General features: G+C 40.7%; 3 protein-coding genes across 8 annotated transcripts; 2 read left to right on the top strand and 1 right to left on the bottom strand.

Annotated features, from left to right (window-relative positions):
• Positions 1-45,347: 45,347 nt before the first annotated feature.
• Positions 45,348-46,670, top strand: GJA8 (gap junction protein alpha 8). The gene has a single exon (XM_065927065.1). The coding sequence runs from the start codon at positions 45,348-45,350 to the stop codon at positions 46,668-46,670; it is 1,323 nt and encodes a 440-aa protein (XP_065783137.1).
• Positions 46,671-58,018: 11,348 nt separating this feature from the next.
• GPR89A (G protein-coupled receptor 89A) lies at positions 58,019-106,256 on the top strand. Of its 5 annotated transcripts, XM_065905522.1 has the most exons (15): positions 58,088-58,204; positions 62,156-62,301; positions 67,046-67,105; positions 68,502-68,605; positions 76,069-76,175; positions 76,720-76,821; positions 83,889-84,009; positions 84,646-84,726; positions 89,435-89,544; positions 91,460-91,548; positions 92,728-92,820; positions 100,589-100,684; positions 102,238-102,327; positions 104,744-104,809; positions 104,941-106,256. In XM_065905522.1, the coding sequence occupies exons 3-15, from the start codon at positions 67,079-67,081 to the stop codon at positions 105,145-105,147; spliced, it is 1,293 nt and encodes a 430-aa protein (XP_065761594.1). In that variant the 5' UTR covers positions 58,088-58,204; positions 62,156-62,301; positions 67,046-67,078; the 3' UTR covers positions 105,148-106,256. The 5 variants fall into 5 exon arrangements, with proteins under 5 accessions (XP_065761609.1, XP_065761589.1, XP_065761594.1 ...); XM_065905537.1 differs by lacking the exon at positions 62,156-62,301 and having other exon boundaries at positions 58,019-58,204; positions 104,914-105,051; XM_065905517.1 differs by lacking the exon at positions 62,156-62,301 and having other exon boundaries at positions 58,020-58,204.
• A 349-nt stretch (positions 106,257-106,605) lies between these two features.
• Positions 106,606-143,950, bottom strand: PDZK1 (PDZ domain containing 1). 2 transcript variants are annotated; one of them, XM_065905508.1, is made up of 10 exons: positions 143,718-143,950; positions 126,778-126,846; positions 121,847-122,058; positions 120,861-121,107; positions 118,784-118,920; positions 117,743-117,938; positions 115,587-115,783; positions 109,235-109,456; positions 108,242-108,538; positions 106,606-106,805 (listed from the first exon to the last, which is right to left on the bottom strand). In XM_065905508.1, exons 3-10 carry the CDS (start codon positions 122,054-122,056, stop codon positions 106,752-106,754), a joined length of 1,560 nt encoding a protein of 519 aa, XP_065761580.1. In that variant the 5' UTR covers positions 122,057-122,058; positions 126,778-126,846; positions 143,718-143,950; the 3' UTR covers positions 106,606-106,751. The 2 variants fall into 2 exon arrangements, with proteins under 2 accessions (XP_065761580.1, XP_065761573.1); XM_065905501.1 differs by lacking the exon at positions 143,718-143,950 and adding an exon at positions 143,114-143,215.
• Positions 143,951-144,179: the final 229 nt, after the last annotated feature.

Raw genomic sequence — 144,179 nt, 5'->3', positions numbered from 1 at the left:
AACTGCTGCCCTGAAAACTGGAGAAACCACTAGACACATACTTAACTGGGAGCAGAAGTCCGCAGATGGAGCCAACACTTAAATTACCACAATAAACTGCTGGAAGTGTAGTGAGAAATAGTGCAAGAGTTGAAAACTGAAGGAAGGGCAGTCTTAGGGGGTCCCTAAACTTTCCTGAGTTTTACTAGACTCTTACTGGGACAATTAGAGAATAATCTCATGCTTCCAGCAAGGGAGGAGAGGGTGGAGAAATTAACCATTTTCCAATATGCCCAGAGCTCTCTGTTCTCCTTAATAAAGCCTTCCCTCAAGGAAAACTATTTTGCCAGAGCCTACCTAACCTTGGGGAAAGAAAACACTCAACTCCTGCCCCCTAGAAACTTTCATGACTGTTTTTAAGAAAGACTTTCTAAGGAAACCCTGGATAAGGAAATGGCTACCCATTCCAGTATTCTTGCCTAGAAAACCCCATTGACAGAGGAGCCTGGCAGGCTACAGTCCAGGGTCACAAAAAGTTGGACACAACTGAGCATGCACACAAATGCTAAAGAAACCAAAAGACAAGGAGGGAGACAAAAGCAAGGGCACTAGAGAACATTTTATTCTCTGACAGGAAGCTACAATAAACAGTCAGCACAGTCTAACTCTTGCCAGATAAACATAAAGTCTCACACCAAAGACCAATCTATCTTGGTTCCTTTTCCCAGATTTATCATGCTCAATTTCAGCAACAAAAAAAAATTACAAGGCATACTTAAAGGTAGAAACACATTGTCTGAAGAGACAAAATTTTTTAAAAAGTATCAAAACCAGACTCAATATGGCAGAGATTTTGGAAGAGACCTCTGAAGGGTCCTGATGGACTCCATATCTTTAGGAGAAGGCACTCCTGACTGTGATCCTAGATAAACTTCTCTAAAGCTGGTCCTGCAAATTGTTCTACCACAAGGGCTGTCACATCCACACTTTCCTTTTTATTCTGTTGTTCCCTGAATCCAGGCTCCCACACCCCTTGGATTATTGTGTCATCTCCTAACTGTTCCCCCTGCCTCCCCTTCTAGGCACCCTACATACTGCTCCAGGTTCATTATTCCAAACACCGCTTAGCGTATGCCAGCTCCACCTTAAATACTCCTCCGGTCTGGAGCCAAGTCCTGGAGGAACCCTCCCTGCTAGTCCACCCCTTCCTCTGTCGTGTCCTGGAGGGTAGCACTTCGCTGCTGCTTACACCCTCTGCCCTGCCTCGGCCCCCTCTCCACTTATCCACATGTGGGTGACCTTCCAGGCACAGCTCAGGGGCACCCCATCTCCATGTGAGCCTCAGCCCTCTGTAACCACACCCTTCTCCATAGGTCTGTAAGTTTTTTTATCTCTACTGTTCATTTCACCTTAATTACTCATTGTTGATGACACCAAAGAATTGTGTCATATATATGACATATATAATAATATGTCATATTTATGACATATAATAAAACTATTGACATACGACATATGTCATATGACATGTCATATGACATATAAAAAAACAAATAATAAAGCTATTTATTAATCACTATGTGCTGGATACTTTCTGTCCTTACATACTTTACATACTCATTGATCCTTACCAAAGTCCCATAGTAATGGTATTATTACTATGGTATTAATATGGTATTATTAATACCATTAATAATGGTATTAATATGGTATTATTACTATGCAATAGTATATTATATTAGCAATAGTATTATCCTCATTTTTCACAAGAGGAAATTAAGACCCAGAGAGGTTATGTAACATATTAAAGGTCTCAGCAGTGGTAGAGCTGAACATCAAATTCAGGTCTGTGAAACTCAGAGCCTATGTTCTTTTTATGCTGTGTGACTTTTCAAAAAACTATGATTGTTTGTTGAATTAGTAAAGACAAAGTGATTCACATTCAGCAAACAATCATAGTGTGCCTACTATGTGCCATGCACGTATGTAGTGTAAGAGAGCTAAAGATCAGTTAGACAGAAACCCAGACTTCAAAAGCTTTGAGATATACTCCTATATGATACCTCTTTTTCTGTATTTTCTGTCTTTCCACGTCTACGATAACTACCTTCATACAGTAGAAACTCTGTAAACGCACTGTAAACGCACAGTTTACTGAACTATAAATGCATGAGGTCAAGGATGGGGGTCTCAAGCAATGCTTTATTCTCAATGTTTATCTCAGTATCTCGTGCATAATAGTTATTCAAGAAATATTTGTTGAACAAGTGAATAAAAGAGTGGATGAAAGAATATTTAAAACGGATGGAAGGCGGGTGGAATGAATTGGGAGATTGGGATTGACATATATATACCACTGATACTATGTATAAAATAGGTGGGCTTCCCAGGTGGTGCTAGTGGTAAAGAATCTGCCTCCAATGCAGGAGACCTGGGCTCTATCCCTGGATCGGGAAGATCCCTTGGAGAAGGGCATGGCAACCCACTTCAGTATTCTTGCTTGAAAAATCCCGTGGACAGTGGGGCCTGGTGGGCTACAGTCCTTAGGGTCACAAAGAGTTGGACATGACTGAAGTAACTTAGCACGCATGCACATATAAAATAGGTAACTAGCAAGAACCTGCTGTATAGCAGAGGGAATTCTACTCAATGCTCTATGGTGACCTAAATGGGAAAGAAATCCAAAAGAGAGGGGATATATGTAAACAAATAGCTGATTCACTTTGCTATACAGCAGAGACTAACACAACATTATAAAACAACCATACTCCAATAAAAATTAATTTTAAAAAGTCAAAAATAAAAGATTTTTTTTAGGACTTCCCTTGTGACTCAGTGGTGAGGAATCCACCTGCCAATGCAGGAGACACAAGTTCGATCCCTGATCTGGGAAGATCCCATATGCCATGGAGCAAGTGAGCCTTTCTGCCACGACTATTGAGCCTGTGCTCTAGAGCCCTGGAGCCACAACTACAGAAGCCCGCACCCCCCTAGAGCCAGTGTTCTGCAACCAGAGAAAACACTGCAATAGAAGTCTGCACGTCACAACTAGAGAGTAGCCCCCACTCACCACAACTAGAGAAAAGCCTGTGCAGCAACAATGTCCTAGCACAGCCAAAACTAAATAAAATTATTTTTAAAATTCCTTTAAATAAAGCTAAAAAAAATTAATATTTACAGGGGATAAAGATGTGGAAAGTGAGGAGGGGGGAGGGCTCAGAGGATGAAGTCCTCCATTTCCATGCCCCAAGATCCCCAAGGGGAAAAGCATAAATATAGCAGCTTGAGAGCAAGAAGGAATTTAATACTATTGTCACTGCTTAGCTGATGGATGGGAGTCAAATCGTTCCCATGTTGGATATCTGGCCCACAGAGCTGATTGATAGACTCGGTACAATGTTCCTGCTCCCACACCAGGAAGAGAGGACTCCAGGTCCAGGGTTCCCAAGTTCAATAGCCTTTTCTTTTTTGCCTTAAAAAAAAAATTGCTGAAGCATGAGATACTTCCGTTCTCCACTGGCATCTTTTCACTATGCCCAGAGAAACAATCATATCGCATTCAGGAAGGCAAGGGCTTGCAAAGGCAGGGAAACAGGAACTGTCCCCACGGATGTCCTCCCCAGGGGGGTGGCAGCCAGGGGCTGGGAACAAACGCTGTGTGAAAGGAAAGCTGGACTACATAAGAGGCTCCAGGTTGAGGGGCTGGCTCGTCCCAGCAGCCGGCAGGACCCTCAGCCACAAAGTCCAGGAACAGCATGTTATTCTTAAAAACACACTTTTCCTTCCCTACCCCCAGCCTCACATATTAAATCTCATGTGAAAGCTGAACAAGGAGCTTGTACTTCTGGTACATTCCAATTCCTTAAACCCAATGCTAGACTCTCACCAGAAAAGCATCCATCTAGCTCATTCAAACACATCTCTGTTAACCCAGCTCTAACCTGGCATCTCTGCTCACTGTCCCCAAGGATGTGTCAAACACAGTCTTACTCCAATCCAACCTTCTCTTCGCCTTCTACCTTCTACCCTCCTCTCCCCTTCCTCTCTGATTAGTAAGCTTTTCCCCATGGGTCCTTGACCCAGAGCATCTCAGTCAGAGTTACTTTTAAATCCCAGCTGCTAAGTCGCTTCAGTCGTGTCCGATTCTGTGCGACCCCAGAGATGGCAGCCCACCAGGTTCCCCCATCCCTGGGATTCTCCAGGCAAGAACACCGGAGTGGGTTGCCATTTCCTTCTCCAATGCATGAAAGTGAAAAGTGAAAGTGAAGTCTCTCAGTCGTGTCCGACTCTTAGCAACCCCATGGACTGTAGCCTACCAGGCTCCTCCATCCATGGGATTTTCCAGGCAAGAGTACTGGAGTGGGGTGCCATTGCCTTCTCCAAAAACCCCAGCAGCACTTCCTAAGTCAGTGCTTCTTAATCTTTTTCATGGAATAAAAGAAAAAAATATTTCCAATGCACCCAGGGTTAAATACATGAAGTTGATCTCAGCCAGGGCAACTAGCCCAGGAACTCCAGATGCCCATAGGGAAAGGAGAGCAGTTCCTCAGACACACCTGGAATCCATTCAAAGTCACTGCACACAGGAGTGATGGGTAGGCTCAGGTCTACAGACAGCCTGACTTTGCTACAGAGCAGTCTGCACACTAGACCCAGAAAAGAGGAATATAGGAAATCCCCTGCCTTTGAAGAGCTTGCATGCTAGTTGAAGAAGCAGAAGATGCCTGCATGTATAAACACAAACATACACACAAAAAGTCATTTTTAAGTTCTTTATGGACATAAAGATCTTGACCTTGGCATAAGAGACATATAGAAGCTTAAACTCTGGCTTTACTACTTATCTGCTGTATGAACTTAAGCAAGTTAATACCTCTCTGATCTTACTTTTCCCATCTGTAAAATAGGGATAACATTCTTATCCTCACAAGAATGAGTTTTTAAATCATCTCTAAGTGAGATATAATTTACACACAATAAATTTCACTCACTAAAGAATATAATTCTCTAAGTTTCAAAAAGGGTATACTGTCATATATTCACTACTACAATCAAAATATGAAACATTTTCATCACCTCAAAGAGTTCCTACAGCCTCTTCACAGTCAATCCCCTCCTCCTACCATATACTCAGACCCCTGGCAATTATGAATCTGATTTCCATCACTATAATTTGGCCTGTCTATTAATAATTTTCATATAAGCAGAATCATACAATCATAGTCCTTTGCGCCTGGCTTCTTTGACTTAGGATAATGCTTTTGCAATTCAATTATATTGCATATATCTAGTTTTTATTGTGTGTGTGCTCAGTCACTCAGTTGTGTCCAGCTCTGCAACCCTATGGATGATCCCACCAGGCTCCTCTGTCCAAGGGATTTCCCAGCCAAGTATACTGGAGTGGGTTGCCATTTCCTTTTTCAGGGGATCTTCCAAACCCAGGGATCAAATTGGTGTCTCCTGCATTAGCAGGAAGATAGTTTATCACTGAGCCACATGGGAAGTATTAATAGAATTCCATTGTATCGGAATACAACCATTTATTTAGTCATTCTCCTGTTGATGGACACTTGGGTTATTAATGGGTTTGCGCTTTTATGAATAAAGCTACTATGAGCAATCTTGCAAAAGTCTTTTTGCCAACATGATTTTTATTTTTCTTCGGTTAATACCTAAGCATTAGATTGCTGGCTTATGGAGTATGTTTAAGTTCTTAAAAAACTTCCAAACACTAATTCAAAGTGGTTGTACCATCTGACACTCCCACCACCAGTGTATGTGAGTTCCAGTTGCTCCACATTCTTGTCAACATTTGGTGTTGTCAGTCTTTATCATTTTAGCCATTCTGGTCAGTATGTAGTGACATTTCATTGCAGTTTTAACTTGCCTTTTACTAATGACTAATGATATTTAGCACATTTTCATGTGTATGTTAGCCATTTATACCTTTTTTTCTGAAGTGTCTTTTCCCCACTCTATTTGTTAGGTTGTCTTTTTATGATTGATTTTTAAGAGTTCTTTATATATATTGGAAAGAAATTCTTTGTCAGATATGTTTTTCAAATATTTTTCCCTCAATTGCTTACCTTTTCATTTCAATGGTGTCTTTTGATAAGTAGTTTTGAATTCTGATAAATCTGATTTATCAACAGTTTGTTTCTATTTGGTTAGTGCTTTTTGTAACCTCTCTAAGAAATATTGAGAGTCCCTTGGACTGAAAGGAGGTCCAACCAGTCCATCCTAAAGGAGACCAGTCCTGGGTGTTCATTGGAAAGACTGATGCTGAAGCTGAAACTCCAATACTTTGGCCACCTCATGCAAAGAGTTGACTCATTGGAAAAGACCCTGATGCTGGGAGGGATTGGGGGCAGGAGGAGAAGGGGCTGACAGAGGATGTGATGGCTGGATGGCGTCACAGACTCAGTGGACATGAGTTTGAGTAAACTCCGGGAGTTGGTGATGGACAGGGAGGCCTGGCGTGCTGCAATTCATGGCATCGCAAAGAGTTGGACACGACTGAGCAACTGAACTGAACTGAACTAAAAAATACTCTCCACTTCAAGGTCACAAAAAATATCCTCTCAGGTTTTCTTCTAGAATTTTTGCAGTTTTAAATTTCATGTTGAGGTCTATGATACATTTCAGATTAATTTTGTATGTAATATGAGATAAGAGTAAATTTCTTTTTCATATGTTTATCCAGTTGTTCCAGCACTATGTTGGAAAAGGTTTTTCTTTCCTCTACTGAACTGATTTGTCAAAAATCAATTGAACATATATGTATGGATCTCTTTCAGAACTCTATATTCTGTTCCATTGATCTATTTTTCTATGTTTATATCAATTCACTGTGTTAAATACTATAATTGTAAAATATTTATTTAATCAGATAATGGGAATTCACCAAATTTGTTCTTTTTTTTAGATTATCTTGATTGTTCTAGTCTTCTGTATTTCTATATAAGTTTTAGAATTAACATACCAATTTGCATTTTTTAAAAACCCACTGGAATTTTGATTAGGATTACAGTAAGTCTATAGATGAATTTGCAAAGAATGAGCACCTTAGCAATACTGATTCTTTGAATCCATGAACATTACAATTAGTTCTATTTTTAGATCTTCATTAATTTCTTTCAATGATGTTTTGTACTTCTCAGTGTAGATATTTTGCACTTACATTAAATTTATTCTTAAGTATTTGATGTTTTTAACACTATTATAATAATACTTTTACGTTTTATTGTCCAAATTTTTGGTGCTAGTATAGGCACATATAACTGATCTATTGCATATTGATTTTTAAGTGCACTTATTAGTTCCAATAGAGTTTTTTCTTTGTTTGCTTAGATTCCACAGAATACATAGTAATAATGCCATTGGATAATAAAGGTAGCTTTACTTCTTTTACAAAGTTTATTTCTATTGTCTGGGGCCTTTAATACATTACTGAATAGAATTAGAGAGAGCATTTTCCTGATCTAAAGAGAAAAGCACTCAATGTTTTACTATTAAATATGATATTAGTTGTAGAATTTTTCATTGATGTCTATTATCAGATTGAAGAGGTTATGTTCCTCTCTGGTGAGCATTTTAATCAGGAATCGGTGTTGGATTTTTTCCAATTTTTTTCCCCCTGTATTTATGGAGTTGATCATATGGCTTTTCTTCTTTATTCTCTAAATGTGGTGAATTACACTGATTGATTTTCAAACATTAAACTATCCTTGTATTATTTGTGATAAACTCCACTTGGTCTTAATAAATTATCCTTAATAAAAATTTTTAAATTATTTCTTTCATGCATTGTTAGATTAAGTATGACAGTAATTTATTGAGAAGTTTTTTTATATCTATATCTATGTTCTTGAAAGAAATAGTCTTCAGTTTTTTCATAAAGTCCTTTTTTCTGGTTTTGGAATCAGTATAATGCTGATTTCATAAAATTATTTGGGAAGCTCTCTCTCCTCCTCTGTTTTCAGAAAGAATTTATGTAGGGAATAGTATTTTTTCTGTTTAGATAATTAACAAAATTCACCATAAAAACATATGGATGGGCTGTTTTCTTCATGAAAAGGCTTAAATATTAGAACTTTTTTCTTTTTTTTTCAATTTTTGTTTTTCCTGAGTCAATTTTCTTATGTTTTTAATGGATTTGTCTATTTTAATCTCAATTATCATATCTATTGGCATAAAATTATTTATAAAAATTTTCTTATTGTCCTTTTAATATCTATAGCATCTGTACTTATATTCTTTCTTTCATTCTTGATTTTGGAGTTTTCTTCATTGATGAGCCTTACTAGGAATTTATGGATTTTATTAATCTTTTCCAAGAACCAACTTTTAGCTTTATTAATTTTCCATTGTTTGTCTTTACTTCTATTTAATTAACTTTAGTTCTTCATTATTTCCTGCCTTCTATTTCCTTTGTATTTAATTTACTCTTTTTCTAGCTTCTTTAGGTGAATGTGGAAATCACTGATTTTAAACATTTCTTCTTTTCTTAAAAAAAAAATTTAAAGCTTTAAATTTTCCTTCAAGCCTTTCTTTAGATGTATACCAACATTTTGTTTCATTCAGTGAAAACTGCTTTCTGATATCTCTTGTGACTTCTTTGAGACACAGGTTATTTATAAATGCATTGTTTAATTTTCAAATATTTGAGAATTTTTCTTGATACCTTTTTGTTATTGGTTTTTAATTTAATTTTATTATAGTCAGAGAATATATTCTGTGAGATAGTAATCTTTTGAAAGTACTGAGAGTTATTTTATGGTTCAGCTTATGGTCCAACTTGGTGAATATTCCCTGGGCTCTTGAAAAGAATGTTTATTCTGCTAACATAGGGTGAAGTGTTCTATAAATGTCACTAAGTCAAGTTATTGACTGTGTTGTTCTAAGCTTTTTATCCTTACTGATTTTTAAAATTTACTTGTCCTATAAATTACTTAGAGAATGTTATTAAAATCTCCCATTATGGAGATTTCCCTGGTGGCCTAGTCATTAAGACTCCGCACTTCAACTGCAGAGGGTACAGGTTGGATCCTTGGTCAGGGAACTAAGATCCCATATGACATGTGGTGTAGCCTAAAACAAAAAATCTCCCACTATAATTGGATATTTGTCTGTCCTTTTAGTTCTGTCACATTTTCCTTCTGTTATTAGATGTATATTTAGAGATGCTATGTTTTCCTGATGAACTGACCCTTTTATCATTATGAAACAGCCGTCTTTTTTTTTTTTAAACAGCCCTCTTAATCTCTGAAAATACTCCTTGACTTAAGTCTGCTAATATTAATATAACCATATCAAATTGCTTGTACTACTGTTTAATTGTATATCTTTTTCCCCATCCTTTGACTGTAAACCCCTATGTGTGTTTTTTGTATTTATACTGTGTCTCCTCTAGATATCATATATACTTGAGTCTTGATATTTTTTTACTCATCTGAAAAATCTATCTTTTAAATAAAGTATTTAGTCCATATTCATTTAATGTAACTACTAAGATCATTGGGTTTAAGCCTATCATCTTGCTGTTTCTTTTCTATTTGTCTCATCTAGATTTTTTTCCCCTGTATTTCTCCTTTCCAGCCTTTTAGTTTTGTTTTGTTTTTTTTATTAATGGAACATCTTCAGTATTCCCATTTGTTTCCTCTACTGGCTTTTAAATTATACCTCTTTGAGTTTTTCTCTTAGCAGTTGCTCTAGATATAACCACAACCCACATACTGCAATGAAGATGGAAGATTCCATGTGTCACAACTAAGACCCAGTACAGTCAAATAAACAAAGTAATTAAAATAAAATAAATATTAAAAATAAAACAGTCCTCTGATTTAAATATATATTTATTTCGTCATTCATTTCAGTTGATCTGAGTTTTCATCTGGTATCATTTTCCTTTAGCCTAATAAGTATATTTTTTATATTTCTTATATATTTCTTATATATACATTTCTTATAATACATTTCTTATAATACAGATCTGCTGGCAACAAATTCTCTCAGCTTTTCTTTATCTAAAAGTGCTTTATCCCACCTAAGATTTGAGGGATATTATCACAAAATATTGAACTCTGTGTTGACAGGGATGGTTTTTTTCTCCACATGTCATTCCGTTTTCTTCTAGCCTCCTTTGTTTGTTATGAGAGGTCAGCTCTAGTTTGTTTCTTTGTTCTCCTAAATCTAATTTTCCCCCTCCCCACTTCTGGCTGCTTTAAGATTTTCTATTTATTTTGGATTTTCAAAAAATTAACTGTAATTTCCTGAACAGCAATTGAATTGATGAACACTGAAACTGGACCAGCATATTCAGACTGCAGATTAAATCTCTGGAAACATTTCTTAGTATACTTTAGTCTACTTCACAGTTTCCCAGCTAAGAAGGCATTAAAGACCTTGAAGAGGATAGAGATTAGATGCCCAGAACAAGGAGGTAGAAAAATAAAGCCATGAGAAAAGGTTAACTAGAAGATAAGAAGTCTGGAGGGACTCATGAAGAGAAAATGCACAGATACCTAATAATAACTACATAAATGTTGAGCTCTTCCTAAGTAAAAATTCATTTTAATATCAGAGTTGTTTAATAATGAAATAGGCTGTCTCAAAGAAGTGAGTTAATGGTCACTGAAGTATTCAAATAGGAGCAGTAAGAGTCCTTTTCTAGAAGCTGGAGAAGATTGTTCTGTCTTGGGCTGGGAATGAGCCAGTCAACATCTATGTTTTCACCAAATTGTAGTATTCTATAATTCAATTTCAGAATTTTGGGGTACTCTTTCATTCATTCATTTAACAAATACCAAATGCCTATGATGTGCTGAGTGCTGGGAATATCATAGTGAGCAAAATAACAGTTTCTGTCCTTAAGGAATTTACCCATCAGCAAAGGGACAAGAAGAAATAATTCTGGGCTCTAGCACTAAGGATGTAGATAAGCTCTAAGAAAGTTTGCTTAGTTGTTAAACACAGCAGTTTTGTAATTTGTATCCCGCTCCTGTAAATCTTGTAATATAGGATAGATTCTCATCTACCTGGGACATTTTAAAATGTAATCAGGGAATGCTTCTTTACAGAGGAATGAACCATCTAGTCACTTGAAATCTTTTTTATTCTTGTGAACCAATTGTCATCTGAACACATTTGGGACTATGTCAACTTAGAATATTTCATTCAAAATCTTCATGCTACTTCCTAATCTCAAGTAAGCAAAGTTTACAAGAAGGACAAATCTCTTTATCCTTCTTTTTAAAAGGGAAACTAAGCGAGATCAAATGATCTCCCAGGACCAAAAGCCAACTTAGAAAATTATCCTTTATTACCATTGATATTTACTGAATATCTACTATGTGTTATGCACCTACCAGCCTAGTTATCTTAAGTACATTATATTATTCATTCCTTCCAACAATCTTAAGGCTATGTATTGTCATTAGCACTTTAAAATGAGAAAACTGAAGCCCAGAAAGTAAATATAATTTGCTAGTAAGGAACAAGATCAGGATTCAAGCCCAGGTCTGATTCTAAGACCTCTGCTCTTGCCCTCTGTACTGGAGTACGATCATATGCAAAGTGTATATAGTAATCGAGTTTGTAATTCTCTAGGCTCTGCGGGCCAGGAGACATCCATGGCATGCCCTCTCACTCAGGGAAGACACATCTTGCCCCAGAACGTGGAGGGTCCTAGCTACACAGCTTAGAGAACAGCAGGACCCTGAGCCTTCAGGGCCAAGCAACATATCTCCTAATGGCTGGGCGACAATGCTCCTGATGAGGAGATGGATCTACTGCTAATTAAAGTCTTCATTTGAGCTGGGTCCAGCCTCCTTCCAGGGTCAGCGGCAGTACAGATTAAGCCTCTAATCCAGGTGACACTGACTTGCTTTCTGATGCCAGAATCACCCTCTGATATACCGGGGAAAATTTTTTTCCATTTGCTAATTGGATACCAAAGTGTTATCCTTCTTACCAATTCTGTAGGAAACCACTGACATGATTACATTTATCATACTCTTCAAAACATCCTGGAAGATATTTTATAAGAGAAGGCATAGGTAATCCCTCAGAAGTCAAATACCAAAGCACTGCTATATCCCTCAAGAAGCCTTTTCAAACCCAGGTTGCGTGCTCCATTATTACACTTAATTATATGCCAGTTCATAGCACCGTTATTAGTGTATGTTTCCCATCCACTTTACTACATACAAGTCCTGGTGAAACAACTTTTGGAAACAGATAGATCTGGATTCAAATTCAGTCTCTATCACATACTACTTCTATTTGGAGTTAGGCAAATTGTTGAATTGCTGAATTTCTCTGACTCTCTGTTTCCACGTATTAAATTTGGGTTGACAATATTCCCCATTAGAGAATAATTCTTAGAATTAAAATAGACAATGTGTATAAAAACACCTAGCTAGTTAACTAATAGACATTTGGCCCAGGGTTCTTCCCACCTGGAGAGCAGAGGCCACACCTTTGTCATCATTGCATCCCTCCAAGTACTTAACTTAGATATCTAGCTTGAACTTTCAAAATGTTCAGTCTCTGTTTGCTGAATGAGGAAAGCACTCTGAACTTGCAACCAAAGGGTCATACTTACTGCCTGTGTAGCTGTGAACCATATGCTTCCCTTTGATGAAACTCAACTTTCTTACTGGTAACATAGAGTTGATACCATTTATCTCATCTGGTTGTTGTAAGGATGCAGTAAGCATCACTATGCCAAGCTCAGTGCTTCTAAACTATACATCAGAATTAGAATGCGGGAGCTTTTGAAAAATACTAATCCCTTACCCCACCTAGGGCTTCCCTGGTGGCTCAGAGGTTAAAGCGTCTGCCTCCAATACGGGAGACCCGGGTTCGATCCCTGGGTTCGATCCCTTGGTTCAATCCCTGGGTCCAGAAGATCCCCTGGAGAAGGAAATGGCAACCCACTCCAGTATTCTTGCCTGGAGAATCCCATGGACAGAGGAGCCTGGTAGGCTAGAGTCCATGGGGTTGCAAAGAGTCGGACACGACTGAGCGACTTCACTTCACTAACCCCACCTAAGTCATGAAAAAGAAGTCTCTAGGGATGGGGTCTTGGCAATGTATAAATTTCTACAGGAGCTTCTAGTGGAGAATGAAGGCTGAAAATCACTAGCACGTGTCTGATGAACAGCAAGCACCCAGTTAAGTGTTCTTCCTTCCAGGTAGAAGTAGTAGAAGTGGTGACGACGGGAGCAACTTCCTAGGGGAAAGACTCACTATTTCAGAATCATTCCACACATATCTTGTCACTTAGAAATTTATATTTAAAAGTTACCTTAAAGATTGACATACTGCTAGGTTGGTTATATTTATAAATATTTATAATTTAAGCTGGTGGAACACTTTGAAAGCATCTGGTCCACACCCCTCATTTTGTGCATAAGGAAACTGAGTCCCAGAGAGAGGAAATGGTTTTTCCCATGTCTCATAGTGACAAGAACACAAGTCTGCAAACCACTAGACCGTTTTTGTACTGGATAATGAGATTTTGCTCAAACGACCAACTAACTGAAAGCAATGGAAGGGCAAGACCTTGAACAGGTGCACAAACCTTGTGCACGATACTATACGTGCTGCAGCTACAAAAATAATTCAAGCAGGGATTCTACCCTGATAGAGAGATTAGAGATTTTCTGAGAAAAAGGTAGAGAAAGGAAGGTGGATTTATCTTTCCTTGCCGTATTGCCTTGGACCAGCGGTAGGGGGATCACTGTATCAGTGCATCATGAAAAATCATCCTCATGCTACCCTGGGCACCTAATCTAAACTCAGTTGTTACTGTTGTTGTTGTTTATTCTTAATATAATATGAGTATTATAAGTCAAGTTTAACTAATACAGACTGACCACATCAAAGGTTTCTGGAAAATACATATTTAAAATTTACATAATTGAGATTTCCTGCTGTGACTGGAATCTGTACAGATTAATTCTTCCAGTTAGAAAATCTGGATAAAATATTTGAAGTAAAGGCATCAATTTGAAGGTTCAGAGGGCTATCAAGACGTCAAACACTTGAGGACAAAGACTTTGACAATAAAGAGATGAGCACAACTTTCAACTTTACTATCTTAGACACATTTGTTGATTTAAAAGTGGGGACTATGAGGCTGGGAGACTGAGCAGAGCCACTGGCAGCCTGAAACACTGGGAGAACAAAAACTGGAGTCCTCCACCAAGGAGGAGGAACTCTGATAACATCCTAGGCTTTCACTTAGGACCTCTAAAGGTCACATTTTAGGAGTGAATGTCAACCTGAAATAGACAAAAAAGGATAAATCTCAGTTCTCAATGAATTCAGTCATCATTGGATTGTGATAATTTCCCTCTAGACTTCCACGAGAAGCAAATGTATTTATTCTCTGAAGCAAAGGAGTGTCAGTAAGAGCTTCTGACAGTTTATACACAATGCCCAAGGTTCAAACAAAAGTTACGGAAGCAACAGGAGACAAGACTGAATGTGTGAAAAACAAGAGGGGGAAGAAAACAGAAAATGAGAGACCCAGAGAGACCAGACCCAGATCCATGAGAGATTCAGATCCTTACATTATCAAATTAAAATAATTGTGAATAATATACTCAAAAATAGATGAGATGGAAAAGTTTCCTCAGAGAACTGGAAAATAGTTTTTAAAGAATCAAATGGAAATTATAAAACTGAAAGAAATATAATAACTTAAATTCAGAATTCAACAGATAGATTTGACAGCACATTAGACAGTTGAAAAGTAGATTCGCAAACCAGAAAAAAAAAAAATCAATAGAAAATATCCAGACACAGAGAAAGAGAGAGAGAAGTACAGAAAAGAGCATGAGACATATGGACACGGTGAAAGGTCCAACAGACACAATATTTATCTTTAAGGAAGTGAGAGAGTGAATGGGGAAGAAGCAATATTTGAAGAGATATCAGCTGAGAATTTTCCACAACTCATTAAAGGCATCAAGCCCCACACTGAGAATCTCCATGAATCCAAGCAACAAAATACAAAAACCAAACAAACAAACAACCCCACAACTAGGCACATTATCGCAAAACTGTTGAAAATCAAGACCAAGGAAAAACTAAAAGAATAAGAGGCAGGGGGCAAGGGAAGGGGAAAATGGAATTGCATTATCTACAAAGCAGCAAAATAAAATTGACAGATGACTTCCCAATAGAAACTATGGAAACCAGAAGGCAATGACATATTTTAAAGCACTGAAGAAAATAACTGCAGTCTAGAATTTGATAACCCATCAGAAAAAATTATCATTGGTGAAGTTTAAGTTCACCCATTTTCAAACAAACAAAAGAGAGATTTCATCAAAAGTAGGCTAGCACTGAGAGGAAAAATAAGCATAGTTTTTTAGGGAGAAATAAAATTATCCCAGATAGTATATTGGAGATGCAAAAAGGAAAAGAGGAAATAGAAATGATAAATATGTGGATGATTCTAAAGGAATATTGTGTAAATTGATAGTATCATGTAATGAAACCCCAGTTCCCAAAGCTGCTCTCCTGATGCACGTAGTCGCTCAGGTGATAATTAGAAATCCTTCCACATTTATCAACCATCACATTTTTTTCTCACTTTTCTTCTTAAGCCACAGACAATTTATCTGCTAATCATTAACACTAAGTTTCATTATCATTTGTTAGATTAGTTCGTCTTTGGCCAGGATGAGTTGATCTGTTATGATAATGCTGTTCCAGTACATCTGAACATGTCTTCTTCAATACACTATGTACAAATGCCTGTACAGTCTTTGCCAAGATAATCTGATGAATTCATGGCCCCAGGATCTAATAATATATATTTAAAAAGTAAAGGTCTACTTTCTCCTTCATTGCCATTTATTTTCTGCTTCTGCCACCAACAATGTTGGAAGCTTTAGTACACTTTGCTCTGTTCCAGCACCAATTATTCAATTCAGAGTCACAACCACAGCCATCTTCAGTTTCACCCAAATGCAGACCTCTCTTTGAGCTAGAATTAAGCAGTTTTGAGTATGGAATTTAGGCTAATCAGGTATATATGCAGTGCAGCTCTTTCAGGTTTTTTAATTTAGACTTGCTAGTATGTCATTGTACATTATTGACTAGTTTGTATTCTATAGATACTCAAGATGTAATGGGTCCAAATGTTGATTCCTTCTACTGGTTGTTATTTAGTCAATAAGTCATGCCCACCTCTTTTGTGACTCACGGGCTGTAACCCACCAGGCTCCTCTGTCCACCAGATTCTCTAGGCAAGAGTACTAGAGAGGGTTGCCATTTCCTTCCCCAGGGGATCTCCACAATCCAGGGATCGAACCCATGTCTCCTACATTAGGGGCAGATTCTTTACCACTGAATCACCAGGGAAGCCCTTCTATGGGTTACTTACACCTTTTTTTTTTTTTTTAATCTAAGTTTCAAAGAAGTTCAAGTTACTGCTGGTGATGTTAAGTGAGACAAACTATATTCATTCATTCAACAAACAATTTTTGAGCACTCAATACAAGATTCCCGCAATGACATAAACTGGAGTTAACACAATTGAACGTGGCTCCTATCCTCCATCCAGCTCCCATTCTCACATGTGGTAGTCTGTTTGTTTTAGTTGCTAAGTTGTGTCCGACTCTTTGCAACCCGATGGACTATAGCCTGCCAGATTCCTATGTCCATGGGGTTCTCCAAGCAAGAATACTGGAGTGGGCTGCCATTTCCTTATCCAGTATATATAGTGTATTTATACATATGCCTTTGGAAGCAGAGAAGGGAGGGTGAATCTCAACCTCCCCAGTATCTTCTGGATGTATTTTCTTGAATTAGGACAATAAATAGGTACTACTCACCCCAAGATTGCTAGAATTACTGATTCTGCCCTAGAAATTACAACAATAGATCACAGAAGCATCCCCAGCAATATTTAAGATAGAAAAGATAACTGACACCAGGGGTTGCCAAAACTCAGTCAGGTGTTGATAAATTTGGATGGGAACTCTCTGCTGGCTAGTTGAACTGGTTAGCCCCAATTATTTCATTAACCTTATTAATTTGACCCCTTATCTTTTGTTAGTGAATTTTTGGACACCACTTAATCAAAGATTAGTGAAATTTTATTGATATGAATTTTAATTAGTACACCCTCAAGGAACTTGCATTTTATTGGAGAGGCTAGCTAAACTAATCAATAGTTATAATCCAATTTAATAAATTCCATAATAGAGATATGGATAGGATGGGATTATCCCAACCAACCAAACAAGGGGATAATTGACTGTTTTTTTTTTCCTTTTATTTATTTATTTTTTTTTCCAGTGGGTTTTGTCATACATTGATATGAATCAGCCATAGAGTTACACGTATTCCCCATCCCGATCCCCCCTCCCATCTCCCGACTGTTTTTATTTTATCAAGTTTTTCAAGAGACCAGGATGATTATCTTCATTGTAAACACGTTTAGACTTTGAATAGATTGTTAAGAATGATGGATTTTAGATCTTTGTCAGACCAACAGCTAATTGTACTAAACTAAATACTACAAATGTATCACCACTATCCCTTATTGCAATTTTCTTTCATTGATTATATTCAATGTTATCACCACTGTGGTTATTTCAGTGGTTCTTAAAGTTAGAGCCACATTAAGTCCACTCTTAGACTAAGCTAATTAACTCCTAAGCAGGTATAATCATGAACTCTATTTGACTATGCTAGTGGAAAAAAAGGCCAGTTTAAAGAGGTTATAAAAATTATTAAACTTAAAACTAACATGAGGGAGAAAAAAGATCCCTTTGGGGCAAAAGCTTTTTATTTCTAAGAATAGAAGAAATGGCAACAGGCAAAATCATACGGTTGGAAGTTTAACATTTTATAAGGCATCTGGAGAGAAGTCAGAAGAGAAGGCAGTCCAAGGTTCATTTCTTATGGACAGTACAAAATGAAGGAAGACTGGAGACCAGAAATCCCCAGACACTATAATCTTCTCAAGGTTCTTACCTTGCTCTCCCTGCACAGTTCTTCTACAGCCTCTTCTTCCAATCTACTTTAGCAGTCAGCCAAATAGCAGCCGACTGGTCTGGTTACAAAGGAATTCCCCACCCCCAGGAATGGCTACAATAGGGTTTCAAAAATGCAATTTATAAGCAAAAATTTACAGCAGGAAACATGAAAGGAATCGGGTTATGCATAAACCATGAGACATATCTGCCAGGGCTCTCTTCCTTAAAAGGTTGGATCTAATTATACAGGGAGCCATAAAGGAGATGGAGTTAGCGAGAATGACCCCCAGAGTTTCACATTCCCAAGACTAAGGGACAAGGGGAAGGGGAGGACTTTGGTGTCTCTCTAAACAGAAATAACTCCAGCTTGGCGATGAGCTATGTGTCCCTTCTTTCTGTGATCCTCTGGGCCTTGGTCCCTTTTATGCTCTTGTATATTTGCCCAGTTATGTGTCTCGGTTTCTTTTATCCGAGCCCTCTCCTGACTGATTATATTTTATCTCTAACTTTAATGGGCATGTGAGAGTACAGGATCTTCCACCCTCATGTCAGAGCAGACATCTTATTTCCTAGTCTTTCATTCCAGGGCCCACCCAATAAAACATGCTGAGCTTAAAATGATGTAGGATCTGCTTCCACGAATGCCCAGTTTAAAGCTCAGTTGTAGACTCTTCCTTCCCCTCCCCTGCTTGTCTCTTTAGCAAGGGAAAGCAAATAATGTTACCAGAGTCTTGAACTCCAGCTCTTATCTCTATCTCTGCAGTCTCCAAAGTACCACGTGATGGAAAAAAAAACAAGCTTTAAAGTTCAAGGGGACTTGGGTATAAATCCTGATTCTGCCACCTCTTAGCATTGTGACCTTGGACAAGTGAATCAATATATTTAACCTTCATTCCCCCCATCTGTACAATGGGAATAAAAGAACTACTTTGCAGGGCTTACATGATTAAATGAAATGATAAATATAAAGGTACAAGCCATATAATGTATATTTAGTAATTGCTAACTGTTAGAAAAAAAAGACTCTTCAATTTTAGGTATATACTTCTTTCATCCTCACAATAACATTGAGGTTCACATCCACAGATGTCTAACTCTTAGCATGTTATGGCAAATGAGACCTACATTGTGTCAGTTCCTGATGGCATGAGTGATGGACAGTAGCAGACCTTCTTACTTATAACTTTGGTCAAGAAGTTATCGTCCCTTCTTTTTGTGTGTCAGATTTCCAACCAAACCAGGTGATGAATTCGCAGAGCTGAACCCATATCTCTGCTCCAGTAATGGACAGAATCATTTCTCAACCTAATCCCACCCAGTCCTGGGGTCTTTCTTATTCACAATGTAGAGTTTGGAGAAGAAAGTTGGTGTCCTTCAAGAGAGAAAGTTCCAGCAGAAACAGTGGCCCAGAATTTAACCAGGAACAACCTGGTGACCTTTCAGAGACTTATCATGAGTCCAAACAAAGACAGCCAGGAACTGCTTTATCTTTCAGTTAACACTTCACAGTTTTCGAAGGGCTTTCATGTTTCTAACCTTCTGGGAAGGCCAATTCTTAATTATTTGCATATTCAACTCTCCCCATGTCTCCTCCATTGAGAAAATACTAATTAGTCCATTACTTATACATATTATTTGGTCCATGTCAATCTCCAAGAGGACTGACACCATGTGTAACTGATGTAACATTGTATTTCCAGCCTCTAGCTCAGTGCCTGGTGCAAAGTGGGTACTCAATAAATATTTGGTGAATGAAAAGAAGTTACAACACCCATATGCCCGTCAATCTCTAATAAAATATTTTTTATCAGGCTAACAAGTTTAGTTGGAAAATTAATCTATGGCCAAGGCAAATATCATGACATTTCCCAAAGCTAAAAGTAAGTATCTTTTTGGATAATCCTGGCTACTGCTCCACAGATCATCAGAAAAGGACTGTAGACACCCCTAACTCTCTCTGCTAATGAATCGTCATCTCATTTAAGAAGCCAGCTGAGTATTTTCTTCCCAATTCCATTTCATCAGTTTTACTTTAACAGCTGTCAACCCTAATAGGTTGTTTCTCCAGATTAATTCTGCTCACTTTAAAATTTTTTTTTATTTTATATTGGAAGTATAGCAGATTAACATTGCTGTGATGGTTTCAGGTAGACAGCAAAGGGATTCAGCCACACACATACATGTATCCATTCTTCCCCAGACCCCCTCTCATCCAGGTTGCCACAAAACATTGAGCAGGGCTCCCTGCGCTGTACAGTAAGTCCTCATCGGTTATCCATTTTAAATATTCTGCTCATTTTTTTAGAATGACTGATGACACTTCACCCCCCTTCTGATCTTTCTATTCTTCAAGATCTTCTTTCTAGAAGACAGCAATATAATTTAGAGACTGTCTTATCAAAGTGGTCCAGGACTTAGGAAGCATCCTAAAATCCATTATACATACTTTGTTTAATTTTAAGAAATTCTTAAATTTCTCTAGAGTGGTCTTTTCTGATTTCCACCCATAGCTTTTTCTTTCTTTCTTTTTTTTTTTTTTAACATTTTCCTTTTAGAGACTCTCAAAATAAGTAAGTATTGAGGGAGGTGTGATAGAAGCCCTGAGATGTGCTTCACTTCTGGCCTTGCCCCAGATGCACTGCAGTTGTGCCCGAGGCTGCCAACACGGCTGAATGACATGTCATACACACTGTCCATGGCCGGTCCTGTCAGCCAATGCCGAAAGCTGCTTTGATTAATTTTATTTTTAAATGCAATTGCTGTGTGGGTGGAGCATAGATCCTGCCTCTGCAAGTTTGGAGCAGGGCACATAATCTGTCTCTTTCACCTCTTTGTCCACTTGCAAAACCGGTACGGCAATAAGATTTGTCTTTCCACATTGATATATGGTAAGACATAAACTGTCCAGGACCACTGATAGTTTGACCATGAAAAAGTGCCAGCCGAACAGCTCAAAATGATGTTTTCTTAACTCTCTGTGTCACACCTTGTATCTTTAACAAGGTTCCCTCTGCTGTGTACTGAGTCCCCAACCCCAGCCTTTAGTAATTGTATAAGCAACAAACACAGATTCATCTTAGTGCAAATGAAGCCAAAGGAATTCCCCTAAAACATACATCATGGCATTCAAAAGAGTTTGGATGGTCTAACCCACAGCTCCACAGGCAATGAAGGCTGGCCTCCTTTGGGTACTTACTCTGTGCCAGGAACTGTGTTCAGTACTTTACCTGCATTAGCTATTCAGTCCTAACAATTACCATATTACATAGGTGCTATTATTAAACTTAATTTTATAGATCAGGAAACTGAGGCACAGAGAGATTAAATGGTTTTCTTGATATCACACATCTAGTATGTGGCAGAGTCCAGATTTGAGCCAGCTGGCTTAGCTGTCACACTCTACTGCATTTCCAGATAATGAGAGTAGCCATTCATGTGCCAGCCATCGGGCCAAGTACTCTACAGAGATTACTTTATTAAATCCCCATAACAGTCATCCCATCTACAGATGATAACACTGAGACTTCAAAGAATTAATCTGCCAAATATCACAAAGCTAGAGAGTGGGAGGCTCAGAGACAGGCTGTCTGATTATAGTGTCTGAGAGCAAAGGAAATACTAGATCATGTTGAGAAAGTCAGTGATGAACTCTAACTACAAGTTCTTCCATGCAAGACACCCTCATCCTTCAAAAGGTCATGCAAATGTGCTTGCTGGATCTGGTGAGGAGGGAGATTCTTCTGGAGTCTGCACTCTAAGGGATGTGCAGACAAACCAAGGGGAGAATGAACTTCCACATAGGCTCCTGGAGTCTACTGAGGCAGGCTTTCACCTGTGATCAGCCAGCAGGCTTTTGGAGGGCCAGGCTAAGGGTGGGTAGCTCACAGCCGAGGAAGCCCCCTCCCAACCACCTTCCACATGGCCCCAGCAGCTCCACCCACCCTGCCCCAGCAACAGAGGCTTCATGCAGCATTCAGGTGGATGGGTTAGATTCACACAACCTCAGCCTTAACTCTTAAAATGGACACTCTGCTGTTCTAAGCAGGATGGCCCCAGAATGTTTCTGTCTCCTGTGAATCTAACCTCTGAGATCAGTCTTCCATTTGCTGAAGTTTATCCTTTGCCATCACATGAAGCAACATTCTATTCAATCCACATTTGCCTTTTAAAAAAATTTTTTTAACTTTTTATTTTGTATTAGAGTATAGCCAATTACTTCATGGCATCACGTCGTGCATGCATGCTCAGTCGCTTCAGTCATGTCTGACTCTCTGCGACGCTATAGATTTTCACCTGCCAGGCTTTTCTGTCCATGGGATTCTCCAAGGCGAAAATACGGGAGTGGGTTGCCATGCCCTCCTCCAGGGGATCTTCCCAACCCAGGGATCGAACCCATGGCGTCTCCTGCATCTTCTGCATCACAGGTGAATTCTTTACCACTGAGCCACCCAGCAAGCCCTGGCATCACCACGTCATGGCAAATAGAAGGGTGAAAAGTGGAAGCAGTGACAGATTTTATTTTCTTGGGATCCAAAATCATGGACAGTGACTGCAGCCATGAAATTAAAAGATGCTTGCTCCTTGGAAGGAAGGCTATGACAAACCTAAACAGCGTATTGAAAAGCAGAGACATCACTTTGCCCACAAAGGTCCGAATAGTCAAAACTATGGTTTTTTCCAGTAGTCATGTATGGATATAAGAGTTGGACCATAAAGAAGGCTGAGCACCAAAGAACTGATGCTTTCAAATTGTGGTTTTTTTTAGAAGATCCTTGAGAATTCCTTGGATAGCAAGGACATCAAACCAGTCAATCCTAAAGGAAATCAACCCTGAATATTCATTGGAAGGATTGATACTGAAGTTTAATCTCCAGAACTTTGGCTACCTGATGCAAAGAGCCGATTCATTGGAAGAGACCTGATATTGGGAAACACTGAAGGCAGGAGGAGAAGAGGGAGACAGAGGAAGAGATGGTTGGATAGCATCACTGACTCAATGGACATGAGTTTAAGCTAACTCCAGGAGATAGTGAAGGAGAGGGAAGCGTGGCGCCCTGCAGTCCATGGGGTCACAAAGAGTCAGACATTACTTAGCAACTGAAACAACATAGCCAATTAACAATGTTATGATAGTTTCACATGAATAGAGAAGGGACTCAGCCACACATAATACATGTATCTATTCTCCCTTAAACTCCCCTCCCATCCAGGCTGCTACATAACATTGAGTAGAGTTCTCTGTGCTCTACAGTAGGTCCTTGTTGGCTATCCATCTTAAATATAGCAGTGTATACGGGCAACCACAAGTTTGTTGTCTAAGTCTGTGAGTCTCTTTCTGTTTTGTAAGTTCGTTTTTAGATTCCAAATATAAGGGATGTCATACGATGTTTCTCCTGCTCTAACTTCACTCATTACGACAATCTCTAGGCCCATCCATGTTGTGCATACATTTGCCTTTTTATGATCAAATATTGCTCCCAGTGTAACAAGGAATAGAGCAGAATTGTGCAGGACCAATGGAAGCAAAGACAGGCCTGGGAGAGGGAAGAGAGAGATGTAGAAAAGAAACTCTTAGGTTTGGTGGTTTGGAATTTGGGGACTGCGGGAGATGCAGGGAAAAATATTTCAGTGATGAAAGGGGCTGGTGAGCAGGAAGGGGAAAAGGGGGGCAAATGGTGGATATCCTCTGCAATTTCCAGCTCCACCAGGGAGGGCACCAGAAGGTGGCCCAGAAGATGTGGTCACACAGTAAACAGTTCCCCAAATGTGGCCAGCCCAGGTCTTTCTCCTTTGCATTTCCTATCATCTCAGCCCTTCCCACTGAGACCAAGTCCATCTATTCTGGAGTGATTAAAGAGCTCACTTGACTCCCTCTTCCCTCTGAAGTTGTCCTAAAAACCATGCCTGGAGCAAAAGAGAGACAGCATCGCCCTCTAGTGAGTCAAGGCCAACCCCTGTGGTGCTCTGGAAGCTTTCCTGGACAGCTAGGCAGAAGCACCTCGCCAGAATGGAAATACCTCCCTTAGAACCTCTGACTGATAAATGGCTTCAACAGTCCTTTTGCCCAAGTGGTGAGATCTCCACATATCACCCTGCTCCCCCTATCCTGCCAGCCAGTTTCCCATACAGACAAATGAGGACTGTCTGCAGTGTCTAGCTCTTTTTTCTTTTAACTATATTTCAAGTTGATTTACAATGTTGTATTAGTTTCCGTTGTATAGGCTTTCTAGGTGACTAGTGGTAAAGAACCCGCCTGCCAATGCAAGAGATGTAAGAGATGCGGGTTCAACCCCTGGGTCAGGAAGATCCCCTGGAGAAGGGCATGGCAACCCACTCCAGTATTCGTGCCTGGAGAATCCCATGGACAGAGGAGCCTGGCAGGCTTTGGTCCATAGGGTCGAAAAGAGTTGGATACAATTGAAACAACTTAGCACATAAATATATGCTGTTTTTAATATTCTCTTCCATTATAGATTATTACAAGATATTCAGTCTATTTCCTAGTCTATACTGTAGGTCCTTATAGGTTATCTGTTTTATATATAGTCGTAGCTGTTGTTGTTTAGTCACTAAGTTGTGGCGACACTTTGTGACCAACTCTTTGTGATCCCATGGACTATAGCCTGCCAGGCTTCTCTGTCCATGGGATTTCCCAGGCAAGAATACTGGAGTGGGTTGCCATTTCCACCTCTAGGAGATCTTCCCGACCCAGGGATTGAAAACATTTCTCCTGCATTGGCAGGCGGATTCTTTACCACTGAACCACTAGAGAAGCCCATATATAGTAGTATGTATATTTTAATCCCAGACTCCTAATTTATCCCCTCCTCTTCCCCTTTTGTCTTCTATGTCTGAGTCTATTTCTGTTTAGTATATAAATTCATTTGATTCATTTTTTTATGTACATTGCTTCCGTAAGAAAGCTTGTGGGTTGGTAAGTCAGCCGATCAGGACTGGAAAGAAAAAAGGAATTCTGGTGTCTTTGTTTCCATTTCAGTCCATTTAGCCAGGATGAAGCAGACTCCCTTTCATTTGTCTTAAGTCCAAATAAATAAATAAAACTCTCAAATCAAACACCATCACATATTACTCCTAAAGAATAATGAATTACCTTTTTAGGCAAGGGAAAGAAAGACCCAGAGTATCCCAGCCAAGCCTGGGGTGAGTGGAAGGAGGCAGGGAATAAATTGTGTTGACTAGGGAAAAGTCTGGGTCTTGAGCTCAGAAGCCAGTCTAGGGGCATCGAGCTCTGGGCGTCCAGGTCTGTGCTGTCCCCGCTGCAGACAGACGCTCTTCCTGCTGCAGGTCTCTCTGAGACCATCGGAGGCTTTGCCACCATACTGAGGTCACCGTCCTCCCAGGACCTTCTCTGCCTCTGATAGGAGGAGGTAAGTGGAGGGTGGACACCAGAGGACAGTTGGGGCGCGACTGGAGCTGCCCCTCCATCAGAGCGCAGAGCTCCATCAGAGCGCAGTCTAGACCCATCCTGGCCAACGCAGAAGCAGGGAGTGAGAGAGGCAAAGGAGCCAGCCCGTTTCCATAGATACGGATTGCAGTTGCATTTTATGACAGCCGTGCCCGGGCTGCGTGGAGAGGCATCGCGTTTGGATGCCTGGGGACCCGCTCAGAAGGAAAAATGAAGAAACAGTTCAACAAAAAATAAATTCCAAGTGGCTTCCCTCCCAGATTCAGGCCAAGAGCCCCCTATGCCCTCCAGGGAGGTTCCTATTTGAAATTAAGAGGGGAAGTCATTTGCCTCCCTGGAGCCCTGGGTTATGTGAGCAAAGCTGGTCATGAACTGCACTTACCCACTAGCGGAATTTCTCCTTTTGGAGGATTTAGAACTCCATCTCTGCCTTCTCAACACTCTTCTCTATCCTTTGCCAGCTCTCACAAATAAGGTAAAATAGGACCTGTTACCAGAATGTTCCCCTAGACGGTGTAACAAAGATGCCTCAGTGTGTCCCAGGGGCATATGTGAGGCCCTCTGACCATGGGAATGCCGGGGTTGGGGCGGTTACAGGTCCCTCCTCTGGGGCTCCCACAAACCTCCTTGTTATGTGCCCAGAGTCCCTTCATGCCTGTGAGACTATAACCTGGCTCTGACCTATGTTGATGGACAGCCTGGGGAGAAAAGGCCGGGTGCCTGCACACACTGGCCTCAGCAAGTCATGTAAGAAGCGCAAAAGTTAAGGGAAACCCCAACTTCCTCAGAAGCCACAGAATATCTGAGGAAGTATAGAGACTCAAGTAGCCAGTGTTTTGGAAATGGGTAGCCTCTTTCCCGGGACAGTACTCTTTCCCCACTCCAGTACTCTTGCCTGGAAAATCCCATGAACAGAGGAGCCTGGTAGGCTGCAGTCCGTGGGGTCTCTAAGAATAGGACACAACTGAGGGACTTCACTTTCACTTTGCACTTTCACTCATTGGAGAAGGAAATAGTAACCCACTCCAGTGTTCTTGCCTGGACAATCCCAGGGACAGGGGAGCCTGGTGGGCTGCCGTCTCTGGGGTCACACAGAGTTGGACACGACTGAAGCGACTTAGCAGCAACAGCAGCAGCAGCAGCAGCCTCCTTCCCAACATTACCTGGGAGAGTGGGGTAGGGTATTAATTGGCCAAAGACCTTTGAACTAAATTTTCTCAGGTCTTTATAACTTCACAAAGTGAGAAAGTAAAGATTCCAGGTTCCAGATGACAGGACAGTGCGGTGCCATCCTCATGGGAGAGGCTCAGGACAAGGCAATGGGAAGGCGCCTAATACCTCAAAAGGTTGACCTGGAGTCATTCAGCAGAGTGAGTCTGCTGTTTAGAGAGTACCAAGGCAGTGTGTACGTGCATGCTAAGTCACTTCAGTCATGTCTGACTCTTTGCGACCCCATGGACTGCAGTCCACCAGGCTCCTCTGTCCATGGGATTTCCCAGGCATGAATACTGGAGGGGGTTGCCATGCCCTCCTCCAGGGAATCTTCCCAATTCAGGGATCAAACTCATATCTTTTATGTCTCCTGCATTGGCAGTGGGTTCTTTACCACTAGTATCACCTAGGAAGCCCCAGTGAGCACAGTAATTCCATTGCTGTTTTCAGAGGGAACACAAGTCTCCCAACATTCTGAAAGCTTCATGCCCTGTAGGGCCAGAGAAGGTGATAGCTTTGTGGTCAGCTCTCTTTGTCCCCACACACAGTGCTAGCTCAGGACTGAGTCCCACATCTGAAACCTACATCAGCCCATCATAGGAAGGTCACTTTCATTAACCCCAAGGGATCCTGTTCTATCCTTCTCAGGTACCCTCAGTGGACATTCTCAGGTATCTTCTTCTCCCAGAAGAGGAAGGAAAAAGAGGATTCTGGCAAGGGGTCATCCCTGGCAGGATCCTTGCCTTTAAGTACAGCCTCTATCACTCCACACCCTCCATCCCAGAGTGAAAGTAAAGTCGCTCAGTTGTGTCTGACTCTTTGGGACCCCATGGACTATATAATCCATGGAATTCTCCAGACCAGAATACTGGAGTGGGTAGCCCTTCCCTTCTCCAGGGGATCTTCCCAATCCAGGGATCAAACTCAGGTCTCCCGAATTGCAGGTGGATTCTTTACCAGCTGAGCCACTAGGGAAGCCTAAGAATAATGGAGTGGGTAGCCTATCCCTCCTCCAGGGGATCTTCCTGACCCAGGAATTGAACCAGGGTCTCCTGCATTGCCGGCAGATTCTTTACCAACTGAGCTATCAGTGAAGCCCAGGTCATAGTCAAAATGATTCTTAGTGAGCAGACCACAGCTGAGGCTTCTCTTACAGCTGCCACGGGTCTGAAGGAGTTAACAGTCCCCCAAACTCTAGTGACCCATCATGAAGGCTACTCTGGGAGCTGTGAGAGGAGAGGTTTCACCCTGGCCTCCTGTGGGTGACTCAGCCTGAAGCCTGAGAAACTCATCTTACTCCCAGATACAAAGCCTCCACTCCCTGAAGCACTCCTTCCCTTTCCCACTTCTACGTCTTCATCTCCTATCACCTCATCTACCGGGATGACTCTCCCTCTGCTTTACACTTATTCATATATCTGTTTACCAAAAAACCACACTGAGTTCTTTCATTTGCCTGGCATTCCTAAATTAGACACAAGGAAGACACAGTTCCTGCCACTCAGAAACCTCATAGACTAGTGGGGGAGACAGAAACATAAATGAATTATTGAAAAAGAAAGTAGATAAGGTCAGAGACGAATTCCTGGAGAAGGTAAAGCCCAAACTGAGCCTTAATAGATGAGTCAGAGTTGGGGGAGGGAGGATGAAGTAGAAGGGACTGCATGGGCAAAGGAATGTAGGCAAGAATCAGAGTGACCTGTACAGGGAAGATGTAGATCATAGACGCTGAAAGTCAAGTGCAAAGCTATGAGCTGCGAAAAAGATGGGCTGGAGTAACAGGCAGGCTTCAGACAGCAGAGGGCCCTGTACACCTTGTTAAAGGGCACAAGCTTCATCCTGCAGTGGTTCTTTTCTTTTTGTTTCAACGATTCCAGGTTTCAGTTTATTTTATTTGATTATTGGAGTGTAATTGCTTTACATTGTTGTGTTAGTTTCTGCTAACACACTGAATCAGCTGTATGTATACCTGTTCTCCCTCCCCCTTGAATCTCCCCCCACCACCCTCCCCCCCACCCCCAGTCATCGCAGAGCACCAGTTGAGCTCACCATGATATTCCCACTGGCTGTCTGTTTCACAGGTGGTAGCGTAGAAATGTCAGCGCCACTGTCCCAGTTTGTCCCACCCTTCCCTTCGCACCCCCACACTGTGTCCATATGTCTGTTCTCTACCTCTGCATCTCTGTTCCTGGCTTGCAAATAGGCTCATCTGTAGCATTTTTCAAATTCCATATATATGTGTTCATATATGATATTTGTTTTTCCTCTTTCTGACTTACTTCACTCTGTATGACAGACTCTATCTCCATCTACATCACTACAAATGACCCAACTTTTTTTTTCTTTTTATGGCTGAGAAATATTCCAGTGTATATATGTACCACATCTTCTTTAACCACTCATCTGTTGATGGACACTTAGGTTACTCCCATGTCTTGGCTGTTTCAAATAGCCAGGCAGCAGAGGGCCCTATTTGCTTTGTTAAAAGGAACAAGCTTCATCCTGAAGTGGTTTTTGAACCTTGTTTCCCGGGCTCCTGAGAGGCAGGACTTGGGACCCATCAGCCCCGACCCAAGTGACTCAACTACACAATAAGGTTTAATTTGAAATTAAAGTATTGAACAATACCTCTATGTGCAACCTACAGAAGGATTTTTAGTATAGGGCAGGCCAAGTTTGGGTTTCAGAAAGACCTCTCTGGCCTCTGGGTCCCACTTCCAACCATTCCTTAGGGAAAGTCTATTGTTTAAGGAAAACTTTGACAGCAATAAATTAGTTGAAGCAAAAATGAAAGCTAAACTGTGATAACTGTTGTCAAACTTATTACATTCGGAAGAAAATGAAATAGGGATCCCCTGTCTCCACTTGGACGTCAGACAAAATCATCTTCGTCAGCTCGCTGTGTTGATGCCGCCATCTAGTGGTGTGAGTATACCATTACCCAAAAAGGAACCAAAATTGTTTCCTAAGAACCTTGGTGTCACATTTGTAAAATTCCCTATTTTCTTATTTAATCCTCAAAATATCTCAGTAAGGTATGTCCCATTTTTCACCCATGTTACAGGTCAAGAAGAGAGTTCCAGAAAAACATCTATTTCTGCTTTATTGACTATGCCAAAGCCTTTGACTGTGTGGATCACAATAAACTGTGGAAAATTCTGAAAGAGATGGGAATACCAGACCACCTGACTTGCCTCTTGAGAAATCTGCATGCAGGTCAGGAAGCAACAGTTAGAACCGGACATGGAACAATAGACTGGTTCCAAATAGGAAAAGGAGTACGCCAAGGCTGTATCTTGTCACCCTACTTATTTAACTTATATGCAGAGTACATCATGAGAAACGCTGAGATGGAGGAAGCATAAGATGGAATCAAGATTGCTGGGAGAAATATCAATAACCTCAGATATACAGATGACACCACCCTTTTTTTAATGCAATTTTATTTTATTTTTCTCTGCTGTTTATTTTTTTCATTTATTTTTATTAGTTGGATGCTAATTACTTTATAATATTGTAGTGGTTTTTGCCATACATTGACATGAATCAGCCATGGATTTACATGTGTTCCCCATCCTGAACCCCCCTTCCATCTCCCTCCCCGTCCCATCCCTCTGGGTCATCCCAGTGCACCAGCCCTGAGCACTTGTCTCATGTATTCAACCTGGACTTGTCTCATGCATCCAATCTGTTTCACACTTGATAATATATATGTTTCAATGCTATTCTCTCAGATCATCCCACCCTCACCTTCTTCCATAGAGTCCAAAAGTCTGTTCTGTACATCTGTGTCTCTTTTTCTGTCTTACATATAGGGTTATTGTTACCATCTTTCTAAATTCCATATATATGCATTAGTATACTGTATTGGTCTTTATCTTTCTGGCTTACTTCACTCTGTAAAATGGGCTCCAGTTTCATCCATCTCCTTAGAACTGATTCATATGTATTCTTTTTAATGGCTGAGTAATATTCCATTGTGTCTATGTACCACAGCTTTCTTATCCATTCGTCTGCCAAGGGACATCTAGGTTGCTTCCATATCCTGGCTATTATAAACAGTCCTGCGATGAACATTGGGGGTACATGTGTCTCTTTCAGTTCTGGTTTCCTCGGTGTGTATGCCCAGAAGTGAGATTGCTGGGTCATATGGCAGGTCTATTTTCAGTTTTTTAACGAATCTCCACACTGTTCTCCACAGTGGCTGTACTAGTTTGCATTCCCACCAACAGTGTAAGAGGGTTCCCTTTTCTCCACACCCTCTCCAGCATGTACTGCTTGTAGACTTTTGGATAGCAGCCATCCTGACTGGCGTGTAATGGTTTTGATTTGCATTTCTCTGATAATGAGTGATGTTGAGCATCTTTTCATGTGTTTATTAGCCATTTGTATGTCTTCTTTGGAGAAATGTCTGTTTAGATCTTTGGCCCATTTTTTATTGGGTCATTTATTTTTCTGGAATTGAGCTACAGGAGTTGCTTGTATATTTTTGAGATTAATCCTTTGTTTCTTCATTTGCTATTATTTTCTCCCACTCTGAAGGCTGTCTTTTCACCTTGCTTATAGTTTCCTTTGTTGTGCAAAAGCTTTTAAGTTTAATTAGGTCCCATTTGTTTATTTTTGCTTTTATTTCCAATATTCTGGGAGGTGGAGATGACACTAAGTGAAGAAGAACTAAAGAGCCTCTTGCTGAAAGTGAAAGAGGAGAGTGAAAAAGTTGGTTTAAAGCTCAACATTCAGAAAACTAAGATCATGGCATCCGGTCCCATCACTTCATGGCAAATAGATGGGGAAACAGTGGAAACAGTGGCTGATTTTATTTTTCTGGGCTCCAAAATCACTGCAGATGGTGATTGCAGCCATGAAATTAAAAGACGCTTACTCCTTGGAAGGAAAGTTATGACCAACCTAGACAGCATATTAAAAAGCAGAGACATTACTTTGCCAACAAATGTCCATCTAGTCAAGGCTATAGTTTTTCCAGTGGTCGTGTATGGATGTCAGAGTTGAACTATAAAGAAAGCTGAGCACAGAAGAATGGATGCTTTTAAACTGTGGTGTTGGAGAAGACTCTTGAGAGTCCCTTGGACTACAAGGAGATCCAACCAGTCCATCCTAAAGGAGATCAGTCCTGGGTGTTCATTGGAAGGACTGATGTTGATGCTGAAACTCCAATACTTTGGCCATCTAATGAGAAGAGCTGACTCATTGGAAAAGACCCTGATGCTGGGAAAGATTGAAGGCAGGAGGAGACGGGGACAACAGAGGATGAGATGGTTGGATAGCATCACTGACTCAATGGACATGGGTTTGGGTGGACTCCAGGAGTTGGTGATTGGACAGGGAGGCCTGGCGTGCTGCAGTTCTTGGGGTCACAAAGAGTTGGACAAGGCTGAGCAATTGAACTGAACTGAACTGAATGCTTCTTTTGAGTCTTCTTTGGATTAGGAGCCATGTTAGATGATTTACAAGAGATTGGCATTATCCCTACTTCAAGGATGGAGATCTAAGTCCTTTAGTGATTGTGAGATCTGCTATATTAAGCCATAGACAATGAAATTTTTCTGCTGCCATAACCATACTCTTTCTAATGAATCTGGTCAGATTCAAATCCCTTACTTAAGTCAAAAAGATATCAACTAGTAGTAAAGGAATAAGTAAGAGACAGGGATTTTTTTGGAATTCTGGGTAACTGACCCAGATTATGGCTATTTTATTTGCCACCAAAATAGGGGGTGGGAGGAGAGGCAAAAAGATAAAAGTTCCTCCTCATAAGAGGGTAGAAAATATGACTGTAAAACAGAAAATAATAACATTCTTGCTCTTTCTTTCTCCACCCACCCATAATATCTGAATATAAGGAAAAAATCAGGCATTCAGAATGATAAGGAGGCAAGATAAAAACACCTATAAGAAGCAAAAGGACACAGATGATTCCTACGTTTGGTTTTCTGATTTGCAAATCAGAATAGGTCCTTGAAAATTGTGATGATGATGATGAAATCTGTTGCCACTTACACCAAGTTGATGAATAAAAATTGTATAATTTCTTTATTAGTAAAAAAAAAAAAGTCAGTAGAAAAAGAGGCTAAAAACTAGGAGGGGAATAGACAGTACTCATACTGCTCTGACAATTCAGTTTTTTCAAGGGTCCGGGCTTAAATGCTGAACTAAAACAGTCTACTCTGGCGACTTTTTTTTTCTAACTGATTTCCTGAATTTTAATGAGACATAAAGGTCTTTCCAAGCCAGGCACAAAGTCAGGAACCATACATTTTTAAATGAGAGATTCAATTAGTTAAAAATATAAATCCTCTGTATAGCAAAACATGCTAAAAGCGAAGTTACAGAAATTACAAGTGATAGTTTGAAAAAAATGTTACAACATACATGATAGAGAAATAATAACCATAATCTATAAAAAGACCTTATGAATCAATGGGGAAAAGACATATAACCTGTTAAAAATGGACAAAGGATATGAGTAGGCAATTCAGAGGGAAAAAATGCAAATGGCTAGTAAACATGTAATGAGTCACTCCATCTATCTAGTAAGCAGAAAAATGCAAATCAAAAATACTTTCTGCCCAGCCTATTGTCAAAAAATGTAGAGACAGACAATAGTAAGTGATGGTAAGAATATGTCATGAAGAGCCCTCTCACAACCTGTATCGAGAACACCATCTGGTGCAGTCTGGTTTGAGAGTAATTGGTAGGATCCCATCAACTTAAAAATTTTACCTATCTTTTGAATAACCAATTCTAACCTCTAAGAAGACATCCTTCAAAAATATTCCAGCACGTGCTGGAATATTGTAATATATACATTCCAAAAATATCTATACGTGGGTATTTATTTTAAAAACTTGTAATAGCAAAAAAAAAAAAGAAGAGGAAGCAACCTAAGTGTCCTTCAATAAAGAACATACTGAACAAATTTATAGGATGTCCTTTTTATGGAATACTACTGCAAACATTAAAAGGATGCCATTACTTTATATGTATACTTCAAATATATCAAGATATACTAAGTGAAAAAAGCAAAAAGTGTCTGAGAGAACACACAGTGAATTGTCAAGCATGGTTACAGTGCTCATGGGGAAGAAGGGGGTAAAAAGAGATCATTACTTTTTATCTGTTAGGCTCCTATATTGTTTAATTTTTTTCAATGTGCAAGTATTCGTGCAATACATTTGTAGTTTTTTAATATGGATATATGCCAAGAGAATTCATCTATTTAGAAAATATTTGCAGCTATGTTGTTTGCCCAGAACAAGCAAAAAAAAGAAAAAAAAGTTAAATACCCAGATGTTAACTGGATAGAACAAAGAATAGAGACCCCAAATGCTCTGAAAGGTCAGCACTGTAGCACTGAATCTCCTAATTAAAGGAGACAAGATGAGCAGCCAGAGCAAATACAGGCTTTGGAGTCAAGCAGATGTGATTTCTGTTCTTGCCCTGCCCCTTTCTTTCTGTGACCATGAGCAAATTACTTAACCTCACCGGGGCTTGATAAAATGGAGATAAAAAGTATAAAAATGTTTTTTATTCCCTTCTGATTTACGGTATCACAGACGGTTGTTGTTGCTGCTCAGTCGCTCAGTCGTGTCCAACTCTTGCGACCCGATGGATTGTAGGCCGCCAGGTTCCTATGTCCATGGGATTCTCCAGGCAAGAATACTGGAATAGGTTGCCACTTCCTTCTCCAGGGGCTCTTCCCGACTCAGGGATCGAACCCACATCTCCTGCACTGCAGGCAGATTCTTTACCACTGAGCCAACAGAGAAGCCCATATTACAGATGGAGGATGGGCTAATACGGTAGCTGAGAGCCAGCAGGGAAATCACAAGAATTGTGTTTTCTGGATAGATCCAAAGAAAGGTTTCTAAGGCTTTGTCTTGGCAGCAGAGTGTCAGGAAAGGCAGTAGATGTGGGAAAAGTGTATACAAAGAAAATTCTGCGAACTAGGGCTGGGATGATCAATTCTAGTAGCAGGGGCTACCTCCAGCAGTCTCAGAATCACCTGGAGGGCTTGTTAAAACAGTTTGTTGGACTCTCACTCCAGAGATTCTGATTCGGTAGGTCCAGGTTTGGTCCAGGCTTGAGAGTCTGCATTCCAGAAAGTTCTCAGGCAATGCTGATGTTGCATGCTTAAACTATAGTGCTGAAACTACAGTTTCAAGCCCACTGCCCTAGAATTTCAATAACTGCTCCCACACTAGTGAATTTTAGGTGGCAGCAGCCTCTTTCCCTATCCCTCTGCTGAGATGTCTCTGCAAGCCTCTCTCAGGCACCTAGAAGGCCAGGACACTCTCTATGCTCACCCCTGGCCAGCCAGTGGCCACTTTCCACGGCCTGTGCTCCTCTTGCCAAGGTGATGGAGCAGCCGAGGAGAACCCAAGACTTGGATCATGGAGAGGGGAGGAGATGAGGAGAAACGCTCAGAGCCAGGCCCAGCCCCGGCCCTGGCCCCGGTCCTGTCCGAGCTGTGTGCTCAATACAAGGACCAGAAGTGTGTCCCTCTTCTGCCTAAGCAGATTGGGAAAGATAACTTTGTTAGCAGGAGAAGCCCATCTGAGGGGTCGTGCTCTATAGAACTGGCACAATCTGCTCTCATGCATGAGCTGCTCTGTTCAATAGAGAGCCTGGCCTTGTCCTGACAGCTCGTCTGTGCGTCTGTGCGGGAAATCCTCTCCCCAGCGAAAGTGCCCCCGATCCACCCTCCACCCATCCCTTTGCCCCTTAGGGCACAGGAGCCCTTGAACTTCAGCCAAATAGCTGTGATGAAGAAAAATTTCTGTCTGACAACCAAGCTTGCCAGGGAGGAGACACAGAGGGAGCCATGTAGAAAATAAGAAGCAGCAAGTATTGATCCCAGGGCTGATGAAGCAAGGGTCCCTTGACCTCATTCCAACAGTATCCAAACCTTCTCCTTAACAGTAGGAATATGTATCCTGATAGCTCAGATGGTAAAGAATCTGCCAGCAATGCAGGAGACCCGGGTTCCATCCCTGGTTCAGGAAAATCCATGGAGGAGGAAATGGCAACCCACTCCAGTGTTCTTTTGGGGAATTCCATAAACAGAGAAGCCTGGCGGGCTGCAGTCCATGGGGTTGAAAGGAATCAGACACGACTGAGCAACTAATATACACATTTATCAAGAGCTTCCTGAACACCAAATACTGAACTCAGTTTTACACACGTTGCTTTGTTTGATCACTGCAACTCTTTTTCAGTGGATATGGGTTCTCATTTTTCATAAGAAAAAACTGAGGCGGAGACATGGAAGTCACTGACACAAGTTTAGGCAGTGTGCTAGTGGCAACACTGACACAGTCTCATTCCAAAGCCTAGCATCGTGGCTGTTCAGCCTCTGACAAGATGTAGGCCCCACCCTAAGGCCTGTCTGCAGTGTGGGGTCTGGGAGACCGGACTCCCATGGTCCCCTGTCTCCTTGAGCAGAGGTACATGTGGTAGCATCCCATCAGGGCCTGTGCCTTATGCATCTTTGTGTTCCCAGCACAGCCCCAGGCACAGAGTGACAGCTGAGCAAAAAGTATGATGGCTGAATCACTTTGCTGTACTTCTGACACTAACATAACATTGTAAATCGACTATAATATAAAATTTTTTTAATTTCTTAAAACCTATAAGAGAAGATAATCAGAAAAAAATAGATTTATATGTATGTATGACTGAATCACCGTGCTATACACCTAAAACCAACACAACTGTGTAAATCAACTATATTCCAATATAAAATTTTAAAAGTTTTTTAAAAATCTGTAAGGAAAAATAATCTTCAAAAAAATTTTATTTATATGTATGTATGACCGAATCATTTTGCTATACATCTAAAACCAACACAACCGCATAAATCAACTACATTCCAATATGAAATAAAAAAGTTTTTAAAAAATCTGTAAGGGAAAATAATTTGCAAAAAAATAGATTTATATGTATGTATGACTATGATTGAATCACTTTGCTGTAGTATATCTGAAACTAAAACAACATTGTAAACCAACTATACTAAAATCTTTTAAAAATTGAAGTTAAAAAAATTTTTTTACATGTGTAATGGAAAGGAAGGGCAAATTTGCACATCGGATGCTGTGTGGGATCTCGTCTCTTGGTGGTATTGTAGTTTTAAAGACATGCAAGTGAACAAACCATATGTGGACAAATAATCAAGAGACAAAAATTACATTTCCCAACAATTTCTGTCCTCGCCTCCTCTGATTCAGCCCCTCAGGCCTGTTGCTATGGCTGACAGCCTTCCCTCAATACCCCACGGCTCTATCCCTTCAAAGCAGACCTTCTTTATAGTCTGCTCAAACCTCATGTTCTCAGTAAGGTCTGTGTCAGTACCACCTCCCCTCCTCTGGCTCTCCCAATTCCCCCGACCCTGTCATATTTTTTTCATATCTGGTAGCACTTATCAGCTTCTAATCTACTATGTGATTCCCTGGCTTGTTGTATTTAATGAATATTATCTGCCTCCCCCACAAAATATAAACTCTGCTGGGACAGGGATCTTTGTTTTATTCACCAATGTGTCCCAAACATCTCAGAGGGTGGGAGCTTAACAAATATTTGTTGAATGAATCTCTGAATATTGCCCACTAACTCAGAGCCAGGCCTGAGACACTCAGGAAAAGGACCCAATTTACCCACAAGGTCTGGTCCTAGGTTTCTTAGAGGCTCATTCCCCCTCACACCTCAGCAGCTGGAAGGGAATAGATGTGTGTGTATGTTAGTTGCTCAGTCGTGTTCAACTGTTTGAGACCCCATGGACTGTAGTCCATTCCACTGTAGTCTGTGGAATTCTCGAGGCAAGAATACTGGAGCAGGTAGCCATTTCCTTCTCCAGGGAAATCGTCCCAAACCAGAGATGAAATTTGAGTCTCCTGTACTGCAGGCGGATTCTTTACCATCTGAGCCACCAGGAAAGCCCAGAAGGGAGGAGATACATGTCCCCCAGTTGCAGTCACTGGGATTGACTGAGGACGATCTCCTCTGGCCCATGTAACCACCTGCCCTTCTACTCATGCCCAAGCTCGCCTGCTTCTCCCTGAAGAACCCTCTGCTTATATGAGACATGGAGGCACCAGAGCCATGGACAGTGCCTGAACCTCAGAGCTGCAACAAAACATCAGAGTGTCACTTTCACACCAAGCCTGAGTTTCCTCATCTATAAAATGAAGGCAGTTGGAGTCAGTGATCTCTTCTGGTCTTTCCCAGTTCTGACACTTCCTGCGGGAAGAGGGGAGTGTTGGACCTTGATCAAGGTACACTTTGAAACAAACCAGCTCAGGTCCCAGGAGTGCAGGACACAGCCACACTCGGAGCAAGAGAAGATGACAGCAAACATGACCAACAAGTGAACAGGGATTCACAGCATTGCATGGGCTAGATAAGTAGCCGCCATCATTATAAAAGGTTCTTTTTACCAAACAAAAAGGCAAGTATTATCCTGTCTATTTCACAAATGAGAAAACTGAGACTCGGAAAGGCCAAGTAAATTGCCCACAAACAGGAAGCAGAAGAGCCACACCCACAGTCAGCTCTCCTAACTACAAAGCCCATAATCTTTGCACACATGTAACTGCTTCACTGTTTCCCAAATGCACCCTGGTAGAAAAATGCCACCATTGAATTATTTAAAATGTTAATAATCTATTCTAAATAATTACAGAATATAAAAAAATTGGAACTTGCATTTGAATGTGGTTATGTGCCATGTTTTAAAGATTTATTTACATTCAGTAAGATAATAGGACCATTGTGAGAAGACCTCTCTCTGAAAGACCTGAGAAACTGACTCTGATTCCTTCAGGAATAGGCCTCCCATCTCTCAGCAACAGCTAAGATGAGTCTCTCTCCCCACATCTTTCAATACATTCCTCAAGAGGCTTGGGATTAAGTGTTTATATTTTCAAGGACTTTGCAGCTGCGAACAAATATATTTTAATCAACTGGGCACTATTAGTAGAGTGTCTTCAGTGTCAACAGAATAAATAAGCAAAGAAAGCTCTCAACTAGAAAACTAGATTCCTCCAAACCTGAGAGACTGACTGGTTCAGAGTGATGCGGACATTCTCTGTTTTTCCAGACGCAAGCACATGCTCTACTATCATCTCTCACACAATGATGTCAGGAGATGGGGCCACCCCAGCACGTAGCCAAACTGGGCTGGGATGCCCTGAGTGAGTGAAGTTCATTTTGAAAGTTCTGGGATGTCTCAGGGAAAACACAAGCATCAGGAATCAACAGTTACTGAATGTTTTCAAAAGAAAGAATGATGGTGTTTCTTTCCCTCTTTCCTCTATCTTCTTGCCTTACTGATATTGGGAACAACCATGACTGGCTGTTTTCAACAGAGGGATTCCCTAGAAGGCATCATCTCAATTACCAGGGGCCCTTAAACCTATAAGTTGAAAAGAAATCAGAATTCTAGAGAAAATAAGGCTGTGGGCTAGTGAACACTTTAATAAAAATGAAAGTTGAGACCCACAACCTTGGTACTCTCCTCTTTTAAACTGCCACCATCAAAATGCAATATGCTGGAGAAGGAAATGGCAATCCATTCCAGTATTCTTGCCTAGGAAATCCCCTGGACAGAGGAGCCTGGACGGCTACAGTACATGGGGTCACAATGAGTTGGACACAACTTAGAAACTAAACACTACCAAACTAAGAATACCTACTGCAGTGGTTTGTTGTGAGATTAAAAATAAAGTATGCCTAGGACTTGAAAAAAAAAAATGCAATATGCCCATGACACCAGAAAGGACAGGAAATAAGGGGTGTGGCTGAGGCAGTGCCCCTTTTTTCCCTTGGCTTAATCTCAAAGTTGCCTTCAATTTAGTAATCACACATTGCAGATTTCCTAAAAAAATTCCAGTTTCAACTATTTTGCTCCATTTCTCCACAAGTAAGTTTGTAGAATAAAGTGCCCCAATTTTTGTTTTGGAAAATGTGGTCACAACAACCATTTTACCATTATATCAGTCCAATGGTGGAAAGGGAGCAGGCACAGAGAGGCATAGAACATGTACTCCTGCCCTCCGTGCTAGCTTCCCGAACATCATTCCTCATTCCGTCATACTCGTGTTTCATCCAACAGCCTCTTGGTGGGCAAAACCCCCATTTCACAGATGGAGGTACTAAAGTCTAAAACTCTCACTGACGTTTCTTCAACTTTCTTCCCCTTGATTCTTCAGCTTCTCAAAAGTATTTATAGTCAGGAGTGAAACAAAGCGGGAAACATCATTACCTTGACAAATGGTGCCAGAATTATTTGGAGTATTAAGATGTTTTCCAATGAGGGAGACTGCCCTGATGAAAGTTATGAGACACAAGAACAAACCACCAATGGAAGATGAAATATCATCCTTTAAAGGGATCAAGTTTACTCTTTCTGGAGTGGTTTTGGCCCCGTCTAACTCAGTGACTTCTGACTCTCCCTACATCCCTAAGATTCTCTAAGCGCACGATAAGGTGCTGGGAAAATACACCCAGGGCTAATGTCCTCTGGAGAGAAGTCAAAGATTTCCTGTTGTGGAGGGCCAGTCTGCTGCTAAAAGAAACTTTTGGCGGCTGCAGAAGCCCGAGCTAAGCTTTCCCACATCAGCTTTTCCCCACTCTCCTCCCCTCATTGCCTAACACAGCTCTCCCATTCTCTCTTGCCTATTGTTTTCCAAACATCCCTCCTTTCATAAAAGCTGTCTGGCTGGGAGCTTAAAATATTGCTGGACAGTAAAACCTACCCATCAGGGTCAATCCAGTCATATCTGCTCAGTCGTGCAGCACAGTAGGGGCGGGGTAGAGAAGTGGGAGGTGGGCTTTTAGGTGCCAAAGGAAAGAGGCCGAAGTTGCCACTTTACCGCTGAGCGCCAAGAGAAGAAGAGAGCACATATCTCCGGGAGACCCTACTCCTATTGGCAAGTCTTCCCTGGGTGCTATTAGCTTGTAGGCTTCCCAGCCCCTCCCATCCCCCACTTCTTTCCCAACCTAATCTAAGGGCTACCTCTGGAATTCTCCAAAAGGAGAAAGGTTGCCACTAATGTTCAGTCTTGGATTAGGATGGCTAGATTTAGAGTTCAATTCCCACAACCTTGGAATTGGCCTAAGAGTTGGCAGAGGTTTGGAAGCGAAAGAAATGCAAGATTGGAGGGACAAGGTGGGGTGGTGGCAGAGATGTCCAAATTCTAACTAAAACTTGACTTTCTAAGGCCTTTCCTTTATCAAAATGAATTAACATGCCCCCAGGTAGCCCGAAGGATCTAAACCATGTATTTGAGGTTATGAAAGTTTTATGTACTTTTTCACTCAAACTCTGCAATAGAAGTAGCAGTGATATTAACAACTGTCGAATGCTGTGGGGGTAGGAGAGGCTTCATGCTCAGCATTTTCAATGTTGGAGTATTTACTGGAGCACAGGAACGGGTTTGTTAAGGGCCGCTAAGATCTTCCTGGGGGCAGGCTCTGAGAGCTGGTGGTTAAAGGGGCTGCTCGAGAAATGTGGTGGCACATTTACACTGCCTCACCCACCGGAGTAGTGCTTGCTTGCTTGCTCAGTTGCTCAGTCCTGTCCAACTCTGCAACCCCGTGGACTGTAGCCCACCAGGCTTCTATGTCCATGGAATTTTCTAGGCAGGAATACTGCAGTGGGTTTCCGTTTCCTACTCCAGTGGTAAGTGGCCTCTAATCCTTTTTATAGAACTAGTTAACACAGATGTATATGTGTTGTTCTGCCTCTTCAAAGCCAGAAGAAGGTTATGCTATCCTGAAAATCACCCTGGGCTTGAAGTCGAAAACCACGGCTCATGTCCCGGCTCTGCCTTCATTAGCTGAGCTCCCTTGGGAGACTTACTTAACCTCCCACTCCATCTCTCATCCTGGTAAATGGGACTGATAATGCCAGGTTCCCTGGTTCTCAACCATCCATCTGTAGACCTGTCAGCTCTGGTCCAAGATGAATTACTTAGCTGCCTGTGACAAAAATGTGACAGTGATGTAGTAAACAATGGAGTAAATTGTTCACCAAGTTAAATGTGTTTGATTTCAAGGTCTGTCTTTTATTCCAAAATTATGTCCTATCTAGGTCTGTAGTATTAAGATTCCCCTTTTATGAGATGATGGTGAAAAAAGACTGCAGTCATAGTAATTTTTAAAGTTTTTTGGCAAAATAAGGAGTCAGTAGCCATATGTTGGAGTCAGTACCCTATTTTGTTGCTATTGTACTAGTCTCTGAAATCCAAGTCTGATGACCACTGGCTTAGTTCACAGGTTATTATGAAAACTGAAATAAGACATGCTAAAATGTATCATTTATAAATAGATAAGGGCTACCCAAACATAAGGTGTTATTTTAATCATTACCTAAAACCATAATCCTCTGGTGGGGTACTATGATGGATACCTTGAGGGTGGAGGCTCGAACTCTGTCAGTTTATTTTCCACCTGTAATAGGTTTTAGCAAGCAAAATAAACCAGCAAATAGCCTCCTTGAAGAAAAGGGAAATCCTTTGCTTTAGATTTTGCCGTTCCAATGAAACAGTTTGCCCAGATTTACTCTTATCTGACTTCCTTTAATTATAATTTTCACTTTTAGAAGTCAAGAACCCAGGGCACCTTTCCTTAGCACTTCTAAATCTTTTCTCCTTAATGGTATTGTTGGCCTGTTTCAATAGCATGGGATTGGAAAGATTTTGTCCTCAACTGTAGTTTCTCTTTTTTCATTATTATAAGAATTTCTGTAACATAGACATTTAAAAAAGAAAGAAAACCAGTCAAACAATCCTAGCATTGCAGGGTGAGGTGTGGAAGGGCACAGCTCTGTCTGGTTTTAATTTGGAAATTACGAATGGGGTAGTCGGGAGGGTCTTCATATATTATGAATGTGTGTCGTGATACATGTCAAGAATTATTGGCCTTCCAGCTTATATCTTTAATTTTATACAAAACAATACCTCAAACCAACTAGTTCTGGATCCATTTACCATCCTTTTTTTGAATTTACCATTTCTTTGCTAGTTTTCAATGTCACCACTGATAGCCACAGCAAAAAGGATAGAAGTTTCTTAGGAACTGGAACTCCCTGTAGGTAAGACTAGTATGACAAGCACTCAGGGATTGAGAATTTCAGATTTCAAGTGATTACCATTGAGCCTATCTACTGGTAGCTATGGAGCTCCCACTCTGTAAGGTCTTTGTTCTGTGTCATGATGGTTCACAGAGGATAAAGACAAAATGGTCCCTGTCCTCCAAAAGCTTTTGATTCTAAAAGGGGGAAACAAGACTAGTAGACATACAGTCCTGAGAGTTGGTGCTCACCACGCACATTCATGTGGGTACATGAGTGAAAAACATACAAAATTTCAAAGGGACCAATATGGTACAATACAAGTAAGCTTGTAAACTGAGTTGATGTATCAACGGGGATAAGACATTAGCAACATGACATTTCATTAAAGCCAGACTTGATCTCCCAGGAATAAATTATATAAATTATTATTTTGACATGAATTTTAGATTGAACTAGTTGATTAAAAAATATTGGATTTTCCTGGCTCTGTCACCAATAGGATTTATGCATGGATAGTTTACATGATATGGTGTTTCCCACCTTCTTCCAGAAGGCAATGGAAATGGCTGCCACTCTTCATAGGGCAAAAAATAAATTTAACTGCCATCTGAGTAGTGTTAAAGGCAGTAGTATAACTAGATACATGTGATTGGGATTCTGAACAGCTGGTTTTGAGTCAAGAACCCTTGCCCACCGTCAATTCCCCATTCCCGAAAGGAACTCTTCCCAAAGCCATAGTCATGGCTAGGGGTGCCACAGCTGCTCTCACCTTTACACGAGGAGAGAAGCTGCTGTCAGATGCCTGGCCTAACTGGAAGTTTCTGTGGCTCCAAGAGGAGCAACTCTCTCTACTCTTCACCAAAAAATAGATAGCCGAGAGCCTAGGTTGGCACTGTTCACCCCTGCCATCAGTATCTGCCACCAAGTTCTGTCTGGCCAGGCTCCAAACCACAGGGTAGAAGAAAGCTTTCAGATGTCATTTTGTTTACCCTCTCCTAAAGATGACAATCCCACTTAATTTAAGATACCACATTTCATCACTCATCCAAATGTTTAGCAAATATCACTGTCATTAAATGTGATGGGCATGTCCTCTGGCCCATGGACTTCTGATCCTATAACGTAGGGCTCAGCTGGAGAAGCCCAGACCAGCATCTCTAGCATAGGCTCTTGCCCTGGCCTGAGGGCAGTAATGAATAAACCTAACAACTCTAAAGACGTTCAAGCTGGAGGAACATAGCCAAAGTGGAGGTTTTGACCAGAGTCTTTCAGAGATTACCAGCTTGCACCACAGGTTTGCACTGGACAAATGACCCAGTTTGCACACATCACCCCCATCAGTTCAATCCCAAGTCCATTAGTCATCACCATTGCTAGGGGCATTGTATACTATCATGTTTAATGGTATTTTTTTTCTGACAGATGAAATTTTAACTCTATTAAAGCAGCCACATGTTACCGACCCTAAATCCTTTTCACTCTGTGGGACATTAAAACCATCTTAATGGACTTTTCTCACCCTGTGACATGATTTCTTCCCAAAGCACTCTCCCCATTCTTTGGATTTAAAAGATTTGGATTTATTTTAATAAATGAATACAAATATATATGTACATATATATATCACTCTCGATTTGAAAAGCTATTAAGAAAGGTTTCCAGGTTTCAACCTAGAGAAGAGAAAACATAAATGAGGAGCACAGGAGTCATAGAACTGTACAGTTCCAATCACAGGCAATGAGTCCCAAAGGGGTGGCAAAAATAACCTAGCAGAAAGAACTGCTGCTAGCTCTCTGATCTTGGACAACTTATTTAAACTCTCAGAGCCTCAATTTTCTCATATGATAGAATCAAATTAGTTAAACATTTATCAAGCTTTCATTATGTGCTGGGCTCTGCGACAGGCATTGGGTAGGTCTTGCAGTATCAAAGTGAATGAAAAAAATGTAACGTCAAAGGTTGGCAACAAAGCAGATATTCAAAAAATATGTTTCCTTCCACTTCCCTTTCAACATACGATCATTGTATACCCCAACACAGTCACAAGTAAGGTTACTACAGGCAATTTCATACATAGGAAAAAATTTGGTGGAGGCGGGGAGGCAGACACCAATGGATTAGAACATTTTTTCAGCATTTTGCCTCATGAACCTCAGTTCAGCTTGTGGTCTTGACTTAAATCCATGAAACCATGAGTTTCTATTTATGATCAACAATGATTTCTTATTTGATAGGCAGTTCAAGGCTTATACAGACGCTGCCTCATTTATCCTTTCAGGCAGCTTGTGAAGTGAATGAGAACCCATTTAACAGATGAGAAAGTCAGTGGAAGCAGATTCTTTTATGCCTCTTTTGTTCCCTGGAGTTGGTGATGGACAGGGAGGCCTGGCGTGCTGCGGTTCATGGGGTCGCAAAGAGTCGGACACGACTGAGCGATAGAACTGAACTGAACTGAACTGAACTAGTACTAGTACTAGTCTGCACAGAGGAAACACTCAAAAGATACTGTTAACTCACTGACCGTTTCAGCCACCCATGAAGGGGAGGTACCCCGAGAGTTAGCAAAAAGAGGTGGATTCCGGATTGCACTGTGGCCGCTCAGCTTTGCCTTCTCCTTCCTGCAGGTAGGTGAATCATGGGGGACTGGAGTTTCCTGGGGAACATCTTGGAGGAGGTTAATGAGCACTCCACGGTCATCGGCCGCGTATGGCTCACGGTGCTTTTCATCTTTCGGATCCTCATCCTCGGCACTGCAGCAGAGTTCGTGTGGGGGGATGAGCAGTCTGACTTCGTGTGCAACACCCAGCAGCCAGGTTGCGAGAACGTCTGCTACGACGAGGCCTTCCCCATCTCCCACATCCGTCTCTGGGTCCTGCAGATCATCTTCGTCTCCACGCCGTCGCTGGTGTACGTGGGGCACGCGGTGCACCACGTCCGCATGGAGGAGAAGCGCAAGGAGCGCGAGGCCGAGGAGCTGAGCCAGCAGTCGCCGGGCAACGGTGGCGAGAGGGCGCCCCTAGCGGCGGACCAGGGCAGCGTCAAGAAGAGCAGCAGCAGCAGCAAGGGCACCAAGAAGTTCCGGCTGGAGGGGACCCTGCTGAGGACCTACGTCTGCCACATCATCTTCAAGACCCTCTTTGAGGTGGGCTTCATCGTGGGCCACTACTTCCTGTATGGTTTCCGGATCCTGCCTCTCTACCGCTGCAGCCGGTGGCCCTGCCCCAACGTGGTGGACTGCTTTGTGTCACGACCCACCGAGAAAACCATCTTCATCCTCTTCATGCTCTCCGTGGCCTCCGTGTCCCTCTTTCTCAATATTCTGGAGCTGAGCCACCTGAGCCTGAAGAAAATCCGATCCGCCTTCAAAAGGCCAGTGGAGCAGCCACTGGGGGAGATTCCTGAGAAGTCCCTCCACTCCATTGCCGTCTCCTCCATCCAGAAGGCCAAGGGCTACCAGCTCCTCGAAGAAGAGAAAATCGTGTCCCATTATTTCCCTTTGACGGAGGTGGGGATGGTGGAGGCCAGCCCCCTTTCTGCCAAGCCTTTCAGTCAGTTCGAGGAGAAGGTGGGCCCGGGGCCCCTGGGAGATTTATCCAGGGCCTACCAGGAGACACTGCCTTCCTACGCTCAGGTGGGCGCCCAGGAGGCAGTCGCGGAGGGGCAGCCCGTAGAGGCGGCCGCGGAACTAGAGGTGGGTGAGAAGAGTCAGGAGGCAGAGAGAGTGAGCACAGAAGGCCAAGAGACCCTGGCCGTGCTGGAAGCGGAGAAAGTGGAGCCCCCCGAAGTGGAGGAGGAGGTTGAGAAAGAAGAGCCGCCGCCTGAGAAGGTATCAAAGCAAGAGCTGACGCCTGAGAAGGCGCCTTCGCTGTGTGCGGAGCTGCCAGGGGACGACACCAGACCCCTGAGCAGGCTGAGCAAAGCCAGCAGCCGGGCCAGGTCAGATGATCTCACCGTGTGAAGCGGTGCCAAAGAGAGAAAGAAAACGCCTGAGCTAACTAACACACGGCAAGATGAAACCTAAAGTTGCCGACACGATTTGAGTCTTCTCTCCCTCCCCTCACACCCCCTGGTTGGACGGGCACCGTGGTAGAACCGTGCATGCCGGACAACCAGGAAACTGCCTTTCCCGGGTACAAAGGCTACCCAGATAAACCCATTGTCCCATCAAAGTTCCCAGTCTCGTGACTGCCCTGCCCCTCTCCACAGCCACGGGCAATTCTGCTTTCATCCTCATTTCCCCATAGAAAGCCTTTCAATCAGAACTGATTGCCTCAGAGCTTTTTACCAGCCTTGTGGCAACTTTACAAACTCAGCTGAACTTTACCAACTCAGCACTTCCCTAGCAGACACCGTGTGGCATATATCAGCCGTTCCAAACGTAACCGCCTACAGGAGGCAGGCGGTTTAATTGGTGAAGTGGTTTAAATTGGTGAAGTGCACCTCTTCTAATGCCAGGCGACGGCTGGGGCAGTGAAATTTGGAGAGCAGAAGGCAGCTGCTCGGTTTCAGGCAGCGATTACCAGACAGTGTTTCCTGGCCATCTGATTTTTCAAGAAAAGCCAGAAATCCAAATGTTCAAGTGAAGTTTTCCACATTTTTAACATTGCCAACCAAATTTTAAATATGCCATGTGAGCTCCCCCCTCCCCCCCAAAAAAATGTGCAAGCCAAATTTAACCTGCAGGGCACCAATTTGCAAGTTCAGCTGATACTTGTGAGCCCAGCTTCCCTATGGAATTGGTCATATTATTTATGGTCTCAACTCATTTCTGTGGCTTCCAAACCTCATTTTACCATTTTGGAGTGTTTGGTTTAAATCATCAGTGCAGGAGATGTCCAGAGTTCTCACTGGCGTTTCTTTTGGGTCACAGTAGCCCTGGGTTCTGATGCAATTACAACCCTTGTATTAGTGGGAATTCTGCACTGGGCACCATCAGAAAAGGAGAACAAGACTCCATACTCTCTCCCTGAACTGAAAATGTTTTAAAAATCCCGGTTGCCGTTTTCTTCCCTAAGGCAGGAAAGATCCCTTTCTTTCCTGTCCTCTTACAGCTTCAACACTCAGCCTGAAATCTACACCTCCTTTTATCAGGGACTGGGAACAAACCTAGCTCTGAGCCAGACAATAACTCCTACTGGCTTGTCTTGAGTAGAATCAGCCCTCAGGCCTTGCTCGGGCACAAGATGTATACCAAAAGAGTCACCAGAGGGCCACCAGGGAGAGCTTCTTACAAACTGGGAACACAAACAGCCAGGGTCCCTGTCTAGTCCCAGGTCAGACTTCTTCCCTGGAAGGGACCTAGAGGCTGAAGGGAAAAGATCTTCTACCCTTTGTGCCCCCAACCAACACTCCGCAAATCTAGAAGCCAATCAGGGGAAATCCTCAGGTATAAGCACATATTTCACACACACAGTAATTTTATCTAGAGCCAACCAGTTCCCAAAGCAGAGGGAGAAACTGGTAACCAAGATGGTTCATCTAAACCAAAGCTATGTTTCTTGGGTTGCAGTGCCAAGGCTAGGTAGAAGAGATAGAAACCAAGTTGACATCACAGGGAACTAGACAGGAGAAACCCAGAGCCGGAGAAAAACAGCCTTCATTGTATGCCCCCCATCCAGCACCACCCCCCAAAAAGGCAAATCCCTTGTGCTGACCTCTGGTTACCACCTTCCTTTTGAGATATTCATTCTAGATATGCTATCCAGACCAAAGCCTCCTCAAAAACTATTCCTCCCCTGTGACAGTTTTCCCACTCCTTGGTGCTCCATCCTAAAGCAAAATGATCTAAAAATTAAATTCATTCTAAGATATGATTTTTTTTGTAATTACTCCAGGGTAAATTTACATTTTAAAAGAGAAAGCCTAAAATGTATTTTACCTAGGTTAACTCAAAGTGACAAACTTTCAGTGAAGGAGTATATCAGGCAGTGGACAGTTGAACAGGTGTATTTATCTTGTGGACCTGTGACTTTCTGGCGACTACCTGAATCTTCCTTCCCCTTTCCATCAGCGCTATTCCAGACAGACCATCTTCTGGATTGTGAAAGAAATAACAAAATCCCATGCCTGAGAACTGGACATTATCACACTCCTCTGCCCCCAATGGCTGCACTATTGCTCCAACAGTTTTGCTCCTGAAGACCCATTTTAAGAAGATGGGTAAACTCAGAACCTGAGAATAGCTCAATCGCTACCAGAATAAAGTGTCTATCTCAACTAGGACCTAATCCAGAAGAGAAAAGAAAAAAATTGCATCTTCTTCTAAGTGAAAAGTGCTGGTGCTCTTTGGGACCAGCAGCAGATGTGTAGGTGAAGGCTGCTGGTCTCCTTGTCTGGTTGTTTGTTCAGTTGCCCAGTAGTGTCTGACTCTTTGCGACCCCATGGACAGCAGCACGCCAGGCTTCCCTGTCCTTCACAATCTCCCAGAGCTTGCTCAAACTCATGTCCATTGAGTCAGTGATGCCATCCAACCATCTCATCCTCTGTCACCCCCGTCTCCTCCTGCCTTCAATCTCTCCCAGCATCAGGGTCTTTTCTCCTTGTCTTGGCTGAGGCCTAAGTGTGTGTGTGTGTGTGTGTGTGTGTGTATTTCCTTGAGTAAAGTGGCATCCTGCTTCAGAGTCTGTCCCTACCCCACCATCGTGGAAGTTGCCATCATCCCTCTCAGCCTTCCCAACAAGCAAGGAAGCCTATTTCGGAAGAAACAGACCGAGGCATCAAGGGACCATGAATTATTTTTTTCTTTCTCTGCCACTTAGTAGTTGTGTTATTGTCATCTCTTAACCTCTCTGTACCTCAGTTTTCTGTCTGCAAACTAGAGATAGCATTTGCCACCAACCTACCTCCAGGGGTATCAGAAGGATTAATGAGCTGGCTGCCAACTCTAGACCTTGAACAGCAGGGAGACTGAGAAGGACAGGTGGGTAGCTTCTATCTGACCCTCTTGACCTGCCTGACAGTTTTCTGGTGAGAGCTTTTCAGTGTGGACTGGGCACTCTGGCGATGTTTTCTCGGAAAAGACTCAAAACAGAATCTTGACCCCATATGTTTGGTAGGAACCTATCTGACCTTGAGACACAGCTGGGGACAGAAGGGTAATTACTTTCTACCTGGGGAAAGTGTTCTTTTATGCTCCATCTTAAGCTGCCACACAACTGCTGTCAGGTTCCATTCACAGGCAGCAATGTGTCTGTGGAGGACCTTACCCAGTACATCTGGATCCCTCAGCATCTATTCTGAGGCAAATAATTATGACTGACTCAGGATTATCACCATCCCTGGGCTCCATTAAGGCCAAGCTTTCAATCCTAATCCTGGTCCTGCCTTTGTTAGACTAAACCTTTACGGTACATGGAACTACCAAAAAAAAAGAAGCATTGGACAGCAGGCCATCAAAAGTGCAGCTCTCTCCAGAAGCAAAGGACTAACTGCCCAAAAGCAGTTATAACACCTTCATTAGGGGAGATCTGTGACCAGGAAGGATAGAGTTCCGCAAAGCTCAGTGAGAAAGTTTCAAGCTTGGCTCTGGTAATCCCTGGGTCTCATATTTGGGTCATCATAGAAAGGCCTGTCTGCTTTTCATCATGACTCTGTTACTTGGCACCCACATGAAGCTTGCAACATAGAGTTGGACAAATATTCCTGAAGGTCAGTGCAACCTGGGGATCAGATTTTCCCACAAGGAACACTGAAAGTCAAATCAGAAGTGTGGGTTGTACCTCTCTGACTCTGGGAACCCCAAGATGTCATTTACTTGCTCCATATTACAATTTTCCTTAGGTAAATTGTGGGTAATAAGTTCTGCCCCCTCCTCCACGAGATAGAGCCAGTGAATTGATATGCAAGAAATACTTGGAGCATACTAAAAGAAATAAGTGGGGTTTTTTAATTCACTTATTTAGAAATGAAAGGGGGGATGGTCATAAGTCTTTATTATAAAATGCTGACTGAAGAAATAACAGTCACCACTTTCAAATGCTGCACAGATTGTTAACTAAGCAACTGGTTAAAAATGAGCCAATGAGTAAAAATGAAAGAAGAAAATGAGAGTGATGGGGAGAGATCAATTTTTCTGTAGTTTTGAATTCCTGAGAATTATAACGCAAAAAAGAACATCTTTGATCATGCATGAAATTCATTGCTGAAAGTGGTGCTGAAGGATTCAGCTCACTAGGGCCCCTATGGAGAGATGTACCAGCCCTGGGAATCAAAAGAGCTGCATATAGCAGCTCTTAGTCCAAGCCATGAGGAAGGCCTGGGGTGAGACGTGTGGACAGCTGCTTTTCCTGAGTTCCTAAGGAGGGTCCCTGAGGCAGCTCGGATACCACTCAGACAGCACCTCCCACCCACCCCCAACTCCTTCTCACTCCTTTCCCTAACCTTGAGTTACCCCCGACCATGTGCATTGTGTGCAAATGATCACACAATCCAAGGTAGCAAAGTGTAGATGAAAAACATTTGCCTGGTTGGATGGAAACTCTTCTAAGCATAAATACAACGTGTAAAGCGAAGTAAGTATGTACCTAGAAGTGATAGTGAAATAGGCAGGGAGACTGTCCCTTCTTGTAATTATTGTATTATAACTAAATATGTAATTGGGGGAGAAAGAAAAAGGACAAAAAATTCTAGGTTCAACAGTTAAATAACAGGAAAGATTTTTATGAAGGACAAGTCATCTCCACTATCCTAGACATTGCTGCTCCCAAAGTCTGGAGAGAGTGGTACTCAATATGACCAATGAGGGAGCAGTGGGATACATTGCAGTCTCCAACCAAGGCATTCTGGAAGTTCTCCAGAACAAAGGATATTCTGGAAGAATTCATAGTCACCTGGAGAGAAAAGCAGATACTTTCACTGCCTTTTTCTGCAAATTTCCATCTATGAAACAGGATTAGTAAAGACTCAGCTAAGGAACATATTCAAAACAAACTTCCTAGAGAAAACCTCTGGCAAAGGCATTATTGGGATTGTGTCCTGAATTCTCCAACCTTCCACATCTTTATGTTAGAGCTAATAGTCACAGGTTAGACTGTTACAAAACAATAAAACTAACTTGAATTTTCCCTGTCTTTGTGTTTTCTTTTGCCCTGTCAGCCATGCAACCCTGTCAACAGACTTCAGTTTCTGGTGTTCTTCCTTAAAAATTAAGGGGTTGAGGAACAAGAGCACTGGGGAAAAGGGAGGGAGGCAGTGGTAAGTTTGTAAATGTGTAACAACCAGCTCTTTTCCAGGGTAAAGAGGCCCTGGTTTGTAGTGTTTGTCAATTTCCTTGGTGTAAATTCTCCCACCATCTCCAATTTCAACTCACCAACATAATGCCATTGAACATAAAGATGAGATGTATAATAGCACAATATTATAAATATTTCTATCATACAATAGATATAAATAATATCAAGAGCATAAATAATAGTAAAATAATTAAGAAGTGATAAGCTTTGAGTATTACCTTTGTATCATTTTTAAATTCATGTAATTTAATTGTCAGTAATTACTGTACTTAGAACTGGTGCATAAAATTCCAAGAAATTTAGCAAATGATTCTTACAAACCAGTACAAGTAGCTCCAGCACACCACTAGGTGGAATGGAGGAGAATCTGATTCAGAAAGACCATGAACATCCTCTTTATTTGTCGAAGGTTGGTCAGTCTGTCCCCTCCCTCACTGTACACAAATCTCAGGAAAAATCAAAGTATATTTCTTTGGCCATTTGGGAAGAGACAAAAGAATAGGATTTGTTCGCTCTTATGTCATTGAGAACTATAGGAAGAAGTAAAGTTATTCATTACAGATCAAAATACATCAAATAAAATTAGCCAAAATATTCTGCCTGAGATTTATCACTTCACTTCTCTGCCTAAAATCCTTCAGTGACTCAATTGCTTACCCCAGGTTCTAAATTCCTTAACATGACTTACAAAGCCTTTGTAAGTGACTACAACCCATTTAGAGAAGACCTCTGTTTTTACTTGCCCAGAATCTATTCTCCCTTCTGCTCTAATAACATCTCTATTGGGATTTATGCTTCCTCAATTGGACATAATCTTGGTGGGATTCTTAGTAACATTTTTTTTTCTGGTTACAGCTCAGAGTTTTATTCAGCAAACAAAAGATAGTATACCCTTGAGGCGAGAGGGCAGACCGACCCCAAAGGAGAGCCCTCAATCCATCATGGGTCAAGTTTTGTTTGTTTGAACTCAAATGAGCCAACCATACACTCTCTCCGTGGAATGTGAAACTTGAGTGTAGTAACAGAGACTGAAACAGTAGTTGGGATTCATTTATCTTGACAGAACCCCTTGAAGAGATTCACCATTAGTTCCTGCTTACCTAGATTTCTGGCAAATGCTTAGTTCCTCTTTTACATATCATAGTTCACCAACCTTTCTTCAGTTTGCTAAGCTACTCCAGAGTTCCTTTTTTTTTTTTTTAATTTAATGTTGCCAAAATTATTCTTGTTGCTTACAAGCTTCTGACTGGTAGGTACACCACATCCTAGCCTCATCTCCCACATTTCTAGCTTCATTTCTAGCCTCATCTCCCACATCCATCCACTCATGCATATGCCCCAGTCTTACAGAGCCATTGGCTGGTCCCCAATATGGACAAGCCTGACATTTAGCGATGAAGGAATTTCATAGTATTTCAGGACTCTGCCCTGTCCAGCCTTTTTTCTGTAATCAGCTCCTTCTCATTCTTCAAGATTCAACTCAATTGTCTCCTTCTTTATGAAATTTCACAAAATTCCCTATACAAAGTGAGTTGCTCCCTCCTTTTTGATCCCTTAATATTTGTGTACACTTGATCATAGCACTTATCAAAAGTGATTTCAAAAAGAGACTTCATATTATTATATAATCTCTGAATATTCAGTACTTAGCACAGTGACTGGAACATAGTAATGTCTGGGGAATGAATGAATGAATACTACTTCCAGGGCAGAAAAGAAATAATTGGCTAACTATGCCCCAGCACCAGAGCAGGCTGACACTATAAGGAATGTATCTGAGGAAAAGCTTCCCTGAAGGTCCCAGGAATTCCAGGTTTAAGGCACTGGGCTTGTTTTATCATAATTACAGGAAAAAAGAGAAATTTTTTGATGAATTGCTGGCTGTCATCACCCAGAGCAGCCTTGGAAGCCATATGTCGACAATGGCAGTCAGTCTTCAAATGACTGTAGACTAGAGGATCACTACCACCCCCACCAACACCTCTTCCAATTCCCATGAATTGGACTTTTGGATTTCACATGAAACAAAAAATAAGCTTGTGTTGTATTAATTCTCTGAGATCTCAAGTTTATCTGTTATCAGGCCTAGCAGTATCTTTATAGAAATTGAGGTTAGATGTGGCTATAACAAAACCCTAAGATATTCGGCTTTAGCTTGACAGTTGAACAGTGAGTTGGTGAAGAGATGAAAATCAAAGGTTACAATAATTGAGGACTTCCCTAGCAGCCCCATGGTTAAGAGTCCAAGCTCCCAGTGCATGGAGTCTACATGCCACACCCATATACTGCAACTAAGACCTGGCACATGCAAACCGATAAATAAATAACTTTTTTTTTTTTATTTATTTTTTATTTTTTATTTTTCAGTGGGTTTTGTCATACATTGATATGAATCAGCCATAGAGTTACATGTATTCCCCATCCCGGTCCCCCATCCCACCTCCCTCTCCACCCGATTCCTCTGGGTCTTCCCAGCCCACCAGGCCCGAGCACTTGTCTCATGCATCCCACCTGGGCTGGTGGTCTGTTTCACCACAGATAATATACATGCTGTTCTTTCGAAACATCCCACCCTCACCTTCTCCCACAGAGTTCAAAAGTCTGTTCTGTACTTCTGCATCTCTTCTTCTGCCCTGCATATAGGGCCATCGTTACCATCTTTCTAAATTCCGTATATATGTGTTAGTATACTGTAATGTTCTTTATCTTTCTGGCTTACTTCACTCTGTATAATGGGCTCCAGTTTCATCCATCTCATTAGAACTGATTCAAATGAATTCTTTTTAACGGCTGAGTAATATTCCATGGTGTATATGTACCACAGCTTCCTTATCCATTCATCTGCTGATGGGCATCTAGGTTGCTTTAAAAAAAAAGGTTACAAAGATAGAGCCTCAGACTATGCCATGCAAATATTTAGTAAAAAATGTAGTCTGTGATGATTCATGTATTAGTTATTTATTGCTTTGTAACATATCACTCCAAAACTTCATGGCTTGAAGTAACAATGTGCATGTGTGCCAGCTAAGTTGCTTCCGTTGTGTCCAACTCTTTCCACCTCCATGGACTGTAGCCCATCAGGCCCCTCTGTCTATGGAATTTTCCAAGCAAGAATGCTAGAATGGTTTGCCATGCCCTTCTTCAGGGGGATTTTCCCAATCAGGGATCAAGCCCATATCTCTTACATCTCCTGCATTGGCAGGTGGGTTCTTTACCACTAGTGCCACCTGGGAGCCCCTGAAACAACAATATGTATTATCTCTTATAGCTTCTGAGGGTCAGGAACTCTGGAGCAGCTTGGGGTCTCTCATGGGGTTGCAGTCAGATATTTACAAAGTCTGCAGTCATCTGAGGTTTGACTGAAGAGGTAAGATCCACCCATTCACATGGTTATGTAACCAGAAGGTTGATGCTGGCAAGTTAGTTTCTCTCTACTTGGGCCACTCCATGGGTCTGCTTGAGTGTCCTCAAGAACCAGTGGCTGGTTTCCCCTAGAACAAATGAATCAAGAGATCAAGGCAGATGCTTCAATGTCTTTTATGACCTAGGTTTGGAAATCACATACCATCACTTTCATTGCATTTTTAGTCACATTCTCTCAGATTGCTCCATCTACTGTGCAGAGAATAAACTAGAGAGGAGCAAGATTTGAGATAAAGATGCCATTTGATTCAGAACTACCTCTGACTCACCTGAACCAATCAAAGCCCTGGACAAGGCGTACTAAGTGCACACTAGGTCAACACCAGGGTCAACACATCCAAAATGAGGCTAGATAAGAAGAAAGAACTAACACGCATAGCCAAGAAGGTTTGGAAGAGTGGTGACCAACTTGTAAAGAAGTTCAGTCACATGGATGTTAATCTAGGGTGAAGAGTTTTGGAGACATTCTAAAATCAAAAGCAGGGGGTAGCAGTTCCTTGGGTAACCCGCATCAGTCCTTGACCAGGACACAGGTGTTAACAGTAGGGAGAATTTTGAACTGTTGTTGTTCTTCAGTCACTCAATCATGTCTAACTCTTTGTGACCCCATGGACTGCAGCACACCAGGCTTCCCTGTACTTCATCATCTCCCAGCGCTTGCTCAAACTGATGTCTATTGAGTTGGTGATGCCATCCAATCATCTCATCCTCTGTCATCCCCTTCTCCTCCTGCCTTCAATCTTTCCCATCATCAGGGTCTTTTCCAGTGAGTCAGCTCTTTGCATCAGATGGTGGAAGTATTAGAGCTTCAGCATCAGTCCTTTCAGTGAATATTCAGGGTTGATTTCCTTTAGGATTGACTAGTTTGATCTCCTTGCACTCCAAGGGACTCTCAAGAGTCTTCGCCAACACCACAGTTCGAAACCATCAATTCTTTGGCACTCAGCCTTCCCTATGGTCTAACTCTCACATCCATACCTGACTACTGGAAAAACCATAGCTTTGACTAGATGAACCTGTTGGCAAAGTAATGTCTCTTTTTTATATGCTGTCAAGGTTGGTCATAGAATTTTGAATGGTGTCTTTCAAAGTTTTATACAGCCCCGGGGCCAGTGGGATTGTATACCTTTTTCTGCTGCCAGCTTCACTGAGACCCTGATCCCCACCATGCATCCCAGTAAGCCACTAAGGTAAACTGTTTGCCTTGGTAGGCTAACACAGTATTCTGCAGTATCACACAGCCTTGATAGGTGAGAGTCTAACTCATCATCTGCTTACACAGATGCTACTTCATCCCTGATAGATGTAACCAGGGACACAAAGTTCTCTGACTAAGACTCTCCCTTAGTAGGGATGTCTCCACTGCCCCCTGGCCTTCTGGATTGGGAGCAGGACATCTGAGAGTGTTTGGGCTGCTTAGTATGAGTAGAACTCAAGTCTAAGAAAGAAAGATACATTTCCTTGTGTGGAATACATCTGAGTCAGTTATTCAGACTGTAGTAGACTAAACACTCTAGTCCAAGTTGCAGGTATTGATTTCCAGGTATTGACTGAAGCCTTGAATGCAGCCAGTCTCACAATAGGTGATGGCCCTCAGCTGGGGTCAGCTTCAGGATGAGATTATAGGGACTTCATGGACTAGGTAGAGGCCTGGTGGGAAAGGATAAGCCCCACAGCAGTGCATTAAGCCTTCACGAAATGAGTATTGAATGGATGAAGTAGTGATTCTGTCTACATTTGAGCAATTCCAACATGGGTGGGGGGTGGGGGCAACTATTTCCTAAAATAACTCATCTTCAGACTCTTAAAGAATTATTCCTTGTTTTGAATTAAATCTATCTTCATTTAACTCCCAGTCCTTTGTCCTACAAATATCTTTTGAGGCCATATCAATTCTATCCATTCTTTCAAATGAAGACAACTGTCAATGCTCCTGAGCCTTCTTTCTTCAATTCCTTTCATCTGTCCTTATCTGGTCACTCACCTCTGAGCATGCTCCATTACATCTATTTGGCTCTCAAGTGTGGTAAAAGAATCAGAAATTTACTTGATTAGCTATATGTGCTAAAACCTGCCTTTATATTCTTCCCTCTTTATGCCATTGTTTGTGGACCCAAGTTAAGTTGTGACATGTAGAACACAAAGCCTGATTTGTGGTATAATGCATTATTATTAACTTTACCATTATAAGGACTTCCCTGGTGGCTCAGATGGTAAAGCGTCTGCTTACAATGAGGGAGACCCGGGTTCTATCCCTGGGTCGGGAAGATGCCCTGGAGAAGGAAATGGCAACCAACTCCAGTATTCCTGCCTGGAAAATCCCATGGACGGAGGAGCCTGGTAGGCTACAGTACATGGGGTCGCAGAGTCGGACACGAGTGAGCAACTTCACTTTCTCCATTATAAAACAGAATTAAAATAAGATGTTATCTCAGGCCCCACCTCCGTTAGCCTCAGAAGTGGAAATGCTATCCTGCATTACGTCTGCTTTTGAATTTTCAGACCTCGTTGTTGTACTTTGCTCCTTTTGGCCAGGCCCCCTCTAGTTAAGCCCCGCCCCCAGAAGGTTCCCCGGGCCCCGCCCCCCGCTCTCAGCTCCTCAGCGTCCCTCCCACTCGTAGTCCGAGGCGGGAAGCGCTGGACGTAGTTGCTGATTCGCTGGCTGGGGCGCAGCTTGATGGCGTCGAGCTGGCGAGTCCAGGCCCGCGGGCGACTGCCGCCTGTGTGAGGGGGCCCGTGACCTAGCGTGTTGTGGCTTCGGGGAAAGTGGAGGCACGATCCCTCCTTACTCTTCGCCATGAGCTTCCTGATCGACTCCAGCATCATGATTACTTCCCAGGTGAGCCACCGCGTCCCGCCTCAGGACTCCTCAACTCCTCTCCCGAGTCGTCTTCTCCAGGCCTCGGTGATGCGAGCTGGCTCGGAGTCTCGCCCTTCTCGCCTGCGGCTAGTGCCTGCCTCACCCAGGCTCAGAGCTCCGAGAGGGTATGGGATTTGCTGCGTCCGGCTCCCTGCTCCCTCGCTGTCAGGAGGAGTCCCGCGGCCATCCGCGCTCCCACTCATACTCCATTCCTCCTCACTCCATCCTACCCCACCTCCCGGTTTCCTTTCCACTTTGGGGAAAGGTCAGGTGGCCTTAGGGTTCAGAGACGGTGCCGCGAGAAGGGAGCTGTCCCCAAAGCGCCCCGAAGCTCTGGGCTACGCGGCTGATCCATGGGTTAGGAAAGAGTGTAGTTCCGGGTGCGGAGTGCGCCACTCGCCAATCCGGCTGGCTCCTGGGGACACGTGAGGGCTTTGTTGGTTAGTTGTCAAATTCTGAATGCGGATGCGGAGGGATTTGCCGCCGTCACTTCAGAGATCTTCTAAGTATCAGTTTTCGTTTGTACAGTAGTATCTACAGTGTGTGTCCTCTGTTTGCGGCCACGCTTTCGGATCTTTTTCTGACCCTCTTTCCTTCCAGATTAGCCATCTTTATTCATTCGTACAGTCAACAAACACGTTTATGGAGCATTATATAAAGTTCTGAGGATACACACCTAAGTAAGACACTGACGTGTCCCTGCTCTATAGAAACTTCGTCTAGTGAGCTTTTTGTTTTTACTATGTAAATTTTTTGAGTTACTCTTATTTTCTCCACAGCATTTATCATAGCACTGATATAATTTATGTATTTATTTATTTATGAACTTATTTTTTTTGAGATCCTGTCTTTTTAATAGCTCTATCCTCCCTCCAGGTGCAAACGCTCAATAAGTATTTATTGGCCAACTGTTAAAATGTGTAGATGCTCAGACTACCTAATTACTGATCTCCCCCCTACCTCATTTCTCCACTAACAAGGTATTTTTCTTTAATTGCTCTTTTTTTTCAAGTGGCACATGACAGAAACGGTTCCTTCTAGGAGTTTAAAGTAAACTAAATCTTAGGTTTTCTGGGGTTTTTTTTTTTCTGTGTTTGTGTTACTTTATCCTAATGCTTCTGTCTTTGGAGTGGAGCATTGTCCCTGTTTCTTGAAAAAGTTTTATTGAAATACTTTACAGAGTATGGAACAAGTAACATCCCGATAACAATAATTTTTTTATTTTTAAATTTACCACCTTTTGTAAGTTTTCATAACTATTGCTTTTATTGGGTACATAATATTTGAATGTATCAATGTACAAAAATCTGGACATGTAATTCTCTTGCTTTTCTAACTTTTCTAAGGCTTCCTGTTTGCCTTTTATGACAACTCAGTTATTTTTAGCCCTAGTATCCTCCCAGGAAAAATGGCAATATTTAAGTAGCATTTTTTTCATTTAGAATAAAAATAAGAATGTCATTGAGGAAATTGATATTGTATTGTAACCTTTAAGATTTATAGCATGGATATAATTGATAAGTTAAGCCAAGAAAGTGACTTTCTGATCTTATGTGCCATATAATATTTTAACTTTCACACATGCATTAACATGCAGTATTAAATTTAATTCTCAAAGCTGCTCTTTACAAAGGAGGAACTAAGACCCAAAAGAATCCTTCGTGTAGTATGTTCTCTGTCCATATATATTTTTTTTTTTTCTGTCCATATATTTATGTGGCTACTTCATCATCATTTAGATATCAGTAAAAATGTCACTTCAGGACAGGCTTTACCACTTCAGGGAGGCTTTACCTGACTCCCTACTCCTAGTCAAGGTTAACATCCATTCCAGCCACCTTCTGTCTCATGTCCTTGTTTTAGTTTCTTCTTCATATCTGTCACTACTCTTTGTGTTTGTTAGAGGTGAACTCCATGAGTTCCAGGATACTCTGTCTTGTTTCTGCTGTACTTCCCAGCATCTAGATCGGTTTCTGGCACATAGTAGAGGCCTTTTTGTTGTTGTTGAGTTGCTAAATTGTGTCTGACTCTTTGCAACCCCATGGACTGCAGCCCACCAGGCTCCTCTGTCCGTGGGATTTCCCAGTCAAGAATACTGGAGTGGGTTGTCATTTTCTTTTCCAGGGGATCTTTCTAATCCAGGGATGGAACCCATGTCTCCTGCATTGCAGGTAGATTCTTTACCACTGAGCCACCTGAGAAGCCCTATAGTAGAAGCCTAATAAATATTTAATAAAAAGCACCTTTCTGGAGAGGTGTGATTGCCTTAGAAACATCTCCCCCTCATTTATCATGTTTTATATGAACTGAATGATTTATTTTAAAGGAAATCTGAAATCAGAGGTCATATATTGAAGCTGGTTCACGCCAGGCAACATCTTGGTTTAGAGATTGTTCATCATTCTACAGGATGAAGTTCACATCCTTAATTGCCTTGTGCGGTCTCTTATGATGAGACTCAGCTCTTAACCTCTTCAGCCTTGGCCTTCACCATTTCTCACTTAAGTTTATACACTAGCCTTACTGAACTTCTTTTAGTCCCTTAACCTGACCATGCTATCATGCCTCCAGGTTTCCACCAGTCTGTTCTCTTTCTGGACCTTTTTCCCATACTCCTTCTTTCTCCCGACTGACTCCTACTCAGCCTTTGTTTCTCAGCATGGATATCCAAAAAACCTCTTCCAGACTGGACTAGATATCCCTTGACATGTTTTCCTAGTACCCTTTGCCCACTTCCCTTATACTAGCACTATAGTAGCACTGTCGCATTGTTTCATAATTCCTTGTCTATCTCCTCCATAGATTACAAACCTTGAGAGCAGTGTCCATGCTATCTTGTTCACCCTTCTACCCTTAAGACTTGGTACATATTAGACACCAATAAATATTTGTTAAATAAAAGTGTAAATAAATGATCCAAGAAAGGAGTCTTTTTCTAGTCAGTTCTTTAAACTATCCTCCTAATGGCCTTTTTTTTTTTTTTTAATCTGTAGCTAATTTTCAATTTAGGAGTTATCTTTTGTGAAAGCAACTGTTTTCAGCCTTCTCTACACGTATAAGACATCAGTTCCAAAGTACACTCTAAGTCTCAAGGTCAAGACTGCACAATTTCAAAAATATTCTCTTTTTTGAATAAATGCAATGCACATTCTTATTTTATTTGCAAAGTGTTTAAATTTGCTTTTCCCTTTTGTGTGCTTTTTAGATCCTGTATAATCTTGCCAGAATTTGTATTAATCTTGGACTTCTTGAATTTTTCTGGTATTTTTTTATATTAGTTGTGTAAAAGTCTTTTTAAACTTTTTTTGTCAATCTGAAAGGAACCCACAATGAAATACAAACGTGCATATCTCTTCTCTTTTTCTCCCATTTCCCACCACCTCATATAGACTTATCGATTTCATTTGTTTTATTATCCATCTCACCATATACACTACTCTTTAAATGCCTAACTTCAACTACAGTCATGACTTCAGAAATCATTTAAATATGGGCTTCCCTGGTGGCTCAGCGGTTAAAGCGTCTGCCTGCAATGCGGGAGACTTGGGTTCGATCCCTGGGTAGGGAAGATCCCCTGGAGAAGGAAATGGCAACCCACTCTAGTATTCTTGCCTGGAGAATCCCATGGATGGAGGAGACTGGTGGGCTACATTAGTCCATGGGGTGGCAAAGAGTCGGACATGACTGAGCGACTTCACTCACTCACTCATTCTAAACTATGAATTTAAATGTCTCCACTGGTGATGATTGAAAATAGCCAAGGGATCTCATAAGTAGTCTAGGGCTGTTTTGTCCTAAACTATTCACCCTCTTCCTTTTCTACTCAGTCTGAAATCATGGATCCAAGCTCCTTCATATTCACTTGTTTCTTTGCCTACATGTAAAGTTGACAATTGGATCACTGCTGTAGTTTGTCTACTGCTAACTCAGGAGCCAATACTTCGGCCACCTGATGCAAAGAGCTGACTCATTGGAAAAGACCCTGATGCTGGGAAAGATTGAAGGCAGGAGGAGAAGGGGACAACAGAGGATGAGATGGTTGGATGACATCACCAACTCGATGGACATGAGTTTGAGTAAGCTCTGGGAGTTGGTGGTGGACAGGGAAGCCTGGTGTGCTGCAGTCCATGGGGTGTCAAAGAGTCGAACACTAAGCAACTGAACTGAACTCAGGAGCCTGAAGGCTTTCGTAGAAAATCACATATGTACAGACTGCTGATGCTTTGAGTTTATGGACACCATCAGGTCATTGACTCTTTTTTTTTTTCCTTGACTTTAATCAGCTCCTTGTTCCCTTCCCTTCATAAGTTCTCTGAGTTTTTAATCACTCTTTTCAAAGTCCCTTTTTCCAATTTCACCTCTCCTGCCCTTAGCAGATGACCTCACCTCATACTTGATCAACAAAAGTGAGGCCAAAAGATATGAACTCCTTCTACATCTTAATCTAAGCAGTTGTCTATGTCCATAACCATTCCCAACTCCTTTCCTCCCATGTCAGAAGATAAGGTGCCCCTTACTCCTGTTTAAAGTCATGCTTTCCACATGTGCCTTTGATTGTGGAGCAGCTTATTATGAAGTGATTATAAGCAGAAGCTTTGGAGTCAGCCACACAGACTTCGGCTTGATCTTGATTCTGACACCCACTATAAATGAGTTAACTTCTGTTAAACCTCAGCTATTTCTGTAATGCTGCTGCTAAGTCGCTTCAGTTGTGTCCAACTCTGTGCGACCCCATAGATGGCAGCCCACCAGGCTCCCCTATCCCTGGGATTCTCCAGGCAAGAACACTGGAGTGGGTTGCCATTTCCTTCTCCAATTCATGAAAGTGAAAAGTGAAAGTGAAGTCGCTCAGGCGTGTCTGACTCTTAGTGACCCCATGGACTGCAGCCTACCAGGCTCCTCTGTACATGGAATTTTCCAGGCAAGAGTACTGGAGTGGGGTGCCATTGCCTTCTCCTATCTCTGTAATGAGGACAGTCAGACCTACTATGTCAAGTTTTTATGATTTAATGTGATTGCAAGGCTAAGCACTTAGAGTTCCTGGAATATACTAAATGGTCAGTAAAAGATAGCTGTTGCTAATAATAACTCACATCCAGTTTCTTCTCATATTAGTTTATCTCTTTACAGCTTTCTTCCCCTTGGCCTATAAATTTTTCTCTTTACCCACATTCTTCTTTAGGCTACGGTCTGATGTTTTCTGTCTTTCTCATTCTTGGCTGTCCCTTGAGTAATCTGTGTTTATTGTCTCTACTGCGTTACCCCCCATGCACCCCCAACCCAGTGAAGTCTAGTTCCTGCCTCCACCTCACTACTCAAACTGTTTTCCTTAAGGTCAGCATTGACTTCTCAGTTACCAAATCCTTTGAACATTTTTCAATCCTGGTTCTGTTGTCCATCTGCTTTTTTAACATCTTTAAACTCTATTCCCTTTAGTTTCAGGATACCACACTGTTCTGGCACCTAGTATTTCTCTGATCATTCCTTCTCTGTCTCCTTCCCGGTCTCTTCTTCCCATTCCAACTCTCTACAATTTTCTTCTTGGCATATTGCTCTCTTCACTCTATATACTATTCCTGAATGTTCTCATATTCTTTGACGGTTTCAACTCTCAGGTGGATCTCAGCCCTCCCTTCATAATCTTTTATGTCAACCTGGATGGCCCTCAAGCACTTAGCATATCTAAAAGTGAACCCATCATCTTCCTGTCTCATCCACATTCCCCCAATTTTTTTCCTCCAGTAGTCTTTATATAAAGTGAATGGCCTCCTTCTTCATCCTATATTCCAAACTGCTGCTGCTACTAAATTGCTTCAGTCGTGTCCGACTCTGTGCGACCCCTTAGACAACAGCCCACCAGGCTCCTCCATCCCTGGGATTCTCCAGGCAGGAGCACTGGAGTGGGTTGCCATTTCCTTCTCCAATGCATGAAAGTGAAAAATGAAAGTGAAGTCGCTCAGTCGTGTCCGACTCTTCACAACCCCATGGACTGCAGCCTACCAGGCTCCTCTGACCATGGGACTTTTCCAGGCAAGAATACTGGAGTGGGTTGCCATTGCCTTCTCCAATATTCGAAACTAGTCATCCTTAATTCCTCCCTGCTGATTTTACCTTCAAAGTACTCAAATCCATTGCCTCCTCCCCAACCACTAATGTTTTAATTCAGTTCAGTTCAGTTCAGTTGCTCAGTCATGTTCGACTCTGCAACCCCACGGACTGCAGCACACCAGGCCTCCCTGTCCATCATCAACTCCCAGAGTTTACCCAAACTCATGTCCATTGAGTCGGTGATGCCATCCAACCATCTCATCCTCTGTCGTCCCCTTCTCCTCCTGCCTTAAGTCTTTCCTAACATCAGGGTTTTTTCAAATGAGTCAACTTTTTGCATCAGGTAGCCAAAATACTAGAGTTTCAGCTTCAACATCAGTCCTTCCAATGAACACCCAGGACTGATTTCCTTTAGGATGGACTGGTTGGATCTCCTTGTAGTCCAAGGGACTTTCAAAAGTCTTCTCCAACACCACAGTTCAAAAGCATCAATTCTTCTGTGCTCAGCTTTTTTTATAGTCCAACTCTCACATCCATACATGACCACTGTAAAAACCGTTTTTACTGTTTTAATTCAGGCCTTTATTATCTCTCATCTGAACTGCTGCAGCGACCTCCTGTTATGTTTCTTTCTCTACAGTGTTGTTGCCTCCATAGTTTCTCTGTAAAGTAAACCTGGCCATGTCTTTTCCGTCCTTAAATAACTCATCACCTACAGACTGTGATTCAAGCTCTTTACAGTGACCTTTGGCGCTTTCCGTCATTGGTCCTCTATTCCTCCCCTCTTTGCCTCATTTTTAACCACTTTTTCCTTTGAATTTTGTCTCCCAGCATAACCAAACCATGTGCAGTTACCAGTATACCATGCTATTTCCCACCTCTGTGCCTTTACTAATGCTCTAGTGCTATCTGAAAAAGAAGACCTGTCCACTCCCACTGCCTGTGTTTTACCTGCCTAGTTCTTTTCCAACACTTTAAGAGAGTGTTTGGTTCTTTTGTTTGTTTTAAAATATTTTAGGGACGGTAGGAACCTTTGAGTGTATGGGAATACCTTGAAGTCTCTCTCTAGAAAAATGCATATAATCCTCAAATTTGCACATGATACCAGGTTTTAACTCTAAATTAAAACCTCCTTCAGCCAAGGTGTTATCTTCCCCAGAAAAATCTGTCCTAACCCCATACCAGATTTGTTTAGTCTCCCTCTTTCATATTCTTTAACAATATCATGTGCATGTCTCTTATCATTGCATGTCCCATATTACACTATAATTATTTAGTGTCTTCACCACTATACTATACCTCCTTGAGAGTAGTAACAATCTTACTCATCTTTGTGTCCTCATCACTTAGCACAGTACATAGAAGTTGTTACCAAAGAATTGAGATTGAATGTTCCTGAAGAATAAGCCATCTTTCATTGTGCACCATTTATCCATTCAGCAAACATTTATGGGGAGCCTGCTATGTGCTGGGCATTGTGCTGGGTGCTGAAATACAAAGATTGACAAGACAAATGTGACCCTTATCCTCACAGAACTTAAAGTCCTTTTAAAAAGAATATATTTAAATTAGACATTAAAAAACTATGTGGCAAGTGCCTTGGTAAGGGAAATACAAGGTAGGATAATAGGATTATGTAAAAAGAGCAAGTTATCTGTATTTCAGAGGCCAGAGAAGGCATTCTAGAGGTAATAATAGTTAAGATTTGCAGGATAAGTAAGGAGGGGACTGGAGAGAAGCTCCTGTCAAAGGATAACATCTGCAAAGGTCTTGGTATGAAAGAATGTTATATCTAAAGAAGCACAGGCAGTTCCATATGGCTGAAAACATGAATTTGGTGGATAGGAGGGACACAGTAAGAGGAGGAAGAATCTGCTAAACCATACTCGAGAGTTCACACTTGCTCCTGAAGTGAGTGGGAAGGCATAAAAGAATTTTATTCTGAAATAATGCCACTCGCAGCAACATGGGTGGACCTAGAGATTATCAAACTAAGTAAATCAGAGAGAAAGACAAATATCATATGATATCACTTATATTTGGAATCTAAAATATGACACGAACTTACCTATGAAATAGAAACAGATTCACAGACATAGACAACACACTTATGGCTACCAAAGGGGAAAAGGGGTGGAGGAGGGATAAATTTCAGAGTTTTCAGCAGATGCAAATTGTTATATATAAAATAAGCAACAAGTTCCTACTGTATAGCACACTATTGGAAACCATATCCAATATCCTGTAACAAACCATAATGGAAAGGAATATGATAAACAATATGTATGTATGTGTGTGTGTGTATATACATATATATATATAGGTATATGTATAACTGAATACACCAGAAACTAACACAACCTTTTAAAACAAGTATAATTTTTAAAAAGAATTTTATTCTTTGATAACATTCCTAGGCAATACAAGAAGAGGAGTTGTGTCAGAGTATGTGTATGTGGAGAAGGTATTTACCAGTGAAAAATAAATGAGCTTTAGAACAATGAACAGAGCTGTCATGTGGCTACTATCTTAATTTGTGCCCAACTTAAAACATGTTCTAAAACAAGGATAATTTCAAAAATTGAAGAGCATTTCAACATCTGGTCCACTGTTGAGGACTTTAATAAGTAGGTATTATATGAGTGGATGTCACCTTTAATCTCTAAAATAAGCTGTTTAATTAGGCAACCTTTTATCATAAAATAGTCTGTAAAAGACATTTCTTAAAAGATTATGTATTGACATGTTGATCTTCTATCTTTTCTCCTCCAGATACTTTTCTTTGGATTTGGGTGGCTTTTTTTCATGCGACAGCTGTTTAAGGACTACGAGGTAAGAAGAAATCATTTTGATTATGCTAATATTATACTATTGTTTTAAATGGGAAAAGAAAAATACCTCCATTAAAGAAAAAATCATGTTTGAGAAAGACAATTATCATATTATATCATTTATATGTGAAATCTAAAAAAATGATACAAGTGAACTTACTTACAACATAGAAGTCCACTCACAGACATAGAAAACAAACTCATGGTTACCATGGGAAAAGTGGAGGAAGGGGGGAAGGGGATAAGTTAGGACTTTGGATTTACAGATATACACTACTACATATAAAATAGATAAGTAACAAGGGTCTACTGTATAGCACAAGGAATTGTATTCAGTATCTTGTAATAACCTATAATGGAAAAAGTCTGAAATGTGTGTGTGTGTGTGTGTGTATGAATCACTTTGCTGTATACCTGAAACATTTTAAATCAGCTATACTTCAATTAAAAAACCATTTATGCTTGAACTTTCATGACCTGTGATAGTCAAAAAAATTTTTTAAAGATAATCATATTCACTCCCAAGATGGGAAGCTTTTGCTACTCTACTATATAATTCTTAAATTGGAGAATATAATTAAGCTTAGTTGATTTTTTTTTTTAAATGCTAGTCATATATAGCCCAGAAGCCAGGATCAAGAAATATCATGGTTTAGTCATATTAGTATATGCACCAATAGCAAATAGTCCTTTGGGAGAGAATTTAACTTGTAACGTCTCATAAATGTACTCATTCATTTCGGTATCTGGCATTCAGTGTTAATTACCAGTCTGACATCCTAGGTTAATTCTAAGGCTGGTCTGATTCATATCTTAGGGTTTGAATTCAGAAAGACGACAGCCTACACTGGACATTTCCTGATTAATCTTCTTCATTTAGTAATAAGCTCAACGGTCATGGACTATTTGGGTTCGTTTATAGTATGTTCTCCATTAAACTTCCCCAGGGAGTTTGAGTTGTTGTCTAAAAGAGCCCAGAATTCTAGAGATTCTGTTCTGCTCACTACTGCCTCCTAGGAGAGGTTCTAAAACTGTTTCAAGGTCTGTGCAGAATGTTGAAACCCTTTTAGAACTAACCTGTATATCTCAGTCTGTCATTTTTTATCAGTGTACATCAGGAATTCTAAGTGCTACTTCTGACCTTGTCACTTCATCTTCTTGTGCTTTAAATTTTTCATCCACAAGAGGATGATGGTAATAGTGACCTATGAACTAGAAGTACAACCTATTTTCATCTATTCTTTTAGCTCTAGACAGGTTACTGTCATGGTCCTGTTTCTAATAACTTGAGAATTTCTTCACAATAAGTTTTCTGACTTGTAATCAGAAGCATGTAATCATCAACTCAATATTTCACACAAGGAAATGACTTTTAGTCTCTATTTGACTTTTAACAGGTGCGTCAGTATGTGGTACAGGTGATCTTCTCTGTGACTTTCGCATTTTCTTGCACCATGTTTGAACTCATCATCTTTGAAATCTTAGGAGTATTGAATAGCAGGTGAGTAAGAGTACTAATTAGGTTTCCTCTTAAAGAGACCTATGTTACTTTCTTTATGGTGGAAGATTTACTAGGATCCTGTAGCTGAAAAAAATCCGCTGTGTAGTGAGTTTAGTCTCAGTAACTGTAATAATCATAGCAAATGTGGGTTCCAGGCACCTAGTAACTGGCTTGACAAAGATTGTGAAATAGCAGGAAAACAAGTCTGAACATTAGGTCTGAAGTACTAATTGAGACTGGGCTGTGAGAACCTAGGTCCCAGCCTTTATTACAAGAAGCTTTATTTTTCTCAAGCTGCTCTCTGATTGAATCCCAGGAAGAGCCCTTCACATTGTCTTGCTGACAGAGAAATCTCTACCTGAAAATATCTGAATTCCTCAGAGCTAGTTAAGGGCTTCTGTGAAGATTGAACTCCAGTTCTTACCAATCTACTTAATTTTGTTTCATAGGCATGTTCAAGTCTGATTGAACTTAAGAGTGTTCTTTAAAGCATTTTTAAAAAGTAACTCCTGTCCTCCTCCAAAAAATAAACCTGTTAGTTTATTGAACAGTCTATCCAAAATATTTCTTGCTTGTTAAACTGCAAGCTTCCCTTTTTTTAGGGGCCAGTATTCATATTTAGAGTACATCAGCTATTCTGTGTAGAGTTTTGTTGTACTTTTTTTTAATCACTACATGGAAAAGTCTTAAGAATAAAGCGGCATTGGCTCTGTAGTCAGGAATCAATGTTGAGCCAAGCTGTGTAACTCATTATATATACCCCTGACTCTTGAGACTTATAAAGAGATTATATTCTCAAATTCCTGTTTTGAGAATCAGAGTTGATGATTATAGTCTCTCAATGGATAAATTAAGAACTTGTATGGTAAAACAGGAATATGTTCTGACTTTGTGGTTTTTAAACTTGTACTTTAGACTTCCCTGGTAGCTCAGACGGTAAAGCGTCTGCCTACAATGTGGGAGACCTGGGTTCAATCCCTGGGTGGGGAAGATCCTCTGGAGAAGGAAATGGCAACCCACTCTAGTATCCTTGCCTGGAAAATCCCATGGGAAGAGCCTGGTAGGCTACAGTCCATGGGGTGGCAAAGAGTCAAACACGACTGAGCAACTTTACTTTACTTAATAATCCAAACCTTTCTTGGGTGAGCTAAATATAGATCCTATGACTTTCGAGACTAGGCAAGTGTTATTTTACATGCTAATTATTAAATTTTATGTGAGGGTCCAGAAATAAACCAAAGCATATACAGTCAACTGTTTGACAAGGGAGCCAAGAATACTCAATGGACAAAAGACTTCAGTATCTTTTCAATATTGAAGAAAAGATCTTCAATAATAGATGGAGCGAAAATTAGATATTCACATGTAATAGAGTGAAACTTGACCCCCATCTTATATTACTCAGAAAAATTAACTGGAAATGGATTCAGTTCAGTCTAGTCGCTCAGTCATGTCCAACTCTACAACCCCATGGACTGCAGCATACCAGGCCTCCCTGTCCATCACCAACTCCTGGAGTTTACTCAAACTCATGTCCATCCAGTCGGTGATGCCATCCAACCATCTCATACTCTGTCATCCCCTTTTCCCACCTTCAATCTTTAACAGTATCAGGGTCTTTTCTGATGAGTCAGTTCTTCGAATCAGGTGGCCAAAGTATTGGAGTTCCAGCTTCAACGTCAGTCCTTCCAATGAATATTCAGAACTGATTTCCTTTAGGGTGGACTGGTTGGATCTCCTTGCAGTCCAGAGGACTTTCAAAAGTCTTCTCCAACACCACAGTTCAAAAACATCAATTCTTCGATACTCAGATTTCTTTATTGTCCAACTCTCACATCCATATATGACTACTAGAAAAACCATAGCCTTGACTAGATGGACCTTTGTTGACAAAGTAATGTCTCTGCTTTTTAATATGCCATCTAGGTTGGTCCTTATTCCAAGGAGTAAACGTCTTTTAATTTCATGGCTGCAGTCACCATCTGTAGTGACTTTGGAGACCAAAAAAATAAAGTCTCTCACTGTTTCCACTCGTTCCCCATCTATTTGCCATGAAGTGATGGGATCAGATGCCATGATCTTAGTTTTCTGAATGTTGAGCTTTAAGTCAACTTTTCACTCTCCTCTTTAACTCTTTAGTTCTTCACTTTCTGCCGTAAGGGTAGTGTCATCTGCATATCTGAGGTTATTGATTTTTCTCCTGGCAATCTTGCTTCCAGCTTGTGCTTCATCCAGCCCAGCGTTTCTCATGATGTACTTTGCTTATAAGTTAAATAAGCAGGGTGACAATATACAGCCTTGATGTACTCCTTTCCCTGTTTTGAATCAGTCTGTTGTTCCACGTCCAGTTCTAACTGTTGCTTTCTGACCTGCATACAGATTTATCACAAGGCAGGTCAGGTGGTCTGGTATTCCCATCTCTTTCAGAATTTTCCACAGTTTGTGGTGATCCACATAGTCGAAGGCTTTGGCATAGTCAGTAAAGCAGAAATAGATGTTTTTCTGGAACTTTCTTGCTTTTTTGATAATCCAGTGGATTTTGGCAATTTGGTTCCTGTGACTTTTCTAAATCCAGCTTGAACATCTGGAAGTTCATGGTTCACATACTGTTGAAGCCCGGCTTGGAGAATTTTGAGCATTACTTTACTAGAGTGTGAGATGAGGGCAATTGTGTGGTAGTTTGAGCATTCTTTGACATTGCCTTTCTGTGGGATTGAAATGAAAACTGACCTTTTCCAGTCCTGTGGCCACTGCTGAATTTTCCAGATTTGCTGTCATATTAAGTGCAGCACTTTCACAGCCTCATCTTTTAGGATTTGAGATAGCTCAACTGGAATTCCATCACCTCCACTAGCTTTGTTTGTAGTGGTGATTCCTAAGGCCCACTTGAATTCACATTCCAGGATATCTGGCTCTAGGTGACTGATCATACCATCGTGATTATCTGGGTCGTGAAGATCTTTTTTGTATAGATCTGTGTATTCTTGCCACCTCTTCTTAATATTTTCTGGTTCTGTTAGGTCCATACCATTTCTGTCCTTTATTGAGCCCATCTTTGCATGAAATGTTGCCCTGATATCGCTAATTTTCTTGAAGAGATCTTGAAATGGATTAAAGACTTAAATGTAAAACTTGAAACCATGAAGCTCTTAGAAGAAAATATAGCAGAAAAACTCCTTGAAAATGAATTTTTTGGAAATCATACCTAAAGCACAAACAGCAACATCAAAAACAAACAGGTGGGATTATATCAAACTAAAAAGCTTCTGCACAGCAAAATGAACCATCAGCAAAGTGAAAAGAACCTACAGAAGGGAAAAAACATTTGCAAATCATGTATCTGATATGGAGTTAATATCCAAAGCATATGAAGAACTCGTAACTCAATAGCAAAAACAACCCAAATAATCCAATTTTAAAATGGGCAAAGGACCTGAGTAGACATTTTCCAAAGATTTATCAGGCCACAGGTACATGAAAAAATGCTCAACTTTACTAGTCATTAGAGAGATGACACCTCTTATCTGTTAGAGTGGCTATCATCAGAAAGACAAAAAATAACAGTGGTCTTGATGTTGAGAAAAGGGAACCTTTGTGCACTGTTGCTGGGATTGTAAATTGATACAGCTGCTATGGAAAACTGTGGAGGCTCCTCAAAAAAATAAAAGTAGAACTACCATATGATCCAGCAATTCCACTTCTTAAAGTATGTCCAAAGAAAATGAAAGCACTAACTCAAAACACCTCATGTTCATTGCAGCATTATTTACAGTAGCCAAGACATGAAACAACCTCAGTGTCCCTGGAGAGATGAATGGATAAAGTATGAAATGTATATACAATGTATAGAATAAAGAAATCCTTCCATTTGTGACAACATGGATGGAACTTGAAGGCATTATGCTAAGTGAAACAAGTCAGACAGAGGGAGACAAATACTGTATGCTTCCACTTATATGTGGAACCTAAAAACAAAAACAAAAATAAGAACACCAAACTCATAGAAAAAGATCAGATTAGTGGTTGCTAGAGGTGGGAGTTTGGAGGAGGGGAAATTGACGGAAGGTGGCTAATTTGCTGTGTGATATGTGGGAAAGTTAAGAGTACATCCTAAGAGTTCTCATCACGAGAGTTTTTTTGTTTTTGTTTTTGTTTTTTTTTTACTGTATCTAAATGAGAGAATGATGTTAACTAAACCTTTTTTAATCATTTCACAATATATAAATCAAACCATCATTTGGAATCCTAAGGCTTATTTAGTGGTCTATGTCAGTTATTTCTCAATAAAGTTAGAAAAAAATTTTTATTATCACAACCTGAAAGTTTTACTGCTATCTAACCAGAGGTCAGCAACCATTCCTGTAAAGAGCCAGAGAGTAAATATTTTAGGCTCTGTGGGCCACACTATTTCTATTGTGACTACTCAACCTTGCTGTTGCAGAGCCAAAGCAGCCAGAGGCAATATATAATCAAATGGGTGTGACTGTGTTCCGGTAAAACTTCATTTATAAAAACAGGTGACTGGCCATGAGTAATGTCTAGGTAGTTTAGTAAGGACTTTGACTCAGTCTAAAACAAAAGTTATTGTTTTTGGTAGCTGATGTCCCCCAACTTTTGTCTCATTTATTGTTAATAATCCCATATAGTAAGATATGTCACTCAGTTACTTGGATTTATATTCCTCAAATAGCTTATCTTAAAGATTATGTAAGTAGCATTGCTAAATCTGGTTCTTCTGTAGGTCCTTTTTGAGGATTGGGTAGGCTAAGATATATCTTCAGTTATACCTGTTTTTTCATACTAACAGTTGGTCCTACAATGTAACAGAATTATGGATTGTGATCATATATTATTACCTGTGCATTGACTATTCAGAATAGTTTTCAAAGGAAAATCTTCAACCTGAACAAGAGTATTCTTTTGGCTCATCTCTAAGCAGAAGTGCTATAGCCTCCATTTCAAATATGCAATCTTGTTGGTATCCTTAATTTTCTCAAGAGACTGTCACTTTACCCTCAGCTCAAATTAGAGTTAAAATATATGGTTTGCTTTTAATGGGCAATATGGATTACACTTGTCATTTCAAACCCACTGCCTCCCAGTATCTTTCAGAAACTTAGCTGAAATACTGAGTACAATTGCCTGGAGGATGTGCATGTTGTTTCTCTCAATCCTCAAAAGTGGGTAATCCAGATGAGCAAAAGCTGTCAGTTTATCTAAACTAAATGGTATTGGCTCTCTGTAGGATAGCCTTTACTAATAAGTAGCTCTGTGTTTTATGATTCCTGCCATATGCACTAAGGAGTAAACAGTAAGAAATAGCCCTCTGAAACTCACTTATGTTTCTCTTGAAAGGATGGTGTGAAGAACATTGTTAATTACCCTCATATTTTCTTCTTTAAAAAATCTTTGGAGAAATTTCAATATGACCATGGTAATAATTCAGTTACAATTAGTAATAATTATGCTTCCCTTCCGGAGAAGGCAGTGGCAACCCACTCCAGTATTCTTGCCTGGAAAATCCCATGGGCCGAGGAGCCTGGTAGGCTGCAGTCCATGGCGTTGCTAGGAGTCAGACACAACTGAGCGTCTTCGCTTTCACTTTTCACTTTCATGCATTGGAGAAGGAAATGGCAACCCACTCCAGTGTTCTTGCCTGGAGAATCCCAGGGACGGGGGAACCTGGTGGGCTGCTGTCTATGGGGTCGCACAGAGTCGGACATGACTGAAGTGACTTAGCAGCAGCAGCATGGTTCCCTTATAATTTGTTTTTCTTACATACACTATGGTATATCAAACTGATTTATTTTTCTATTTTACATTGACCATTAGGAAAGGTAAAGCTAAATTTTATTGCTATAGGTAGCAAGTTTCTAGAACTCTAAGGTGTGAATTTTCACAATAGCTATCAGGCCTAGCCTGATAGTCTACCTATATTTTGCCATTGTTTTTCCTTCCTTTCATATTACTTTATAGTTTTTTTCATCATCTTGTATTTACTATATACTCATAAGCCATTTAACTACTTAACCTTCTTTGAAACCAAGCCTAGTTTTAAGTAAGTTTAAAATCAATAAATACAAAGGACACCATCAAGAAAGTTTACAGATATCCCAGAAATGGGAGAAGAGTTTTGTAAACCATGAATCTGTTATAAGACTTCTATCTCAAATATGTAAAGAACTCTAACAACTCAATGATAAGAAGACAAATAACACAGTCAAAAATTAAACAAAAGGGAAAAAATGGACAAAGGATCTGAGTAGGCATTTCTCCAAATAAGATATGCAAATGGTAGAAAAGCTAAAAAGTGGGACAAACCCCAATTGTCCATCAACTAATGAATGGATAAACAAAATGTGGTATATCCTTACAATGGTATGAATATTATTCAGCCATAAAAAGGAGTGAAACATTGATAGATGCTGCACATGGATGAACCTTGAAAACTTAATGCTAAGTTAAAGAAGTCAAGTCAGAAAAGATCATATATTACATGATTCCATGTACATGAAATGTCCAGAATGTGCAAGTCCATAGAGACAGAGTATATTGGCACTTTCCTAGGACTGGTGGCGGTGGTGGTTTACTTGCTAAGTTGTGTCCGATTCTTGCAACCCCCTGGCAGAAGTCCTGCTCGGCTTCTCTATCCATGGGATTCTCCAGGCAAGAATACTGGAGTGGGTTGCCATTTCCTTCTCCAAGGAATCTTCCTGACCCAGGAATCGAACCCAGGTCTCCTGCATTGCAGGCAGATTACTGACTGAGCTACACGGAAAGCTCTTCTTCCTAGGACTGGGGAGGTTGAAAGGAAAGAGGAGTGATTGCTAATGGGTACTGGGTTTCATCGTGCACTGATGAAAATGTTCTAAAATTGATTGTAGTAATGGTTGCACAATATGAATATACTGAAAACCCTTATATTGTGCACTTTAAATGTGTGAATTATGTCTCAGTAAATTGTTATAAAAAATCCTAAAAATCAATAAATAAAATATTTTATAAGCAGTAGTGAAAGCAATCATGCAGATCAGATGTTTAGTTATATTGAGGTTACAGAAGAACTATTTATGTGTCTTTATAATGCATTTTATTAACATTTATTTTCTTTTAACTCTTATACTGAAATATGACTCCCAGTGTTAAATGAAACAATAGTCATCTACCAGTAATAATATATATTGATATATGTTATTATATGTGACCTATGAATATAACCAGAGCATTAACAGTCTCAATTTAAAAAATGAAATTCTTAAGAAGTTACAATGGCCATATATGTCTTTCAGAACTTTATATTTTTTAATCTCTATAAATGAGTAGATAGTAACAGCCTCGTTGACTAATGAGATGAAAAATATTCAGTATTGAGTTCAAAGAGCAAGAGATGCTTTGGAAGACTAAAGAGTGAAAATAGCTGCCCTCTTCCCCTCCTAGTGATCATTCTTTGCCGTCTGTTGCAGTTCCCGTTATTTTCACTGGAAGATGAACCTGTGTGTAATTTTGTTGATCCTGGTTTTCATGGTGCCTTTTTACATTGGCTATTTTATTGTGAGCAACATCCGACTACGTGAGTATTTTACCCTCATATCAGCGCATGATTAAGATGAGTGTTCTTAGGGATTGAGGCTGCAGAGAACTTCATTTCTGTTTTACTTTCAGTAGCTAATGTTATTTGGGGGCACCTCATACACAGCATCTTTAAAAGGTTAGCCCAAAATAAATATTAAATGAATGATTAGGTTATTTGTCCTGCCACAACTTTATTTCTGTTTCTACTATAATGTCTTTCCTTTCATTTTTCCAATTCAGGGTACTATTTCTACTTTTTGATTTGTACTGGGGCTTGTTATTAGTACTTTATGAAAATGACCTTTTCCCCCCTCTTCAACTGTCGTTTTAAAAGACTTCTTCATTCTTAAAAAAAAAGTCTCCCCTAACTCAACTAGATTTCTCTTATAATGGTAAGAGGTGTAGAAAACAATTTCTAAAATTTATGTTGTTCCACCATTCATTTACCAAGTCAACCAAATATTAATTAGGATGATCCCATAAACTTATGTACAGGAAACTCTTTTACATATACTTATTTCACCTTGTCTCCTCTTTCTTAGTACATAAACAGCGACTGCTTTTTTCCTGTCTCTTATGGTTGACCTTTATGTATTTCTTCTGGAAACTAGGAGATCCATTTCCCATTCTCAGCCCCAAACATGGTGAGTGTATGTGGTGGGGAGGGGAAAAGGGTTATCATTTTCTATTTGCAAAAAATCAATTTTTATAAATTACTTTTTATGGGAAACACAGCAAGTTATTTCTCTAAAAAAATGTCTGGTTTTGAACTGAATTTTTCTTTCATTCTAGGAGGTATCAGATGCTGGTTTGGGAACAGACATATCATTTTAGAGCAGGAGTTTTGACTTTAGATTAGTGAATGAATTTAAGGGAATAATGGATTGAGAAAGGTATCTTTAACTTTAGCCTCCTGGTTTTTATGCAGAATGATGGGAATGTATATGTATATTTGGAAGTGAGGTATCCATAAGCTCTTATGAGATTCCCAAAGTGGTCTGTGACCCAGAGGTAAATGGTCAGTGCTCAAGTGATAACAAAGATCGTCTCTAGGGAGTGTTTGTATTCTGGAAAAGAGCAATGACATAAAACTCTATTAGTCGATGAAAAGCTTTTTAGGAGTTAGTATCTCTCCACACAAAAAAGTTCATTTTAAATACAACAAGCGGTCGTGGACAGAGCCCTGCTTTCTATGCTAATCAATGGGCAAAATCCCTCAAAAAGCAAGTTCTTCTAGAACTACTTCAGAAATAAATACTCCTCCAGAATATATATACATATATATGTATGTTACATTAGAGCACCTATCTGTAATGGATATACTGGGACTTTCATATACTGAAGCTTTTTTTTTTTTTTAATTTAAATACACATCTTTTCATTTTACTGTCCTGCTGTACCTGTCAAGGTTCTTATAGCAGAAAACAGGTTCTGCTCTAACTAGTTTAAAGCAGGAAGTGGTTTATTACAGTGTATTGGGAATTTTTAGAAATTCTGGTAAAGCAGGGTGTCAAACTTGAGTGCTGCATAGTAAAGAGAAACACCCAACCACATAGTACTAAATTTGGAGGAAAAAGAAAACCATAGAAGTTGTCACCTGCCACTTAGGACCTATGACTGGGGACCAGACATTAGAAATGGCTCCATTTGCTCCAGTTCCCAAGTGTTGTCATCACTCCCACATTATTCACGTCTGTGTTTGAGGTCTCAAATGGGCAAGTGGATATGAGGCAACCCAGGTGACATTCAGAATCTTAGCTTCAGATCTAAATGTAAGACCAGAAACTATAAAACTCCTAGAAGAGAACATAGGCAAAACACTCTCCGACATAAATCACAGCAAGATCCTCTATGACCCACCTCCCAGAATATTGGAAATAAAAGCAAAAATAAACAAATGGGACCTAATGAAACTTCAAAGCTTTTGCACAACAGAGGAAACTATAAGCAAGGTGAAAAGACAGCCTTCAGAATGGGAGAAAAGAATAGCAAATGAAGCAACAGACAAAGGATTAATCTCAAAAATATACAAGCAACTCCTGCTGCTCAATTCCAGAAAAATAAATGACCCAATCAAAAAATGGGCCAAAGAACTAAACAGACATTTCTCCACAGAAGACATACAGATGGCTAACAAACACATGAAAAGATGCTCAACGTCACTCATTATCAGAGAAATGTACATCAAAACCACAATGAGGTACCATTACACACCAATCAGAATGGCTGCTATCCAAAAGTCTACAAGTAATAAATGCTGGAGAGGGTGTGGAGAAAAGGGAACCCTCTTACCTTGTTGGTGGGAATGCAAACTAGTACAGCCACTATGGAAAACAGTGTGGAGATTCGTTAAAAAATTGGAAATAGAACTGCCATATGACCCAGCAATCCCACTTCTGGGCATACACACCTAGGAAACCAGAACTGAAAGAGACACGTGCACCCCAGTGTTCATCGCAGCACTGTTTATAATTGCCAGGACATGGAAGCAACCTAGATGCCCACCAGCAGACGAATGGATAAGGAAGCTGTGGCACATATACACCATGGAATATTACTGAGCCATTAAAAAGAATTCATTTGAATCAGTTCTAATGAGATGAATGAAACTGGAGCCCATTATACAGAGTGAAGTAAGCCAGAAAGATAAACACAAATACAGTATACTAACGCATATATATGGAATTTAGAAAGATGGTAACGATAACCCTATATGCAAGACAGAAAAAGAGACACAGATGTACAGAACAGACTTTTGGACTCTGTGGGAGAAGGCGAGGGTGGGATGATCTGAGAGAATAGCATTGAAACATGTATATTATCAAGTGTGAAACAGATTGCCAGTCCAGGTTGGATGCATGAGACAAGTGTCAGGGCTGGTGCACTGGGATGACCCAGAGGGATGGGATGGGGAGGGAGGTGGGAGGGGGGATCAGGATGGGGAACACATGTAAATCCATGGCTAATTCATGTCAATGTATGGCAAAAACCACTACAATATTGTAAAGTAATTAGCCTCCAACTAATAAAAATAATTGGGAAGAAAAGAAAAAATAAATAAAAGCATGTGCAATGTTATAAATAACTGTGTACTTTTTAAACAAAAATAACTATTTTGAAATTTCACGTAATATCAAATAAGTCCCTAAAAGTTAAGAAACACCAGCATACTAAAATCCTTCATATTCTTATCGTGTTATAAAATACTTTCCACTTCCTGACAACTACTCTCTTTCTCTATCTGTCCTCCAGTCCTGCCAAATTAAAGTTTCTAGAATGTTCTATCAGCCTGGATAGTCCTTCACCTCTGTTCTGCCTGGAAAATATCTATTTATTCATTCAGTATTCAACTGTTGTCAATTCCTCTAAGAAGACTTTCCTGGCGGTCATTAGGAGATGTCAGTTTCTCCTGCTTCAGTACACTTATATCACCTTTAAAACTTGTGATTACTTGTTTCCTTATCCAACTTCCTCATTAACCTGTGAGCTCCCTGAGGTCAGAGACTAAGTCTTATTTATCATTTTATCCTTAGTGCCTGTCATGGAACCTGGCACATAATAAGTGTTTAATACATATTTATTGAACTAGTGAATGAAAAAAAATTGATTCTCCAAGGTGGTAGATGAGTTCAAGAATGTAACACTCTGGGTAGGAATTTAAGATTTGCTAATGTGATCAGCATGCCCATGTCATTGTATGGAAAAATTTGGAGTAGAGAGGCCCTGATGATATGCTTCTCATATAAACTGTTTCAAATGAATGCCCAGAGAGTTGTCTGTGATACTAGAAATGAGGGACATTTCTAGTGGTCCCTAGACCACTCCTAGCTCTGGGTGGACCCCAGAGCTGCTAACAGTGATAGTGCAAGCTCACATGTAGGTCAAAGGTGTGACTGATGCCTTTTTCCAGCCTTCTGGAGAGCAGTCAAGTCACGTGACCAGTGCAGCCAGACAGTGCCTGAGAGGGATAAAGACTGTTACATCTATTGTAACTTCATCCATCCCTTTTTTAAATTCTGTAGGGATATCCTGAAGAATACACCCAGAGGAAGAGCTAACAAATAGTTTCAGTGTTAGTCTTTCCTTTGTGCTCCAGTAAATAAGCATTTTGGTTTTATTTCTGAATGTTCAAGTATCTAATTAATTTGACCCTGTAAGAGAAATAAGGAGGAAGAAAAGTTTAGGCAATAGCTAAGAAGCAACCAGGCTTACACTGCCTTTTAGAGCTTTCACCAGACTGTCCCAGCAACCAATGTGGTTTGTTGCTATGGACACCATGGGAAAAACTGTAAGATTCGATCTTTACTTATATGAAAAAAATGTCTGAAAAAAATTAAATTAAATTAAATTAAAAAAAAAGAAAAATGTCTGTAAAAGTATTCCTTGTGCAGTGCCTGCACATAGGAAGGTTGGAAGACATTCCATAGTAGGAAAGAGTAAGAGAAACTAAGAAGTCATATGAAGCTAGAACGAATCTGTGTGAGCAAATAGCATCAGTGAGATAGTCTTCTGCAAATCACTTAATCCATCTGACTTTCCATTTATGAGCTAGAAAACAAGAGTTATAATGGTTAACCTTTACTTCATAGAAATACTGAGATTAAGTAGATAATATTAAAAGTACTTTAAGCCAGAAAAAGATACTTAATAAAGGGACAGTACCTTAAAGAGAATAAAAGAGAGGGGACATTTTTCCCGTTTTTTTATATAACCTGTATTAATCCCTTGGGGTTTTCTTTTTTTTAATGTAACTTGGCGATAATTATGTATCCACAGTCAACAGACATTTGTTGAACACCTTTCATGTGCCAGGCAGTAAGTAAAGACCAATAAGATATGAATCCTTCCTGTAAAAAGAATACAAATTCAAGACATATGTGAAGAGTACCTTCAACAGAATTTGGATTTATTCATTCACTTAAAATTCTACAAATATTTGTTGAGCACCTAGTTTATATTAACAGTTCAATATAAACAGTTCAACCATGAACAAAAGCTATAATAGAAAATAATGCAGATAAGGATATCAAATTTATTGCAAGCCCTTAGCATTAATCTTTCTGACAAAGTGATATTCAAGCTGAGATTTAATGGACAAAACGAAAGGTATATTCAACAGGAAGTCACAAGAGACATCATGTAAAGCCCTGAGGTGTATTCAAGACCAAGTAAGAGACTGAATAGAAACTAATGGTATAGATTTTTTTTATTGGGTGACCGGATAGTTGATAATGTCATTTGCTAAGAAAAGTAATACAGAAGAAGGAAGATGATTTTAGTTTAGGATATGTAGAATTTGTGTTGCCTGTGCACATCTAAGTGATATTCAGTAGGTAATTAGATACACAAATCAGGAACTTAAAAGTATAGATTTATCTGTCCTCTTGGAGATAATTCCAGGAATCTAAAAAATTAGATATCATCAGCTAAATGCTGTTAGGTGAAACTGGGGAAATAGACAAGATCACCCAAGGAAAATGTATAGACTGAGATGAAAGAGGGAGTTCTGGTCCATGGAGAGCAATAACAGACCAAGAAAAAGCAAGTAGAGAAGGAAAACAGAAATGGTCATGTAAAAGCCAAGAAAGGAAAATAATGTAAAATAGGAATAATTCAATGTCATAAATGATCAAATAAAACAAGGATTGGAAAATGTTGAATTTTGCAATCAGAAGAAAATTCCTGACCATATTATGATAATGACTAAGAGTCCAGACTCTGGAGCTAGGCTATTTGGGTTTAAATCCTGACTCTGCCACTTATTAGCTACGTTAGCTTGACTAAGTTACTTAACTTCTCTGTGCCTCCATTTCATCATCTGTAAAATGAGATCTTCAGTAATATCCACCTCAGAGTTGTTATGAGAATTAAATGAATTAATTTCACTTTTCACTTTCATGCATTGGAGACGGAAATGCAACCCACTCCAGTGTTCTTGCCTGGAGAATCCCAGGGACGGCAGAGCCTGGTGGGCTGCCGTCTATGGGGTCGCACAGAGTTGGACATGACTGAAGCGACTTAGCAGCAGTAGCAGCAGAATACTTAAAACAGTACATAGTATATAACAGGTGCTTGGTGAATATTACCTATTATATTGCCATTGTGAATTTTAACGAAAGCACTTTCATTCAGTGTAGAACAGTGGGATGAAAGCTGAATTGCAGCCAGTTGAAGAATAAATGGACGTGAAAGAAGCTCCTCCATTTAAGGGGTCAATAGAGTGGGTTGATAACTAGATGTATACTCAAGGCCAAGGACAGACTTTTTCTTAGGAAGGAAACTTGAAACTGAAAGGAAAAAATCAGCAAAGAAGGAAAGATTGAAGATAAAAGAGAGGGAGAGAGAGAGAGAGGACAGACAGTAGAACAAATTTTAGAGGGGGAAGGGGCATAAGATCGAAAGCACAGGAAGAGAAGCCTTAGCTGTGGACATCATCTTGTTCTGAAGGGGGCAAGTTAGAAGGATGATAGCAGATGTAAATGTTTGAAGGTAGTTGATGTCTAATAACTTCTTTCTTACATGATAAGCACATTAGCTTAAAAGAACAAAGATTGGAAAAAAGGGGTTAAAGTATATCTCCTAAGGGGTAGAGGGAGAAATGACTGACCAAGGGCAAAAAAAGGATTCCTTAGTAGTGAATGATTTCTGTTAAGACTGGAGACCATACTCTTATAATGGCATCAATGTCAGCATGCATTCTAGTAGTTTTGGGCAGCTCAGGCATGGGCACTGGGAAAGCAGAGTGTCAGGTTGATCTAAGTTTGCAGGATCAATGCTTTAGGAGGAGAGTAGGGGCTGAGGGTCCTGACAAGAGAAGTTAAACAAGCTTGAAGTCCAGGTTCAGCAAAGAAGGAATTAGAAGGTCAGGGGATGCAAAAGACTAGAGACCAGAGGCCACAATGAGCTCTAAAATGGAGTAGTGGAAACACAGGCACAAGAGGACTTAAATATTGGAAGCACAGCTTCAGAGCCCATAGAATTCCTGAATGATCCCTCTGGTGTTAGGCCACAGGAGTGGATGGCTGAAGTCGACTCTATCCTAGAAATAGGAAGTGAGACCAAATTTGAACTAGTTTTTTCCTGTGACACCAGACTTCCTGAGTTACTCTTAGCGTTACTTTCTTTTACTTATTCCAAATACATAAAAAATAGGATTTATTTTAACTACCACACTGATTTTCAGCATTCTCAAAGAATAGGAAACAATTGATAATTGGAATAAAATTGAGTATCTAAAACTCACATACTTATTCATTCTATAAATTCAACCCATTTATTAGATGTGTTATGTGCTTATTGGTGGCAAAAATGAATAAGACATAGCTAAAGAACTGGTGACATTAGGGGAAAATATGTAGACTGAAGGTAACTATAGTGGAAAGTATTATTTCCTATTTATACTTTTCCAGCAGATTTGCTTTCCTAAAAGTACTACTTTGTTAGAGTTCACGTTTCCTTGAGTAAATAGTCAGCAAATGTTATTGTTATTTTACCATTGCCCAAGAATAGAGATGATTCTGGAAGCATTTGGGATAAGAAGAAAATCAATAAACTTTTATATTTATTAGAGAAAAATCCACATATTAATAATTTAGCTCATGTAAGTTAGCTAAAAGTAATGATTGCTGTTTTCAGTGATGTTTCCTTTTGCTGTGAGATGAAAGCCAATTTATCTGTATCACCTGGCATTAATGTGCTTTCATATTTTTAGGGATCTTATCCATAGAACAACTCATCAGCCGGGTAGGTGTGATTGGGGTGACTCTCATGGCTCTTCTTTCTGGATTTGGTGCTGTCAACTGTCCGTACACTTACATGTCCTACTTCCTCAGGTAACGAGAATTTTGTCTTTTTCTTTTCTTCCCATTACTTCTTGAATACATATGTCACATCATGCCCCCATCATTAATACTTAAATATTAGATCTATGATACTGCCTTTTTATTCTTCTCTATCCTTTTGGATATTGGCCTAGGAATCTTATTACTTATATATTGCTTGCCCTTGTTATTTTTCCTACATTTATTTTTAAAACGGCAGTTTCAATCTGACCTTCTCCAACCCCTTTCACTCCCACTTTTTAAAGCACATTTCTAATGGACAACAATGTGAGCCAGTCCTAACTTCAGCAAATTGGTTCCTCTCAAAAGTAAAACAGTAGACGACAATGCCAAGTTAAAAGTGTAAATACACATATATCCTAAATGTCACTGGATCAAGTCTAAGGAAATCTATAAGATAGCTAGTTACTTTCTGCTCCCCTGAGGCCCCAGGAGTATTGGCTATTAAAAAGTGACAATAAAGGCTTTTTTTTTTTTGCTTATTATACTTATTTTAATATTCCCCAGGAAAAGTACAGTTCCTTAAATTACTCGGTAATGACTGAGGTTCCTGTGTTTCTCCAGCTGCCCTGTATTATGCCCAAAGATGGAACCCCAAACTCTGCTAACAGCTTATGCCTATTGCAGGAATGTGACTGACACAGATATTCTAGCCCTGGAACGGCGACTGCTCCAAACTATGGATATGATCATAAGCAAAAAGAAAAGGTAAGCTGTCAGCATGGTAAAAACTTGTTCTGTTCAAATTTCTCAACAAGGAAATTTGACATGACTGGTGCTAACAGGGAATTTCATCTCATTTATTTTTAAGTTAGGGAACCACCAGAGACTTTAGTGTCTAATCTTGTGTGAAGGAAAATTTTCAAATCAACCTTACTTCCTAACTTCAAATATAAATTCTCTTAGATAAATTTTAGAATATCTCTTAGTATTTGAAGGTATTCTACATTGAGTGTTTTAACAGTCTATTGTCCTGCCTTTTTATAAACTTTTTCATACTTTGTTTCAACTTCCTTTTCTCCAACTACTTTATAAAATCCTTCAGTCTCCCAACTATTGTTGTTTTTATTATTTTAAAAGTACTTTTAAAATGTATGTTTTCAAAGTGTCATTTCTAGAAATTTGTGTCTCAGTGGGTAAAAGCACAGATGCTAGATTCAGACTATCTGGATCTGAATCTTTGGCTTACAACTCGGTGTGACCTTAAGGTAGTTGCTTTATTTCCTTATGTCCTGATTTACTTATCTGTAAAATGGTAATAATAATGAGTTGACTGACATGAAGACTTCTTAGAATAGTGAACTATAAATAGCTAAGGGAAACTATTTATTAATAATCTTGGCAGGACAGTCATTTGGTTTTAATATTTTGCCTTTATTCATTCATATGAATGAATCAGTCACTTAATTGTAGAAAGCCTAGTTTATGTTGGACACTGTAATAAATGCTGAATAGTACATGGAGATAGAATGATGAGCAAGGTAATCAATTCCTATCTTCATGACACTTATTAGTCTACTGTCTTTATTAGAGTTAGTATTACTCATATAGAAATGTCATAGAAGTTCTAAGTTGATGAGTGTTTTTCCATTTCATGTTTCTTCTTTCCACACTTTCCTGTAGTAAGATACATAATCAAGTCAGAAGACTTAATGTAAGAGAGAACAATAGATATTGGAATGATAAAGAGGTCCAGATTCACCAACTAATTCTTATCTCCATTTCTATACATCTACACTAGGGTACTGGAAGTAGATACATATGTGTATACATTTATTTACTTATATATGTTTTGTTAATATTCAAACTCGACAGTTTATTTTACATGAATGAATATGATTATCGATTTTTAGAATACAGCAACAAGAGCAGTGTTGCTGCTGCTCTGCTCAGTTGCTTCAGTCGTGTCCGACTCTGTGCGACCCCATAGATGGCAGCCCACCAGGCTCCCCCGTCCTTGAGGTTCTCCAGACAAGAACACTGGAGTGGGCTGCCATTTCCTCCTCCAATGCATGAAAGTGAAAAGTGAAAGTGAAGTCGCTCAGTTGTGTCCAACTCTTAGTGACCCCATGGACTGTAGCATCTGTCTATGGGATTTTCCAGGAAAGAGTACTGGAGTGGGTTGCCATGTTATTCAGTATTAAAACATACTGTTTTATATAGAAACATACTGTTTGGATTCCCAGGATTATTCTCCCTTTTACTATATTTACTTTATTCATGTAGAGAGATGAATATAAAGTCATGACCCACATCAAATGCAGATGTGCACTTTTAAGCCATTTCATCAATAATCTTTCTTAGCATTTGGCTCTGATCTATACATGAACCCCTATAGACCTTGTTAAGTCAGGATCTAGTATGGCTTGTGGTCCTGCAACATGTCTTCATAATTTGAGTGGCTCTCAGAAGAATCAGCCTCCCAATTTGACCTAATTATCACAGTTCTCTACCTGGTGGAGCTAACAGTTCAAGTACAGCTAGATAAACTGCTTGCTAGAACAAAAAATAACAGTCCTCAGAAAAATAAAACAGATTCCAAAGTCACTGAAACATAATATCTACAAAGTCAAGTCTTCAGTCAAAGCTTGCTGGGCATACAAAGAAACAGAACTGTGCAACCCATATTCAAGATAAAAAGGAACTAATAGACACTTAACTCCAGGTGGGCGCAGATAACAGCTTTAACAAACAGACTTGAAAACAGCTATTATAAATACATTTTTTAAAATGAAAGAATATACAATATTAATTAGTGAACAGAAAAGGAGTCTCAAAAGAGAAATAGAAACTATATTTTTAAAAAGAAGCAAAAGGAAATTCAAAAGCTGAAAACAACAGTAACTAAAATGAAAATTTTACTAGGTAGGCTTAGCAGAGTTAAGATAGCAGAAGAATTAATTAGTGAACTTGAAAGTAGGTCAATAGAAATTATTCAGTCTGAAGAATAGAGAAATAAAAGATGAAAGAAAAATTAATGAAAATCTCAGGATGAAGCACTATCAAGCAGTCCAACAGGTACCTGTAGTTGGGAGTCCTCTAGGACTAAGAAGCAAAAAAAAGTACTTAAAGAAATAATGGCCAAAGGTCTTCCAAATTTGGTGGAAAACGTTAATTTACAGATCTAAGAGGCTTGAGTCAAACACAAGTTTGACTAGTTTTATATAGTCAGATTGCTAAAAGACAAATAAAAAATCTTGAAAGCATCAAGAGAAAAATGATGAATAGATATAGTTGTTTGTTGTTCAGTCACTTAAGTCGTGACCAACTCTTTGCAACCCCATAGACTGCAGCATGCCAGACTTTCTTGTCCTTCACTATCTCCTGGAGTTTGCTCAAACTCATGTCCATTGAGTCAGTGATGCCATCCAACCATCTCATCCTCTGTCATCCCCTTCTCCTGCCTTCAATCTTTCTCCGCATCAGGGTCTTTTCTAATGAGTCTGTTCTTCTCATCAGGTGGCCAAATTATTGGTGTTTCAGCTTCAGCATCAGTCCTTCCAATGAATATTCAGTACTGCTTTCTTTTAGTATTGACTGGTTTGATCTTGCAGTTCAAGGGACTCTCAAGAGTCTTCTCCAGCGCAGTTTAAAAGCATCAATTCTTTGATCCTCAACCTTCTTTCTGGTCCAATTCTCACATCTGTATATGACTGCTGGAAAAGCCATAACTTTGAATAATATATGGACCTTTGTCAGCAAAGTGATGTCTTTGCTTTTTAATATGCTGTCTAGGTTTGTCGTAGCTTTCCTTCCAAAAAGCAAGCATCTTTTAGTTTCATGGCTGCAGTCACTGTCTGCAGTGATTTTGGAGCCCAGGAAAATAAAATCTGTCACTGTTTCCACTTTTCCCCCATCTGTTTGCCATGAAGTAATAAATCCAGGGGAACCATGAAGAAAGTAATACAACTTGGAAACTATATTCCATTCACTCAGTATCCAGGTAAAGGTCATTTTAACAGGAAACAGTTAAGTCAATGTGGCCAATACACTTAACATTCTTTTTTTTTTTTTTAATGCTTTTTAAAATTTTTTGTTTATTTTTAAATTTTTATTTATTTATTTATTTTTGGTTGCACTGGGTCTTTGGTTGCTGTGCGTAGGCTTACTCTAGTTGCAGCAAGCAGGAGCCACTCTTTGTTGTGGTGCAAAGGCTTCTCATTGCAGTGACTTCTCTTATGGAGCATGGGCTGGCTCTAGCGCACACGGGCTTTAGTAGTTGTGGCAAATGGATTTAGTTGCCCCGAGACATATGAAATCTCCCCAGACCAGTGATCAAACCCATGTCCCCTGCAGATTTTTAACCACTGGACCACCAGGGCAGTCTTCTTTATTATATTATTTTAGCCAGTGGCTTAATTTAGCCTACAGAAATACCATGTGGTATTCGGTACCATTTGTGTTGGTCCTAACCATGAACACCGGTGCTGCTTCTTTATCCTTACCACTTCTATCTCTTGTCACCTTTTTGAGGTTAACGTTGAATTAAATTCTTCTTTAGTTCTACAAATCTACTTTTATTAAACTTATCTTGTGTGTGTTTTTTTTTTAAGCCTGTAGTCCTTGGCCTATTGTACCCTTCAAGTAACCATTAATGAACAAATGGTCTATTTTTCCTCACAAGGACCCTGTTCTTAATATCTGTGTGATAGACTGGAACATGCCAGCAGCCACCACTGAAGTGGTATGTCCTTCCATAAACTGATAGGAAGGACAAATGTCCCACTGATTTATTCAGTAGTAGGAAGAGATTAACATTAGAGAGAGAATGGTGCTTTAGAAGAGGCCAGGTTTGTGTGATTTTCTGATTTTTTTTTTCTTTTGTTAGCTTCTGAAAAGGAAGGAAAGAAACATTTATTGAGTTCCTACCCTGTACCTGATCCTTTATCTAGGCATGTTAGCTGTTATTTTATTTTGTTCTTAAATGATAATGGTAATAAGTAATTATATTGTTTCATTGATCTTCATTATCATCCAGAGATGAGGACATGAAAACTCTAAAGCCTTACAGTTTCCAAGTGGCAGATCGAATCTTCAGATTTATTGCCAACTCCAATTCTGTGCTCCTTCACCTATTCCACATTCTTTCTGGGAGTGTATAGTTTTCCCTCAGTTGTAAGCAGTAGAAAAGTGGGACTCCAGAATTTATTCCTTTCCTGAACAGCTCAGCAAATGAAAGAAGCAGCTATGAGACAACAAGAATGGACTTTGAGGGTCCATGCTCCCTTGCTGAGGTTTTACATTTTCTTTTTTTAACAGTAGGTCCTTGTTGGTTATCTATTTTAATTATAGCTGTGTGTCCATGTCCATCCCAAACTCCCTAACTATCCCTTTGCCCCATCCTTACCGCCACCATTCCCCACCCCTGGCAACCATAAGTTCATTCTCTAAGTCTTTACATTTTCTTTTATTTCAGGATGGCAATGACACGGAGAACTATGTTCCAGAAGGGGGAGGTGCATAACAAACCATCAGGATTCTGGGGGATGATAAAGAGCGTTACCACTTCAGCACCAGGAAGTGAAAGTATCCTTTATCCATTGGCCTGTTTCTTTTTCTCAACTGTGGAACAAAGGCAGAAGAAAAATTAGTGTTGGGACAGAGACATTCTCTTCTAAGATACCTGACTGCATCAGAGTTCAGCTGGTCAGGACTGGGCTTAGGAAAAAGAAAGCCATAGATAATCCTAAAATGATAAAACCATTATCTTTGAGCTGAAGGGATCCAAACAAGTCAGTCTTTCCATTTTACAGATGAGAAAATAGACCCAGAGAAGTTAAGTCACACAGTGGCTTGTGGCAAATGTAAGACCAGAACTGTGGTCTCCTTAGTTCTTTCCACTACACTATTATATTTCCCAACTTCAAAAAACCACCACAAAACAGTGGTTCCCTAAAATGACTGGTTTGTATATGGATTGTAAGGGCCCATTTCTAAAGCAGTCAGTTTTAGAAACAAATTTTAAGCAGCTTTTTATCTCCAGTAACTTTTTGATTTAAAGAATCAAGGAGATTGTGTTAATATATTTGTCTTGGCCCGGGTGGTTGCAGTGTTAAACTAATTCCCAAATTGAGTAACCACAGCTCTTTGTGGCTGCCAGACTGTCAAGCCAAAATTTGGCGTGAGAGACTAGAGGTGAGATAGCTTATGCGTATTCCTCCCTTCTCTGGCCTGAGAAAGAACAAATCTCCTTTTGCCTCAATTGAAGGAAAAGAATGTAACCTGTTCTCGCTATAAATTATGATATACCTTTCTGGTGTGAAATGCAGGTAGGAATTAGAACAAACAAAATGGGATGACCACAGGAGAGAGGGGGGGAAAAGGTGACTTTAAATTTATTTAAACATTTATTTCATGTCTCCTATTTCCAAACAGTGTGCTAAACTGATGAGCAGAAGATAGCCTCTCTCCTCAAGGAACTTACTGCCTAATCATGGGGAAGCCAGACATGGAACTGAGCCATGTATTCAGTGGCCTGAACTGTGCCAATCGCAGACACTACTGAGGAGGGAGCTGGAGGGCACTTGCTGATTTGGGTAATAGAGGGAAAAGTCACAGAGAGGAGGGAGGATTTGGATTAAAACCAATTAAACTTCTGTTTTAGAAAGGGCTATCTTTACTATTTTTATGACTTAAAAATTCATAAAAGCCAAACTTTAGGTTTAAGCTATCTCAGCAACACTAAACCAAGTCAAAAAAGTATCAGGATTATTGAACCTCTCTGAGTCCTTTCCTAAATGGAGAGGATAATCACACAGCCTCACTGAGTTCTTAGAAGGTGGCATAGAGTAATGGAAAGAGCAGACCTTGGAGTAAGGCAGCTCTGACTTTGCTTCCACGCCTATTAGCTGTGTGACTTTGAGCAAGATATTTGACTCTCTGAGCTTTACTTTCCTTATCTGCAAAATGGATAATGACACCTATCTCATGGGATTGTTGTGAATGATAGAAGATAAGATCTGTAAAGAACTGAAGAAGGTAATGTCTATAAATCCCAGCCTGTATTAGAACGCAGTAAATATTAGATCCCTTTTCCTAACATCGTATTTATTCCAGATAATGCAAGAGAAAACTTTGCTGTATATTGTAGGTATTTTTCTAACTATGTAACCTTTTGAGATTTCAAAAATGACATTTGACTTAAGCTAACTAGATAAAGCAAAAATAAACAGAGGTACCTACCTGAGCCACTTTCAAGCCAGTGTAAAACTGAGTGGTAGGTGTTTGGTGGTGGTGCTATTAATGGTAAAGCTTTTATACACCTGTGTCTGAGATTGGAAAAATAGTTCTGAAATAGTACTGCTGGCTATTGAAGCAGGAAATTGAAAATATGGGCAGTTCCTAGGACCCGCTATAGAAGAAACCAAAAGCATGTGCTTTCTTCATTGCTATTCCTTGAAACTTCTGTGTGATTTAAACCTTGATGCCCATTTTGTGCCAGATCTTACTCTTATTCAACAGGAAGTGGATGCTTTGGAAGAACTAAGCAGGCAACTTTTTCTGGAAACAGCTGATCTATATGCTACCAAGGTACAGAGCAAGGAACTGCAGTATGGTTTTTACCAATGTGATTGAAGAGAGAGCAAGACTAAATAAGCTTTGTAGCATTCTCTATGGCCAAGCCGTGTAAGAGGCACCTCAGTAGCTTCAGTATCAGTCATGAAGCACTGATACCTGGACTTTTTGTGACATTACTCCTACCAGTAGCAAAACCCTTAATGGAACACTCTCAAAAATGGAAATTACTGGAATAGTCAGAAGAAGCTTTTAATCATCTAGGAAGGTTGCACACATCACTTCCTACTGATGGCCAAGATCAAGAGGGTGGCTCCTATGGTAGCTCTTGTGATTGTTTTTTATTCTCTTGCAAGTTAGTAATATTGGAAGAGCAGTAAGACATCCATCTGCCGTGGTCTCTTGTTATTGTTAGTCCCCAAGTTATGTCTGACTCTTTTGAGATCCCATAGACTATAGGCCACCAGGCTCCTCTGTCCATGGGGTTTCCTGGGGAAGAATACTGGACTGGATTGCCATTTCCTTCTCCAGGGTATCTTCCTGACTCAGAGATCAAACCCAAGTCTCTTGCACTGGCAGGTGGATTCTGGGCCACTGTGGAAGCCCCTGCTGTGGTCTAGCTCTATTTTAAAGGAGCCAGATTAAGAAGGAACCTAACTACAAGAAGAAACTTTCCTATGTACACCTAAAATGCAATATAATTTAAACATGCAAAATCTATTATTTAAGGTTGTTCAGACTATTTTAATCCTTTCTGAGGATCACTTCACAGGAATAGCCATATAGGATAGAAAGAAACATAGGCTTTGGAGACAGGTAGATCTGAGCCTAACTTCCCTCACTCACTAGCTGTGTGTCCTTAAGCAAGTTATTTAACCTTTCTAAGCCTTCATTTTCTCATCTGTAAAATTAAAAAGGACATATCTCATAAGAGTTGTTATGAAGATTAAAGTAGATACTGCATGTAAGGTGTTTATCCTAATTTTTGGTTTAAAGTAATCATTCAATAAATTTTCCCACTACTACTACTATTGTTATTTTAATATTATTATCATGTGTTATTTTAATATTATTATCGTATTAAGGTTTTAATCCTTAGCCTGAACAGTGATTCATAGAGGCAGAAATATTTTTGTAGGATGTAAATATACATTTTGCTAGGACTAACCGTGTTTTGTGTTTATTCTCCCTCAGGAGAGAATAGAATACTCCAAAACTTTCAAAGGGAAATACTTTAATTTTCTGGGTTACTTCTTCTCTATTTACTGTGTTTGGAAAATTTTCATGGTAAGTATATTTTTTTAATTGTCAAGGTTTAGATGATTTTCTCTAGTAATGGCAGAGAGAAAATTGGGTTTGGTTGAGGCCGTGAACTAAGTTCCAAATCCAACTGCATCAACAGAGCATGTCATCTTTCACATATCTGAGCCTCTTCCCCCTCTTCTTTTTGGGTTACCTAGAAACAGGAGGTTGCATTTTTCTTCTGTCAGAAATCATTGGTAAGCTCTTAGGTTGTGAAATATATGAAGTGCCTATACAGGTTTCCTGTTTTACACCCTACTCTTCATATTACTCATGAGTACATGACTATATAACACTACTCCAACCTTCAGCTCAGAACAGAAACCACCTGTCCTTTTTAATAATCTGTACATACCCAAAAAAGTAAATTCTAAAACATATTCCTACAGATAAATTCATCTTCTGTGCTTCCAGCTCTTACTCTTTTGTGGCTTGCCCTCCCGCTCTATTCTTTATGTGCATTTTATGCACTGCTTTATTTGTCTTTACTTGTGACCCATCTGCAGGTATTAATGGATTTCAGTGTGATTATAAAAAAGGCTGATTTGACTTTCTGGTTTGATGACTTTCCCACTGAGGCTGTGCTTGCACAAAGAGGAGCTTTGTCAGCTTGTTAGTTAATTTTGATCAGTGTAGATGAATGGAGGATTCTAGATTTAACAGATCTAAATGTTATAAAAAATTGATGTTAATACCCATTCAGATGACATTTTAAAATCTTGACTTCTTTAGCGGGAGAGGATAAATGAAGATAGTGTGTTCAGTTATCAAGTATTCATATTATTAAGCTACTAAAGGTTTCCCTGAGATGCAGCCTTTAGGAGAGTGTAACATTTTTTAACAGCTTTATTGAGATGTGGTTGACATTCAACAAATTGTACATATTTAACATATACAATTTGGTAAGTTTTGATACATGCGTATACCTGTGCAATGGCCATCGCCCGATCAACATAGAGAACATATCCATCCAACACTTGTGAATGTTTCCTCAGGCCCCTTTGTCTCTCTGTACTTTGTAGTATTCCACTGTATGGATGCACCACAGTTTGTTTTATCTGTTCATCTGCTGATCAATATTTGTTTGTTTCCCATTTGGGAATATTACAAATAAAGTGGCTGTGAATATTTGTCTACAAGTCTGTGTTTGGACATGTGTTCTCTTTTCTCTGGGGAGAAAGCATTTGCGTGTAGAATGGCTGGATCATATGGCAGACATATGGTTAACTTTTGAAGAAGTGGCCAAACTTTTCCAAAGAGGTTGTACCATTTTACATTCCTACCTGCAGTATTTGGGAGTTTCAATTATTCCACATCCTTGCTAAGGCTATGTAGTCAGTCTTTTAAATCTTAGATGTTTTAATAGATATGAGGTGGTACTAAATCATTTTAATTTGCATTTTCCTAATGCCTAATGATGTTGAACAACTTTTATGTGCTTTTTTGCCACCTGTGTATCCTCTCTGGTGATGTATCTATTCAGATTTTTTGCCAGTTTTTTAATTGTGCTCAGTCGTTCAGTTATGTCTGACTCTTTGCAGTCCCATGTACTGTAGACCGCCAGGCTCCTCTGTCCATAGAATTTTCCAGGCAAGAATACTGGAGTGGGGTGCCATTTCCTCCTCCAGGGGATCTTCCCAACCCAACGATCGAACTCACATCTCTTACATCTCCTTCTTTGGCAGGCGGATTCTTTACCATTGGGCCACATGGGAAGCCCATTTTTTAAATAGGTTGATTGTTTTCTTTTTGTTGGGGTTGAGAGTTTTTCAGTGTATTCTGGTAACCTTTTATCAAATATGTGATTTTAAAATATTTTCTCCCATCAGTGACTTGGCTTTTCATTCTGTTAGTATCCTTCAAAAATCAAAAGGTCTTAATTTCAATGATGTCCAATCTATTCTTTTTTTATTATAGATTATGCTTTTGTGTTGTATCTAAGAAATCTTTGTCTAACCTGGGGTCACAAAGATTTTTTTTTCATGTTTTCTTAATATGAAAAATATAAAATAGAAATTTTATAGTTTTAGGTTTTACATTTAGGTCTGTGAACCATCTTAAGTTACATTTCTAATATGATATTGGAGTATGAATCCAAGTTCACTTTTTTCACATAGATATCCAGGTGTTCTAGCACCATTCATTGAAAAGAGTATCCTTTCTCCATTGAGGCAATTTTGCAATTTTGTCAAAAACTAATTGACCTTATGTATATGAGTCTGTTTCTGTTCTCTTTTTTCTATTGAGATTTATGTGTATCTTATATATTTACTTCTGCCAGTACCACACTGTCTTGATCAATATGTCTTCCAGTCGATGAACATGGTACAACTCTTATCTATTTAGATTTTCTTAGTTTTTCTCAGCAGTGTTGTATAGTTTTTGGTGTGACAGATCTTTCTCATCTTTCATCAGATTTATCTAAGTATTTGATTTTTAGATGCTATTATAAATGACAGCATTTTTATAATTTTCATTTTCAAGTGTTAATAGTATATAGATATACAACTGATTCTTGTATATTGATCTTGTATTCTGTTACCTTGCTAAACTCTCTTATTGTTTCTAGAAGCTTTTTATAAATTTCATAGAATTTCCTACATAGACAATTCCATCCTATCTTTTCCTCCTCTTCAAGCCTTACTGCACTGACCAAATCCTCCAGTAACAGAATTAAGTAAAGCAGTCACCCTAATCTTGTTCCTGATCTTAGGGGGAAAGCATCCAGTCTTACACCATTAAGTATGGTGTTAGCTATTGGTTTTTCCTAGGTGCCCTTTATCAGATTGAGGAATTTTCTTTTAGTAATAGTTTCTTAAGTGTTTTTAATCATGAAAGCACGTTTGATTTTGTCACTTCTGCATCTATGGAGATAATCATATGGTTTTTCTTTTTTAGTCTGCTAATACAGTAAAATTAATTTTTGAACATTAAACTGAACTCACATTCCTGGAGTAACCTTACTTGGCCAAGTGTATTATCCTTTTAATGTTTTGTTAGATTTAATTTACTAATGTTTTGTTGAAGAGTTTTTGCATCTATGTTTATGAAGAATTTCAGAGTATAGTTTTCTTGTTAATGTCTTTGGTTTAGGTGTCTAACCTTAAAGAATAAGTTGAGAAGTATTTCTTTCTCTTCCAATTAGTAGAGGGTTTGCATGGAATATTAATATATTAATAAATTAATGAATGTGATATATAATTAAATTCTAATTGAATGTTAATATATAAACATATTAACAACTTTATTAAATGGAGTCATGCGATGTGATCTTTTGTGGTTGGCTTCCTAACATAATGTTTTCAAGGTTTATCTATATTGTAGTCTCTATCAGTAAATACTTCATTCCTTTTTATGATTGAATAATATTTATTCCATTATATGGATATGCCACATTAATTTAAATTATCCACTCATTAGTTGGTGAACATTTGAGTTGTTTTATTGTGACATTCTGGCCACTATAAATAATGCTGTTGAGCATTCATGTATGTTTGTTTTGTGGGCTGTGCTGGGTCTTCACTGCTGTGCAGGCTTTTCTCTAGTTGCCGCGAGCAGGGGCTACTCTGCTGTTGCGGTGCAGTCTTCTCATTGTGCTGGCTTCACTTGTTGCAGAGCACAGGCTCGAGGATGTGTGGACTCAGGAGTTGCAGCACATGGACTTAGCTGCTCTGCGATATTTGGGACCTTCCTGGACTAGGGATCAAAGCTGCATTTCCTGCGTTGGCAGGTGGATTCTTTACCTCTAAGCCATCAGGGAAATCCCATGTATAAGTTTTTATGTGGACATGTGTTTCATTTCTCTTAGGTATATATCTGTAGAAGTAGAATTGCTGGGTTATATGCTTACTATATGTTTAACCTTCTAATAAACTGCCTAACTACCAGGCTGTTTTCCAAAGCATCTGCACCATTTATAGTTCTGCCAGCAATGTGTGACGGTTGCAATTTCTCCACATCCTCTCCAATACTTATTATCTATCTTTTTAATTATAGTCATTTTGTTGTTGTTTAGTCGCTGAGTCATTTCCAGCTCTTTGCAACCCCATGAACTGCAGCACGCCAGGCTTTCCTGTCCTTCACTATCTCCGGTGTTGGCTCAAACTCATGTCCATTGAGTTGATGATGCCATCCAACCATCTTATCCTCTGTTGCCCACTTCTCTTCCTACCCTCAGCCTTTCCCAGCATAAGGGTCTTTTCCAGTAAGTGAGCTCTTCACATCAGATGGCCAGAGTATTGGAACTTCAACTTCATCATCATTATCCCAATAAATATTTAGGGTTTATTTCCTTTAGGATTAGATTGGGTTGATCTCCTTGCAGTCCAAGGTTCTCCCAAGAGTCTTCTCCAACACCACAATTCAAAAACATCAATTCTTTAGTGCCCAGCCTTTTTTATGGTCCAGCTCTCACATCCATACATGACTACTGGAAAAACCATAGCTTTGACTAGATGGACCTTTGTCAGCAAAATAATGTCTCTGTTTTTTAATACTCTGTCTAGGTTTGTCATAGCTTTTCTTCCAAGGAGCAAGTATCTTTGAATTTCATGGCTGCAGTCACTGTCTACAGTGATTTTGGAGTCCCCAAAAATAAAGTCTGTCACTGTTTCCATTGTTCCCCATCTATTTGCCATAAAGTAATGGGACCAGATGCCATCCATGATCTCAGTTTTTTGAATGTTGAGTTTTAAGCCAGTTTTTTCACTGTCCTCTTTCACCTTCATCAAGAGGGTCTTTAGTTCCTCTTTACTTTCTGCCATAAGGGTGGTGTCATCTGCATATCTGAGGTTATTGATATTTCTCCCAGCAATCTTGATTCCAGCTTGTACTTCCTCAAGCCCAGCGTTTCTCATGATGTACTCTGCATATAAGTTAAATAAGCAGGGTGACAATACACAGCCTTGACGTACTCCTTTCCCAATTTGGAACCAGTTTGTTGTTCCATGTCCAGTTATAACTGTTGCTTTTTGACCTACATACAGGTTTCTCCTTACAGGAGGCAGGTCAGGTAGTCTGGTATTCCCATCTCTTTAAAAATTTTCTAGTTTCTTGTGATCCATACAGTCAAAGGTTTTAGCATGGTCAATGAAACAGAAGTCGATGTTTTTCTGGAATTCCCTTGCTTTTTCTATGATCCAATGGATGTTAGCAATTTGATCTCTGATTCTTCTGACTTTTCTAACCCCAGCTTGTACATCTGGAATTTCTTGGTTCATGTACTATTGAAACCTAGCTTGAAGGATTTTGAGCATTACCTTGCTAGCATATGAAATGAGTGCAACTGTGCAGTAGTTTGAACATTCTTTAGCATTGCCTTTCTTTGGGATTGTAATGAAACTGACCTTTTTCAGTCCTGTGGCCACTGCTGAGTTTTCCAAATTTGCTGGCATATTGAATGCAGCACTTTAACAGCATTATCTTTTAAGATTTGAAATAACTCAGCTGAAATTCCATCACATCCACTAGCTTTGTAGTGATGCTTCCTAAGGCCCACTTGACTTCGTACTCCAGGATGTCTGGCTCTAGGTAAGTGCCCACACCATAGTGGTTATCCAGGTCATCAAGATCTTTCTTGTATAGTTCTGTGTATTCTTGCTACCTTTTCTTAATATCTTCTACTTCTGTTAGGTCCATACCGTTTCTGTCCTTTATCGTGCCCATCTTTGCATGAAATGTCGCCTTGGTGTCTCTGATTTTCTTGAAGAGATCTCTAGTCTTTCCCATTCTATTGTTTTCCTCTGTTTCTTTGCATTGTTCACTTAAGAAGGCTTTCTTATCTCTCCTTGCTATTCTTTGGAACTCTGCCTTCAATTGGGTATATCTTTCAATATTTTGGTGGATGTGAATTGATATCTCTCATTCTTTTTTTTCCTGATCAATCTAGATAGAAGTTTATCGATTTTATTGAACTTTTCAAAGAACTAGCATCTGGGTTAATTGATTTTCTCTATTTTTCTGGTTTCTACTTCATTGATTTCTGCTCTGATCTTTATTATTTTTCTTCTGCTGCTCTTTTGGGTATCTTTTTCTGATTTCTTAAAGAGGAAGCTAAGATCATTGACTTCAAACTTTTTTTAAATATAGGCATTTTAATGCTACAAATTTCTTACTAAGCACTATTTTATTTGTATCTCACACATGCAACTTTTTTGATACATTTATTTTCATCCGGTTCAAAATACTTTCTGATTTACTTTTTGATTTCTTCTTTGACTCATCGGTTATTTAGAAGTATGTTATAAAATATTGGACATCTTCTGAATATCTTTCTGTAACTTTCTAATTTAATTTCATGTGGTCTGAGAACATATTTTGTATGATTTGAATCTTTTTAAGTCTATTGAGGCTTGTTTTCTGGCCCAGAATATGGTCAACCATGGTTAATTAAGTTCTTTGTGCACTTGAATGGAAAGTGTATTCTACTCTGGTTGGGTGGAATAGCCTACAGGTCTCACTTAGGTCAAGTTGATTGATAATATTGTTAAGTTTTTCTATACTCTTACTGCTTTTCTGACTGCTTAATTATTGAGAGAGGGGTATTGAAATTTCCCCCTATTGTTGTGGATTTGCCTATTTCTTTTTTTAATTATATCATTTTTTTATCCTTCATGTATGTCATGTAGGGTCACTATGTACCCCTTGTTGAAATGATTCTTTTATCATTATGAAATGACCCTTTTAGTCTCTGGCAACATTATTTTGCTATGAAATCTACTTTGTCTGATATTAATATAGACATTCCAGCTTTCTTTTGATCATTAGCATAATATGTCTTTTTACATGCTTTTAGTTTTAACCTATTTGTGTCTTTATATTTAAAGTGGGCTTCTTGTAAACAACTTGCTTTTATATCTAATCTAATGGTCTCTGCCACTTATTTGTCATATTTGGACCAGGAGTCAGCCATCTGCAGTCCCTAGGCCAAATCCAGCCACCACCTGCTTTTATTTAAAAAGTTTGATTGGAACACAGCCAAGTCCATTTATCTACACAGTCACATGACCGTGGCAGAGTTTGCCAACCTCTGGTTTAGACCATTTATATATTTTTTAAACTTTTTATTTTGTATTGGAGTATAGCCAATTAACAAACAATATTGTGATAATTTCAGGTGAGCAGCAAAGGGACTCAGCCTCATACATGTGTCCATTCTCTCCAAACTCCCCTTCCATCCAGGCCACATAACACTGAGTTCCATGTGCTATACAGTAGTAAACCATTTATAGTCAATGTGTTATTGTTATGGTTGAACAACCCTGTTGCTGTATGTTTTTATTTGTCTTGTGTTATTTTTTCCTTTTCTTCTTTTGGATTAATCGATTATTTTTCATAATTCCATTTGATCTTTGTTGGCTCGTCAGCTATAATAACTCTCCTTGTTGTTTTAGTGATTGCTAGCTATTAGAGCTTTCAGAAAATAACCATAGGGATGACCCTGGAATCCCTTGATTCTCTGACCTTGTGTTTTACCAGAATGTTACCTTTCTGGATCCTGATAAATTGAGGTGTATGTGTCATAGCCTTATCCCCCTTTACACTCTACAGAAAAGAAAGATAGGGTAGATACGGACTTTTGTTTGCCGATATATGAATAGCCAAAATAGATTTCTTATGTATGATTTAGACTGAAAGTAGAATTGCATTTTTAGGAATATCCACCTGTAAGAAACACTTGGTGATTCATTATTTTGAATCATTTTTTGAAACTGATTTTTGAGATACTCTAATGTAAAGGTCTGTGTCTCTGTAGGCAACCATCAATATCGTTTTTGACCGAGTTGGGAAAACTGATCCAGTCACAAGAGGCATTGAAATCACTGTGAATTATCTGGGGATCCAATTTGATGTAAGAGTTGTATCAAAATCTTTGTTTATGTTAAGATTCTTTGTCCTTACTCTACGTACTTGTTTCTGCTTTCATTCTTCTCCCTCTCTGTTGTTTTGGCATATTCACATGGCAGATTCGTAAAGGGCCTAAAACCATAACTAATGACTGGCAATTATTATTTTCATGGGTAGTAATCATTTCTACAGTTCCTTCTCTTCTTAGTCACAGCTACCACTCTCTAGCTTCTCCCTACCAAATATTCAAATACTTCTGTCTGTGATACTTGATGATATCTTCAAACATATAACTCACCTTTGATTCCTCTGGTAGAAAATTAACTACTAATTAGTGTTTTTGTGTTAGAACTAAAATGATTTCTGCTATAAAAAATTATCTGTATAATTCATATGGGCTTTGAGCTAAAAATGGTTAACTGTCCCCTGTGCACAAATTTTTTTTTAATCTTCTTTCTACCTGTTTTATAATTGGGACAGCCTTGTCCCAATTTGAGTTTAATGTCTTTAGTTGTAGAATAGTGCGTTTTCCAGGTATTTATATGACCAGTGATTCTAGCTGGTTGGCACTTTGGTAATAAAACCAGTGTCACATTCTTAGTCCTTATGAGTGCCGTTTAGTTGTTCTATGATCCTGGCCGTAGTTTGCATGATACCCTCAACTGGACGTGCCCCTGGTAGCTGGATAAAATGAAAATACACCAGAGCAAATTGAGCTCCAGTCCTTGAGAAACAACTCAAGGCACACATTTCTTAGATGATAAATCAACAGTGTATCCTTTTTCATGTGAAGGAGCATGGTTTCTTTCCTTCAGCTAGTATAAAAATTATGTGGTAAAGCATGCTTCACTCATATTTTTTATGTATTTTTCTTTTAAAATTTTTTTACTGGGGTGAATTTTTAGAAATGCCCTTCCTTGTTAGTGCTTTTCTAGGGCTAGTTGCTGTGTATATATATGTGTTCCATCTGTAACTCATCTACACACCACTCCACATTTCATAAATCTGAATAACATCTCTCAGATGTTGGCAATACAGCTCCCCTCTGATGCTTTTCGGCCTTGAATCAAACACAGGGTATCACAGCTGCCTGTCACTCTGAAGTAATCCAAGAGACAGAAAAGGTATCATCCTGTGATTCAAATAAAGGTCAACTACTTCCTAGACCATAGCTGAAAATGTCTACATACTCTTTTATTATTTAAGTTTTGGGTGATCAGAGAACTGTCATTCACAAATATTAAACATTATCAGGCTGCTATTTAGTTTCCTTTTAATTCGTGCTTTTTACTTGAAGCTATGTTATTTGCTTTGTGTTTCTTCTGATTTATTAGTATTTTCATCACTTCACTGCATTTGCTGTCTTCTGTCCTTAAGTTTTAGGTCTGCTAATTAAGATACCCACTGAAGTCTTTGTATACATGTTTTTATTGCCACTTACTTACTAATGAAGTTCCCTCTCACAGTCGCTTAAGTGATAATAATGTATCGTCTTAGCTTTCCCATCTCTCTGAACAGAGATTTAACAAATATTTTTTCTTCCTCTTGTCTTGACAGGTGAAGTTCTGGTCCCAACACATTTCCTTCATTCTGGTTGGAATAATCATAGTCACATCTATCAGAGGACTGCTGATCACTCTTACCAAGGTAGGTTGTATCACAGAGTTGAAAAGTACTTAATTACATGTGGCACTGTGAAATAACTTTACCTAATTAAGATTTCTGCCTTCTGAGATCTTAAACAACAACTATAAATTTGTAAAAGACATGCCACAGAATAAAAGAAAAAGTTAGACTAGCACATAAATTGATGATAATGTATTTACATCATACACCAGGCAGATAAGTGCAGTTACCAAAGGTCATAGGATGAGATCAAAGTATGTTTCATTCACTGATGTGTCACCAGCGTCTAGAACAGAAACTGGTGCAGGTAGACACTGAGCAGCAGACAGTTGGAATGAATAAAGGAGGTGGTATTTGAGGTGAGATGAATAACTGGGAGAGTCACTTGTAAAGAGAATATGGAAGCAGGAGAAGCTGAGTGTTGGGCTGTTTTCTGATCAACATAGGAAGGTTTCATGGAACTGGAAGGTAAATTCTCTGGTAGAAGAGGTGGGATTTCAAAATCCAAGAGCTGTTGAAATGAAAGCAGCAAAGAGATTGGGAGGGGGAAAGGGCTCTGCAAGCATTCAGCACAATTTTAGAATTCAGCACAACTTCAGGAACCCAGAAACAATTACAGGGGCTTGGAGTGGTCTGGTGTAATTTGCTTTAATGTTATATAATGATGCTAAAATCATACGTATCACATGGTTTCTGGTAAGTAGGAATCTTTTCACATTATAATACTTAAAACCACCAACTTACCCATATCAGTTCAGTTCAGTTGCTAATTCCTGCCTGACTCATTACAACCCCATGGAGTGCAGCACACCAGGCTTCCCTGTCTTTCACTATCTCCTGGAATCTGCTCAGATTCATGTCCATTGAGTCAGTGATGTCATCCAACCATCTCGTTCTCTGTCGCCCCCTTCTCCTGCCCTCAGTCTTCCCCAGCATCAGGGTCTTCTCTAATGAGTCGGCTCTTCGCATCAAGTGGCCAAAGTATCGGAGCTTCAGTTTCAGCATCGGTCCTTCCAGTGAATATTCAGGAATGATTTTGCTTAGGATTGACTGGTTTGATCTCCTTGCAGTCCAAGGGACTCTCAAGAGTCTTCTCCAACACCACAGTTCAAAAGCGTCAATTCTTCAGTGCTCAGCTTTCTTTATGGTCCCACTCTCACATCCATATATCACTATTGGAAAAACCATAGCTTTGACTAGATGAACCTTTTTAGGCAAAGTAATGTCTCTGCTTTTTAATATGCTGTCTAGGTTGGTCATAACTTTTCTTCCTAGGAGGAAGCGTCTTTTAATTTCATGGCTGCAGCCACTCTCTGCAGTGATTTTGGATCTTGTTTCCATTGTTTCCCCATCTATTTGCCATGAAGTGATGGGACTGGATGCCATGGCCTTAGTTTTTTGAATGTTGAGTTTTAAGCCAGTTTTTTCACTCTCCTCTTCCACTTTCATCAAGAGGCTCTTTCGTTCCTCTTTCTGCCATAAGGATGGTGTCATCTGCATATCTGAGGTGATTGACATTTCTCCCGGCAATCTTGATTCCAGCTTGTGTTTCATCCAGCCCAGCGTTTCTCATGATGTCCTCTGCATATAAGTTAAATAAGCAGGGTGACAATATACAGCCTTGATGTACTCCTTTCCCGATTTGGACCCAGTGTCTTTTTCCATGTTTAGGTGTAACTGTTGCTTCTTGACCTGCATATAGATTTCTTAGGAGGCAGGTAGTGTTCTGGTATTCCCATCTCTTGAAGAATTTTCCACAGTTTGGTGTAATCCACACAGTCAAAGGCTTTGGTGTAGGCAATAAATCAGATGTTTTTCTGGAACTCTCTTGCTTTTTCTATGATCCGACAGATGTTGGCAATTTGATCTCTGGTTCCTCTGTGTTTTCTAAATCCAGCTTGAACATTTGGAAGTTCTTGGTTCACATGGAGAATTTTGAGCACTACTTTGCTGGCATGTGAGATGAGTGCAACTGTCCAGTAGTCTGAGCATCCTTTGGTATTGCCTTTCTTTGGGATTGGAATGAAAACTGACCTTTTTCAGTCCTGTGGCCACTGCTGAGTTTTCCAAATTTGCTGGCATATTGAGTGCAGCACTTTAATAGCATCATCTTTTAGAATTTAAAATAGCTTAACTGGAATTCCATAACCTCCACTAGCTTTGTTCATAGTGATGCTTCCTTCAAAGCATCACTAGTAATGATGCTACTAATTTGTAGTGATATTTTCCCATACTTACCCATATGGGAAAACTGTAAGTGGATCCTTTGAGGGCAGCCTGTTTAAATGTCTTATTTATAGCCTTAATCTTATGAACAGTTCTATACAAGATGGTGGCATGGAAAAAACACTTTTATTTACATGTTAACTATACTAAATGTTTTTGACACAGGAATCTAGAAGTACTGTATAATCATCTCTCCTCCCTTTCTTGACAGTTCTTTTATGCCATCTCCAGCAGTAAGTCCTCCAATGTCATTGTCCTGCTATTAGCACAGATAATGGTAAGTTTCATGAACTAGCTTTATGTCTAGAGCCGTAAAATACCAGAAATGTTTCATACTTTTTAATATTTTAACAATTTCCTTTGTCTGTCACTGCATTCAAGCCCCTTCTGGATTCATTTGACCTATAGGGCATGTACTTCGTCTCATCTGTGCTGCTGATCCGAATGAGCATGCCTCTGGAGTACCGCACCATCATCACCGAAGTCCTTGGAGAGCTGCAATTCAACTTCTATCACCGTTGGTTTGATGTCATCTTCCTGGTCAGTGCTCTCTCCAGCATACTTTTCCTCTATCTGGCCCACAAACAGGCACCAGAGAAGCATATGGCACCTTGAACTCATGCCTATTACAGACTGCTACAGGCCAGTGGTGTCAGAATTTGGATATAAGAGGGAAAAACTGGAGGGGCCAGGGCCTAACATTTTTAAAACAACACAGTGCTGTGGTAACATATTCTACCTGCAGCTTACGCCTTCGTCCTCAGATGACACTGTAATCATGAGTAGCTTCAGTTTCTCGTTTATATGAGAGAGAGAAGTAACTCAAGCTAGCACTCAGCCAAGAGTACCCTGTTTGGTTTGAGGCTGGTGGAGTATGCCAGGTGGTGGGGCTAAAAGGAGCCAAGAAACTAAAGGGAGAAAATACACTGGAACTCTGGGGTAAGAGAAATGTAAGGTAGCTGCTTAAACACATGAGATTCTGTTTAATCAAGGATCCCATGGAGGAGGTTATGACTTTCCCTTGAGATTGACTATCATTAAAAGCAGAGATTGTTAACACTTGGGCCTTACTGTCATTCTATCAGGGATAGCTTGGTATCATGCTTGTGTGATCTAAGTCAGTGTCCCAGCCCTCCTCCCCATCCCCTTCCCCCTTCAAATAACCAAAAGTTCATCTATGCTGGGGAAGGAGTGGTATGCAACTGAAATAGAGTGTATCAAGAAAGACTGCAGAGTATGACATTATTCTTGATTTCCTTTCAACTTATTTCAATCCCTGGGTTGGGAAGATTCCCTGGAGAAGGGAAAGGCTACCCACTCCAGTATTCTGGCCTGGGGAATTCCACAGACTGTATAGTCCATAGGGTCACAAAGAGTCGGACACAACTGAGCAACTTTCACTTTCACTTTAAACTAGTAATATTTAAGAGTGAATTACTCTAAAGTCACTGGTGATATTTCATTTTTTCTTTTCATCTGACATTTGTGGGGTTGTGGGGTAAAACAATGAATAACTTAACTGGAATAGGTCACTTTCCTATCCTAGGACTCAGTCTTCATCTGTAATAGGAAGCTTTTGGAAAATTTGTAGGACACTCAGAAATGCAATTTAAGAAAATTTTGAGTTTTATTACCAGGAAGTCTCTCTTTGTTACTGAGATCTTATTCTGAGTTTTGTTGTGTTGGGGGTTTCTAGAGGCAAAATGAAGGTTAAAACATAAAAAGTTTACCAGAAACAAAAGCACTATTAAGGTTCTATCAGCCAACAGGGAAAATTCAAGCATACTCAAAAGGCATTTTTAATGCATTTATTTCAGCAACAACAACAACAATAGCATGGTTTTAATAGGCTTATCTGCTCAGATACCTTAATTAGCAGTTCTCACATATACAGATTTATGAATCATCTTTGGTGCTCTGGGAACCTATAGAAGAAATAACATCAAACAGAGAAGAGCAGTTAAGTTGAAGGTTGAAAGAGATCTCATGAAAAGCATCTGGCTCGTATATTAACTTTTCCTAAGTTGGCCATAAATAAGCTTTCTGCAGTAGCCACCCCTGAGACAGATGACAGCAGAAGACAATCACATGTGATGAACTGGTTTCCAAGGAGTTCTTCTCTAACAAAGACAGTAAACGGATGTCAGCTCATTCCTTGGGAAAGGATTCCTATTAAATACCCAGAAACAGCTGTCAGCCAAAGCCAGTGCTTGTTCTCTTCACATCTGTGTGTCTTCAGAATTGGAAGAAGAATGAGAGGCTGTACTGTGGGCCTGTGCAAAAGAAAACAGAGATGTGTAAGTGATAAGAGTGTGAACTTAAGGAGATGGATGGTCTGTTTTAGATTTGCACCTCTTGAGTCAGGAAGAGTCACTCACTAGAAGCTTGGTGACCAGAATTCTGCACTTGGCTTCATTTCCAGCTTGCTGTTCGACCCTGACACATTCCTTTTAATATCTATATATATATACATATTTCTTTTCTATAAACTAGTATAGTACTATAATTGACTTTCTATAGAGTTATTATAGAATTTTTTTAAAGACATCTAGAATACTTTCTGTGAAACAATATAGGAAACAAGGTCAATGGCAACATGTATGCTATGGTCTGCATGTTTGTATCTCCCCAAAGTGCAGAGGTTGAAATCTTATTTCCCAAGGTGATGAGGAGGTGATTAGGTCAGGAGGGCGAGCTCTCATGACTCAGATTAGGCCTTTATAAGTGGCCTCCCAGAATTCCTTAGCTCCTTCTACCATATGAAGGCAAGCCAGAAGTCTGCAGTCTGCAACCCGGAAGAGGGCCTTCACTAGACCTGAATCTGCCAGTGCCGTGATCTTGGGGTTCTGAGCCTCCGCAACTGTGAGAAATAAATGTTTGTTGTATATAAGACACCAAGTCTATGGTATTTTCTTTAGCAGCCCAAACAGACTAAGGTAGCTTATATTCATTAAAAATGAGTATTTGCTTTTTAGATTACGAATCTACAGAAATAATGTAATGAAAAAAATGTAAAACTTTTATTTAGAGTCTTGGCTTTGTCATACGTTTCCTTTATGAACTTGGATAGTTTACTTTTGGACCTCAAGTTCATCTATGAAGAGAAATTGAGACTTGTCAAGGAATTTATCGAAATGAAATACAAACAGAATAATGTTTATTCTTCCCCAGTAATGAAACTTGAATACCTGCCAGTTATTTTAAAAAGAATTTTGTCTCTAACCACCACCATTCATTTTCATGCTCACCATGAACCAGCACTGTTCAAAGACTTTAACAGTCTTAATATATCCTGATAACAATCCTACAAATTATCTTTGTTTTATAGGTGGGGAAACTGAGACACAGAGAATAAATCCATTGTTTTCAGTTACTTGTTACCCAAGGCTGGTAAATTACCCAGCCTATTACCCAAGAGTGATAAATGGCAATTCCAGAATTTGTATGTAAATAGTCTGATTTGGGTTCTTCTGGTGTTTTCATTGTAATTTTGATAAGTTACTGTCAACTCCATGCTATGAAAAATAAGTTTATTCTTAAACTACCTCCTCTCACCCACGGTAACTGAATTTGCTAGTTCTCTTTACACTGTAATTTTCTAGTGTTTTAGGAGAACTGTAGATACAAGCGTAGATACATGGTGCACTTGTTAAGGACTTTACCGTACTCTGGTTAGTTAAATCACTAAAAGCAATGTGTCACCACTCACTCGTTCTCGTTCTTCTGCCGAGTGTGAGTCTTGCTCTGATTCTTCCAGCCTTCCTTCATCAGGATCAGGGTCGTCATCCAGCGGATCAGCCATGGAGGAAACAATAGGGATTTTCTTAGCCTGGAAATAATCATAGGCCTTCTTTCCACAGACTAAGAGTATGATAGTCTTGCCACTGCTCTGGATTCTGTCCACCACCTTCTCATAGGGCTCATCCAGCATGTTTACTCCGTTCACCTCAATGATGACGTCCTCATCCTCCAGCCCAGCCAGGTCAGCAGGGCCGCCCTTCTGCACCTGTAAGCAGAGTTCTGAGTTACCACTTCCAAACAGAGACCACAGAGTGTTAGACTAGCAGTTCTGCAGAGGAGAGATGAGGGCTTTGAGAATTTATTCTCAGTCATGTTGAGAATACAGACATTTCTCCTTGAGGTACAGAAGTTTAAAATGGTGCCCTAATGCTTTCTGCTTATGAAAGCTACAATTTCATAAGTGCTACTCAAAAGAATAGTGTTCACAGTGGTTGAATATCCTATTGTATATCTTTCATATGGTGCTTTCCAGGGTGAAGGCATTAGATTCCATAGGTCCCCCGTCTTCATTCCCAACTTGAGAGCTACAGAGATAGTCTTCTACCTGTCAGTATCTGCAGGGTAATGGCATTATGCCAGACACACAGAAGCAAACAAGTATTACTCCCAGACAAGAGTTGTTAGTAGTGACTGTCAACTACAGTCATGTCAACTCACTCTGTTTATTTGATTTGAAATGTGTAAAGAGACACACAGATGTTTCAGAAACAAATGATGTGAACTTTGATGTACTCATAGCTATCTTAAAGGGTATGAGACCAGTATTTACTTGAACCCAAGTGAGACACTCAGTGTAGGCCTTTGGTGTAATCTTTTTACTGAGCCATTAGTGAGTGGGAGGAACTGAGACTCTCCTTACTGTGGCTGTATTCACTGGGCTGCTGGAACCAGCTCACCATACCTCTTTGACGAATGAGCCTGGTTGACCCCGAACCGCGTTTAAGTGAAAGCCATAGCCATCTTCACCTCTAGCCAGCCTGCAGAGTTTAGGCTTATGATCTACTTCCTCTGTAGTTTCTGGGCTTGAGACCTCCAGAGGAGCAGGAGTAGGAGCTGGAGCCTCCTTGACAGAACCATTAGGCAGCTCTTGGCTTTGATAGTAGAAAAATGGAGAAAAGCCAGCCTTTTGAAAATAAAGTGGAAAAAAACATTAATGATAAGTATGAGAATTTACACTTTATTAAATGTGCTGGTTTAATTTATAAGGTATCCACTATGTTACACTCCTCTTCCAGATACATCTGGTTGTGGGCTGTAAAATATCTCTACTACCCCAAACAGAAAAGGTATAAAGGAAGATTGAGCTTAGTTACAGAATAATGAGCATAAACAAACATACATACATTTGTGTAAGCAAATGTACATACACATAAAATAAAAGCAGTATAGAATGTTGTACAAGGATCCAAATCTAACAGAACTGCTAGTGTATTCTGATTCCATGATAGTGAGCAAGTCACTGAACAAATTGTCAGCAGTCTCCCTATTGGGAGATTATGAGACATTGAGTGACTTGCCCAATACCTCATGCAGAGGAGGTTCACTTGGCCCTTTCCCTCAGTAAGATGGTCTTCAGAACTGTTCAGTGCCCCTCAAACACATTAGAGAAAGTGAAATATAAGATGATATTTTTGTCACTATTTGAATTACAGTGATCATTTGGGGGAGTGGGTAGAGGAAGTTGGCAATCACACAGTCACATATGGTAACAAAAGTCAATTCCAGTCATTTACTACTTGCTTCTCCCATTCCCCGCACCAGTCCTGTCTGTTGTTCTCTATTTTACTATTTGCTGCTATAACCATTAGCTGACACTCTGCTATGCTAGACTCCTTTTTTTTTTTTTTTTAAGCTTTTTATTTTGCATTGAAGTATAGCCGGTTAACAATGTTGGGAGAGTTTCAGGTGGACAGCAGAGGAACTTAGCCCTACATATACATGTATCCATTCTCTCCCAAACTCCCTCCCATCCAGACTCCTCACTATCTTTAAATACTTCTAAACCATCTCAACTCCCAGACTGTCCATGTGAAGAAGGCAGTGATGGTCTTAAATATAAAAAGGCAGAGAAACAGGAAACATAGGACTAGTTTTTGTTACAGAATGAAGAGTTTAGCTGACTGTGGGTTTTAGTTAAGAGACTTTTTAGTTGTATATTTTATATACCTGTATATTTGGATATGGTAAGATTTTGGGTCAGCAGTTTAATTACTGCCCACAGGTGTGCAGGACATTTGTTAGGCAGTGAGTAGAAAATCAAGCAATTGAAGCTAAGCCTGGCTGACCCCGAACCGCGTTTAAGTGAAAGCCATAGCCATCTTCACCTTTAGCCAGCCTGCAGAGTCTAGGTTTATGATCTCCTACTTCTTCTTGTTCAACAACCTGACTAAAACTGGATTTGGGGTCCTAGTATCATCTGTTTTACCCCAAGACCACATCTTCCTTTCTAAACAAGAGTAGCACCAACACAGGACTTCCCTGATGATACAGTGGATACGAATCCTGCCAATGCAGGGGACATGGGCTTGATCCCTAGTCTGGGAAGATCCTGCCTGCCTCTGGGCAACTAAACCTGTTGATCACAACTACTCAAGTCTGTGCCCTCTAGAGTCCCCAAGCTGCAGCTACTGAAGCCCGTGTGCTACACCTGTGCTCCACAACAAGAGAGGCCACCACAATGAGAAGCCCGCACACAACTAGAGAAAGTTCTCTCGAAGCAACAAAGACCCAGCACAACCGAAAATAAATTTTTTTTAAAAAGAGTAGCACCAGCACAGAACCTCCTACTTACCCAATTCAATGAACCTCAAATCTTTCAATGCTATACTTGCAAATCTTCCCACATTTCTTTCTCTTTAAAATGTGGAAAATTGTCAGAGTGACTCATCACATGCGAAAATACTTCTGCTATCACTACAGATCAACTGTATCTGACAATAGCAGCTAGTCTTGAGGCAGAGGACGGTAATGAGTCTTTACTCATCTTCATTCAAATATTTGGGTGTCTGGTATGTGCCAAGAACTGGTCTAAGTGTTTTGTTTTAGTCACTGATATATATATATCAAAGATCCAACCATCATGCACCTACCCATCTATGGAACTTACTTTGGGAGAGAAGAGGGAGGAAGAGGATGGAGACAGGCATCTTTTTAGATCCAATTTCTCTCATACTAATCAAAACATTAAAATTATAGTTAAGTCACTCTGTCATAAGATTAGGAGGCATTGAAAAGGACTTGGGACTTCCCAGGTGGTGCTAGTGGTAGAGAACCTGCCTGCCAGCACAGGAGACACAGAAGACTCAGGATTGATCCCTCGGTTGGGAAGATGCCTTGGAGGAGGAAATGGCAACTCACTCATTTTCTTGACTGGAAAATACCATGAACAGAAGATCCTGGCAGGCTACAGTCCGTCATGGGGTTGCAAAGAGGCGGATGCTTCAGCAAGCACACAAGCAAGCATGCATGAAGAGGACTTGATGCCTGAATTCCCTTTACAGCAGCTACTGCAGTGACCTTCTGACTTGTTTGATTTTTTTCCTCCAGCTGGGAGCTCCCCACTCTGCAGAGCTTGTTCCTGGTAGCTTTGGTTGTCTTTAAGCCAAAAGCTAGCTCCTTATGCCTTCTCTATTTGGTGAAGCTGTGCCCCATAGGACACCTCAAAAATAAGTCTACTTCCCACATGTAGTAGCCTTTCAAATTCGTGTGTGTGTGTGTGTGTGTTATTTGTTTTAAATCCATTTATCTGTCAATGGACACTTGGGTTGATTCCATCTTTTGACTCTTGTGACTTGATTTGTGGCCTAACACATGGTCTGTTCTGGAGACTATCCCATGTGCAGTTGAGAACGTGTATTATATTGTTGGGTAGAATGTTCTCTGTATGACTGTTAGATCTAACTGGTTTGCATTGTTCAAGTACTCTAGTTCCTTACTTCTGTCTGATTGTTCTATCCAGTGTTGAGAATGGGCTATTGAAGTCTCCAACTATTATTGTAGAATTGTATTTTCTTTTCAGTTTCATCAATTTTTGCTTCATGTATCTTCCCAGCTCTAACAATGTATAATTGACAGTTACAGTTGTATATGTTTGAGGTGTACACATCATGATTTGCTAGACATATACATTGTGAAATCATTACCATGATCAAGTTAATTAACACAGATCCATTACCTTACATAGTTACCATTTAGCCTTTTAAATTCTTGACAATATGTTTTCCTTTCTTCCCTAAAACCTATGGTTATTCAAACTAAATATTCACATAATGTCTTACAAAACCTATTCCCTGGTTACCTTTCTTGACACTGGCCTAAAGTGAGGTTGTCAGGACTGGACACATTGTTGATTAACTCATTTAACGCTTAATAACCACCATTCGCCATAGATACACCCACCTTACAAGGAAGGAAACAGGCACAGGGAGGGTAATTTACCCAAAATTACATTACTGGTAATTTCAGGTGTAGTCTGGTCAACTCAGAACAGTAATACTATCATCTTCAAAAGCCAAATGTCAATTAATGTAACTTTAAATTGAGTTTTTTGGGTAGGGGCAGCTACTTAGAATGTCATCAAGTTTTCTGCACTTTTTTCTATAGTCATCAGTTCAGGCCTCACCATTTGGTATTTATACAATTTACTTTTAAGTTAGTTTAGTACTTGGAATATATTCCTGATTAAACTTTAAACTTACTAGTTTTTATTCTTCTATCTTGACTAGATATTTTAAATATTAGTCTCTAGTAACTATTCATCAACACATTAAGTCATCTGTATGACTTAAGTCTTTCCCATTCTGTTGTTTTCCTCTAACTCTTTGCATTGATTGCTGAGGAAGGCTTTCTTATCTCTCCTTGTACTCTTGGAACTCTGCATTCAAATAGGAATATCTTTCCTTTTCTCCTTTGCTTTTCGCTTCTCTTCTTTTCATAGTTATTTGTAAGACCTCCTCAGACAGCCATTTTGCTTTTTTGCATTTCTTTTTCATGGGGATGATCTTGATCCCTGTCTCCTGTACAATGTCACGAACCTCTGTCCATAGTTCATCAGGATCATCGAAAAAGCAAGAGAGTTCCAGAAAAACATCTATTTCTGCTTTATTGACTATGCCAAAGCCTTTGACTGTGTGGATCACAATAAACTGTGGAAAATTCTAAAAGAGATGGGAATACCAGACCACCTGACCTGCCTCTTGAGAAACCTCTATGCAGGTCAGGAAGCAACAGTTAGAACTGGACATGGAACAACAGACTGGTTCCAAATAGGAAAAGGAGTACATCAAGGCTGTATGTTGTCACCCTGCTTACTTAACTTATATGCAGAGTACATCATGAGAAACGCTGGGCTGGATGAAGCACAAGCTGGAATCAAGATTGCTGGGAGAAGTATCAATAACCTCAGATTTGCAAATGACACCACCCTTATGGCAGAAATTGAAGAGGAACTAAAAAGCCTCTTGATGAAAGTGAAAGAGGAGAGTGAAAAACTTGGCTTAAAGTTCAACATTCAGAAAACTAAGATCATGGCATCTGGTCCCATCACTTCATGGGAAATAGATGGGGAAACAGTGGAAACAGTGTCAAACTTTATTTTGGGGGGCTCCAAGATCACTGCAGATGGTGACTGCAGCCATGAAATTAAAAGACTCTTACTCCTTGGAAGGAAAGTTATGACCAACCTAGACAGCATATTAAAAAGCAGAGACATTACTTTGCCAACAAAGGTCCGTCTGGTCAAGGCTATGGTTTTTCCAGTGGTCATGTATGGATGTGAGAGTTGGACTGTGAAGAAAGCTGAGTGCCGAAAAATTGATGCTTTTGAATTGTGGTGTTGGAGAAGACTCTTGAGCATCCCTTGGACTGCAAGGAGATCCAACCAGTCCATCCTAAAGGAGATCAGTCCTAGGTGTTCATTGGAAGGACTGATACTAAAGCTGAAACTCCAGTACTTGGGCCACCTCATGCGAAGAGTTGACTCATTGGAAAAGATCCTGATGCTGGGAGGGATTGGGGGCAGGAGGAGAAGGGGATGACAGAGGATGAGATGGCTGAATGCATCACCGACTCTATGGACATGAGTTTGAGTAGACTCCAGGAGTTGGTAATGGACAGGGAGGCCTGGCGTGCAGTGATTCATGGGGTCGCAAAGAGTCAGACACGACTGAACGACTGAACTGAACTGAACTGTTGACTTAAGTATATTAAATAGGTTTTCCATGTCTCCATTCACATTTAATAATATACTAGCTTAGGAACAAACAGCATGCTATTAGACATCTGTTTGGGTTGACATTTGGTCCAGTATCAAGTACTCTTAGGTATGGTGGTTCAACTAGCTAAAAACCCATTAATTTTTCTATCATCCAGTTCACTCTTTAGTCTTCTTTACACAAATGTCTTGAAATGTCTATTCAAAATGTGCTGGGAGGGAGTATGGCATAATAAATTAAAACTTGCTTTCAAATACTGACTTCAGTCTTTGATAAAATGGGTTATTTTAGCCAATCACTTAGTCTGTCTAAGCTTCAGGTTTTTTTTAATCTGAAGGAGGCTAATTCTACCACCCAAAATATTCCTCCCTCTATATCATTTATATACCTTTGGATGCTTCTATTGTATATCACATAGAACAAGTTCATCTTTGTTCATTTTTGTGACCAACACCCAACAAGACAGATGACACTTTAGAAGGCCCCCGAATGTCTGCTAAGCTAGAGTGAACCTCAATTCTTGTGATAAAAGTGTTATAAAAAACCTTAAAATATGCAGACAATAGGTATTGTGACTAAAAGATAAAAGGAAATAAGATTAGTTTGACACAGCTTGGTCTTGATGAATCTGTTTCTACTCCCTTGCTAAGGGTTTATAAACTAATAATCCCTTATAGGCTTTTACATGGGATTGATAGACCACATTGGTCTATAGGTTAAAATCCAGTCATTCTCTATTTGGGAAAGTTAGGACTACATCTGCTTATTTCCAGGCTATTTTTCATAGATTTTTCCCAGGTCACCAAGAGAAATTCTGCAGTTATATTTGCAAATTCTTTCAAAAATCTTATTTCCAAGGACTTAAACCTCATGAACCCATCACATTCTCTTATCTACCAATTTGAGCTTCAGTGCAGCCTTAATGATGATTGTTATGCCTCTTCCAGTATGAAGATCAAAGTGATAACTTAACCAAAATTTGAGGGCATGAGTGAATGGACCCAACCTTAATTCATGAATATGTGACCTTGTATTACTTACCAGTTTATATATGTTGTCTGTCTCTTTGTCTACCACCAATAGAGAGGTCTGATCTCCACCCTTTCTAATCATTTCCACCACACTGTCATGATCAAGGGACTCCACAGACTTGCCATTGACAGCAACAACCAGGTCATTGTTCTTCAAGCCAGCCTTTTCTGCTGGACTTTTGGAATCTATGTCCTTGATGATTTGACCTACCCTCGCCAAAAAAAAAATTAAATAAAATTTAAATAAAATTATCAGAAAGATCCCTAGAATACAAATGGAGGGATTTCTTCTGGGGCCTAAAACCCTTATAAAATAGGTATAAAAGGCATGCTGAGTACAACTCCTGTCCTTCCCACTAGGATATCTATACGCATCCTATCCACCTCGATCTTTGCTCAGAACTCATTCCAGGAATAAACACAAGAAATGAGGTTCACTCTAGCTTAGCAGACATTCAGGGGCCTTCTAAAATGTCATCTACCTTGTTGGGTGTTGAGTCTTCAGGAATTGAACCATCTTCACTAGAAGCCTTCAGATCTCTCACTTTTTTTTTTTTTTTTTTTTGCCCCTCATTCAGTTTTAACAAGCTCCAATTTCGCTTTTCCAGCTAGTTGCTTGGCATCTCTTGGTCACCTGTTAGTGGGAGCGCCATCCTCCTGTCACTGACACGTAGCATGATTCGTCCTTAGCATGCACTCCCTGTGTCTAATCAGCCAAGTCCTTCAGTGCTACCTTAATATTTTTGCACATCTCTTCTGGAGCCCTAGTTCTTCTGCCTGAAATGCAGTTTGTATTCCTGCCTTGAATTCTTCCTAAACTGCTACCTTATCAGTTGCTCTCCCCTCCTTGTTTGCCTTCTCCAGTACAGACCTGCCTACACGTTCATCTTGATGCAACGTCTGAGCAAGTCATTCCCCAGCACAACAGCATGAGTGTGAGCTTTGAAACTAAATAGACCTAATTTTGATTCTAGCTGTACTAGAACTATTTGACCATGTAAAAATTGTTGTATCTTCTTCAAGTCCCCAATTTCAGCAATTCTTGCAAAATTATTAGGAGTAATTGAGATGTGTAAAGCCCCCAAGCCAATGTAGGCTTAATTTTTCTTCTCTCTCACACTGAGAGAGAATAACTCCCCACTAACTCTGGAAGTAAGTCTAAACTCCTCACCATGTACTCATAGTCCATCATATGTCTCCTCAACTGACCTTTCTAACTTGATTTTCTGTGCTGTACTTTAAATGGCCATCAAACTGAGCCTGTGTCTTCTTGCTTTATTCACACAATCCTATCTTCATGGATTGGACTTACTTGTCTCTACCCCATCAGCTTGCCCAAATTCTATTCATACTACAAAGCCAGAGTTCAAGTACTACCTTTACTATGAGGCCTCCCAATACCTTTTTAGTGAGAAAAACTTGCTCCAACATTGAATTTCCATAGTATCTTAACTGCCCTGTTTTAAGATGTTTCTCACCATCTACCTTCAGTTATGGACATATGTGTCTTATCTCCTCTAGTAAATAGGGGTCTTCTTGACTGAAGAATTCTCATTGCATTCATTTGATATTCTCAAAGATCCTGAGGATGTTTTTATACCATATGAGCCAAACTAATGTTTCATAAATTAATGTAAATATATATGATGGAAAGAAAATGGCAACTTCTGGGTGAATAACGGTTTTCATGGCCTGAACCTACATTGTTTTTTCCTGATGTATTCAGCTTGTGTAGGAGGACCTTAATTCTTACTGAATTACAGGGAATCAGAAAGACTCCTGGTTCTATTCATGTCCCAAATCCCCACCCACACCCCTGCCTCAGATCTAGTGGTGTGTTGGCGCTGTCTCAAACCAGCTCATGAGAATACTTCTCAACTTTGCATTCTGTGACAGCATGTTGTAGCTTGAAATCAGACATAGTGGGAGTATTTACACAACGAAACAACACATGCTACAGATTAGGGCTTTTTTTTTTTCTCCCAGAGAGCCAATTTACTAGCATGCTACTGCTCAGATCCAAAATTCTGCCTTATAATTCTGCTATGAAAACCTAAGGATACTCTGATGGGGGGGCTGTGGGGGCCTAATGGAACTCTGGAGTCACACTGGGATGAAGAATTGGATGGTTACACTGCCAAGTTTTCTGCTCTTCAAGTGCCTTACCTTTCTGTTCTGGGCTTTCCCTCAGGTAGAAACCATAGCCATTGCTTCCCTTCTTCATTTCTACTACACGGGGCTGGCAGGGTAGCAGTTTCAGACTGGCTGTTTCTCTCTTGACTTTTATCTTCTGCTCGCTATGGTGCTTGTCAGTTTCCTTGTCCACAAGCAGGAACATGATGCGGCTTCCAGACTTCTTCACCTGCAACAACACTCACAGGTGAGGACCACCATCAGTCTCCAAGAAAGATGCTGGGAAATAGAAAAGTTTCTGTGTTGAGGCACACAGTCTATAGATTAAACAGGATATATGGGGTGTAAGTCCTGAACTTAAGCTGTAATACTGTTTTGTACTACTTCACTGGTATTTATTTATCTTCCCTTATACAGTTGTTTCTCCCTTTGTTAAGTATGTCACCCACACAGATGCTAACTGAACCCAAGTGAAAGCTGGAATTCAGAAAACCCAAAAAGGTAGTTAGGTGAAGACTAGGAAAGGAATTTGGAAAAGAAAGTAAAGGTCTACTTTGAAATATCATTCTACCAAGAAAAGATAAAGTTGGTCAATTTTCAAGGTTCTATATGACCCCAAAGGAAAACCTCTGAGTGTTTTTCATGCATCGTGGAATCATGCTGGGGCATAAGATTTGGGGTATAACACATCAAATACTCCCCATATGTAACTCAAGATTCATCACCCACACTGGTCATCTTCCAGCTTGTATTAAAACACTTTAGTAACATTGGTTCAACATCGAATTTATTACAAGTTTAGAGAGTGATTCCAGTCAATTACACATAAGATCCAGAAGATAATGGTTCTTTAGAACACTTTTCAAAACAACATGAAACTAGCAAAGGCCTCATTCCAAAACCCTGTGTTAACACTGCTTACACCACTAATGAGTCTGTTTGCTGTTAATACAAAGGTTTAGCTTCCCGTTTTCATAGTCTTCCCATCATAAACTACCATTCCTGTCTTCCTGTTGCTTCCGATGAGAGCAGAGTGAAAGTTAAGGGTGAGAAAAGTACTCCTTTGAGGTATACCTTTTCAACTACCTCCTCATGGCTGGCATCCTCTACATTCTCTCCATTCACTTCAATCAAGTGGTCATCAACCAGGACTCCAGCTTTCATAGCCACACCTTGAGGTTTTATATCAGTCATGTACACTCCGTTTTTACCTGAAGGAGAGTAGGGGGTACACAAGTGTCACAACTCCATTACACTGAAAGTCTAACAGCAAAGGGTTTTCTCCCAATAATATAAAACTAGAACTTCGCATTTTAGGGCTAACTCAAATAGACTTTGATACAGAAGGACAATTAGAACTCATAGCACAAACTTGACACAGCCATTACTCAGTTGGTTTTCATTGATTTGAATAGGATTTCTGAGCCCAATTAAGTACACAGAAAGAATCTCAAGTGGCACTGGCCTCTTGAACCAGAAAGTAGCAAATCATGCCCACTCTGCATCACTGGGTCATACTCCCTCTCCTTTGCATTCGTAGAATTAGATGGCATCTGCTCTGTTCTGTCCAACTACCACATCCCAGTGGACTGAATGAATCTCACTGATGCAGGCTAAAGAAAACAGGCACAGGAAGAGAGGAAAGCATACACACTCATGGTCAGTCTGGATTAGCAGGTAGTATGATTTAGGTGCTTAGAGAAATGCTATCAGTTCTTTCAAGATATTAATATTTCAGCCTAGGCAAAGGGTACCTTCATTATGACTACATAAACCATTTGTAAAGAATAATAATAGTTTAAACTCTGCTTCCTTAAATACTTGGCATTTCTCCTGTTACCTTTTTATGTTTGTCATGAAGAAAACATTTTCTTCATAAAGCTAATTTAAACTTTTCACCACGGACATTACACAGAGGCCAAATGAATAGAGTCTGAACTGCAATTTCTTTTTTTCTTTCCTTCTTTTCTTTTTTTTTACCATATTACTGATAATAAACCTCTGAGAAATGCCAAGCTTCCCTTGACCACCTATATCACTGTGTTTTAACAACTGACAAACTCAAGAGATATCTCTTATAGCTAGTTTATTTCTCTTGCTAACAGGTTAAATAAGCCTTAGAAACCATGTTTAGTATTGGTCCACTCGTTCCAAGCCAAGCCTTAGTTGCTCAGTCATGTCCGACTCTTTGCAATCCCATGGGCTATGTATAGCCTACCAGGCTCCTCTGTCCATGGAATTCTCTAGGCAAGAATACTGGAGTGGGTTGCCATTTCCTTCTCCAGCGGATCTTCCCAACCCAGGGATCAAACATACATCCCTTACATCTCCTGCACTGGCAGGCAGGTTCTTTACCAATAGAGCCACCTAGGAAGCTCTTTATCACTTAACCAAATTATGACCCGCCACCAGTGACTCTCTAGTACAGAAAGAACAGGGAAGGAGCAACGTTAGAGGTGGAACCAAAACCCTAATTCAGCTATGGTTCCAACCTCAATCCCAGTGAAACCATTAGAAAACCACGGTCAACTGTTCATGGGTCAGCCTGCAACTCTGAAATTCTAGGAACAGAACTTCTAATACTTTCTGATGGTTGGGGTTTCTCAAATCACTGTACCTCTCAGCTAGAAGTCAGGGAGATATCTCAGAGCATAGCCACAGCTGAGGGTACTATCTTGATGCCACAGGAGGGTGGGGATCTTGGCTGTGCCTGCGGCAACTGTAACAGCAGCTGATACATAAATAGGTGTGCAAGGATTTTTTGAATAAGTGACCACCTGGACACTCAGAGATGAAAAGAGATATCATTCTAATTCAAAAGTAGTTCACGGAGAACCTCCTTTTTCTTGTCTCTTATTCTCCATTCTCTCCTCCATCTTTACCCCCAAAGAAGCATCAACCCTCTAACCCTCTGGCCTCGAGGGCTCAGCTTAACAAACACAGGGAGACAGGAGTGCCCAGTGTCCCTCCACAGTGCTGTTGTCCAACATCCTGATCCCTCTTTGCACAACTGTACAAAGGAAGGGCCAGGGAGAGAGAGGCTGCTGTTGAATCTCCATAGCAATTGACGAGTTAGTCAACGAAGTCATTAACAGATACCAGTCTCTCTCTTCCAGAAAGCTGTTTGTCCCTGCCCCACCTTCAAGCTCACCTTGGACAGTTTTCAGAGAGAAGCCATAGCTACCCCCCTCCTTCACTAGGTAGCAGAGCCGTGGCTGCGTCCACATCTGTGCTCCTCCGTTCATCACAGAGGGCGGCTTCTTATCGTTCAAACTCGACTCCTGACTTTGACCCAATGCTTTCAAGTCTACTTGCTTTTTCATGGCTTTCTCATAGGAATCCCCATCCAGAACTAGTAAAGTCACTGAATTCCCACTCTTTCTGACCAGATCCACAACCTAAGAGGAAGAAAGAAAAAGATTAACTTTAACCAATAACCCTCTATCAACCACCAGGGTTGTGGGTTTGAGAGCAGTGCTCACCATCTGACTCTGGAGATTCTATCAACTGACCCCTGACATTCGAGTAGTCAGTAGATCATCCCCCAGCCATCTCCACCTGGGCCCCACCAAGATCCAGGAACAGATTAGGCTGGGAGCACCACTGGACTCTATAGAGTGCAGCCCAAGCCCAGCCCAGGGAACTTCTACTAGGACTGGTCTTCTCCCGGGATGAAGCACAGCATGTCCTGAGTCTACAGAGACAGCATAGGACAGTGAAAGAGCACCCACTTAGAGGCAGATAGAATTGGGGTGAGGTCAGACACTGCCATATGTTCACTGTGTGAACACATTAGCAAGCTAAGGTATCTGAGCTTCCACTTCCTCGACTGTCAAATGGTACCTCACAGGTTGTGCCAAGGATTTAACAAAATAATTAATGTGAAATTGCTTAGCATAGCCCCGGTCACATAGCAAATATGCAATGCACATTAGACCTGACACTATTCAAACCTAGGAATAACTTTTACAGTTCTTGGTTAATCATAGGAGAGTTGATTAGCTGGCAGAGTAGAGCTGTAAAGATGTCCTGCCCTACCAGTGGCAGCCAGGAAGGCTCCACTAACACCCAGAACTAAAATCATCAGAGATATAGGGGCTAAAGAGATCCTTCAAGAACTCCAAATGTCCCACTTACCTGCATATGCTCTTCCTTGTCCACGAAGACACCATTGATCCTAAGAACTCTGTCTCCATCCTGGAGACCCGCCTTCTCTGCTGGGCTACCCTTCTCAATCACCCGGACCAGGTGGCCGTCAGTGTCCTTCTCAATTCGCAGGAAGAAGCCATAGCTTTTCCCTTCCTGTTTGGTTAGCTTACATTCTCGGGGGTGGAAGATGGAGGCCATTTCTGTGATGAAAAGCGAATGCGTAAATCCTCGAGAAAGAGTCTAACTGGGGTGAGAAATCTGTACTCCATCTCCTATACATCTTTTCTTCTAATCACACCAGCTCCCAGCTGTTCAGGTAGCAACATTTGGGGTATGGGAGGTCACCTTCCAGGACTTGGTAGTGATTTCCAAATCTGTTCCTCCCCAAAGATGACCTTTCACTTGAGTTTCAGACCCATATATTCTGCTAGGTACTGACACAGATGCTTCAATTTGAGTAGTTCCAAAACCAAATTCCCTTTTGTCCCTTGACCAAAAGAAATTAGTTCCAAATATATTACTTAAAGTTTTTAAGAAAATCCAAGTCCACTTTCATTTAAATATCTGAAGGGCTTGCCAAGTTCAAGGCGTTGAAGATAAATCTGTGACAAGACAAATCTATACTTTTCCTCTCATGTCAGAGAGAACATGTTTTTACAGAAACATGTGGTGAATGATCTTCTAGGGAAGAACAGAGTGATGAGGGAGAACATAACGGAGTCTTGGGAGCAAGGAATGGGGTGGGAAGAATAAAGTACGGCTTCCTAGAGAAATGGCTTTTCCAAGACCTGAAAAATTAGAGTGGTGAGATGGGACAAGTTAAGGAAGACCTCAAACAATTAAAAATCAGAGAAGCCAGACCTAAGAGCTGACATGACACATTGGAAACAGAAAAGTAGTTTCCAGGACCGTGAAGTTCTAGTCAGAGAGGAATAGGGATTCCCCCACAGAGGAGGGTTCCCACTGCCGGGTCAGATTTATCCCTCCTGAAGCCCCTTCTTTTTCCACCCACCTTGCTACTTCTTTCGCCCCATTGTAGGAACGAGGTCCTGGGCCACAGGATGAGGAAAGGAAAAGAGTAAAAGCTTGGAGCCCTGTCACCCAGTCATTAAGTGTAAGATTCCTGCCAGGCACAGGAAGCTATATTAACTATCCTGTGATAAACCTTAAAGGAAGATAATGTGAAAAATATGTATAAGTGAATCACTTTGCTTTACAGCAGAAAGAACACAAAGTTGTATATCAACTATACATCAATAAAATTTTTAAAAAAAATTTCCGGCCAGGGGTTCCCAACCCCTCCTGCTGGAAGCAATTTTTTCCATAGGGGATTGAGAACAGAGGCCAGAACTGCTGGTGTGTGTAAAGCAGAGGCTAGACTCTGCTGGGTCAACTGCCTGCCGGGCAAACCCTCATGTTCCCCTCATCACAGCTCCCCACCAGTAACTCGGAATAAACCATTCGTCTCTCCTGGAAGGACAGGAGCAGAAAACTGCACAGGGGTGGGGAGGGTGAATAGGCTCCCTACAAGCCACGCATGGTCCAGATGGCCATCTCTGACCTCCGTGCCCACAGAGACACACAGTACACGTGGGGCAGAAAGCCTCCCATGGCCTGACCCCGTGGCTACTTCACTTGGTCTCTGCAGAGTCTGGCAGACAAGCCACCAGGGGCGTGGATGACTAAGCAGCCAAGGAAACAAGAAACAGTGTTTCAAGTAATGTCTTACCAGGGCCTGACAAGAACCTAAGGCTGAGTTCACCCCACTGAGGACCAAGGGCAGAGAAAAGTGAAGACACAATCACCAAGGTTGCCACCCACACTTGGGAGAGTGTTAACTGCTCTACTGTATCAGGACCAGCCACCAGGAAGATGCTGCTTTGGGGGGAACGGGGGGAAGTAGGCAGTTAGGGGAGAAGAGGGAAGCACCAGAGTGGGGCTTCTCACACAGAGGCATCTGTGTGTGGTCCTTCTGACTCTGACCTTTGGCTTCTCTTTCTGCTGATCATCTATCCACAAGCATCGATTCCATTTTCCAACTTTAATCCACATCTATGTCCAAACCTACTCCTAGATTCCTATCAGCTCTCAATTTCATAGGCCTGAAAACTCTTGAAGGAAAAAAGGGAAATCCCTCTGAAATTTGGAGGTAATTATAGAGACTCTTCATCCAAATCCTACAAAATTCTAAACATGTCCTTTTAATTATTCAAAATAAAGACCATTAGATATTTTCATCAAGAGATGAGGCTGAAAAAAAAAGAGAGAGAGATGAGGCTGTTTATAATCATCATATGAATGCTCATTCCTAAAGTTGTTTGTTTAAACAATAAATGCTGGAGAGGGTGCAGAGAAAAGGCAACCCTCTTACACTGTTGGTGGGAATGCAAACTAGTACAGCCACTATGGAGAACAGTGTGGAGATTCGTTAAAAAACTGGAAATAGAACTGCCATACAACCCAGCAATCCCACTGCTGGGCATACACACCAAGGAAAGCAGAATTGAAAGAGACATGTGTACCCCAATGTTCATCGCAGCACTGTTTACAATAGCTAGGACATGGAAGCAACCTAGATGTCCATCGGCAGACAAATGGATAAGAAAGCTGTGGTACATATACACAATGGAATGTTACTCAGCTATTAAAAGGAATGCATTTGAATCAGTTCTAATGAGGTAGATGAAACTGGAGCCTATTATACAGAGTGAAGTAAGTCAGAAAGAAAAACACCAATACAGTATTTTAATACATATATATGGAATTTAGAAAGATGGTAACGATGACCCTATATGCAAGACAGCAAGAGAGACCAGATGTAAATAACAGACTTCTGGACTCTGTGGGAGAAGGTAAGGTGGGATGATTTGAGAGAATAGCATTGAAACATGTATATTATCATATGTGAAATAGATCGCCAGTCCAGATTCGATGCATGAGACAGGATGCTCAGGGCTGGTGCACTGGGATGACCCTGAGAGATGGGATGGGGAGGGAGGTGGGAGGGGGGTTCAGAATGGCTGATTCATGTCAATGTATGGTAAAACCACTACAATATTGTAAAGTAATTAGCCTCCAATTAAAATAAATTAATTTTTTAAAAAGTAATAAAGTTGTTGTTTAGTCATTAAGTCGTGTCCAACTCTTTGTGACCCCCTGGACTGTAGCCCATCAGGTTCCTCTGTCCATGGGATTTCCCAGGCAAGAATACTGGAGTGGGTTGCCTTTTCCTTCTCCAGGGGATCTTCCCAACCCAGGGATCAAACCGGAGTCTCCTGCATTGCAGGCAGATCTTTACCACTAAGCCATCAGGGAATCCACGCATTTCTAAGGTCAGTTCAGTTCAGTCGCTCTGTCATGTCCGACTCTTTGCGACCCCATGAATCACATCACGCCAGGCCTCCCTGTCCATCACCAACTCCCAGAGTTTACTCAAACTCATGTCCATAGAGTCGGTGATGCCATCCAGCCATCTCATTCTCTGTCGTCCCCTTCTTCTCCTGCCCCTAATCCCTCCCACCATCAGGGTCTTTTCCAATGAGTCAACTCTTCGCATGAGGTGGCCCAAGTACTGGAGTTTCAGCTTCAACATCAGTCCTTCCAATGAACACCCAGGACTGATCTCCTTTAGGATGGACTGGTTGGATCTCCTTGCAGTCCAAGGGACGCTCAAGAGTCTTCTCCAACACCACAGTTCAAAAGCATCAATTCTTCGGCGCTCAGCTTTCTTCACAGTCCAACTCTCACATCCATACATGACCACTGGAAAAACCATAGCCTTGACTAGACGGACCTTTGTTGGCAAAGTAATGTCTCTGCTTTTTAATATGCTGTCTAGGTTGGTTATAAATTTCCTTCCAAGGAGTAAGTATTTTTTAATTTCATGGCTGCAATCACCATCTGCAGTGATCTTGGAACCCCAAAAAATAATAAGGTACCCACCCATAAAATTCAGCCATCTCACACTCTGCAGTGGCAACCACAGGGTCTTACTCTCAAGGATGGAAAGTGAAACCTCCTTGATAGCAGGACAGTCTAGTGTTTGGGGAGAGGAGAAGAGCAAAACTTTTCTGTATCTAAATAGAGACCTGAAAGTCTGAAATAAAAGGAAACACAAATGCATTTCTGGGCAAAATTTCAAGTTGTTTTGTTTATTTCAAGTTTCAAACAGCCAGAGAATAATCACTCAGATCTGCACTTATGTCTTTGAAGGGTCAGGTGTTCAAGGTCAGAGTGTCTTTTCAACATCTATGGTTGAAGCCCAGAGAATTAGAGCCAGTTCACAATGATGAAAATACTGATAGAAACACTACCACATTGATGGGGAAACAGCCACTGCTCCAAGCCCCAGGTTACATCCTTCCACCCTGTTTGCCTTCCCCACAATTCAACCACTAAAGGATTAATGCTGGTGCCCACCTCAAATTGATGAAATATTTAACACTTTCAATTGTATCAGTGCAGAAAGCCAATCAAACCTTCAAAGCCTGGACTTACATAGAGCCCTAAAACTGTTTGTCTCCTTTGCCATCTTGTATAGAGATGGTTCAGCTAGGAGTCAAGAGGACTGGGCTCTGGTACAGATCAGTCCTTGTGGGTCTAGTCCACGTCCTGGTGTTACACTGGCCCCTAAAGCAGGGCTGGAATCCGTCACTTTAGCAAGACTGTCACTGCTCCATGATGAGGATGCCTGGGACTCTGGAACCTGGGGCTGAGCTAGGAAGGACCTTTGTATTTAAGAATGCTGTTTCCTCAAATATCATATATTAATGTATATATATGGAATCTAGAAGAATGGTACTAATGAACCTGGTTGTAGGGCAGCAGTGGAGACACAAACATAGAGAACAGACTTGTCATGGTGGGGGAAGGAGAGGGCGGGAAGAATTGAGAGCGTAGCACTAAAACACATCCATTACCATATGTAGAGCAGATCCCGTGGGAGTTTGCGAATGACTCAGGGAGCTCAGCCTGGGGCTCGGTGACACCTGGAAGAGAGGGACAGGGTCAGGGGTGGGAGGGAGACTCAGGAGGGAAGGGATATATGTATACCTGTGGTTGATTCATGTTGATGTATGACAGAAACCAACACAACAGTATAAAGCAATTCTTCCCTAATTAAGAAATAAATTTTTTAAAATACTGTTTCCTGTTTCTTCCTCCTTTTCTTGCAAATCAAAACCACAGTGAGATATCACCTCACATTCATCAGAATGGCTGTCATCAAAAGGACCACAACTAACAAGTGTTGATGAGTATGTGGAGAAAAGGAAACCCTCATACACTTGTTGGTGGGAATGTAAATGGGTGCATGGAAGACAGTACAAAGATTCCTCAAAAAATTAAAAATAGAATTATCATATGACCCAGCAATTCCACTCCTAGGTATATATCCAAAGAAAGTGAACACTAATTTGAAAAGATACACACCCCAATGTTCATAGCACTATTAATTACAATAGCCAAGATAATAGAAGCAACCCAAGTGTCCATGGACAGATGAATGTATAAAGAAGATGTGGTACATATATACAATGGAAAACTACTTAGCCACAAAAAAGAATGAAATGTTGCAACAACATGGCTGGACCTGAAGGGTTCTGTGCTTCGTGAAATAAATCAGACAGAGAAAGACAAATACTATATATTATCACTTATATGTGGAATCTAAAAAATAAAATGTATATAACAAAACAAAAATAGACTCAGATATTAAAAACAAACTAGTAGTTACCAGTGGTGGGAGGGAAGGGGAGAGGGGCAAGACATGGGTCAGAGATTAAGAGATACAAACTACTGTGAATAAAATAAATTAGCTACAAGCATATATTGTACAGCACAGGGAATATAGCCAATATTTTATAATAACTTTAAGTGGAGTATGTATGTGCTCAGTTGCTCAGTCATGTCTGACTCTTTGAGACCCCATGGACTGTAGCCCACCAGGCTCCTCCATCCATGGAATTCCCCAGGCAAGAAATACTAGAGTGGATTACCATTTCCTCCTCCGTTAAATGGAGTATAGTCTATAAAAATTTTGAATCAGTATGTTGTACATCTGAAACAGAATAGTGTAACTCATTATACTTCAATGTTTAAAAATTAAAAACAAGTGAAGGTAATGATTTTTAAAAAACAAAAAAACAAGATCCTGTTTCTTTAGCCCCCACCCCCATCTTCCACTTCCTGAGAATACAGGGATCAGAACCCTATGGTAGATAGATATGTAATTAATGAAGGCCCATAGATTTCTACAACATCATATGAGCAATCTGAAACTGGAGTCCATCAAACCCTCAGTCAGCTTTATTCCCCAGTTTAAATAGCCAAAATAAAATACTGGAAATGAAAGAAAGCTCTAACCATTTCTGAGCTCTGAGAAGAGTCAATTCTTGGCAATAAAGTTGCTTGTCTGTGGGAAGGAGAACAAAGTGCCAGCTGGTAGGTAGGAAAGACTCCAGGTATGAGCCAAAGAGATTTTTTAAAATCAAACTTAATTATTAATCGAAACTTTAGACCCTACCTTCTAAAAGGATTAGATCATTGCTACCAGGAAAGGGAATAATATGTCCCTGGTCAAGGAGAAAATGCAGGTACATCTTAGAAGTTAGGGAGGAGGGCAGGTAGGACCTATGAAGGTGGCCAGAGAAAGGACTGAAGCCACCATGTGATTTTCCACAGGAGAGAAATGTCTGGTAGGATCCAGGAGACTCTTCCAAGGCCAAGGCAGGCAAAGGTCTCCCAGGTCCATCAACATGGGCTCATACCCAGTCCCGGGGGACACCCACCCTCCCAGCAGGGCTGAGTGGACCACAAGTCTGAGCAGGAGCTGCTCCTGAGAGGATCATGACCACAAAAGTGAGACTTAACCGCCAGAAGGGTTCAGCTTAGCTGGCCAAGGCTAGGAGGAAGCCTCATTTTCCCCTCGGTTCGTGTGTTTGGGTCTAGAACCTGCAGGACTTCCCCCAACAAGGCTAGTTTGTGAAAATAGTGAGATTCCATTTTAACTGATTCCCAGGTCAGTGGGATCCCCAGCAGTGAAGCGCCACTGCCTTGTCACTGGCACCTCAAAAAGCCCTCTGTTCCATGATAGTTGCTGTAAGTGGAAAGGTCCAATTAAAAAATACCATGGGCAGAAATGCTCCTAAGCCCCCCACTTCCACTCAGTGCAGGGGAGGACTAGAAGTGAGGGGATTTTAAAGGTACTTAGTTTATCAAAATCCCTTGTCTCCTGAGAAATATTTGAGCATCTCAAGATCAGTGGGAACCTGACAAGAACACAAAGCATCTCCCAAAACCAAAGGGAACACAGGGTTTTCCAAACTACTTCCTGCTCTAAAGCAGCTCTTTAACTCCTATTAGTTTCCAGGTGTTATTTTATGAAAGAAAAACAGAAACAGACTCACAGATCTTGAAATCAAACTTTTGGTTACAAAGAAGGAAAATGAGGGAAAGTGATGAATGAGGAGATTGGGACTGACAGATACACACTACTATATATAAATATATATACATATTTATATAAAATAGATAACTAATAAGGACCTACCGTATAGCACAAGGAATTCCACTCAATATTTTGTAATAACCTATATGGGAAAATAATGTGTATATTATATATATATATAAAATAATGAATGGATATATTATATACTTTATATGTATATAAACAGATATGTGTATTATATATACATGTATATAAGATTCACTTTGCTATACACCTGAAACAAACAAGACATTATAAATCAACTATACTCCAATAAAAGTTTAAAAAAAAAAGAATCCCCAAACTGCTACAGATCAGATCAAACACAAGTCAGGGAAGAGCAAATTTTTCTGAGGAAGAAAAAGATAACTCCTGGAAAAGTGAAGTCAGCAAGAATTAGAGGATCTTCATTCATTTCCTCAGTCCTGGGAGTTGTCTGCCCAAAGGCAGCAGCTGGTTTCCTCTGACAGAACAGATTTTCTCAGTGGTTAGCATAAATCTGTAGACCATCAGGTGATGCAAGTAATGGTAAATCACGTTACCATTTAAAACTCACCATGCTATATTCAGGCATGCTACATGTTCTCATTTAATCCTCATAGTCACCTTACATGTTTAATCTCAATCCTAGCTGGCCCTCAGAATCACTAACAGAGACTTATAAAAACAGATGCTTAGTTAGGCCCCACCTCAGATCTACTCACTCAGTCCAGGCTTGAAACGGAACATGGGCATGTTTAGAATCCCCACGAGTTTAACAAACTCATGTTCAAAAGCACTCTTCCTGCTCCCAGTTCCCCTTCTCTCCCCCTCGGCCTTGGGATAACACCCTCACGGGTCAGAGAAGAATGTCAAGGCTGGGCGAACTATTAACAGCTACCTTGAGCTCACCTTTACTCCACTTGAGAAACCAAGGTGGCAGCCCGGTTAGGAGAGGTTCTCAGGATCCCGCTCTGCCCCCGGTCCCTCCTGACCTGCAGCACAGGAGTGTGTGGCAACCTAAAGCCTGTGCCTCTGCTTCCCACCACATTCTAGTTCTGACCCAGACAAACAGAATCCAGCAGATGAAAGCAAACTTTAATAGCCCCCACAGGCTCTTTGTTCTGTGAATTAAGTCTGAGGGGACCTTTTCCAGCCCCCCTAAACCTAACCACCTTAAGAGTTGAGGCTGGGACTTCCCTGATGGTTCAGTGGTTAAGAATCTGCCTGCCAATGCAGGGGACAGGGGTTCAACCCCTGCTGCAGGAAGATTCCACGTGCTGTGATGGCACACCTGTGGAAACCTACATGCCTTAGAGCCTGTGCGCCATGATAAGAGAAGACAGCACCATGAGAAACCTGAGAACCACAGCAAAGAGTAGCTCCCACTCACCTCAACTAGAGAAAGCCCGCACGCAGCAACAAAGACCCAGTACAGACAAAATAAATAATTTTTTTTTAAAAAGAGTTGAGGCCATTTCTCCTCCTCTATCATCTGATGGGTAGAAACCCGAGTTCCATTCCTGTCTGAGGCCAAACAACTAGATTCTCCAATGAGCATCCTGGAGTACATGCAACTTGTTTGGAATCATGAACAAAGATCCCTCAAAATTCTCCTGAACATCAAGAAGACATATTGGCCCAAATCTGATTTCATTTGTCCATGCCACAAATATTTGCCTCTACTGCGGATGGTGATTGCATCCATGAAATTAAAAGATGCTTGCTCCTTGGAAGAAAAGCTATGACCAACCTAGACAGCATATTAAAAAGCAGAGACATTACTTTGCCAACAAAGGTCTGTCTTGTCAAGGATATGGTTTTCCCAATAGTCAAGTATGGATGTGAGAGTTGGACTATAAAGAATTAATGCTTTTGAACTGTGGTGTTGGAGAAGACTTGAGACTCCCTTGGTCTGCAAGGAGATCCAACCAGTCCATCCTAAAGATCAGTCCTGGGTGTTCATTGGAAGGACTGATTAGGGACTGATGTTGAAACTGAAACTCCAATACTTTGGCCACCTGATATGGAGAGCTGATTCATTTGAAAAGACCCTGATGCTAGGAAAGATTGAGGGCAGGAGGAGAAGGGGATGACAGAGGATGAGATGGTTGGATGGCATCACCAGCTCGATGGATATGGGTTTGGGTGGACTCTGGGAGTTGGTGATGGACAGGGAGGCCTGGCGTGCTGCGGTTCATGGGGTTGCAAAGAGTTGGACACGACTGAGCAACTGAACTAAACTGAACTGATATGCAGAACACTGTTAAGTAGTTGAAGGAATAAAGTAAAACAACACCTCTATCCTCATGAACTTTATAGTTAAATAGGGGTGAAGAAAAGTTTTAGTACAGAATGAGCAACCACTATGAGCAGAGTATAAATGCCATGAGACCTACAACATGAGACAAATTAAGGAAAGCTTCGCAATTTACATAGGATTTGATTTAGACATTGACAACAGATGGGTAGGACTTCAATAGGACAGAAGTAGGAAAAGAATATTCTAGCCACAAAGAATAGTATGAACCTCAGGCATGGAAGTGGCAAAGTTCTTGGGGATAGTCAAAGAAGAGCTAAAACCCAAAGTGACTGAAGAACAGCCAACAGGAGGACAACCAACACATCCTTTTGTCATGGGTGACAACTTAGACTGTAAAGGCCTCTAATAACAGTCCAAGGGATCTGGCCTTAGTTCGGTGGTCAGCAGGGACCAAGCAGGGGCTTCCATGGTGGCGCTATTGGTAAGGAATCCACCTGCCAATGCAGGAATCATAAGAGATGCCTGGTTCAATCCCTGGGTCAGAAAGATTCCCTGGAGGAGGGCATGGCAACCCACTCTGGTATTCTTGCCTGGAGAATCCCATGGACAGAGGAGCCTGGCAGGCTACAGTGATTAGGGTCGCAAAGAGTCGGACACAACTGAAGCAACTTAGCATGCACTCAGGCATGGACCAAGCAAGGCTTATAAGCAGAGGAAGGACAGGATCAGAGTTGGGCTCCACGAGTGGTAGGAGGGATGGCCTGAAGCAAAGACACCCTGGAGGTAAGCCAGGTAAGAGGCTGTTGTACTAATCCTCCTCAAGTGCAGCCTGAGCCCGCACCTCTACGTGAGAAGAGAGGTGAAAGAGCTGGAGGAACCAGAGAGAACTCAGCCACATGTGGTATTAAGGCTGCATTCCTGTCCTCTCAGATTTCTCCACACAGAGGCGGCCTCAGACAGGACAGGTACAACAACACAGGTGAACAAAACATTTATTTACACTGACCATGAGATACACCAGGTCCCTGTGATCTCCCTAATTACTGCCTACCTCACTCACACACAGTTTTGTTGTGGATTTGAGAGGGTAACAGGTAGGAAGGCCAGAGGTCCCCAAGGGGCAGGAGGAAATAAACTGCAAGTGGCAGTTTTTTTCCTTCTCTACACAAAATTAAAAGAGGCTTCTTTTAATTCTGTGTTGAATACACCTGATTCTGCCTTGAACTAACCAATGCATTTTTCTTGTGGAAATATTTTTCTTAAGCTATGTTAATGAAACTATGTATTTGCTTTGGAATCTGCCTTTCTTCAAAATGGTTCTGCCTAAGACTAACTTTTTTTCCTTTTCTCAAACCTTGAGCTAATAATGGCTTAACAAACCAGTATTCATATCAATTGTTTTATGACCAGGAGATAAAACTCATATTGTGGGAGAGGGGCCTGATGAAACTCCCTCAGCCTAGAGGTGTCTCTCTTATCTGATCAACAGCTTTCTAACAGACATAAAACACCTTGCTAAAAACTAGCAAGGGGGCATTCTTTCTGCCCCCTTCTGATGTCTGTGTCAGAAACTTTCTCTCTCTCTCTTATACTTTAATAAAATTCTGTGACACAAGAAGCTCCAGTGGTCAAGCCTGGTCTCTGGCCCCAGATCGAAATCCTCTCCTTCAGAGGTTGCACAGAGTGGTACACGCACAATTCCGTCTTCTGAGGTCACTGCCCAATGTGAACACAGCTGTGCTTCTGACTGCTCTCAGCTCTGAGTTGCCAGAACACCCTAATTCTGTGGTCGTTTTCCCATCCTGTCTGCTCCCCAACAAGTGGTATACTTTCCCTGGACTTATCACCCTTGCTCAGTTTTTTTCTGGGCTTCCTGCGTAGCTCAGTCAGTAAAGCATCTGCCTGCAGTGCAAGAGACCTGGGTTGGGAAGATCCCCTGAAGAAGGACGTGGCAACCCACTCCAGTATCCTTGCCTGGAAAATCCCATGGACAGAGGAGCCTGGTGGGCTGAAGTCTGTGGGGTCCCAGAGTTGGACACAGCTGAGCGACTAATACTTCACCCTTGATACTTTTTCTACTTCAAGCCTTAGACTCCCCGTCTGTTATGGACTCAATTGTTTCACTCCCAAAATTCATATGTTGAAGCCTTATGACTATTTGGAGATAGAGCCTTGTAAAGAGATAATTAAGGTTAAAAGAGGTCCAAAAATGTGGGTCTGGCATCTTTATAAGAAGACACATATATGTGTCTTCTTCCTCTGGGCCACGTGAAGACACAGTAAGAAGGCTGCCATCTGCAAACCAACAACAGAGGCCTCAGGAGAAACCAGCCCTGCTGGCATCTTGACTTTGGACTTCTAGCCTCCAGAACTGTGAAGAAAGAAATTTCTGCTTAAGCAACAAGGGATTCTGTTACGTGGTATTCTGTTACGACAGCTAGGAGACTAATGCATCTTTGGGCTGGGTGTTAGAAAGGAAGAAGTCAAAAAAATAAAGAAAAAGACCCACAGGTTCATGCCTTGGTGACTGGCAGACAAGTTGTACCATTAAAAGATGGTATACTCATGAAGAATGATATGGCAAAGTCAGTTTGAGATGGTTTTAAATAAAAGGACTAAAGAAAAAAAAAAGGAATTGAATATCTACTTCACTTTACACAGAAAAATTAATTCAACATCAAAGAAAAAATTAAAAGCTAGAACTGTTTCTTCTAAACTCTTAGAAGAAAATATGGGGATAAATCTTCAAAAGTTAAAAACTTTTAAAAATCAGAGGACTTGGCAGAACATCCTGCAGGTAGACAGAAGTGTGGACCTGGAGCTCGGGCAATGGTGGCCTAGAATCCTCACAGCAATGCTTATGTGACGCCCGGGAGTAAGAACATGAAAGGAGGGGAGCCAAGGATAAAGCCTTGGGTAATACTGATATCTAGGTGACAAGAAGAGGAAGCTGAGAAGGAATAATCAGATGGCCAAGATTTTACAGTCCAATCTAAAAGAGGAATTTCTAGACAACATAGTTAACAATGCAAAACTCTGCTAGGAAATAAAGAGAATAAAAACAGAAAACACCACTAAGTTTAGAAAATGGAAGTTCAAGGCAGATAAGGGACTAAGAAGCAAGTGAACCCTAGTAAATAACAGAGGCAAGGAATAGAGATACATCCTGAAACAGATACATGAGAGCATTGGGATAGCAGTTTGAGGGGGAAGTAGGGTTAGTGGATGGGTTTATTTTTAACATTTGTATATCAAGGGATGATACAGACAGCATAGAAAATGGGTTTGGCCTTGATGAGATGGAATACTTCTACTGAGGCAGGAGACAAGTGGGGGAAAGTGAGACAAAGAGGACGATAAGGTCAACTTACTGAGACAAATGAGGAACTTTGAGAATGTGGAACATTCCACATTCTCCACATTCTCCATATTCTTCACTGGGCCCCAAACTGATAAATCAGTGAAGGTGGCTAGGAGAGGAGTGTGGATTAGCATTATTTACCTCCAAAGGCCACTGCTATGAGGAAATAAGAGCCCAGCATGCTGGATCTTCCAATCTCTCAAGAGAACTTAAAAGCCCAGATTTATGTGAAATGTCCCCATATTTAAAAACAAGCAGCGATTTCAAAGTTAAAAAAAAAAAACTTCATGTAAAGTAAACAGAATTGGACCCCTGGGCTGGCAGTTTATAATCTTGGCAAAAAGGCTCTCCAAAGCCTCAGCATTATTTCACTATAAACAGGCAACACGTTGAATAAAAATTTCTAAGTAAAAACTTAGGCCAAAATATATTTTTTTCATTAGACAGATAAATATAGATCTCATGAATTTATACAAGACCAATCAGCATGATTTCTCATGCCTTTTTCTCACTATGTATTAAGTTGATCAAAAAGTTCGTCCAGGATTTTCCATAAGAGCCTATGGGAAAACTCAAACTTTTTGGCCTACCTAAGAAATCAAGGATAGAAGAAGAAAGTGGTCACTTTTACCCCAGGTTGGAGCATGACATGTTAAAAACAAACAGCTAGGAGGTGAGGGTTTCTATGTTTGCAATGAGCCCAGAGTTCATTAAAACATGAGTATCTGAGGCTGGTCTGAATTGTGAGGAAGAGAAACTGCATGAGGGCTTCCCAGGTGGTGCTAATGGTCAAGAATCCACCTGCCAATGCAGGAGACACTAGAGACTCAGATTTGATCCCTGGGTCAGGAAGATCCGATGGAGTAGGAAATGGCAACGCACTCCAGTATTCTTACCTGGAAAATTCCATGGACAGAGGAGCCTGTTTGGCTACAGTCAGTGGAGCCACAAAGAGTCGGACACAACTGAGCATGCATGCAGCACTGAGCTACAAAGATGCAGTGATGGAAAAGACGAAGTGTTCTAGCTTCTGTTCTAGTGCTAGTGCTAGTGCTAGTTCTGACTGGGCAGGATGAATGGGGAGAGGGAGGATGAGGGGACTGAGAGAACAGTTTTGAAAATTAAGCAGCTGACATAGGAAAAGTCATCTTAAACAATGTTTACAACAGGGTAGTTTCCAGTAACAAAAATTCTAAACATAGGTATGTGGCTGATGTGAAGGGAGTTTGTTTTTATTTCCATTTTCCCTGAGCATTCTAGTCTGGATAAAGTACATTAGAAAGAACCAGAGTTTTAAAGCCAAACCTGTTTTTTAATTCTACTGTACCACTTGCTAGCTATGAGAACATGTGTGGCTTCCTTAATTTTGACCTGGAGATAGAAATACACCAGAAATAGGAAATGCACGTGGGTCAACGCACCAGGCCAAGATCACTGAAGATGGATGGTGTAGAGCAATCTAAGCGCAGTGTCTGGAGCAGAGAAGCCCACTCCAGGTGAACCATAGTCCCTGCTCTCTGGTGGAAGTCCTGAGTCCATGGGAACCCCATTCCCTGTGATGACATTTGAGCAGTGTTTCTGATTTTCCTTGTGAAGCCAACAAGAGATTGAGTGATGGACTAGGGATGAGCAGGCATCTTGATTGTCAGGTCAGAGATTCTCTGTCTCCTCACTCTGGACCACCTCTGCAAAGTTAGTTTTAGCTGCTGAAAAGTCAGCTGAAGATTTTGTTCCCCCATGAAATCAAGCTCAAATAATGAACTCAGATTTCCCTAAGAACTACCATGTAAGACTGAAAGCTAGGGAATTACCAAAATGGAACCAAAAGGCATGTGTTAAGGAGGTAAAAGATTCTGGGGAGCTTTTACAGAACTAAGCTGGCCAGAGAGTTCAAACATCTGAAGAAAATGAGTTCTAACAGATATGAGAACAAGATAGAGCAGCCAAGGGACCCACATACAAGGGTGGAGAAGATGGAGTGAGGGAAGTTTCACCCAACATACTGAGGTGTGGATGGATCACGGTTACCAGGGAGTAACTAGGGAACAGGTTCACTCACTGGATTCCCAAAAGATTAGAGAAAGGATGTGGGATAAACAGCATTCTGCTTGGAGGGGGAAATCAGAAAGGGGCTGTGATCAGAGACAGCCAGGTGCAATGACTACTGTCAGGAAAGAAAACACCCAGTGCTGTCTTCTTCGTCTTTCTCCTCAAATCTAGGATGTAGTGGATCATTCTATCAATACAGTTATCTACTACCATCAGTCATGAGTGCTTTGGATCAACCACCATCTTATAAAATAGATACTCCATCTATTTTAGATAAGAGGAAAATGGTTAGGAATCAATGGTGCAGACAGTGTCAGACTGCAAAGAAAACACAACCTCTCCTTACAAGGTGCTTATGTAACCAACACCCAAGGCATGAAAAACTCAAAGAACAAAAACTGAGCAAGATAGTGGGCAATAATGTTTAATCCTAGTTACTGCAACTATAGGAGGATGTTTGTATAACCTAGGATGTAACCAGAGAGTAAATGATATCCATTTCATTGAGGCATGAGGGGAAGAGAGGGCAGGAACTCTTGGCTAACATTCAAACTGAATGTTACTCACTTTACCATAAAACTCCATGCTGGTCTATAAAACACTTTGAACTTCAGTAAGAAGAAAGCAACCTTCCCAAGAAGCTCAGCCAGGCATATTCACATATCATGCCCTTGTGAGAAATGCTGCCTCTTCAGCATTGGTGTGTAATGAGTTAAACAAAGAAATCACTAGACTTTTGTTGGGCTTCCCTGGTGGCTTGGTTGGTAAAGAATCTGCCTGCAAGCTAGGAGACCTGGTTCTATCCCTGGGTCGGGAAGATCCCCTGGAGAAGAAAATGGCAACTCATTCCAGATTTCTTGCCTGAAGACTTCCATGCTCAGAGGAGCCTGACAGGCCATGGGGTCACAAAGAGTCGGACACAACTGAGTGACTAACACAGACTTTTGTTGAAAAACTACAACTGGTAGAGACTGGTGATGTTATGTCAGCACCTATAGACCATCAGAGAATCCTCTATAGCTGACAGCCCCGATCAAGGGCCTCCGTGCTGGGCCAGGTGTGTCTGCCTTCTTTCACAGCCTGCCTAAGAGCCTTGGGAGACACTGTTTCTTCCAACAACATAAAAGAAATCCTATTGTATCTCAGTTGGTATTGACAGATGTCTCAAGCAAGGAGGAGATAAATGAAATTCAATTTCATCCTTCTTCAAAAATATTTTACCTAAAGCAGATCCAGTATCTTTGCTGCAGATTATATTTAAGCCAGCTGGATTCCTCCTTTAAAAACCAAGAGATGTGGAAATTCAAAACATTCAAGTGTATTAGTTTTAAATTAGTATCAAAAATAGAAAAATAAGTGGGGCCTCAAGATATGTTTTTGCTAACTATACTTTCCCACTGTAAAGATTACTGTTTGGTCTTCGGCAGTCATAAATTTCAAGTATGGGAAATTAATGAAATGTGTTCCAGTAGAGAAGAGTGCTCACAGGCCTGGTGAGTGATTCTTGTTTCTCTTTTATGATAAGGAATGGAATCTGCTTATCTTGAAATTTATTTGGCCTGCTGATACTGAATGCCCCTCCCCCACCCACCCATCATGAACGATACTTTGTCCTAGAAGATAGGACTCCTGGTTGGAGTTCAAGGCCTTCCCCACTCTACTTGCTGATCTAAGAGTGCTGCAGGTTGGGAGAGACAGGAAGTCAATATCATGTGAAAACAAGAGTTGCTCTTGGAGAAAGGATACTTTGTGGGGCTGACAGAACTGGTCCCTGAAAACAGCCCAACCAGCCTGAGGATTGGCCAGAACCACAGTATCTCCAAATGTAGTGTCTCCCAAGCAAAGTATCTTGCTTTTCAATACCTTTTGAAACTGCATTTCTGCCCCCTGGCTTTTTTCCCTATAACTTAAAGTCCTCTGGCCTCTCCCAGACACTGCCTCCGGACAAATTGCCTGGTCTTTCTTTCATCATGTTAGTCTCTAAAAATACCACTTAAGAACCTAAAATCCACTACAGATTGTCATACTGAGAGAAGTAAGTCAGACAGAGAAGGAGAAATAGCATTTGACATCCCTTATATGTGGAATTCAAAAAGAAGTGACAAAAATGAACTTACAAAACAGAACAAATTTATGGTTGCAAGGAAGTGGGGAAGGATAGGGGGAAGGGATAGTTAGGGAGTTTGGGAAGGTTGTGCACACACTGATATATTTAAAATGGATAACCAAAAAGAACGCACTGTATAGCACATGGAACTCTGCTCAATGTTATGTGGCAGTCTGGATGGGAGGAGGGTTTAGGGGAGAATGGAAACATGTATATATATGGCTGAATTCCTTCGCTGTTCACCTGAAAATATCACAATATTGTTAACTGGTTATACTCCAATACAAAATAAAAAGTTAAAAAGAAGAACCTAAAAGTCCAAACTTCTTGATCAGGCTTTGAGGCACAACATAAGCCAGCCCAACTTCATCCCCCTCTGCTCCTCAGTGTCACCTTTTGGCACACATGTGGTCACCCACATCCAGCCCGCCCTTTGCTCACTCCACATGCTCTGCCTGAAACACCTCCAGCCCTCACCCCCAACTATGTATTTATAGTAGGTCATATTTTTTTCCAAGTGGATGAATTAAAGACCTAACTATATTCAAGGGTCAGTTCAAATTTTAGGTCATATGCAAATCCTTGCCTGACCCCTACAATGATTCTGAAGGAATCACTCCAGCCTCTAAATTTCAACTAGAAAAGAAAATGTTTGTTATTTTATGCATATTTATTGAGCTCCTACTTGGCTCCAAGCACCAGCCGAGGTTACATTTTATGAGTTCTCACTTAATCCTAATGGTCCGCTTCACAAGAGAAAATGTAAGCTGGTTTTCCATGACTGTTTGGATAAGCAGCAGAACCTGGATTTAAACTCAGTTGAATCTGGGTTCCTCCCACCATCTGCCCAGCTTCCCAACCATGAGGGCTGTGTTAGGGAACCCAAGTAGTTAGACTGGGAGGAGGAAGGCATTCCAGGCAAAAGGAATAGCAGAGGCATGTTCATGAATGGAGAATGGTGGGGGGCGGGTGGGGGGGACAGGGTACATCCTTGCTAGCTCATCAGTAAAGAGTCTGCCTGCCAATGCAGGAGATGAGAGTTCAACCCCTGAGCAGGGAAGATCCCCTGGAGGAGGAATGGGCAACCCACTCCAGTAGTCTTGCCTAGGAAATCCTATGGACAGAGGAGCCTGGAGGGCTACAGTCCATAGGGTAGCACAAAGAGCTGGACACGATTTAGTGACTAAGCAAGCACACATGTTCATTAATGGTGAATCTTGGACCACAGTTGCCATGGAGTTGAGTAGGAGCTATCTTTCATATTTATCAAAACTCCTCCCCACTGCCTGGGTTCCTTCCTTCCTTGGGGTCATGCCCGTCATAAAACTGTCTGATGATCACCAGAATAGTAGCACTTAAGGTGCAAGAGGCACTATGCGCTTCTCCAGTCTCCTTCTCATAACATTAGGAACTAGGTTCTATGATGCCCATTTGACGGATGAGGAAATAAGCAATTTCCTCATTTCTGCATGAGAGTAAGAATGCATCTGCTCTGTAATTCAGGTTTCTAATACTTAATCATTTAGTGATGATGCTCACCAGGCAAAGAGATTATCATGAAGGGCCAAGGAAACGAGATGCTGAACTCTTTAGGAAAATACATCTAGTTCTAGCTCTGCCTTGCCACTCTCATCAAATTCCTGTGCAACAAATGTGAAAATCATTTAACCAAGATGTCCAGAGATGTCCATTCCCACTCCATCAGACTTAGGACTTTAAGGGCCTCCCAAGTGGCACTAGTGGCAAAGAACCCGCCTGCCAATTCAAGAGCCAAAGGAGTCACAGGTTCAATCCCTAGGTCGGGAAGATCCCCTGGAGGAGGGCATGGCAACCCACACCAGTATTCTTGTCTGGAGAATCCCATGGGCAGAGGAGCCTGGTGGGCTACGGTCCATGGGTCACACAGAGTTGGATATGACTGAAGTGACTTAGCATACTCGCAGGCAAGGACCTTAAGTGCCTGAGAGAGTATCAGAGTTCTTCAGTTTCCTCCTTGATTAAAGCGCTATTCAAACATACTGACTCTATTCTTGCAGCTCTCTCCCTGCCACACTAAATTCCATATATCGGCGAAGCTAAGCTTCTACTCTATGCCAGGTATTGTTCTAAGAGCAGGTAACACAAAAGTCAAGACTGCTGCTCTCTGGAGCTTAACATCTGCCAAAGGTGACAAAAAGTAAACAAGATGATTTCTGATGATAAAGTCTACAAATGATGAGATCCAGTGGTGAGGTGGAAGGAGGAAGCTGAATTTAAAAGCCATTCCGGGGAAGGTAACACTTCCATTCATACCCAAATGACAAGCAGGAGCCAGCGTTCAAAGCTCCAGTATCTATCATATTTGAAGAGGGACGGGGGTTGGGGGTAGGACACCAGCAATCATCTAGTCTCAGCCCCTTACTGGTAGATGAGTAAACAGAGACTCAATGAGATGAATACAAATTCGTTCCACATTTCTTAAGGACTTCCCTTCTGGCTCAGATGGTAAAGAGTCTGCCTGCAATGAGTGAGACCCAGGTTTGATCCCAGGGTTGGGAAGATCCCCTGGAGAAGGAAATGGCAACCCTCTCCAGGATTCTTGCCTGGAAAATCCCACGGATGGAGGAGCCTGGCGGGCTACAGTTCATGGGATCGCAAAGAGTCAGACACACTGAGCGACTAACACTTTCACTTTCAACGAGATTAAAACACAAGATCTCCCAGCTGACCACAAGGCTGCCCCACTGTTCCACAGGGCCTCTGGAGACACATATTTGAAAAGTAAGCACATGTGTGGTTATGCTTGAACACATATTTCTAATTTTATTTTCAATACAGCCTTGGGGAAAAGATGAGAGGCTTTGATAGGCAATAAACTTGAGGCTCCAGTTGGCAAAGGGACTTGTCTAATGGCCTGTCACTAACAACTGAATCAAAGCCCAAGTTATCTGTATTTCAGTCCCATGTTCCTTCCCTGGGATGAGAAAGAGTTGTCTAACCAGTGGTCTATGAACATAAGACATCATTACTAGCAACTTCATAGTTTATGGTGCAAAGAACAAACAAAAGAGTCAAAGATAAGAACAATTTACTTTGTCATAACACAGAGACTCAAAGTCCCTGAGTTATTTGCTGCAGGGAAGAACATGTGACTCCAGGTGACTAGACAACCATGGCTTGAGACAAAGAGCCCCTGTGCCTTTTGGAAATAGGACTGAGAGTTTGCTCATGGGTACAACGTTGCAAGAACTGTAACTGAGGAGTGTATGTATGTTCCTGCAGAGCCAGCCCAGACCAGGAATCTCCTCCACTGGGGAGCCTCGAGATGACAGTCACACTTAAGTCCCTTGACCACTTCCGCTTAGGAAATAAGTTACTAAGTAGTGGCTCCCAAATGTCCCTTCCCACAAGAATCATCTGAAGGGATGTTGCAAAAGAAAAAAAAAAAGATTTTTCATGGCCTCACAAGATCCAAAGAACTAGACTGGGGATTTGTTTTAAAATTCGGTCAGCCTAAAAATCCACCGACTTTTATTTCTGAGCGCTATAACATGATAAAAGGTGTTTTTATTATTCAATGAGAAAGCTGTTAGGTTGTACCTTTTAACGGCTGCTTCCAAAAGAAAATCTCTACTACCCAAAGGCCTTGAACAGTGAGAAGGTCCTGTGAGAGAGAACCTCCCTGAAAATCTGTGAAGTCTGTCGTCTCCCCACCTCTGGCTACACATCAAACGCCCGTGCGACCCTGGGAAGCCTTGCTCTGAGAGTCAGATTACCTATTCCCTTGTGGAGCAGACCCCAGCCTGTAAGGTCCAGGTGTCTCATGCACAGAGAACCTCAGAGTGTGGAGAATCCCTCAGCCCCCAGTCCCACCATCACCAAAAGGGCCTGCCTGCCTTCTTCCCCACCAGGCTCTCTTCTGCCCTAGACGGCCAGCTATTACGTAGAAATGGAAAAAGAAAAAGAAAGAAGGGGGTCTGGGCCTAGGTGGTCAGGACCCTCAGTCACGGGGACCCCAAGTCAGTTCTTACCTAGGTCCTGGAGGAAGAAGCGCCACTGGCTTCACCAGGCAGTTCTCTCTCTGCTGGTGAGCTCTAGTTGGAACTCACTGGACTTTGAACAAAGGTTGATTTAAAAGCTGATATATTTAACAGGGATGTGTGGTCTGAGTTCAAATGACCTCTGTCCAGCTTGCTGTCAGCTGGCTGGGCAAACCTGGAAAACCCTCAGCAAACCCAAGGCTCGGGCCCACCTGCCTAGAGAGGGGAGGGGAGGCCCGCAAGGGGGAGGGGCCTTCCGCTCGGCAGATGCCTCAGTCACACCCAAGCAATACCCAAGCCTCAGAGCCACCATTGTCCCCCAGGCCAAGGGCAGCACTGATCACCAGCACCTGAGCACCCTGAGGTCTTGCTGGGGAGCAGTACCTGTGCCACCTCACCCGCAGGAGGCCACAGGCCAAGAAGTCCTGGTAAAAGGAGCAAAGCTCCGTCTACGCCCATCCTGCCTCCTCTCCACCTGGCATTCTTACTTTCAGGCTCCCTAGAAGCTGAGCCAGTAAAGCCCCTGCTCTTATTTCCCAACTCCTTTGCTCTCATACACTCTCTCCTCTCTCCCTTTTCCCTTTCTCTGTCTTACCTGAGGGTGCTCTGTTTTTCTTCTCCAGCAACTGGTTTCCCCGTCCACACCCAGAACCTCTCAGGCAAGCCCAAGTGGGCAGGTGGAGGCACTTCCACAAGCTCCTGGGTTGGCGCCTGGGAAGCCCAGTGGCGTCTTGAGCTCAGCCCCCAGCCCTGAGCAGCTGATCCCTATCAGCAGTACCCACACAGGCAGACCCAGTGCTGGGCTTCTTACTGACCTGGATCCTCAGCCCACACTGGAAATCAGGGCAAGAGATTGCTCCGAGCAGTGAAGCAAAGAAAACCACAGGCTGAGGACAGGATGGCCTCGCCCTCCTCCACCTACATTCCAAGGTCCTCCTGTCTTTGCTGGGTCTTGGCTGCTCTCGGGTGAAGGCATGGCAGGAGCCAGAGGGTAAATGGTCAACAATGACAAACATCTGAGCAGCTAGCTCATATCAGGTCATCTCCACCTTCACAT

Source organism: Muntiacus reevesi, chromosome 1 (assembly GCF_963930625.1).
Source record: "Muntiacus reevesi chromosome 1, mMunRee1.1, whole genome shotgun sequence".
Classification (NCBI taxonomy): domain Eukaryota; kingdom Metazoa; phylum Chordata; class Mammalia; order Artiodactyla; family Cervidae; genus Muntiacus; species Muntiacus reevesi.
Note: the sequence above shows the minus strand (reverse complement) of the source record. Positions and strands in the feature narration are given on the sequence as shown.

Excerpts from the sequence above, each read along its gene's own strand:
- PDZK1 (XM_065905508.1), bottom strand. The coding sequence starts at position 122,056 with ATGGCCTCCATCTTCCACCCCCGAGAATGTAAGCTAACCAAACAGGAA. Across the intron at positions 121,108-121,846 it reads ACAAGGAAGAGCATATGCAG|GTTGTGGATCTGGTCAGAAA; the intron begins GTAAGTGGGACA and ends TCTTCCTCTTAG. Across the intron at positions 106,806-108,241 it reads CGGCAGAAGAACGAGAACGA|GCCCACAGTACAGCCTCTCA; the intron begins GTGAGTGGTGAC and ends TCTTTTGCACAG.
- GPR89A (XM_065905517.1), top strand. The coding sequence starts at position 58,163 with ATGAGCTTCCTGATCGACTCCAGCATCATGATTACTTCCCAG. Across the intron at positions 92,821-100,588 it reads GTGTTTGGAAAATTTTCATG|GCAACCATCAATATCGTTTT; the intron begins GTAAGTATATTT and ends GTGTCTCTGTAG. Across the intron at positions 104,810-104,940 it reads TGCTATTAGCACAGATAATG|GGCATGTACTTCGTCTCATC; the intron begins GTAAGTTTCATG and ends TTTGACCTATAG.
- GJA8 (XM_065927065.1), top strand. The coding sequence starts at position 45,348 with ATGGGGGACTGGAGTTTCCTGGGGAACATCTTGGAGGAGGTTAATGAG.